The sequence below is a fragment of the Diceros bicornis genome, chromosome 3 (genome assembly GCF_020826845.1).
Source record: "Diceros bicornis minor isolate mBicDic1 chromosome 3, mDicBic1.mat.cur, whole genome shotgun sequence".
NCBI lineage: Eukaryota > Metazoa > Chordata > Mammalia > Perissodactyla > Rhinocerotidae > Diceros > Diceros bicornis.
This window is the reverse complement of record NC_080742.1, coordinates 74,361,412-74,505,590: the sequence shown is the minus strand read 5'-3', so window position 1 is coordinate 74,505,590 and position 144,179 is coordinate 74,361,412. Positions and strand designations below refer to the sequence as shown.

Sequence of the window (144,179 nt, the reverse complement as noted above, 5' to 3'; positions counted from 1 at the left end):
AAACTTTGAAAACAAAGCAACAGAAAGAAAGAAAGAAAACATGAAAAGAGTAAAACAAAAATGCATGGCCAGTGTCACTGTCATAAGCATATATATATATAAACATATAGTCATGTATATATGCAAATATACACAGTCATAAAAATATATATGTGTAAAATGTTTCAGGAGAAACATAAACACAGAGTAATGAGTGGGGTAAAGTTGCAGGGATACTGGGCATCCAAGCTGAAGCAGAAGGTGAGAGTAGGAAACATAATTCCTGTGGGAAAATGGGAAAATAAAATATTCCACAATATGTGGTAGCTAGAGTTAACAAAAAGGAAGATGAGGGGAAAGCCTGCTAAAGCCTGAGTCTGGAGCTTTAAAACAGGGTCATAAACTGTTTTTATAAAAAGTCAAATAGTAAATATCTTAGGCTTTGCCTGTCTCTATCACATATTCCTTTTTCTTCTATTTTTGAACAATGCTTTAAAAATCTAAAAATCATTCTAAGCTCAAGGGTCGTACAAAAATAGGCTGCAATTGGCCTGCCAACAGTAGTTACTGACTCTGCTTTATAAGAAGCTGTGGGCCTAGAAGAGGTGAGAGGATGGAGACACAGCCATGTGACCAGACACTAATCCAAACTGCCCCTGGCCTGGAGAATGAATCTGTAATAGCCCCAATATCTCTGTCACATCACTGCTAGTTTCCCACCCAATGTGCACTCTCCCCTTCTTCCTTCCTAAGATGTCTCCAATTTTTCTCAGCTAAAAATTATGTCCGGTTAAAAATATTTGTCTTCTCAGACTCCCTTGGAGGTAAAGCAGTCCAATATATATAACTGGCCAGGAAGATAAACAGAGAGTACTTAGTGGAATTTCTGGCAATTTTTATACAGGTTTAGGTATAGCTAGCATGCCCCATTGACCTTTGCTCTTTTCACTTTCCTTTCTCCCTCAGGATCAAAAATGCTTGAAGAGGAGGCCGGTCCAGTGGCGTAGTGCTTAAGTTCATGTGCTCCTCTTTGGTGGCCCGGGGTTCGCAGGTTCGGATCCCAGGCATGGACATATGCACCACTCATCAAGCCATGCTGTGGCAGGCATCCCACGTACAAAATAGAGGAAGATGGGCACAGGTGTTAGCTCAGGGCTAATATTCCTCAGCAAAAAGAGAAAGATTGGCAATGGATGTTAGCTCAGGGTTGATCTTCCTCACCAAAAAAAAGAAATGGTTGGAGGTATAAGAGTTCTCTGGAGTCTTTGAAGATGAAAATCACATGCTAACAATGGGGAAACTAAGGGTTAGAAGAAGCTTGGATATCTATGATTTCATAGACAACCTGCATCCAGAATTTCTCTTCTGTGAGAAAAATTAACCTCTATTTGATGAAACCATTGTAGTTGGCATGATACATTGACCTTTTCTCTTTCTACTGATTCTCTTACAAAAGCCAAAAGCAATAATAACTGATGCATCATTGGAGAGTGGTGGGGTGGGTTGAAACACTGTTGTGAGACATGAGTAGGCTCTGGTCTGAAGCAAAGACCCAAGTAAAAGCAGTGACGACTTTTTGAATCCTCTAAAAGGAAGAGAGAGAGAAAAGAAGAAGAAAGGGAATGAGAAGGATGGATAGATAGGGAAAGGGAGGACAAGAGAGAAAAGGTTTAAAAATGCAATCAAATAAATCAACATACAAAACTTAGAACGCTCATGAGCAAAGCCAGCCGTCAGAATAAAAATCAGAACACGTGGGCCGGCCCGGTGGCTTAGCGGTTAAGTGCACGTGCTCCGCTACTGGCGGCCCGGGCACGCACCTACCCACAGCTTCTCCGGCCATGCTGAGGCGGCGTCCCACATACAGCAACTAGAAGGATGTGCAACTATGACATACAACTATCTACTGGGGCTTTGGGGAAAAAAAGGAGGAGGATTGGCAATAGATGTTAGTTCAGAGCCCGTCTTCCTCAGCAAAAAGAGGAGGATTAGCAAGGATGTTAGCTCAGGGCTGATCTCCCTCCCAAAAAAAAAAAAAAAAAAAATCAGAACACGAATTTACTATACATGTTATTAGAAAAATTGGATAATAATTTTAAAAGTAACAATGTTTAGCTATTCACAGACATGCATAAAGACATAATATCCATTAAGTGCAAAAACAACTTTTAAAACAAAAGCAAACAAATGACACAAAGAAGTTACAATATGACACACAGAGTGTGATGACATATAAAAATTGTGAAAACACACTCGGTGATATATTCATTGTGAATAAATACATGTAAAGTAATAGTAAGAGTTATGCATGGGATTGATAAATAACAAATTCAATCGAGTTGCTATTTCTGGGAGCAGGGGAGGAAGGAAGATGTGATTGGCAAATGGAGATTTCAGTAGTATGTTATGTAGTATTTCATTGTAAAAATTTTAAATCAAGAATAGAGGAATGTTTAGGATTGATAGAGCTGGCTCATGCACACTTGGGAATAAATTATGTATATATTTCTGTATATTTAAAATATATAATAAGATACTATAATGGTAAATACATGTCATTATATATTTGCCCAAACCTACAGGATGTACAACACTAAGAGTGAACAATAATGTAACTAAACTACGGACTTTGGGTGATGATGTGTCAATGTAGGTTCATCAGTTGTAACAAATGTACTACTCTGGTGGGGGATGTTGATCATGGTGGAGGTCCTGCATGGGTGGGGGCAGGGGGTAAATGGGAAATCTCTGTACCTTCCTCTCAATTTTGTGGTGTACCTAAAATTGCTCTTAAAAAATAGTCTTTAAAGGGGCTAGCCCCATGGCCCAGTGGTTAAGTTTGGTGTGCTCCGTTTCAGTGGCCCAGGTTTGGTTCCCAGGCCTACACCACTTAGGGGCCATGCTGCAGCAGCAGCCCACATACAAAAATGGAGGAAGATTGGCACAGATGCTAGCTCAGGACGAATCTTCTTCAAGCAAAAAAAGTCTTTAAATATATATATTATTTTAAAATAAAAGATATTCCAGGATAAAAAGAACAATAAAAGGCAATATCTATATTACTTTTTACTTTTCAGAAAAAATAGAATTAAAAGTAAAACACATTAAAAGGAAGAATAAAATACATTTTATGTTGATAAAGGGAAAAACATCACTGCTGAGACATGAACAAACCAAGGAAACAAAACTAAATCAAAATACAGATTTCTTGAGTAACACAAATAGCAAAATATTGACATAAACGTGTAGAAATCTGTAAGTAAAAGCAGAATTAACATATACATATAGAACATTTACAAACATTGACCGTGTATTTGGTCTTAAAAGTTGTCACTGAAACAACCCAAATGACTAATGAATGTGAAAGGATATATGATCTCTGTAGTAATTTACTAATCACAGAAATACGAGTTTAAATAACAATGTGAAACAGTTTTTCTAAAAGTAAAATGTTTGGTATTTTCAAGGGCTGGAAAGATTAGGAAGAAATGAGTACTCTCTACCACTGATGGTAAGAGAATAAAGTAGTGAAAAAGCAATTTTGTGATGTATTTTAAAGGAATCTATTATAACTAAAATGTACATGTTCCATGTTGGGTCAATTAAACTTTTAGGCATCTATATTAGCAAAACACTTTTGCATCTGCATAATGAGGTATTTATTGCAGCGTAGTACAAAAAACTAGCTACCAAAATTTTCACTGATAGAGAAATGGTAAATAAAACGTGGTATATTCAATAGTCAAAAAGATGAATTAGATCTATATATTGCATGGACTTAACCCCAAAATATATTGTGTGAGAAGAGCAATAACCAAATTATAGGCAATGAGTCCCTTATTTTAAACATGCATTAAGTAAATGATTCTATATATTTTCTCTAGTATATCATAATAGATGCATTCATAACACTCATTACATCTGGGGAAGAGGTAGATGACCAAGTAGGTTATAACATTTCCATTTTTCTCTTTTTTTTTTTTTTTTTTTTTTTGTGAGGGAGATCAGCCGTGAGCTAACATCTGCTGCCAATCCTCCTCTTTTTGCTGAACAAGATTGGCCCTGGTCTAACATCCGTACCCATCTTCCTCTACTTTATATGGGATGCCACCACAGCATGACTTGACAAGCGGTGCGTCTGTGTGCGCCCAGGATCCAAACCTGTGAACCCCGGGGCCGCCGCGTGCTTAACCACTACACCACTGGCCAGCCCCCCATTTTTCTCATTTTTAAGAGTATGTTTATGCCATAATAGTATGGTTAAATCAATTTTACATCAATATTTAAGAAATATTCTTGTCTAAATAGTTGAAACTGAATCTAGTCAAGCCTTTAGAGCCAACTGCCAGTTACAGGAAATATGAGACACAGAAGAGCAAGTTAAAAGAACCACAAAGAAGCAAACAAAAATCCAGATTCCAGTTGCTAACAATGACTGATTCAGTTTGTTCAACAAGCCAATGGTATGAAGAAAAAAAAAGGGACTTTAGAAGGAGGAAGGACTGATCTAGATTTTCAAGTCTTAAGAAACAACACTAATTTGACATATTACTGTTAATTGAAACAGATCAACAGTAAAAAGACATTTTAAAGAGTCACGAAAGTTTGAATGTCGATGGAGTATTAAGTAAGACCATTTTTAGAAGTGATAATGGCGTTAATATATATTAAGAAAATGTTCATACTTTTTAGTGATACATACCTAAGTACTGCAAGGGCGAATTAGGTCTGGAATTTGCTTTAAAATATCTTCGTTATAGCAACAATAACAAAAAGCATAGATAAGGCAAATCTGATAAAAATTTGATCGTGCTGAATCTGGGTGGTGGATATCGAGGATTTAGTTTGCTATTTTCAATACATTTTTATATTTTGAATTTTAAATAAAATAATTTTAATATAACAGCTTCCTAAAATATCAATAAATGAAGAAAATACAAGAAAATACTTTGTTTTTAGAAAAAATAGTAAATATCTAGGAATAACTGCAAAACCTATATAATAAAAATTACAATATTTTACTGAATGTCTAAAACAAAACTTGAACAAATGAAAAGCATTTCCTGTTCCTAGCTACAAAAATAGGATATTATAAAGATGTTGGGTCTTTCCACAATAATGCCACTTGTACAAATATCCCAAAGGACTCTTTATCAAAATGACAGTAATTTTTTTCTGAAAGAATACATAATGGAAGAATATAATAAAGTAATATAAATGGAAGAAAATAAAGATAATTTTGAAAACCACATCAAATGATGACAATCTTAAACTCCCAGATACTATAAGATTATGATAAATAAACTGTGAAGGGCATACAGACAGAGAAACATTAATGGGACAGATGGAAAGTACAGAAACAGATTTACTGATTGTTTTTTAAAAGTGGCATTTCTAATTTTCAGTATAAGTTTGAATGGTTAAACAACTCTTTTTGTAACGACTGGTCAAATTGTTAGGACAATGATTAACTTAAATCCCTTTCTTACACTATTTAGAGAAACAAATTCCAGAGATTTTTCAGTAAATTAAAAATACCTCAAAATATCTAGACATTTCAAACAGGAAATTTAATACAGAGGATTGGTTCTTCCTATGCTGGAATAGCTGAAATGCCAAAAGGGTGATGCAAAATGTAACAATAGCAGAAGCTCTTATTACTTCCTTGTGATTGAGAGACAAAACGTGGGGTTACCAAGGCCCAGGATTAAAGATAAAGGAAAAAATGCTAAGAAAGTATTACTGTGTTAACTAAAATAACAACTTAAAACTTTCATATGGCAAAAATTGGGCTAATAAAACGGGGGGAATATTTGCAGCATATACTATACCCTTGATATATAAATAACTCTAAAGATAATTTGCAAAAGAAGAAATGTAAATATAAACATTTTCAGTGTTCAACTTTATGTACTAGAAATAAAATAATGCAGATTAAACCAAAGAGAAGCCTACAGTAGCTCAATAAATATTAGGCTGATTTAAAATCAATAAGCACAAAAGAAATGTAGACCATATGCTATTTTTGCAAGAGTAGGTGTACTTCGATTTTTAAGGTTATAAATATATTTAATCCTAGCAGAATATTAAAAGGGGAAAACTCCAAGCCCACTTTGTAAATATTAATTTTAAACATTTGTGAAAATAGCAGCTAATGTATAAAGATAGAGTAATTGTTGGTGTAAGCATATGAGTGGACTAGGTGAATATCTTTAATAAAGGAAAGAAAATCTCATAAAAAATTATAATTCTAATGCTTGGATAAATTTTTTTTAAAAGAGTTTTCAGCTTAGTTGGAATTCTTGCCACATAAAGGTGCTAAATGGACGCCTGTTGTGAAAGGCAAAACCTGTTTTTATGTGTTTGAAATACTCTGCCAATCAGAGTTCTTGGTTGTAAACAAGAGAGTCTAGCTCTGGCCAACCTAAAGAGAAGAGGAATTTATAAAAGGGCTTAGAGATAGCCCACAGAATCAACTGGTATGCAGATAAGCAAGCTTGGAAAGTAAGTAAAGATCTCTTGGCAGGTCAAGGAGCACTGCAATTGGATGCTTGCTGCCTTCCTGCTGCTCACTGCTACCATTGAACATTCACTGCTGTACCATTGGTCTCACAAGTATGGGCCATCACCACAAGAATAAATACTAACAGTGTCCCCTTCTTTGCCTCATAACCTCAAAGTTAAGTGTCTTATGTTTCAGCATCTGTACAGCTAAACTAGATCTGAAGCCTAGGTTAATTGCCAGGGAGCCAGGAGTAGGACTCTATACCCCACTTTAGCTTCCATAGAAGCTAAAGAATAAACAGAGCCTTGCTTTCTACCTAGTTTGGAATCCTCCCAAATTGAAAAGGAGTTTGAATGTTGGGTAGCCAAATACGGAAAATATTCAATAAAGTTCACACCTTTGACTTCCCGATATACCCAATATACATATACGCTCTCCTAGCTAGGGGCTCATCATTTCCTATATCCAGTTCTAAATTCAGTTTTTCTAGGTGATGTTTATGCTTCTTTAGTACTTTCGGGATAGTGATCATATCTTCATTCCCAAGATCTAAACCATTAGTGGCTTTGCTTTAGAGAGTTGCAGTGGTCTTTCCTTAGCTCCTACTACTGGTCATTGCAAGTACCATGAGGCTCCCCAGGGAATTGGTTCAGTTTTGTCCATACTCCTCCCTGTTCCTACTGTGTATCAATATCCTATTTTCTATTAACAGCCTTAGTGAACACTTTAGCGCATAGTAACATTCTCCTTTTTCCTATATGTACAATGGTACGAATAAGTCTATTTAATCCAAAATAAATATCTATTCTTATGAGGAATGATAGAAGCTGTCCAATGTAATTAACTTGCCACTAGGTAGCTGGTTGGACCACTAAAATGTGAGACTCTTTAAGGGCCCGTACAGTATCCTGATCTGCCTTAAACAATTTGAGCATCACTGGATCTACTGGATCATAAGGGCTAAGAAGTAAACCTGCTTACATAGTACACTTCTCTTGGTCTTGGTCCCACTAGAGGTTAGAAACCTTCTAAAATCACCTGTTAGATAATTTGGATAAGTACAGACACAAATATGGTAAACTAGAAGCCCTCTTAACCCATCACCACTTAACTTTTACCTACTTGCAGAATTAACAAATACTCTTATACACACATACACTTTTGTGCCCACTAATTGAGTTGTTATATGCTTGCCAAAATTCCATTGTATTTGTTGTGATAGCTGTTTGTGTACGTTGTGCTTCTATCTACAATGGTTTGAGTTAATTTATTATGTAAAATAGTGAAATACGGATGTGAAAAAAAAGTTGATTCTTCAAAAACTAAGTTGAATGTATGGAAAGACTCAATAAAATTAAATTCTTTAAAATTATGATCAATTAGGTGTGAGACAATAGTAAAAAGTGGGAAAAATTGATTTGTCTGTAAAGATCTCTGCACTTAAATTTTTTTGCCAGTGCTTCTAAGTTCTTGTCCAGTTTAAGAAAACTTAAATTGAATGTGGTTATTAAAAAAATACATAGTAAAAGCTTTTCTTTACACAAAGAAAGTCTTTGTTCTATCTCAAAATATTGATAAATGTACATTTTTATATTTATTTATTGAATTTTTGCCCTTTTGAATTACACAAAGCTGTATTCTGTCACCAAAATAACAAGTAGCCTAACAAGCATTGTGCCTGTTTCTTAAAGTAAGTGATACATAATGAAGAAATTTGCCCTTTGGAGAGGACATCCACTCTGCTCATTGGTCCCCCAGAAGCTCCACTGAGGTTGCAGGTGCTTACATTTTCATGGGATTTATTTCCTACCATTTGGTACATTCTTGTCCTACATGAGCATTGAAGGCACAGGCAACTTCTCGCTTTTCGGGTCTTAGCTTAATGTGATCAGTAGGCCAAAGTGATAACCTATGAGATGATGAGATAATCAAAATTCCTGCAGGTTGTGGGTCTATTTGGCATGAATACAGAGACAAGACTAAGATTTGTGTTACTGCTCAGTGTAATCAAACTTCTCCTGGAGTTTTCAGCTGCATTGGGCAAGATGAAACATCATTTCCAAGGTTAGTATCTGCTTACCATTTACCAGAGGTGGTAATAATTTCTTCAGTAAGGAAACTACAGTTTGACCAGCCGTTGACTACTTTTATGATAATCCATTAACATTCTCCAAAATGCATCCATCTTCTGTCCTGGCCAAGCCAGATGGTTAAATAAGGATGTGATAAGAATCACTAAAACTGCAACTTTCAAGTGTTGATATTACTTTTGATATGTTGCTTTTGCAAAAAAGAAAAGCTCTAGGATCTTCCCTTGCTCCACACTATCCCTTTCTTCTTAAATCAGGGAACCAATGTGAGGAGTTTGTCAGTTGCTGAATGTGCCTGGTATAGCCCCTCCAGATTTGTTTTCCATCCTTTCCCACCCTGATCTCTTACCCATGAGGCTGACCTGAATGGATTACATCATAGACTTCTGGGTCCTCTGATGTCTGGTTGGTTTTAGCCAATAAGGATTCTTTACAGGGGAGTGCAGTCACAGCATTTCTTTTCCTGGTTCCCTCTCTGTGAGTTCATGTTAGGCTAGCTACATTCCTTGATAGAAAGTGGCAGGTCTCAAGGCAGCCTTGTCTAAACTCCTATCTTACCTTCTGTTTCTGGTAACCTTTCCCTCCCCTTATCCTTTTTGGCCTAGGGATGTTAATAGCTACACTGTTGCTAGCCCCAGGTTTCCTCACTATCCTTTGTGGCCCCCCTGTATCCTTCCTATGCCTTTGAAATTACACTCTTTTTTTAATTAATTAATTAATTAATTAAAACATCTAGAATTATCCTAATTTGACTGTGCTATTTGCCCTTGGGACTCCAACTGAAACATTCAGTATTTTTGTTACCCACCCACTCAAAAATTTAAAAAGCACAAAAATGAGTTCTGGATTCTACTAGTTTAATATATATTTGGACTAAGCTCCAAATAAAGTCCAATAAAATACTCATTTTATTACCTTACCTCTACAATCTCCTACTCTAACTGAGAACCTCTGCGGGATTCCTGCTCATTCAGGATAAAATCCAGTGTCCAAAGTCACCCAAAATTCTGAGTATTTCTCTTTCCTCACCATAGAGTTTCCTTGGAAACAGCCACAGGTCCCTGTGTGGAAGGCTAGGAGAGAAATTCATAGTACAAACTTATTATTGCAATATTCTTTTATTCAAGGAGCTGCCTATTTATTTCAGTCATAATTCCATCATTAATTAGCTACCTCCAAAAGTTTGTAAATTAGATAATCCTAATTGCCACACAGGTGCTGTTTTCTGTTGGGCCATCCATACTTACTTTGCCTCTGTTAGTTAACTATCTCTTACTGTCTTCTACAACCTCAGGTCTTTGAGATTCTCCTAAGAATCAGGGAGTCCTCTTCATCTGCAGTGTCTCTCATGGAGACAAAAATCTCCTATTTTGTTGATTTTTGCTGAACTCTTGTGTCTGTAGGTAATCTTTGGTATCTTTGATACTTCATTGGTTGATATTTTCATTTCTCTTAACAAGTAAGACCATGAGTATCCCTGCATTTAGAAAACAGTTACTAAATCATGTCTGAAGGATGTTGGCACTCCACTCTCCATTTATTTCTCATGGCCTAGAGGAAGAGTATGTCATATGGTTCTTCTTTGGAGATATTTTAGGGGGTAATTTACACATAATAGATCCATTACAATTTTGAATTAGTTTTGCTAGTAATGTTAACATGTTTTGCTGATGGACTTTCATACGGAATTTAAGGGAAAAGAAAGAATTCAAGGTTGTTACTGTATTGCAGCTTGTGTAAGTTTGCAGTGCAGGGGACAGGGTTGTGGGAACCAATTCTTTTGTTTTGTACATGTAAAATTCAAGATACCTATTAGATGTCTAGAGATATATGGAAGTGGACATCCCATATGATCTGGAGTTCCAGGATATTCAGGGCTAAAGATATAAATTTGAGAATGAGTAGAATGTAGATGGTATGTAGAGCCATAGGACTGTTTGAAATTATCTATGGAGAAAAGAGAAAAGAGCTAACGTTGGATCCCGGGGGCACACCAATGTTCAGAAGTCAGATATAAAAGAAGGAGCCAGAAAAGTAAGATGAGAAGGAGCAGCCACTGAAGAAGTGTAGTAGCAGGAAAGTCAAGAGAATACAGTGACCCAAAAAGGCAATAATGGTTGGTTGTGTCTAATGCTGCTGAGATGGAGTAAGATAAAAGATAAAAGAGTTACCAATAGGTTGGCAACATGCAAGTGCTATTTTACTGGAAAGGTCAACAAAACAGGAGAATTTAGAAACATGGTTTGATGGCAGTAGGGAAGAGTTACATTGGAATATGCCACAAATGGTTGGAACTAAATGATTCTTTAAAATCCCTTCCAGCTTAGTTATTCTATGGTTCTCCAAGACTACACCAACAGTTGGGAATACGAAAATATAGGGCCCACAGCTGATGCTCCGTAAGAGAGATCTTGGATAACTGATGCTTCAAGCCCAGTAGGTTTCAGTAGAAAGCATACTGATCTCAACTCAGATAAGCTGTTTTGCAAGGCCCAAAATCTTCTGATAAATTTGGTACAACTAAAAAATCAGTAATGTAGAAAATAAGATGGTACTCCTGGGTTTTCAGTACTAAACTAAAGATATATGAATAGTACATAAAATAAAAGGTGAAAATGATATTTGTTTTTATTTATTTATCTATAAAGCTAATGAAAAACTGGTGTAGGGAAAAAAAATGAGGCCATCATCATGTTTGCTGGTACATGCCATTCCTAGCAGGAAAGTTTAAAAGAGAGGGAGAGATAAAATCACTCTACAGTGAAAAGGTAGTGTGATCAAACCTGAAATTTTGCTAAGTCCTTGGGAAACCAAAATTAAACTGCAGAATTAAAAGATGTGATTTCTACACCTGTGACACTAACAAACTGGTTGTTTTCAATGTAGCTCTCAAAAGTGGTTTGATGGGAGCCAAAGTGTCTTCTGGCTTGTGAGCCTAAGTGACAAATTGCTCGGCCAGCACGTTCTCCCTCTCCAAGCCCACAGAAGTCTTTCATTACACTGTCAGTGACAGTTGGTTAACAAGTGTAGATAAACTAAAAACCACTCTTATTAAAAGTCTAGAGTTTTATTGAAAGTGTTGAAAATAACTTGAAAAGTGGTCTACAAGTAGTGAAATAATATTGTAAGCCACAAAATATAGCTGTGGGTCTAATAGCTAGAAATCGTTTTTTTTAAATTAGAGAAGCATGATGATTAAAGGTGAAATCTCAAGAGAATTGATTGAACATTTATTTAGCTGTCTTTCAAATTATTGTTTAAAAAGTGATAATTTTCTTGCAATTATGAGCAAATAATACTCTTCAGAATATACAGTTAAATCAACTTATTTTTCATAATTTAGTTATATATTTAAGAATCTTATTTATTGCATCTGTTTTACATTCTTTATTGATCCATGTATAGAAAAGGCAGCACACTTAAGTTATTCTTGTTAAAACATTATTATTGGTAAAGAAGCCACTAATAAATATTCATTATTATCCGTCGACAAGCATAGATACCTAATGTAACATACTAACACAGAGGAATTAAAGACCTAACTAAAAGCATAAAAACTAAAAATAGAATGAATTGATTTCCATAAAACGATTTACTACTGAAATACCATATTACCAGAACTCCCTTTCTGCCTAATCCTCTAAGAGTCAAAAAAGAATTACCAGATAATGTGATGTAATTCATTATACAAAAAGTTTGTTGTTACATAGTCTTGAATATGTGGTGTATCACATTATGTCACCCACATATAATGTAATATGTAGTATGATTAGTTTTCACAATAGGCACTTCTTAACCATCCCCAAATTCTCCCCTATAGTATCTCTTTATTTGGTAATAGAATAAATTCTCATGAATTTTCTTTAGAAGTCAGTTCTATTTTTCAAGTGTCTAACTCAGAGAGAGAATGACTCCATGCACAGGTTCTTAATGAGCTCATGGCTATGAATTATCCATCTGACTTTGAGATAATAGCCAAAGAGGAAGGGAATGATGAGAAGAATGGTAGCAGTAGTTATATCCACAATTTGATTTGAAAGAAGTTCCTTGTTATAAGTGCATGAGGGAGTTGGTGGGGTAGTTTTCTAGTTTGTGCCTCTCTCTGTTAGAAAATAAAAGGTCTTCAAGGCACAAGGGAATATTAACAGTATTGAGTTAAGGCTTATAAAACCAGCTTACATAAAAGATAAGGATATATACTGCTGACATGATTAAATATATTGAAAAATATAAGAAATTATTAAAATTTGAGTTGTATCCTGCCAAATCAGTAAATTGTGCATAAAAATAGTAAACACCAAGGATTTTGCTGTACTAAATAAACAAGAAAGTCCATGTACTGAGAACTGTGTTTAGCACACAGTACGTATTCAAGAATGGCATCTATGATGAGAAGGAGGATAATGAAGTCACCTCAAATGTCTTACAATACTTAAGTCTTTAAAAGTGTCTTTTAGGAGTAAGTTTCATACTCTGATGCAGCAATTTCCACTTTGAGAAGCTTTTCCTAAAGAAATAATTAGATATATATGCCAAGATTTGTATGTAATAATTTTCATAAAAGTTAATTAGAACAAAGATATTGTTAGCGACCTAATTATTAAACAAAAAGAGAATGGTTACATCAATCATGATTCATTTATAAAATGAAACACCATGAAGCCATTTTCAATGGTGTTGAAGAATAACATTGGGTGACAGGGTACATTTTTCATATTAGATTGTTAAATGGTAAAATTTGTACATCTAGGATGATTTAGCTATATTTTGAATATACATATAAATAAAATATACTTAATATTATTTATATTTTAAAAGTTGGATAAAAGTTATACACACACATATAATGAAAAATATATACCTAAAATTTACGATTGTATCTGGGTGGTGATTACTTGTGTCTTTTATTCTTTTACTTTCATTTTTTTTTCTTTTTTGCATATTTCCAATTTTCCATGTGACTAGGTTTTATTTTTTAATGTTAACATCAATTGAATGATCAATTGAAAGATTTTATAATGTTAATATCAATTGAATGGCTGTTTTGTAGACACTGATAGAACTAGGAAAGGTATTTAGTGAGTACCTTGATTTGATTTTAAATTTGAGGTTCTAAAGGATCCTAGAATCATAAATCAGCGTTACAGCCGATGCTGGAATGAACACTGGAATGGATGACTCTGGGAATCTATAGGGTCAACTTTAAGTATTTTCCTAAACCACAATCTAGGAATAACCCACAGAGTCTTCAAGCAGTTTAGGACACTAGTTCACTAAATCAAGCAGGCACTTCTTTGACAAGTTCATCATTAGATGATCTCAATGATTGCTAATGCCTTAAAATCTGTAAGCAGAGAACGTGGCCCTCCCTCTACATCCTGAACAACTGAGGGGAAAAGCTAACATAAAGAGGTGGGTGAATGCATATGAGACTCTAAGCATCAGGTGGCTCTGGTGGTCTTCAGCAGGCGCTGATTTACGTACCTTGGCCATAACCTCCCTCGCCTTTCCCCCAGCATGGCAATATGCTCTGACTTGAATGCATGTTTAGACCAAAAGCTGTGTGATTTAGTGAAAAATGTACTGAATATAGAGTCTTAGATTTTATTTATTATCCTGGCCCTTATGCTAATTACACCCACAGTCTTAAACATGTCCCTCAACTTTGTGAAGGCCCCTTATCTCAACCAGATTTCCTGGTCATCATATTCACACAGAGATTAAAGGGAACTAATGGAACATTGTGCTTGGAAGGACTTGGACTTCACCACGAGTCACTGATATTTTAAGAGCCTGAACTTGGGGAAGAAACAGAATGATGTAGAGGGCAAAGCCACAAAAATTGGAGGTCAGGAGTTTCTCGTCCTCTCCCTGGCAATAGTCTTAGTGAGACCTTTAATATATACCATTTCATCCATCCTCAATTTACCCATGTGCGAAATATGGGTAGAAGAGAGGAGAAAGAGAAGATAGGAGTTAAGCTATCTGGTGTTTAAGATCTTATTAAAGTATAAAATGTTTCAATTATGTTCTATGAAGTGAGTAATCTGGTAGTGCTTTTTTTTTGAGAAAAGTAAATTTATTCTGAAATTTTAAATGATCATCATATATTAATGGAAATATATAATAGAAGATAATTGAAATAAAGAGTATGTATAAAGGAACATCAGTGAAACAAAATGGCATTGAACAAATTCTTTGCCAACACATTATATCTACGAATGGAAAATAATTGATATATCCCTCAGATATATGTTATTTTTCTTTTTTCATACTATCTAAATATAAAGGTTCAAGGTTCTTTCTTACATATAACATATTCCTATATTATTAGTATCATAAACTTTTGTCATTATGATCCTTTCAGATAGCAGAAATATTGCCTAATGTAGTCCTTAGAGTACCAATGAAACTTTTGAAATAGTAAATTAAATAAATATTAAAATTGTAAAGAAATTATTCAGACTAGTTTAAAACATGTTTTGTGGAAAATGACTAGTTTTTTTAATATTCACTGCCATTTATTTAATGCATTCTAAGTACAGTTACTTTTGTGTGTCATAAAATCGAATTAATTATGGAAAAATTCTCCTCAGCAAAGTAATAAAACCATCTGGACATTTGATGATGTAGTAAAATGTTTTAATATCACATTAAATAAACTAAAGTTTAAAACTAAAGTTTAAAAAAATTAAATGCAAAGTTTTATTTGAAGTTCATTCATTTGCTGAACAAGGTTTAATCGAGTATCTGATGATGTATGTAGCACTAACATAGGCATGAAAGTCTCTAAATAACATTAGGTGAATACTTGAGAGGAAAATCATCTTAATCTCAGTTTCTTTGTATTGTTCTTCAGTCTTTATGATATGCTGATCCTTCTACCTGTAATGGCATTTTCTTATCCTGTAAGAACTTTCAATTATCTGAAACTTTAGAAAAATATAAACAGAGAAATTTCATATCCAAAGACCAGCTTAAATGAATAGTATTAGAGATCACAAAGAATCCACCAACCTAATTATTTTTATTCTAGGATGCAGAAAAATAAGGAAGTTTCAAATACAACACAGGTGAGAGAATGAATTATGTCATCTCCTAAAAGGTTAATATCTGTCATGTTGAATTTTCATAGATTTTAGAAAGAAGATAACAATGAAACATACTCAAAGGTGACAAACCTTTTGCCATAGATTTTTTATTTGCTGGTAGAAATGCATTTCAATACTGAAAAAAAAAATAGTGATGGGATTCTTAAATCTGAACAAGTTATCAAGTTTTCAAGCAAGTATAATACAATACAATAAAAATACTTACGAGAAATGAAATGCTGAAAAGTCTGGTGAACAATCCATTTCTTTTTCAATAGTTGCTTCAAATCCAAAGAAAATCAAGAGCTTTCCTGTTACTGAGCATTAAAGATTTCCCGAAGATCTCAGTTTCTGAACTTTTCAGAAACCCACTCTCGAGATAGCAATTGTATTGGTTTTCAAGTTTTCTGAAACTGACATTGAGCAAGATAAGTCAAATCTGTCAGAAGTGGTAGCATTTTCAACGGTGATGTAAAAGTCAATCGTATTACTTCAGGTAAATAGGCTCAATATGTTTTTGCATAAGTGCAATGAAAGAGAAATAATTTGATTATTACAGAAATGTAAAGTATTTGCCATTAGCTCTCTTAAAAGGCTAGGATGGAATTAATGCATAAACAATCACATCACGGTTGCAAATCAATTTCTGGTGGTCACCCACCATTCAGTTAAGAGGACTAAATGGTTATTTTTGACCACCTCTTACTCTTGCTAATATTTCATGTTTTCTTGTTTATTTTTTTATTCCTAGTTTTTAAATTAATCCTGGCGCATGTTCAGTTTTAAAACTTGCTTTTTTCTCTAATGAGAAAACTTGCAGCAGAATTATTTGAAATAATAATAGTTGAGAAAAATTTTCATGGCATCGTATAATTGAAAAATAATTGTACATTGATTATTTTATTTTCAGATCTCCCTTTAAAGTCCTTATTGATATATCATAAACTATTTTGTTTCTTAAAGGTTGATATGCATGTAGAACCTAAGTGAAATTATTTCTACCATAGTAACGATTGAGTTGTATTCAAATTTATTGGTGTTACTGCCGTTTTTCACGCTTATTCGAAGAGTGAAATTAAACTGCTAAATGTCTTTCAACAAGAAAATTAAGATTAAAACATAAATATATACATAAGCCCCAAAATTGGGTACGGGTATTTCACGAAAATAAACATTTTTGTAATCATTCCCAAGAACGAAAGAGACAGAGAATCAGAGAGACCCAGAGAGAGAGCAATCAGTAGAAGCAATTTTCTTTCTTTAGAAATAGCTTAGGGCCAGCCCCGTGGCTTAGCGGTTAAGTGCTCACGCTCTGATATTGGCAGCCCGGCGTCGGATCCCGGGCTCGCACCGACACACCGCTTCTCACGACCAGGCGGTGTCCCACATGCAGCAACTAGAAGGATGTGCAACTATGACATACAACTATCTACTGGGGCTTTGGGGAAGAAAAAAAAAGGAGGAGGATTGGCAGTGGATGTTAGCTCAGAGCCAGTCTTCCTCAGCAAAAAGAGGAGGATTAGCAGGGATGTTAGCTCAGGGCTGATCTCCCTCACAAAAAAAAAAAAGAAAAAAAATAGCTTAGATTTCATTTTTGTTCCAAAGAAACAAAAGTGTAATATGGAACATTTCACTTTGACAGACCTAACATCTTAAAAACCAACGCAAAATGTGACAAGTATTTTAACAAATGTGAATGAGAACTCTGTTTCATTTGGAGCTGCACAATGAATCACTGTGCAAGAACTTAAAACTGGAAGATAGAACAGATAAGGTGTATCTTCAATAAATATCTTCCCAAGAGCTTTTAGAAATACAACATTCCCCCACCCCCACTCCCATTCTACAGTTTTGCTTTCCACAGTTTCAGTTACCTGTGGGCAACCTCAGTCCGAAAACATTAAATGAAAAATTCCCGAAATAAACAATTCATAAGTTTTAAATTGTGTGCTGTTCTGAGTAGCATGATGAAATCTTAACGCTGTCCTGCTCCTTCCCATCAGGGACATGAATCATCCCTTCGTCCAGCATATACTCACTGTATACCTACTTGCCCGTCAGTCACTTTAACAGCTGTCTTGGTTATCAGACAGACTGTCATGGTATCGCAGTGTCTGTGTTCAAGTAAACCTTATTTTACTTAATAATGGCCCCAAAGCACAAGAATAGTGATGCTGGCAATTCAGATATGCTAAAGAGAAGCCATAAAGTACTTCCTTTAAGTGAAAAGATGAAAGTCCTTGAGTTAAGAAAAGAAACAAAATGGTATGCTGAGGTTGCTAAGGTATATGGTAACTTTTATTATATTGCTATAATTGCTCATTTTATTATTGGTTATTGTTGTTCATCTCTTCCTTGTCTAATTTATAAATTGAACATTATCATAGGTATGTGTGTATGTATAGGAGAAAACATAGTATATATAGAGTTTGGTACTATCCACTGTTACAGGCATCCAGTGGGGGTCTTGGAATGTATCCAGCGCAGATGAGGGGAGACTACTATAACGCTCTCTTCTATAGATTATATTTTGTACATCAGCATTGTCTTCTTAATGACAGATGGCAAATACCACAAAGGAAGTTTAGGAGCTGGACCAGAGAATATAGACAGAAGTGAAGTAAAATCTTCTAAAGTTATATGACAAATATATGGGAAAAAAAAAAACACAAGAAATAGATGCCCAAACTTTAAACTTTCTCTTTGGTGCTCAATCCATTAGACCGTGTCTCCTCTCAGGATGTGTTGAGTTGAGCAATTCTTACTCACAACACTAGAAACAAATGGGGAAACACTGATTCTGTTTCAAGCCTGGATGGGATTGAACCGACAGGTAGTTTGATGAAGGTAGTCATACGATGACTCTTTATAAGAAAATATTTGACAAGCTGTCAAAACTCTTTTGCAGAAAGAAATAGTGGATAGAGTTGCTCTGAGGAATACATGTCAATTCAGTTATCTTCTACCTACATCATATTTTGATGCCAGATGAGTGATCTGTGTGGATCTCATGCTAAAAATCAGGTTAAAGTAAAGTGAGTCAGATTGATTTCGAAGCATTTAGTTAATGTGATCAGAACAGTGATGACATTCATGTCCAAATTTTGCCACAAGGTTTGTTTTTATCAAAATTTAAAACAAATATTGATGATATACAAATACGAGTTTAGGCTTGATCAAATAATTCAAAACAAATACTGTAGTTCGGAGGCTCACATATCAAATGCCAAAAGTTAGAATCTGAAGAGAAAAGTTGTCAGGGAATAGGGAAAGTAAGATAATTCTCTGAAAACAGACTAAAACCTGCAATCTGTCATCTGAGTAATGAGATCAAGAAACAGGTGTATAGTAGACATGTTGAGTAGAACATGATTTTTTTTTTTTTTAAAACCCAAGTCCGTTACCCTCTATACGTTTTTTATGACTTGGCATTTCCTAAGGAATATCACCCACCTACTTTAACTTTGGCATTCTAGACCCTCTGTGATCTGGACCTCATGTGCCTCTCCAGCCTTATCTCCCTGTTCCCTATATTCCAGTCACGCTAGACCACTTACCCGATGTTCATACTTACTGCCTACGAGCCTTCACTGCTGTTATCTATGCCTGAATTCCTCTCTCTCTACCTCTGACTGCTGTAACCTTACCTAACATTTAAGGCTTGGTTTAAATACTCAAATCCCATATCTTACAAGAAAACATCTCTGATTTCCTAGTGAGAATTATGCTCTCTTGTGTACATACAGACTCTGTAATTTGACTCTGTAATCGACGCATCATATTCTGCCATGAATTATAGTTAACTTTATACAACTGTCTCTTCCCTATATATAGTCCCAGAGTACAGAAACTATATTAGTCACTTTGTAACTCATTTATATCTGAAACGTTTGAGAAATTTAACTAAATAAATTAATAAGCATATTAAAGAGGGTCATTTGTACTGTGACAAATGGAAACTAGCCTTTTGGTGGTGAACACAATGTAATGTATACAGAAGTTGAATTATAATGATGTATATCTCAAATCTATATAATGTTATAAACCAATGTTACCTCAAAAAAAAAAAACAAAAAAAATTAGGAAATCACGGAAACTGTTACGTTTAAATATCCTTTATAGAAAACAAACAAACCTCAAAGGTCTTTGCAGACCTTGATTTCCCATTTTATATAAGTGGGGGAAAATGTCCCCTGGAGTCTTCTGCCACATGTCTACTTTGCCATGGAAGCACTCAAGTATTATTCTAGGGGAGTAACGTATCTCAGAAAAATTCTTCTTAGACTTACCCTGTGTATTTATCTCCTGATGCTTTACTATAATATCATGTATTCACTCCCAAAAGCACCACACATTTTCTCATTTGGGATTACAATAGTCTCTGGCAAAATATCACACTGACTGTGTATCACAGAGTCAGTGCTCTGAATGCTGAAAATTAAAGTTGGAGTCAGGAGATATTAACAAGAACTGTTATCTACTTTTATGTATATGTGGAGTTTCAGATGCTAATCTAAAATGAGAAATATTTCTTTACTGTGCAGTAACTGCAGGGTGTTCCACAATAACATTCTGAATTTTCCTACGTAGTGAAAAAGAAAGTATCATTGTGTTTCCTGATTTAAAAGAAAAGTATTATGTTGGAGTTACAGTCCAACACAAGCTCAGATCTCACCAGTGGCTCCCAGCAGTTAACATCTTCTAACTAAGCCTTGTAATGTTAATATTTTATGAAGATACTGGCTTAAATGATCAATATAAGAACTATCTCTGCCAGAAAACTGTGTCTGTACCCTCCTCTGGCAATACCTCAGTAGTCAGCTATTTGTTTTTAGATTCTAATACCTATAGGCACCCAAGCAAGAGTTACTCAGGACCAAAACTCATTTGTGTGAGATAAGAATAAAGGAATCTGGGGTGTGGGGGAGCAAACAGCCTCAGCTTCCAGATTGTTCCTCTCCTTTCTCCATTACTCTGGCTCTGTGTCCCTGTTCTCAAGTTACACTATCCTTGCTCCTTCAATTAATGAAGATTTCTGATTCATCAATGTTTTAACCAATCCATCTCCTACTGCTGCTTCAGTTTCCTCAGATCGCCTTGTCCTGATTACTTATATGAACCTAGATCTCCTGCTCTGTTCTGTCTCTTTTATCCACTTATCTGGCATTGGATACTTCTCTTGCCTGGACACCTGGACATACCATGTTTATCTGTGTTCTGCTTCCCTCATTATAGTTCTTCAAGGGCCCTCTCTACCCGCTACCTAAAAAGGCAATCATCGATAATAGTTTTCTCCTTCTCAACTTTTCCCAAATATCAGTTGTCACTCAGCTTATTAAAAGCATTGAATTTAATATTTTTACCATGAGATGTGTCACTGTCCTCAACTTACATTGAGGTCTTAAATGATACGTAAGAAGAACAATGAATACCAGATTAGGTGGAAGGTTGTACATCTTGTCTCCCAAAATTCTAAAATTCTGTGATTCCATTGTCTTACAAATATGAAAATAGATAATAGGCAACATTCCAGATAGAAGAAAATCAAATTGTGAATAATTAAAGGGCAAGGAGAGTGCCTCTCAGTTTGGTTGGTTTAAGGCTAAGGGAGTTAAGTGGAGATGAGATTGAAAAGGTGGCCCAACGTACGACCCAGGCTAGTTCCCAACAGGAACAGCCCAACCTCCTGCTCGCAGGACCAATCTTGATCAGAAATAGGAGATATACAAACCCTTCCCAGCCAACAATCTTGGGTTAAGTTTCAAGTCACTTTTACTGGCAGTAAAGTTTACTTGTAGTTCTGCCTGCTCCCTAAGCCTCAGTCATGTCACTTGTGTCTGAGTCTGTAAAAAATCTTAAAAGAGTACTGTGGAGATTGGGTGGTCCGATGCCTTACAAGTGGAAATTTGAATTGTAACATCATGCTTGCAGAGCAATCTTACAACCTCTGTTAGAAATGAAAATATATGAACTACCTATTCGAGAATTCACCTCATGAGAATCTATCCTGAAAGCATTAAGAGCTGATAGATAATGTTCTAGGTACAAGGATATTTATGGGAGCATTGTTAATGATGGGGAAAAAAAAGAAAAAAAAAAAACAAGCTGAATAACCACCCTCAATAGAGGAATGATGGAATGAAACAAAATTTAGTAATAATTTAGATGTATTAAGCTATTTAATCCATTTAAGCTGATTTGATTTCATTTGTTCTGTTTGTAAAAGATTACTCTATTACAGTAATCAATAGTATTCGTTCTCAATTTTCCTTTAGAAAATCTGTGGAGTGCATATATTTTCATCACTACTTTTGAGTATCTTGACTAAAGTCATGAAAACCATTCTTTTTCTTCTTTAAAAATTCATTACTATACAAGAAATATATATTTATTGTAAAAAAATCTGAAGAATTATATAAGCAAAAAGAGGAAAAATCTTACACATTGATAAATACTATACACCTTTCAGTGTACGTTTTCCCAGTGAAAAATATTTTTCACCAAAATATCATATTGAACAAAATGAGATGTTGGAGGGTGAATTAATTTCCTATTGCTGCTGTAACAAATTATCACAAACTTAGTGCTTAAAACAAGACAAATTTATAATTTCCCAGTTCTGGAAGTTGGAAGTCTCAAAGATTTCACTGGACTGAAATCAAGTTGTCAGCAGGGCCATGCTCCCTTTGGAGGCTTTAGGGAAGAATCCGTTTCCTCACCTTTTCCAGATTCTGGAGGCTGCCTGGTTTCTTTGGCTCATCATTCCTTCCTCTATCTTCAAAGCCATCAGAGTAGTATCTTCAAATCTCTCTCTGACTCCTGTTTTTTTTGTCATATCTCCTCCTCTGACTCTGATATTTCTCCTTCTCTTTAATAGGGACCCTTGTGATTGCACTGGGCCCACTGAATAATCTCCTCATCTCAAGAGCCTTAACTTAATCACATCTGCAAAGTCCTTTTTACTATGTAAGGTAACATATTCACAGGTTTTTGGGATTACAACATGGACATCTTTGGGGGCTTTCTACCACAGATGGGCTCTCCAGAAGCAGATGCTAAGATAGAATTTGGCATACAAGATGTTTTTCAGGACTTAACCTGAGAAAGGGAAGGGAAACACAGGTTTGGGTAGAGGAAGAAGTCAAACTTCATCAGGTCTGACAAAGCCTCAGCCACCCTGTGGGCAGCTCTAGAGGAAGTATTATCTTTCAGAATGTTTTCTGTCGGGACCAAATGGTCAAGCCCTTATACTCAAACCTGCCTGCATCAATCACTGGGTGTGGCCTGCCCCAGGAAGGGAGTGAGGTCAAGCAAAGCAGCTGTCTGAAGCTAGGCTGACTGTGAAGGAAGTGACAGCTGGAGGCTGTCTGTTAACCACATTCCTTGTGGCTGAGCAACAAATCTATCCTTGAAGGGGGACTCTGCGTGGCATGTCCTCATGTCACCTACATAATGTATTTAAGACATATCTATGGATTACTCTTCTATAACTTGATTTTTTCACTTAATACATTATGAACATTTTCCAAAGAATTGCTTATTTTTTAATGTCTAACTAATACCTATGGTATCTGTAACAGATACCTTGCAGTTGAACATTTGGGTCATTTCCATTTTTTCACTCTTATGAACGATTAAGCCACGAACTATGAACATTGGAAATATTTAATAATATTCACTTAGACTTGATCTTTTCTACCTGCCCATAGTACTAATCACACTTTTTTCCCATGCCCCATGACAATCAGGTCATATTGGAAAGGACATGATAAATCATCCAAAGCTAAAACTCTGCAATTTGTCTTTCCAAAGTTATATTTTAGGGCAAGATGTTGTACTTTTTCTGGCATTAAGATATAGAGTTTTCCTTTTGAATATACTTTTACACTAATGAATACTAAGATATAGGAAATTTTGTCAAAATTTGTAAAAGTTAAACATTAATTCTAAAAATAAAAATCTATAGCCAATTTTAAGTTCTCTATCCATGGTCAACCTGCCTTCTCATTTTAGGTTCCTTGGATGTGCCTTACCTGCCACCAACTCCATCCTATCAATCCCATTATCATGGGCTTTGCCTTTATTCCCATTGAGACACAAAGGACTCCAGGCCTTGACATTTAAGCCTAGACCAGAGAAAATACCTTGAAACCATGCAGACTAGGGAGAATTCTACATTCCCCTTACATTAAGCCAATCCTGGGTGCACATTTATATCAACCAAGGAGAGCCAAGAATTCTCCAAACACAGAGAAAGAGTGGTTGAGAGATTAACAGACCTCATTCCTCTCTGGACCAAAAACTCAGTTGTCTTAGGAGTCATGTCTGTTTATCTTCTTGGCAAATGTCTTTGTCCAGAGGCACTGAGAGAATTAGGACACATTTGGGAACAAAATCATACCAAATAGGGAAATTTTTGATAATATCTTCAAATATGAATCTCTTTCTACAGAGACAGATATATTAATAATTCTGCCAGCACTTGGAAGTAAAATTGCATTCACAAAAATAACTTTATGCATCCTTAAAAAATATCATTGCTCAGTACAGAATGTTTCTCCCATGCCTGTTTCTTTCACTTAAAAGAACATCAACTTTCAAAATTTAATTGGCTACTAAACTGTCATGTCACAGATTAGATAGTCACATGTAAGCTTTAAATATCATAAAAAGAAATATTCAGGGCAATGTTTATAATATTAAATGCTCAGTGAAAATGTATTAAAATAATTTTAGATTTGTATTGAAAAAAAATCTCATGTACCAATACTGAACTCTTTCATCTAGAAAGTCAAATATCCCTGAAAATAAAAGTCATATAATAAAAACTCCTTGTTTATAAAGTTGTTCATTGGTAAAGTGAGTGTAATTTTTTTTTGCTAGAATTTATCACTGAACTAGTATTTACATGTCTGTGTATGTGTACAGAATTTGTTATCTTCCAAGGTAAGGAATGCTACACCTGAACGTAGAGCAGTCACTTTGACAAATTACTGATGAAGACAAACAATAAGCTATTGTTCACTTTTATGGAAAGGTGTTAGTTGCAGATGAAATTAGTTGAATTAAGTATGATCTGACAGTAGGATGACAGCGTGAATTAATTAGTGTAACACCAAGTGAAAGGAAGAGATAATTGGGCACCAAACCAAGATATCTCATTTTAAACAGACTCTTCTGCTCCTTTTTAAAGTATGTGAAGGAAATGACAATCTCCAAATGAATTTCTCACCTGCCCCATAAATTAAGAACCTAACAGTGAAGAGGGTAAAATAGTATTACAAGCACCAGTGAGATTGTGGATCATTTAGCACTTTTATTTAAGTAGCCATTTTTTTCTCATTGTGAGGCCATTTTTTACAATGGTTAAGACAATAATACCTTGAAATACAGTAATTTTGTAATTATCGTTATAACCTTCTGAAGTCTTCCATCAAAGCAACTGCTATCAATGGAAGTTGCTCAGTGTAAGGTCAACGTAGAGCCCAAGCAGGGTACAGGTGAAAGACGATCATTCTCTTTAGGTCCTGGTTCTAAAGCAGACATTCATGGCAGCAGGAATCTAAGTCCTCATGTACTGTGGCACTCTAACTCCTCATTTTTAGTTGTTGGGACGGATCATAAATGTGTCAGACTGTGGCAGACTTCACAGAGGGCTGGGTTTAACAAGGAAGAGTGGAGAAAGCACAGATCTACATTGACAGAGCATTCTAGGGGTAAAGGTTGCTTAGGCTCATCATTTCTACAATTCAAATAGAGCCAGGAACTGGTCCCCAGGTTCACAGCAGGATTGGTTGGTGCCAAAGGGTTGGCAGGTTTCTAACAGCTCTGGACCTGTATCTGAGGCTGACTCACTCCCATATTTGTATCCAAAGGGGTAGAACTTCGGTTGTTTCATCCCCATTAATGGCAAAATACCTGGACCCTCTTTTCTTGCTTGGGTCTTTTCTTTCTTTCTTCTCCTTCTCCCTCTCCCTCCCTCCCTCCGTCTCCCCCTCCTCCTTCTTTGACATCACTTCACCTCCCTCCAGATCTATTCTTGATTTTATTTAGCTCTTCTTGCTCCTACATGTGTTACCCTGGGAGTTAGGGAAGATTTGGCTTTCTGGTTTGATATTCATGCCTTACTCTCTGATGCACTTTACCTCTGGCCATACTAGAGAAAGAACAGGAATCAGAATCAAGGAAAGGTTGCAGGCAGGAAAATGGTATTAAATGACAAGTCTGGGCAATAAACAGAGAAAAAAGGATGTAAGGTCAAGAGGATAAAGGATTAGAGACAAATTAGAATGTGGTGGATGTAATGTTAGGATTTACTCTTTAAGATAGTTACGAAGAAAAACACAAGAATGTTGGTGACCATTTATGAAGCGTCAACTGTGTGTTGCAGAAGGGAGCCAGACAGCTTAAAAGGACCTGTCCCTTAGAATGCCCTTGTCCACTCTCACCTCATCTGCCTGAACAATTCCTATTCGGTCCTCAACTCCCTCCAATTGTCTGTTTCATATCACCTGCTTGTTTCTTTGACAAAATTTGTCACCATCTACAATTAATGTATTTTATTTATTTGTAAGCATATTTATTGTCTCTCTTTCCTAATACATTGTATGCTACATAATGTTAGGGGCCTCTCTTTCCTTTTTACAATTTATAGTCAGCACTAAGCACGGTGTCTGGAATAAAATTAATGCTTAATAATTTTGATAAATGCATGAATGAAAGGATGAATGAATGAATGAATGAATTCTAATTCAAGCATCATATCCTTTGTGTAGTTTTTGCTATACATCTTAGTAACTTCTGTCTTGTTATAATGATGGCACCGTCTATATACTATTGTATTGTGTTCTACTTTAATAAATTCATTTTTTTACTGTGAGTTCAAACAGAATTTGAGTCCCTTAAAGGTTGGGTCATGTGTTATTCCTTTTTGGAACTCCAGGCCACCTGGTATATAGTTTTGTGAATGGATGAACATTTTTGAGACAATGTTATTAGGTTCTCAGAGCCATTATGACTATGAGAAAATTGAAATTTCACAAGTAATCAAATATGGAAAATATACTTCTTTGTAATTCAGATAGCAGAGAGGTTTATATTATTTACTTATGGAAATATATCGTAATTTAACTACATGTTTTCTCCTTATCTGCAAATTCCATAGTCAATTTTAACCACTTCCTTGGCTAAAAAATTAGCTGTTCAATGTAAGCAAATGCAAGGCTATGAAACATCTCTGAAGTATTTTTTTTAAGAATTAGTGACTGACTTCATAATTCCTTCACCTTCTTCAACTTATCAGATGTAGTAGTGCTTGAAAATAATTGTGCATTTCTCTAGAATACTTAATAAAAATTCCATGAATATCAGAAACTTCTTGATAACAGATATTAGTTTGAAGGAAAAGTCATTTTCCACTGTTTTGCAAATTGTTCACTTAATAAGATGCCCTACATTTAATCAAATTAGAAAGAAATACTTAGACTACAAAAGTTTTGACATTTCCTTTTCTTCTTTTCTTTTTTTCTCTTTTTATTTTTTTTAATTGAGGTAACATTGGTTTATAATATTATATAAACTTCAGGTGTACATCATTATATTTTGATTTCTGTGTAGAGTACGTCATGTTCACCACCCAAAGACTAATTGTCATCTGTCACCATACACACATGGCATTTACTCCTTTCACACACACCCCTACCCCCTTCCCTTCTGGTAACCACCAATCTAATCTCTATATTTATGTGTTTGTTTTTTTTTTTGTTGTTGTTGTTTTTATCTTCCACTTATGAGTGAAATCATATGGTATTTGACTTTCTCTGTCTGACTTATTTTGCTTAGCATAACACCCTCAAGGTTTCTTGTTGCAAATGGCAAGATTTCATCTTTTTATGGCTGAGTAGTATTCTGTAATGTATATATACTATATCTTCTTTATCCATTCATCCATTGATAGGCACTTAGGTTGTCTCGAAGTCTTGACTATTGTAAATAATGCCGCAATGAACATAAGGGTGCATGTATCTTCTTGAATTAATGTTTTCAAGCGCTTTGCATAAATACCCACAGGTGGAAAAGCTAGATCATATGGTAGTTCTATTCTTAACTTTTTGAGGAATCTTTACACTGTTTTCCGTGGTGGCTGCACAAGTTTCCATTCCCACCAGCAATGTATGAGTGTTCCATTTTCTCCACATCCTCTCAAATACTCGTTATTTTTTGTCTTGTTAATTTTAGCCATTCTGATGTGTGTGAGGTGATATCTCATTGGAGTTTTGATTTGTATTTCCCTAATAATTGGTGATGTTAAACATCTTTTAATGTTGGCCATCTGTATATCTTCTTTGGAAAAATGTCTGTTCAGATCCTTTGCCCATTTTTTAATTTGGTAATTTTGCTTTTTTGTTGTTGAGTTGTATGAGTTCTTTATATATTTTGGATACTAACCCCTTATCAGATATATGATTTGCAAATATCTTCTCCCAATTGTTAGGTTGTCTTGTCATTTTGTTCATGGGTTCCTTTGCTGTGCAGAAGCTTTGTAGTTTGATGTAGTCCCATTTGTTTATTTTTTCTTTTGTTTCCCTCGCCTGGTAAAACATGGTATTCAAAAAGATACTGCTAAGATTGATGTCAAAGAGCATACTGCCTATGTTTTCTTCTAGGAGTTTTATGGTTTCAGGTCATACATTCAAGTCTTTAATCTATTTTGAGTTAATTTTTGTGTATGGTGTAAGGTAATGGTCTACTTTCATTCTTTTGCATGTGGCTGTCCAGTTTTCCCAACACCATTTACTGAAGAGACTTTCCTTTCTCAATTGTATGTTCTTGGCTCCTTTGTCTAAAATTAGCTGTCCATAGATGTGTTGGTTTATTTCTGGACTCTACATTCTGTTCCATTGATCTGTGTGTCTGTTTTTGTGACAGTACCATGCTGTTTTGATTACTATAGCTTTGTAATATATCTTGAAATCTGGGAGGGTGATACCTCCAGCTTTTTTCTTTTTTCTCAGGATTGCTTTAGCTATTCAGAGTCTTTTGTTGTTCCATATAAATTTTAGGATTCTTTGTTCTATTTCTGTGAAAATTATCACTGGGACTTTGATAGGGATTGCATTGAATCTTTAGATTGCTTTAGGAAGTATGGACATTTTTACTATGTTAAATCTTCCAATCAATGAGCACAGAATATCTTTCAATTTCTTTGTGTCTTCTTCAATATCTTTCAAACACAAAGTTCCATGGTTTTCAGTGTACAGGCCTTTCACCTCTTTGGTTAGATTTATTCCTAGGTATGTTACTCTTATTGTTGTAATTGTAAATGGGATTGTATTCTTAATTTCTCTTTCTGCTGTTTTGTTGTTAGTGTATAGAAATGCAGATTTTTATATGTTGATTTTGTATCCTGCAACTTTACTGTATTCATTTATTATTTATGATAGTTTTTTCATGGATTCTTTAGGGTTTTCTATATATAAAGTCATGTCATCTGCAAATAGTGACAGTTTTACTTATTCCTTTCCAATTTGGATGCCTATTACTTCTTTTTCTTGCCTAATTACTCTGGCTAGGACTTCCAATACTATGTTGAATAAGAGTGGTGAAAGTGGACATCCTTGCTTTGTTCCTGTTCTCAAAAGGATAGCTTTCAGTTTTTCACCGTTGAATATGATGCTAGCTGTGGGTTTGTCATATATGGACTTTATTATGTTGAGGTACTTTTTTGCTGTACCCATTTTATTGAGAGTTTTTATCATAAATGGATACTGTAGCTTGTCAAATGCTTTCTCTGCATCTATTGAGATGATCATGTGATTTTTTTTTTCTTCATTTTGTTAATGTAGTGTATCACATTGATTGATTTGTGGATGTTGAACCATCCCTGCATCCCTGGAATAAATACCACTTAAGCATGGTGTATGATCTTTTTAATGTATTGTTGTATTCAATTTGCTAGTATTTTGTTGAGGATTTTTGCATTGATGTTCATTGGTGATATTGGCCTGTAATTTTCTGTTTTGTGTGTTGTTCTTGTCTGGTTTTGGTATCAAGGTAATGTTGGCCTCGTAGAATGAGTTATGAAGTATTCTCTCCACTTCAATTTTTGCAAGTGTTTCAGAAAGATAGCTATTAAGTCTTCTTTGAATGTTTGGTAGAATTCACTGGGTAAGCCGTCTGGTCCTGGACTTTTATTTTGGGGGAGGTTTTTGATTACTGTTTCAATCTCCTTACTAGTGATTACTCTATTTAGATTCTCTATTTCTTCTTGATTCAGTTTTGGGAGGTTATATCATTCTAAGAATTTATCCATTTCTTCTAGATTGTCCAATTTGTTGGCATAGAGGTTTTTTTAGTATTCTTTTATAATCTTTTGTGTTTCTGTGATGTCCATTGTAATTTATCCTCTTTCATTTCTGATTTTATTTATTTGAGCCTTCTTTCTTTTTTGTTTTGGTGAGTCTAGCTAAAGGTTTATCAATTTTATTTCAAAGAATCACCTCTTAGTTTCATTGATCTTTCTATTGTCTTTTTAGTCTCTGTTTCATTTATTTACACTCTGATTTTTATTATTTCCTTCCTTCTACTGATTTTGGGCTTTGTTTGTTCTTCTCCTCCTTTGTTTATAGTTCCTTTAGGTGTATTTTTAGATCGTTTATTTGAGATTTTTCTTACTTCTTGAGGTAGGCTTGTTTTACAATAAACTTTCCTCTTAGTATTGCCTTTGCTGTATCCTATAAATTTTGTATATTGTATTTTAATTTTCATTTATCTCCAGTTTTTTTTTCTTTGATTTCTTCATTGAACCAATAGTTATTCAGTAGTATTGTGTTTAATCTCCACATATTTGTGGCTTTTCCAGTTTTCTTCTTGTAGTTGATCTCTAGTTTCATACTGTTGCCTTCAGAAAAGATGCTTGGTATTATTTCAAGTTTCTTAAATTTATTGAGACTTGTTTTGTGGCCTAATATGTGATCTATCCTGGAGAATGTTCCATGTGCATTCGAAAAGAAGTGCATTCTTCAGGTTTTGAATTGAATGTTCTGTATATATCTACTAAGTCCATCTGGTCTATTGTGTCAGTTAAGGCCAAGGTTACCTCATTGATCTTCTGTTTGAGTGATCTATCCATTGATGTAAGTGGAGTGTTCAATTGCCCTACTGTTATTGTATTACTGTGAATTTCTCCCTTTATGTCTGTTAATAATTGCATTATGTATTTAGGTGCTCCTATGTTGGGGGCATAGTATTTACAAGTGTTTTATCCTCTTGTTGGATTGTTCCCTTTATCATTATGTAATGACCTTTGTTTTGTTACAGTTTTCATTTTAAAATCTATTTTGTCTGATATAATTATTTCTATCCCAACTTTCTTTTCATTTCCATTTGCATGGAGTATCTTTTTCCATCCCTTTTGTGAGTGTCTTTAGGTCTGAAGTGTGTCTCTTGTAGATAGCTTATATATGGGTCTTATTTTTTATCCATTCAGCCACCTTCTGTCTTTTGATTGTAGCATTTAGTCCATTGACATTTAAAGTAGCTATTGATTAGTATGTACTTGTTGCCATTTTGTTACTTTTTTTCTGCACATTTTTGTAGTTTTTCCCTGTTACTTTCTTCTCTTTCTCTCTCTGCTTGTGATTTGATGGCTTTCTTTAGTATTATAGTTGGGTTCCTTTCTCTTTATTTTTTGTGTATTTATTATAGGTTTTGGGTTTGTGATTACCATTAGGTTCATATATAATAACCTATGTAAATAGCAATCTATATTAAATTGATGGTTTCTTAAGCCTGACATCTTACTAAAAGCCCTACAAAAAATGTGGCACACTTCACTAATTTGGATGTCATCCTTGCACAGAGGCCTTGCTAATCTTCTCTGTATCATTCTAATTTTAGTATAAGTGCTGCAGAAGCAAGCATGACATTTTCTTTTTTTAACAATAGAAATAAGGACTCTGATTAAGGAAAATTGTTATTATTTTTCTCCATTATGGATATTAACTTTTGGTCCTTTGTCTAAACATTTACTTAGATGAAATATTCAATAAAGGTATAAGATGATGTGCTTTAGATTTCTTAAAAGAAGAGTGATATTATCAGGCAACCAACTGTCCCAGTTTGCCTGGGACTGAAGAGTTTTCTGGGATACAAGACTTTCAGTGCAAAAATCAGACAAACCAAGATGGTTGTTCACCTTAGACTGATGTAGCATTATTTTTTTCTTTTTCAACTTAAATAATATACTTGAAGGAGCTTCTAGAATTTACAAGAATTCATCTCTAAGGTATAGTTAAAGAGAGGAAGGTAACTGATTTCTGTTTGAAAGGCTGACACTTTTATGTTTTATTTTCATCCCAAGATGATGATTATTATTTATTTATGATAGTTGTAAGGGTACATGGCACTTACAAACACATAAAAGACAAAGCCCCTGTGAGATTTCCTATCTAACTCAATATATAGTACACAACATAAGAGCAAAGGGGAAGATAGAAAAGGGTTGAAAAAATCAATACTGGAAGGCTTAGTGAAAGAAATGTGCGCTAAACTTTCAAAGAGAGCTGTCAAGGAATAAAAGGAAGTTTCTTCAAGTAGAACTAATCTAGTTTTAAACGTTTTAGAATTATACATGTATAAATAATAAGAAAATGGATTTCTATACCTTTTTTCTTATTATATCTTCCTAGTATTTTTAATAATTTACAATGACCTTCCTTAACCTTACCAATGTTTTCTCCCTTAAACTGTTTTCTCTGAGAGTTATATAACTACATCAGCTTCTTATGGTTAATATTTGTCAGGTGTTTTAGATGTGCCTCTTTAAATAGCATATAGCTGGAAATTTGTAATCCAATCATAGAATTTCCATCTTTTAATTGTCAAGCTTTTTACTTTTCCTCTTGCTGTGTTTCTTAGTATTTTATTTTTGCCACCTTACTTGGTGGTTTTTTTTTTTTTTTTTTTTTGGTGAGGAAGATCAGCCCTGAGCTAACATCTGATGCCAATCCTCCTCTTGTTTTGTTTTGTTTTGTTTTTTTACTGAGAAAGATTGGACCTGGGCTAACATCCGTGCCCATCTTCCTCTACTTTATATGGGACGCTGCCACAGCATGGCTTGACAAGCAGTGCCTTGGTGCACGCCCGGATCCGAACCTGCGAACCCTGGGCCGCCGAAGCAGAGTGTGCACACTTAACCGCTGCACCACCAGGCCAGCCCCTACTTTGTGTTTTTATGGGTTTTTTTCCTTCTTTACTGTCTTCAATTGGACTGATCAAGTGTCTTTATTCCATTTTATTCCTCTAAATTATTGGAAGTTATACATTATTTTTTTGTTTTAGTGATTATTCTCAAATTTCTAATATGTATAAACTTACCTGACAAAGTCTAATATCAATCAATATCTTTATGCTTCTCACTCATAATAAAAGGAAAGTAATTTATAACCCCCTTCCATGTCTAATATTTTAGTTATGTCTTGTTTTTAAACCACGCATGATTAGTCACTTTTTACAGTAATTTTAATTTAGATTTACCACAAATTTATCAATATCCATTCTTACTATCCCTTTATGAATCCTACTCCTACCTTTTGGGTACAATTTTCTTCTTCCTACAGTAAATCATTGAGTAGTAATTTAAATGATGGAGAATCTCTAGTGATTAAAAGAAAAGTTCAACAGACAAAAAATTCTCTCTATCTGAAAATATCCCCCCATCCCTCCTCTTAAAGAATTATTTAGCAGGATATAGAAATCTAGACTGATAATTATTTTCTCTTAGCATTTTAAGGATATTATTTATTCTTTATTTTCTACCCTTTCTTGTTGCTTTTGAGATATCTGCTGCAGTCCAAATATTATTTCTGTGTAGTTACTCTCTCCCTCTGTCTCCCACCACTTTCTTTCCTGATTATCTTCTCTCTCCTGGTTGTCTTTAAGACTTTTTTCTTGTTGCCTCTGGTGTCCAGCAGTTTCAACTAGATATGATTGGGATAACTTTATTTTTATTTATCCTGGTGGGAAATTATTTTTCTTGTGGACTATAATGATTCTTATTTTTCCTCAATCTGGAAAGACTCTTAACCATTATCATTTCAAATGCTGCCCCTCCCCTACTCCGCTTCTATAACTCATGTTAATATATATGTTGGATTTTCTCTTCTATCTTCCATGTGGCTTAGTCTCTCTTTCATATGGTTAATCTTCATACCTCTCTGGGCTACATTCTGAGAAATTTCACCAGCCAACCAATTCATCTTCTCTATTCAGCTTTACTTCATCTACTGTTTGATCTGCTCATTGATTATTTGTATTTCAAGAATCATAAAAAAAAATTTAATTTCTAGAAGTTTTAAGAGATGATTTTTCACATAGGCCTGCTCTCTTTTCATAGTGTCTAAGTCTTTCCTTATGGTTTCTATTCATATATGACTATATTAAGTATACTTATTTTTTTTCTGTTTCGGATTGTTCTATTATTCTCTTTCTTATATTTGCTGAGTCTCAGATGGATCATTTCCTTGTGAATTTTTTGATATTTTATTGTGATCTTATCTTCCAAAGAAACTATTTACTCCCTAGGCATTTTGTGCACATAGATTATGGACATATCTCTTCAGAGTAGTTTCACATTTACTTTTTCCAGGCGCGTCATGTGTAGCACTGCACCAGGAACAATATTTTTTAAATCTTTTTAAGATATAGGTCACATACTACAAAATTCATGAATTAAAGTGTACAATTCAATGGCTTTAGTATATCCACAGAGTTCTGCAACCATCACCACAATATAAGTTTAGAAAATTTTATCAACCCAAAATGAAAGCCTGTACCCATTAGAAGTTGCTCCTCACCACTTCCCCTTCCCCAGGCAGTCACTAATATATTTTCTGTCTCTATAGATTTGCCTATTCTAGATTTTTTTTTTAATAAATGGAATCATACAATATGTGGCCTTTTGTGACTAGCTTCCTTTACTGTGAACAATGTTGTAAAGGTTTACCTATGTTGTATCATGCATCAATAGTTTATTCTTTTTTATTGTCAAGTAATATTCCATAGCACACATATATATATATATACCCATGTTGTTTATTCTTTCGTTAATTGATGGACATTTGGGCGGTTTTTACTTTTTGACTATCATAGGTATTGCTGTTATAAATATTCATATACAAGTTTTTGTGTGGGTGTATGTCTTCATTTCTCTTTGAGTATATATCCAGAAGTGGAATTACTACACCATATAGTAACTCTATGTTTAGCATTTTAAGGAACTGCCTTTTTTCCTCATTGTTTGCAGCATTTTACATTCCCCCCCAGCATTGTGTGAGGGTTCCAATTTCTCCAAATCCTTGTCAACATTTGTTATGATCTATTTTTTTTATTATTATAGCCATTCTAGTGAGTGTGAAGTGGTAGCTCATTATAATTTTGATTTGCATTTCCCTAATGGATAATGATGCTGAGCATCATTTTATGTACATATGGGAATTTTGTGTATCTTTTCTGGAGATATGTCTATTCAGATCCTCTGCCATTTTTTAAATTGTGCTGTTTGTCTTTTCATTAGTGAGCTATAAGTGTTTGTATATTCTAGATACTAGTCCCTTATCAGATAAATGATTTACAAATGTTTTCTCCCATTCAGGGGGTTGTCCTTTTACTTTCTTGATAGTATTATTTTCAGGAAAAAAATTTTAATTTTGATATAGTCCAATTTACCTGTTATTTTTCTTTTGTCACATGTGCTTTTGGTGTCAAATCTAATAAACCATTGCCTAATCCAAGTTCATGAAGATTTACTTCTTTACTCCTATGTTTTCTTCTAGGAATTTTATAGTTTTAGCTCTTACTTTTAGGTCTATGACCCACTTTGAGTTTATTTTTGTGTGTGGTTTAAAGAAGGGGTCCAAATTCATTCTTTTACCTGTGGATATTCAGTTTTACCAATACCATTTGGTGAAAAGACAATCTTTGTTCATTGAATTGTCTTGGAACCTATGATGGTTAATTTTATATGTTAAGTTGGTTGGGCCATGATGCGCAGATATTTGGTCAAACATTATTCTGGGTTTTTCTATGAAAGAGTTTTTTGGATGAGATAAAACATTTAAATTGGTGGACTTTGAATAAAGCAGATTACTCTCCACAATGTGGGTTGGCCTCATTCAATCAGTTAAAGGTCTTAATAGAACAAAGACTGATCTCTCCCCAGAAAGAAGGAATTCTGTAGGTAGACTGCCTTTGGAATTGAACTGCAACTTTTTCCTGAGTCTCCAGCCTGTAGGCCTACCCCACAGACTTTGGACTTGCCAAGCCTCCACAATTGTTTGAATGAATTCCTTAAAATCTCTCTCTCCTTCTCTCTCCACACACACATATCTTATTGGTTCTGTTTCTCTAGAGAAACCTGACTAATACAGCACCATCATCAAAAATCAGTTGGCCTTAATTCTAAGGGTTATTTTTGGACTTTCAATTCTATTCCTTCTACTTCATTTATCTATATGTCTACCCCTATAGCCCAAGTACCAATTTTAATACTTATGTTTCCATTTCAGGATCACACATACAAGATTCACACATACAAACAAGTAATTTAGGATCAAGCTTCAAACCCATGCAGAGCACACACTTGGTTTTGAACTTTTGTGAGATATTTCTGTCTTCTATCCAGAGAACTGAGCAGACACATGATAACTTGATTCATATTAGGTTACTGGAAGCATTTTGTAATCCCTTTATCAAGAAAGGTGAAAGATCAGAGAAGCCCCGACTTGTGCAGCTGCCTTAGTTCCAACTTCATGTCTTAATTGGCCTATAAGTCTCACCTTTTGTCTCTGCATAGGCATTAAAATTCAAGTCCTTGGGCATTGTAGCCCATCTCTGAATTTGATAATCACCTTCTAGATGTACAGCATCAACTAGTGTTCCTAATTGATCTTCTCTTTATTTTTAACACATTAAGATTTGCATTTGTTCATTGCATATATATGTACATCACTTTGAGTTACAATTTATCCATCTTTTCATTTTGGCCACAATCTTTGCTAGAAGTAGAATTCAAATACATTGATTCTTTTGTTGGACAACTTCAAAGGTCTGCATTAAAAATTCAAATACAGTTGAAAAAGTTCAAATATGGACTATATTCTCCTATGGAAACAAAAATATGAGTACTCTAAATTCTATTAGTATGAATACTCAAATTCTTTATATATTGAATGTACAAAGCTATTATCAGGATTAAATGTGACAGTCTGAGCAAGGATATTAGTAATTAGAATAAGTTAGTAGCCACTTAAAAAGTGGAATTTATTAAATAAAAAATTATATTAATTTTATTATTATTATTCAGTTATACATTGGATTAAATATGTGTATGATTTACCTTGGGAGTTACTTAACGCTCAATACTTCTTTTTCTATAGGAAAAAATGCATTCCAAGATCCAAATAACTAATCTTACAAATGGATTTTGAAATTTAAAAAAATTATCATTCTATCTTATATACAAGGCTCTATATTCTTGAAAGGAAAACCATATAATCAAATATAAAGGCAGATTATGTTGCAGTGAAGCAAGCAGTTCCCAATGCTCTCCCTCACTGACAGCAACGAAACATTCATGGAAATGCTTGATTTGAATAACTGATTTTTAAGGTCTCAGAAGAAAGGTTCCAGAGAAAATTTTAACTATTTTACTGTGAAAATAATTAGCTATGGAAAACTTCCCAACTTCAATTATTAATGCATAGAAATGATGCACCAAACCACAATAATCTTGAGAACATTTACCTTTAATTCTTGAGACGGGCCATTCCATCTTCCATTTTCTAATGAAAAGGCAATAAAATAAAGACTTAATTCTAATATTTTCATTTTAAAGCTCTGATTTTATTCACAGTGATGATAATGTTATTTTAAAAATTCATTCGTGAAATATTTTTTTTTCCTTTTTTTTTTTTTTTTGTGAGGATCAGTCCTGAGCTAACATCCATGCTAATCCTCCTTTTTTTGCTGAGGAAGACCGGCCCTGAGCCAACATTCGTGCCCATCCTCCCCCACTTTACGTGGGACACTGCCACAGCATGGCCCGACAGGCAGTGCGTCGGTGTGTGCCCGGATCCGAACCTGGGCCACCAGCAGTGGAGCACGTGCACCCAACCACCACGTGACAGGGCTGGCCCCAGTGAAATATATTTTTAAACTAAAATTTTAAACATTTAAAATTTTTCTTGTCAAAATGTCTTTGTCTCTGGAAAGCTTTTCCTGTGTTATATGCTGTCAAATACATTTTGAGAAGCAGTAAATCAGTGTTTTAATACCAAAATTGATTCTTTCCAAATAAATATTTCAACAAAACATTTACTACAAATCAGAAGTTTTCTTACAAAACATGAGTGATTTCACATAGCCCAAAAATATCTTCTAGCCATATAGCTTTGATTACCTTCATCTTACCTGGTTAGAGAACTAGCAAGTTGAGTATCCATATTAAATGTCAATGGGGTTTATTCAGGAAAGAAGACAAGCAAAAACCAAGATACACAATGTGCTTATTATGTATGAATTTGTAGACGTGGTTTACTCCATCAATTATAATGACTGCTAAGCCAGACACCTCATAACTGTATGTACCTCATTATATAACCATAATTTTGTTACCTTCAACACAAAGGTTTTACAGGAGCAGATGGATATGTCTACAGAATGTAAAACATTGTTTAATTTTATATAACGTGCTAAAATTATTTCATGTATTTTTTAACTTGTGTTTTGGGTGAAAATTGACCTAATTTAAGCATACTTCCAATTTATTGAAGTAGATATTTGGTTTTGCATAATTCTATAGGTTTGATGTTGTAGAGGGAAGCTTTAAACAGATGTTTTTGCAACAAGATTAACAACTGGCATAGTCTGCCTTAGCTGTGTGGGCTTATATCCTCAAGAGCTGTTGTGCTCTGTTGCATTTCCCAATTGATGTCAACCTCATTTTCTCATAAATTAATCTTTTAAAATCTTTAGAGGTGATGTTTTTAGTATTACGTTAATTATCTTCTAAAGAACATTTTTTTCTCTATAGAAATTATCTACTTATTTCACATTTAGGTGAAAGTGTAAGATTTTTATTTTTAGCATGTCTGTTTCTGTAGTTCATTTGCTTTTATATCATCCATTATTTAAGAATTTCCCTTGAATTATTTGATGTCAAATAACAACAGCGCCATAAAATAAATATAAGGGCTTTTCATTATAGATATGTAAGATACAATAGTGTCTCGATTAGTTTTTGATAAATAAAAAATGTCTTTCTCCTCAAAATGACAGGAATAAAAACCTCACTATATTTATCACAGAACTTTTCTGGTACGGTAAGGAAAAGGTATGACTGCCTGCATTTCTATATTCGAGAGGAGAAAATTCAGTTAAGTTTCTGGCCCATCCCCATAGAGATTTTGAAAATGATGACAATTTCCTAGACATCAAGAATTATAAATTACTTCTAAAATAATTTTTAAATTTTGGAATTATCAGAACTTCAAGAATAATTTCAAGTACAAATACACTATATAAGTTTTTGTCACTTGTGCTATTTAAATTTTCAATAGAGATTCTCATTGTTGTTATAGTTTACCTAGCAGTTTTTCTGATATATGTGTGTTCACAGAAAGATTTTGAAGATCAATGTGAGATAATGGTTGAACATAAGAATTGAGAGTAAATATGACTCTGTTTTCATTTAAAAATGCCTTCATTTTTTTGAATTACTTTAATGATTTACCTTAAATTTCACATGAGCTCTGTTATGAACAATGGACTGTGAGGGCATTCTCTTCTCAGTGTAGATTTTGCTGTTTTCACAGTCTAGCCTCTCTGGTTGCAAAGATAGTCTTCACGCTATAAATCAATGCCCTAGTTTCCTGTCAACGGCTATAAAGCCAGACAGCCTGGCACAATTTAACACCGAGAGGTGTGAATTTCCTCTATTTATCTTAATAAACTGTTAACTTCAAAATATTTAAGTGCTTGCAGTTTTATTTCAGAATAAAATGCTCAGATCCAGTTACGGAAACTTAATTAAATCACTTTTCATTTCTCAATGTCTTTTAGGTTCTCCTATTGAAAAACTACTGTAAAAAAGGAGAGTTCTCTAGAACTAATGAAAATAATTGGTAAAATAAATTTTTGAGCATAAACACAAAAAGAATTTTAGTACACTGTCAAAGATTTTATCAATAATAACAATAACATTGAATTCGTCTATCATGTAATAAACTGCGACGTTACTACAGTTATAAATTGGCATAGAATAGGAATTGAGCTTGGTTATAAATCACTGAGTCTGGAGTGAGATTTTCTAGATTGAGGCCTTGGCTCTACTATTCCCTACGTAGGACTTTTTCCGGGGTAAATTATGTAACCACTCTGTACCTTAGTTTAGTCATCTATAAATGGGATGATTATAATGTTACTACCTCGTAAAGCTGTGATAAAGGTTAACTGAGTTGATATTACTATTTAGAACAGTGCCTGGCATATATAAATACTATACATGAATTCAAGAAATACTTAATCTAATAATGTATTATTATAGCATGTGTTGAATAACAAACATTTTCAATTTTGTGATGTTCGCTCATTCTGGATATTGGATTGTTCTAGAGAATAACTAATACAAGTCAATCTCTCACTCAGAGGAAAAATAAAAGACTTAGCAAATTTGTTAATAACCCAGAAGTGAGAGTATAGTTAATACTTTGGACAACACATTGGCATTCAAAAAGACTTGCTAGAAAAAAATCAGCTGATTCTAGCCAGATAAAATTGTATCAGGAAATATGAAGTTCTATGTTTGAATTTTTTTTTTTTTTTGGTTAGGAAGGTCGGCCCTGTGCTAACATCCGTTGCCAATCTTCTTGTGTTTGCTGAGGAAGATTATCCCTGAGCTAACATCTGTGCCCTCTATTTTGTATATGGGATGCCACCACAGCATGGCTTCATGAGCAGTGCATAGGTCTGCACCTGGGATCCAAACCTGCAAACCCTGGGCCACCAAAGTGGAATGCACAAACTTAACCACTATGCCACCGGGTCTGCCCCTATATTTTTAAGATAAAACGCCAAGTCTAGAGTCTATGCAAAATAATCAATAACCATTCTATAGATAAGAGAGATAAGGTGAACTTTACTTGAGCTAAGCTGAGGATTATAACCAAGGAAGGCAGTCTCCACAAAGGATGAAAGCATTCCAGAGAAGCATGGTTTTCAGTACAGTTTATACTTTTTTATTATTTTTTAATTTTATTTTATTTATTTATTTATTCATTCATTCATTTTTGGTGAGGAAGATTGGTCCTGAGCTAACATCTGTTGCCATTCTTCCTCTTTTTGCTTGAAGAAGATTGTCACTGAGCTAACATCTGTGCCAGCTTTCCTCTATTTTGTATGTGGTATGCTGCCACAGCGTGGCTTGATGAGCAGTGTGTGGGATCTGAACCCTCGAAACCCAGGCCGCTGAAGCAGAGCGTGCAAACCACTATACCACAGGGCTGGCCCCTCTTATAGCTTTTTAGAACAGAGAACATACATCAAACACATCCAGGATACATATTCATCAGTTTCAAAGAGGTATTCAGTTGTAAACTAGCAGGTCAACAGGACCCTGATGTCGGGAAAGGGAACTTATTTTAGGAGTACTAATATGGGCGTTAAGGATAGGGCATTAACAATAGGGCATTACTGGCTTTGTAGGAGGGGAAGTATGCATTCTTAATTTAATGGTTAAAGTAGATGTACAATGTATGTTTGATAGGCCATAAATCAGGCTTTTTTTTTTAGTTCACGCTGAATCAGTTTTGAATCAGAATAGTTACCCCACATATCCCAATATGTGAAAATCTCTTGTCACCATCTACAGCCTGGTAACCCAAAGTTTCTGGTATCACCCAGGTCATCTGAGAACATCATTTCAGGTAAAGGAAGTGTTGAGGAAACATAATTAAAAACAAAATCTCCTCCCAATCCAGAAAACCTCTCCACAAAGGTAGAGGAGAAAGAAAATAGTTTTATTTGAATAAGCATTTTCAGAATGCGATGCACATCACAAGCAATCTGCTGAGAGATTGCAAAGATAGAAAGAAATCTCACTCTTTTATATAGACAAGCAGATACAATGTATTACATATAGGTATTCAAGATAAACAATAACTAGTCCTTAAGAAAGAGAACTTGACGGCACCATTTGTCACACACAGTTCATTCTAAATTGACCAGGTAATTGACATGACCATCCGTGTTAGTTAATCTGCTTTATCCAAAGGGAAAATAAACTTTCCATAACTTTATGACAGGAGGTAGTTTTGCAACTTGGTTTGAGGCACCCACCAAAGTAAAGTTCCAACCCTCCCACAGAAAGGGCAGACAGGATGCTGCCTTCCTTGACGATTACATTTCAAAGAGATGGCTCCCAGTTTCCTTGAGAGAAACATACTTGGGTCAGAAAGCTGGTAAGAGGCTTATCTAGCTTCTAAAAAGATTTACATACATTTCAAAGATACAAAGAAAGAACACACAGTTACAAGTTTACTAAAGTGAATTCTCTAAGAAAAGGGGTGAGGGGGAGTCTCTTCCTTTATTTGCAACATGGAAAATTAAGTCTCTAATTTTTAATTTATATTTGCCCTTACAGTAGAAGGGAGAAATTAAAAATGAAAAAGGGAAAAGCAAAGAGAGTCTCTGCCATATATCATCAGACTTAAGATGCCGAAAATATAAGTGGCTAAGGAGAGAAATCAAGGATATTTATTTTTTAACTACTTATAAATAAGTGATATCAAGGCAGATGGTTTTCATTAAGAAAGGAAATATATATGATAATGTAATTTAAAATTATAAGAAATATTTACCATTTATATCTAATATAAGTTCAATCCAAGAAAATTATGCTTACTAATACGGGGAATAAAAAGAAAACTTTCTTCATTTGTGTCCAGGCTCCATTATTTATTGTTCCAGGAAGGTAACTGACAAGTTAAAAAGAATTGAATTGGGAAGACTTGTACACTTTCACAAACCCATTTCCTGGAATGTGCTCTGAGAAAAGAAGAATGCTTGGTAGAATAAGTATGAGAAACAATTCATTTGCCTCTGTGTTGGAAGTTCACAGGGCACATTTCCATATTAAAGCCTCTAAAAGAAGTCCTTTTAATTTTGTGGAAATAACATACACTATCCAAATGAAAACAAACAGAGCCTATTTTTTCAGAGCTTGCTATAGTAAGGCAGTCAGCCATTATCACTTGTCTGTTGCCTTATAGATAAACAAAAATTTAGAATGGTACAAAATTTTACTGATATTATTGAGGATTTCCTAGAATTGCTTTACTTCTTTCCCATATTGAAAAATGCTGTACAGAATGTTAAAACTATCTGACAAGTGCCTCTTAAGGTGAGTTGATCTTTTATTTTATTTAGTTTTGGTGGCTTGCATGCCATTGAAATCTTTCTTTAGTTTTAAGCCCAAAAAATTTAGGTGAAAATGTCACAGTATTAATAAATCTGAGCCAATTTAAATTAGAATACAATGTTCAACTTCAATTCATTGAGTCAAGTTTTTTTTATTTCAGGAATTTTTTCTTGATTTATATCTTTAAGTCGATTTTCTGTTCTAATTGTTCTATTCTCTTCTGTGTGGACCCTAGGTGTGTATATAATGGATCTATTTTGGCAAGCTTCCACATCTATTTCTTTCTTTCTAATAATTTAAATGCTTTTTTCTTTTCTATTACATTTAATTCAATATACTAAAATTTATCCTTCATTTAGGTAGATTTGTTTTCAATGGTGTGGTTGCTTCAATTGTTGCATCACGTATGTGGTTTTATTTTTGTTCTCACTTCTTTTGTTGTATTATTATTTCTCCTCTGAGTTCCTATATCTCTGTCTTGAAATCTTCATGCATGGAGGCCTTTTTTTTTTTTCCCATTTCCCAAGAATATGGAATTTGATTCCATAAGAAAATACTTCACCAAGGTTTTTTATCTACTCCATCTTAACATACGTTGTTGGCTGTTTTTGTTTTTAGCTTTTCATATTCTTTTATGACCTTTTCCTTGTCCCTTTTACATTGCTGCACACCTTAGATAGAACGTGAGAAGTTCTTCCAGGCCCCAGTTATTTACAGACTTTAATGTGGGAATAGACCAGAAGATTACTTTAGGCTAACATGAAAAAGAGTGTGGTAAACCACTTTGTTGCAAAAATGGAATATATGTAGGTTTTTCTTTCTTCAACATCAACTCCCTTGCAACTCCATGAAGACAAAGAAGGAACAGGAAGACTTCTTCAGCCCACACACTAGATCTTGATGTCCAATGAGTTAATTTTCCACTGGACGGTACCAACCACTCTGAAAACCTGCTGCTCTGACAGATTTGCTCATGATCTGAAGTGGTTGATGATCTTTCTCAGCCTTCTCTCTCAAAATGGTCCAGTGTTCAATGCATTTGGGATCCTTTATTAATATGTTTTAAAGTTTGGGATTATTGGTGTTAATATAACCTAAGATAAAATTTGTACTTCTACTTTTCATTTTCTTTGCTAGAAGAGGACAGAGCTTTTGTTCCTCCTCCAGCTTAAAGATGAATATCTCCATTGTGTATTTTTCTTTTTTTGAGGAAGATTGGCCCTGCACTAACATCTGTTGCCAATCTTCCTCTTTTTCTTTTTTCTCCCCAAAGTCCCAGTACATAGTTGTATATCATAGTTGTAGAGCTGTAGCTCTTCTATGTGGGATGCTGCCTCAGCATGATCTGATGAGTGGGGAGTAGGCCCACTCCCAGGATCCAAACCGGTGAACCCTGGGCTGCCGAAACAGAACGTGCGAACCCAGCTGCTATGCAACCGGGCAGGCCCCACCGTTGTGTATTTTTTAAGAGTAAATCTTTCACTGTCTTTTCCATTTTATCTATAAGTATTCTTTGATTCACACTTTCTATCACTTTGGAGTCAATTTGAGTAATTTATATTTCCCTGGAAAATTATCCATTTCAAAGGCGTTAAATTTTATTGGTGTACATTTTTACAGAGCATTATTTTATATCATTTAATATTCTACATCTATCATAGGCCCCTTTATTATTTCTGATATTTGGTAACATCTAGACTCCATCTGAAGATGTTAATTATGTGCCTTTTAACGTCTCCTGTTTGATCTCTAAAACCTTGAGACTAATTTCTTGTCAAATTGGGTTTGGTGACTTATGTTAAGCATATTTTTCTCAAAATTTTTGTGATGCTCTTGCTAGCTCTTCATACTTTTGTTTGACGATTTCTGTTTGCCTGGATGTGGATGTATGTTCTGACATCAGAGCTGGCCTCAGGAGAATGTTGGAGCAAAATGCTGGTGAACTATGCCAGAAAGTTCTGTCTGATTATGTCTGGCTTCAATGACGCAGGCACTCACCCTTGCCATTTTTGCTCTGAGGGCAAACGCAGCTGATGCCCAGGGAAGGAGAGGACTCTGTCCAGCTATTCCACATGCACTCACCCAAATAATCCCTTCTTTGGGGGCCTCCCCAACTATTTGAATGTGTTGCTCTGAGCGTGAAGCATCCTTTGGTACCATTTCACATCTGCTGCTCAATCCTCTTCTGTATGTCTTTTGGGCTATGGTTTACATGAGCCTTTTTTCTGTTTTCTGTATTTAATGAATTCCTCAAATTACATGCATAATTGATAAAAGATATTCTAGCTTTCCGTCACCACTTTAGACCTATTATTTTGTAAAATATATGTGTCCATTCAAAGGCAGTTTGGGCTGGAGAGGGTTCTCAGGTTTTGTCAGCCATCTTTATCCAATGTCCTTGTCCAGCACTTCCTATGATTATTGATTTGAAACCTGATTTTTCTCTGACCAGAATTAAACATTTCTAAGAAAGTAATGTAGTATCTGTGTGGATTTATCTCTTCTAGAAATTAGGGGGTTTGTTTGTTTTAATGGTATTCTCTGCGAGAGAATTCGTCACTGGCAGAACGTTTTTTTCCATATGTGTTCAAAGGATGAGGCAATTTATAATGGCCATAATGGTAGAAGAACGGCCTGATTATACTTTATGCATCAAAACCCAATAATTCGTGGTCCAAAGATCTGAAGAATATCATTAGATATTTTATTCTCTAATGGTCTCCATTGAAACGGGACCTTTTAAACTTGTGATTTACGTTATTCTGGGGTTTTAATTATTTAGTAGTGTCCATGTTTTTCATCTCTGTGGTAGTCATCAGCACACAATGCAAATATCAGAGTACAGGCACAGCACAGATGAATCTATGCAAAAACGTGGATATTTGAACTCTCACTTAAATGGCTGTTGTTTTTATGTTTGCTTTCATTAAAAAATGGGGGATACGTTAAAGATAACTTGGAAAGTCTTATATTAAAACTTGGATCTATCTGAATGTAATCAAACTATGTAATTATAACTAGAATATGTTTAAACCATCAATCTATAAATATGACTCTAGGTGTAGTATGTATTTTATTATTTGACTCTGGGGGAAAGCTGGAAAAGAGGATAAGAATGGAAGTTAGGAAACCATTTTAGGAGGTTATTGCTTTGAAACGGTGAGAGGTAATTAGCTTGATGGAGGTGGTGAGAAGTGCCTGGATCCAGGATAGGATAAGTTCTGAAGACAAGAACAGACAAGAGACAACAGGACTTGCTTACAGATGGGTTATGGAGTGTTAGACGATGTATTAAGGGTATCTTCAAGGTGGTTTTGCCTGAGTAATTAATTGCATGAAGGTGGTACCATTCATTGAGTTAGGGAATGTTAAAGAGGAGCAATTCGGGATTCATAAAATCAAGAGTTCTCTTTTGGACTTGTCATGGTTTGAAAGTTGGAGATATCTTCTAGACATCTGAGTAGAGATATCTAGTATGCAATTGAAAATACAACTCCGGAATTCATGAGAAATATAAATTTTAGAGATATACGTCTAGAGCAGAAGATACAAATTGGGAAGTCATGAGCACATAACCGCATTGAGAGTGGGAAGGGAGTGAGTCACCGATAGACTGTCAGCTGTTTTAGGATGGTGTATGAATGAGAAGTTAAAATCAGAATTCTTAGAGGCTATTTTTAATTCTCCCATCTAGTATCAGATTTTGCTAAGTGAAGATTATTAGTGATGTTAGATCTCTTGCACCTGTAAATTCCCTCATGTTCGCCTGAAAGAAGGCTGCTTTTGACAGCCAGTAGCAGAAAACTGAAAACTCAAAATGACTTAAACAATAAGGAAATCTGCTAGCTCATATAACTAGAAATTTAGAGACACGTGAGGTTTCAGAGTTAGTTGATTCAAGGGCTTAACACTACCATCAAGTTCGCACAATTTTTTTAAAAAACCCAACATTCTGCTCAGTCACAACAGATTGTCTTCCTCTTAAATCTGGTTCCTTTTCGGTCATGGACTGGCTGCCAGGGGTAACTGGCCTACATGTTTCCTCACTTAGTACTAGGAAGAGGGGAGGCTAATTTCTCACATTATCTCTACAGAGAGAGAAAAACATCTCTCCCAGAAGTCCCCAGCAAACACCTCTTCCTCTCTCCTTGGCGTGCACTGGGTCACATGCTCATTCCTGGATCTGTAACTGTGGCAGAGGAGATAGGATTTTTCTGTTGGAGGAATAGACGGTTTGATATAAAGGATATTGGGCAGAAATGGAAAGAAAATAGGCATTTCTAAGATAAAGAAAAATTAGGGAGGAGATTGATCAGGATTAATATTATTAGTATTTGGAAGTCTAATATGAATAGGATTAGCAGATTACTTGGAGTACTTAAAAAACTCTTGATATTCAGATATAAATGACAAGATAAAAAGAACAAATTTCCTTTCACCATTTTCTTTCATTCTAATAGACTTACAAGACTCTGTTAAACAAACATGACTCTAGACTTTGGACCCACACGTTTACATAATCTTAATATGAAAATAAGTAGGAATGGCAAAGGATTTGTTTTTCTCTATCTGTTCTATGCCTTTGGCTGTGCCAGATTCGGACACTTCACTCTGGGTTGAATATACCCTAATTAAACTGAAGTTTTTCAAATGTAATTACATGATAATCATTTTTATTCTGCTCTAATTATAGGAAAGATATCTTGGACTAATTTTTTACTATTGAAAATTAGATAAAAGTAGGGTCAACACAAATGACATTTTAGTCTCTAATTAATACAGTAGCTATTACCCTATCTTTCTACCAACACATAACCTTTGATGGGTAAGTTGTGGTGAGAAAAGATAAATGTCATTTACCCATAGCAAGTCTCACTGTTATTGTACACAAGTGAAAAATGGATAAAATACCCTCAATTTTCATCAAAGGAACTCGGTGATGTTGATTTTTCCACTTCCTAAAAAATGTATGAACGTAATGAATAAATGCAGATTCTATTTAAACTAATGGAAGAAATACCTGACAAAATTGCAAAATGTCTGTGTTAAAAATGCTTTTTGAACCTAAAGCAAATGGTTCTCAATTATTCCAAATAATCATGATGAATTTTAAAAACATGCAACCTTCTAATCAATTTTCCTTTATTTAAAACTATTTGTTATAAAGGTTTTAAAAGCATGCCTATTTTTTTTTTTTTTTTTTGTGAGGAGATCAGCCCTGTGCTAACATCCACCAATCCTCCTCTTTTTTTGCTGAGGAAGACGGCCCTGGGCTAACATCTGTGCCCATCTTCCTCCACTTTATATGGGACGCCGCCACAGCATGGCTTGCCAAGCAGTGCGTCGGTGCGCGCCCGGGATCCGAACCAGCGAACCCCGGGCCGCCGCAGCGGAGCGCGCGCACTTAACCGCTTGCGCCACCGGGCCAGCCCCTAAAAGCATGCCTATTTTTGATCACTTAAAAAAGAAGGGAAAGAAAGAGAAAATATCAGACTAACCAATTGTTACCTGCTACCATGCTCTCCAACTTTTAGAGGTGGACCATTGTCTTTTCAAAAGAAACAAATCATCAGTACAATTTTTTAGCCTAAGATTATATAGAAAAAACATTCTATATGTGTTATTGTAAGGTTTTCCAGCACATAGACATAGCCTCATGGGATAAAATGTAGGGCATGTATAAAAGAGAGACTCTAAACTCAACATAAACCCCTACTTCTACAGTGTAAAGAAGTTGGAAGATCCTCTTTGACTAATCTATCCTTCATGTCTCTTCCTTTCCAGCAGATCTTTTCCTCTTTTTTCTTCATCTCCCTTCTGCATGTGCTGCCTCAATTATACATGTATCAAGCTGAACATAAACCAAGTTCCTTACTTCCTCACTGTGAGTTTACTTTATTCAATATATATATATACATATATATATCTTTTGGAATAGGTGAATGGAGCACAGCACAGGCATCAAAGAGTGGCATCTCTTCTGGGAATCCTAAAACCCTTTGGCTTTTTGCTGATTATTCCTCAATTTTTCGCTTTTCCCCATCTCTACAGAGAAACCTGAGAAGCAACCATTTTCTTAGGCAACGTGGTTCTTCCCACGTGCAGGCCCCTGGGGTCTTGTTTATTTTCTATAAGCAGGCTTGTCAGAAAATATTTTTCTGAATTAACACTAATTAATGTTTGTGATGCAGTTTTTTTTTTCATCTCAACATATATCTTTAGTGTTACTTAACCAAGTAAGAGACAGGCTATCTCAACCCTGTGCCTTTTACACACTAGGAGTGACCCAGGTGCCACATGGCATGGTCCAAAACAGGAGAACGGCCTATTCCTCCTCATGGTGAAATCTTGGCCCCTCTTGCTTAGTCCATGCCTTGCTTCACACATTCAAATCCCCTGTTATGCTAACTTGACTTTTAGACTGTGATTTTCTGTTTCCAGCCATTCACTTTTCCCTTAGTGTATGCTTGGTCCCTTAGAATTCCTCTTAGACAGGGCTTTTCACTCAATTTGATTTGAAGGAAACTAGAAGTTATGCATGTACATGTAAAAAAATTTACTACTAAAATACAAAAGTTTTGGGGAGACCCTTTCAATAGACACTGATGTTTTTCTCAATTTGTGGTACTCGATATTATGTTTAAAAACATATCTTTATTGTCTTCCTAATATGCACTGAGTGATTACACATATTATCATTTAAATTTATGATTTAAACATAAATTTTCTATAAACAATATAAAAATTTGATGCTTTATTGAAATAGGATTTTATAAATTGATCAGATGTTCAAAAGGATTGGATAAAAAATGCTATTAGATCACAAGGAAATGAACTCCAACTAATGTAGCCTAGACAGTACTGGTGGTAAATCTTGGGAAGAAGTAGAAGATGATATTGTCAAGCTGTAGGGATGCAAAATGATAACAATAGCTTGCAGGAAGATAGTAGGCTGCAATAGGACTGTGTTAATGAGTCTGCAATTAATGCAAAGGAAATAAATTCAAAGTGTTGGGTGACTAGGAAATTCAATTCAAAATTTCAACATAAACAAGTAAATAGTAAAGAGTAATTTGAGAAGGCTAATGAGAGGGAAAAAGTGCCAGAAATTTGCAGGTTAATTCCTTTCACCTTTCATCAATTACTTATAATAACAGCACTGAATCTTTATATTTATGCTTTTTTTAATAAAAATACCCATTCCGGTGCTCATTATTTATTAGTGAGAATCTAATTTTAACTTTTCTTAAAATGGAACATTTTTACATTGCAGATTTTATATCAAGACTTTCTTCATTGCACCTTTAAAAATTATAACTTGTAATAGTTTTTACATTAACTGTTAGTCTTGGAGTAGATTTTTATGCTGCTTCAATAGATACAGAAAACAGTAATGGATTGTTTTGTCATATATGACTTCAGTGCCTTATCTGGTTGACTCCAGTACTTTTTTCCCTCTCTTATTATCTTAAATTGTACCGTATATTCATATTAAATGGTCTTCATTTGTAGGGCAAACTAATTGCTAATGCGAGAGAAACCAGTATAGGCTCTGAAGCCATATGCATCCCCAGCTCTGCCACTAATTGGGAGACCGTGAAGAAGAAACAAGATTGGACGTTACCTGGATGTGTACCAAGTATTTGGGTCCTAGAGAAATTGAGAATAATCACACACAAAAAAGCACTTATAGACACTCCTGTTAGATATCTTTATCACAATAGAATATAGACATTTACAGACTAAATAGAGGAAAAGAAAAAACTGTAAAGGATTCAGTTGATAGAGGATAAGAAGAAAACTAAAAATATGTAGTAGCAAAATGAAAATGCTTTTAAAAAAATAAGAAAGACTATAAAGTGTCCTTTTGGCATAGCAACAAAGAGGTCTTCAATAATCTTGGCAAAGGCAGTTTCAGTGTGATGGGGTTGGGGTGGGGGTGAGATGGAGTCGGGGAAGCCACAGGTGGGGAAAGAGAAACATTTTTTTCCTGAGCATTTGTTCATTTAACAAATATTTAGCCCCTGCAATGTGCCAGACACTGCACAGGCTCCATGCATGTAACAGTCAACAATTCTCCCTGCTTTTCACATGCTTAGGTTATGGAAGAATGTGTTTAAATGCCAACGGCAAAAATAAGGAGGAAAATTTGAAAATACGTTGAGAGAAGATTTACAATTGACGATGGAGGTGGAATGAAAGTGGCCAGGATTCAGAGTCAAGGTGGAGGACTTCACTTAGGGAGAAGGAACAGTATTTCTGAGCTGGGTGAGACCAGTGTAGGAAGGGAAGATCTAAGCGTTTCTTAGCATAGTTTTCCTCAAATGGACAGCTCCTAAGCTCAGACTCTTGTCACCGCTGCTCGGTGCACATGGTGCATACAGGGGTGGGAGGGAAAAAGGAAGATGGGTTAACACCGAATGCTTCCTGCTGAAAAAAAAAATAGTTACTTTAAAAATAGTCAGCTACTTCCTCCTGCAAATATGTATCTACAGCAGATATTTTAGTCCAAATTAGCCTCGGAAATATTTATGTAATTATTACATTACGGTTTTGCACTGAAGTAGTTTCACTTAAATCAAATGATCGGAGGCATAAATCAGAAATTTGCATAAGATTCACATTTAATAATACATCTTATTAATTATACCGCAGAATCATAGCCCTATAAGCCAACGAAGAGGTCAATCAAATCTGTCTGAAAATCGCATTACTCACTAGGGGACTTTTCTCTTCGTCAAACTGCATTCGGACGCTTTCTTCCGCGAGAAGAGAGCTGGAGGTTAAACGAAGGGTCTGACCCACAAGAGCTTCCAATCTACCTAACGGAATCTCAGAGCCCGCCCTGGTTCTGGAAAGGCGTTTTCTTGGTTAGAGGACTTAGGAATCGCGCAGCGTACCGCCCCCGCATCCCCTGGAGGAGCCTCCGGCCTCGACCGCCGGAAATTGACAGGGGTCGGGGCTCAGGGGAGCGGCGAAAGTTCCGGGCTGATGCTGTACTGCCGCCCGACGCTCCCTTTGGCGCCGCACCCTCTACGTAGTCCGTGAAACTTCCCGGGCATCTTAGCCCTGGGACCCATCACCCAATTTATTCTCCGCGGGCGCGGGAGCGAGGGGCAGTTGATCCCTGGCGACCGCGTACGCATGCGTGTGACTGGGCCGCCAGCGTGCGTGTGACGTCACGGGCGCGCCTGTCTGATTTCTTCCTAGTTTCTCTCTAGAGCGCGGGTGAGTGAATTTCCGAAGAAGTCTGGAGTTGGTTGCGTGGGTACAAGGTGGGTAGGGACCTGAACAGGTGTTGTAAAGAGGCTGATTTCGTTTAGATCAAAATTTGGTATAGTTATTGCAGTGAAACCCTTCATACTTGTCTTTATCATGAGCCTGCTGTGTTCAGCATCTTGCTTGGTGTTTTCTGAGCAGCTGACTTAATTCAAGTCCCCGCCCTCACAGAGCTCAGCTGGCTTGGGGAACGTTGGTGCGCACACGTTAAAATTAAATATTGAAACTAGTGCGTGTCCCAGTCTAGAGGTTTGAGAAATAAGATTGAACTTACAATGCACAAGTTGTCATCAATTCAGTAGTCGTTTCTTTCGATTGTATAGGGGCTGGAGGGAGGAGGCAACATATATTTTGGAGTAATAAGCTTTTGGTGCATAATTTGTGTGCACGATATTACAACGGCCAAAGGGATCGAAAAACGAAAACAAAACTTTTCAACCTCCCCCTTCCTTCCTCAATAGCTTGTACATTTTAAAGTACAGTGGTAAAGGCAGTTGTTAGTGTGGTTTTCACAGATCTGAAAACTGGTTTTTAGAGGTACTTCTTTAAGTAGATAACTAAATAGAAAAGGGTTGTTTCAGTGCCTTGGGAGAATGCTTGATCCTTGTAATAAAATTATAGAATAATCCCCCCTCCTCCCGTCACCCCACAACAGTGATAACTAACTTAAAGGAAAGGAAAAGCAAAACTAAGTCAAAGAAGCTTAAAGCAGATTGTTGGTTACATTTTGGATAAAGCACTGTTGTTTGTGTTTTCAGCAGCAACCTATCAACTTCCCTAGTTGAATTTGCTTTGGACAGCACTGTGAAGCAGATCTGATATGCCACTTGAATTAATAAAAGAAGTCAATGGGGTGCCTGAAGTTGAGCCGTTAAGTAAATTACACAAAGTAGATTTCAGATCCCTACAGCCAGGTTGTGATTATAGCAAGAAATATATCCAGGTAAGAATTTTCATAACTCAGAACAGTGATCTTTTATTTTTAGCAGTTGCACGGCCATGTATATGTGCCTAGGTGTGGTTTTTCTTTGAATTTCTCCTGCTTGTGGGTAGCTTTTTGGATCCTTAAGTCAATGTTTTTTATCAAATTGGGAAATTATTGGCTAATATTTCTTGGAATTATTTTTTTCTACCACAGTATTACTCTTTTCTCCTTCTGGATGTTAATTACGTGTATATTTATATGTTAGGCTGTTTGATATTGTCCCACGGGTCTGCTCCTTTTTCTTCAGTATTGTTTTTTGGCTGAGAGGGATTTTCAGATTGAGTAATTTCCATTTACTTATCTTCAAGTTCACTGAACCTTTTTTCTTCCATATATAATATTCTATTATGCATATTTAGTGAATTTTTCATTTTAGTTATTGTATACTTAAGTTATGAACTAAGGAGAGTGATGGGAAAGAGGTGAAGGTCTTATTAGTAAAATAAGTCTGATAGTAAAAGAAAGAGAAATAATCCTACATTTCACTTTTGCCCTTCTAATCAATATTCTCCATATAGACATTTATCTTTTACTCTTTTGTTTTCCATTTTCCTCATATTTTATTTCATATGAAATAAAGTTTTATGTATTACAGTTGGTCTTCTCTATTGTATTTAAATTCTTATCAAATACTTGTTAGTATTCACAAACTCAGTTTGCATTTGGTAGATTAGCATGATGTTTCTTGCATACTTATATTTATTAGTGAAGTGCTATGATTTGATTCCTTTTCTTTCTGACAAATCATTAATTCTGGTTATTACTGAACTGTATCTAATTTTATCATTTTTTTATTTTGTTGTTTGATATAGAAGCATTTAAATAATATGACAGTTTGCTAATTTGTTATTTTTCTCCTGATTAAGCAGTCTCCTAAATACCAATATTTTTTTCTTTATTTTTGTTACTACTTATATTAGTGAAATACTTTTTCAATTCTAGCAGTTTTATTAATATTATAATAAACCCTTTTGAATATAAGTGAACATGTTAGTATACAATAGGGGTAAAACTAGGAAATACCTTTTACTTATTTCTCATGCTTATCACATTATTATGTGCAATGCTTATTTAAAAAAAAGACAAACTATATGATTTCTGCTCTTTCATCTATCTGGGTGAATCTCTTATTTTTCAACTGGCAGTTTGAATACTTGCATTCATTTTTCTAACCTGCAGATATTTCTTATGTTTCTTGAATTTTATTAAATGCATTTTACTGCTAAATTCACTGTTTTTAGTATACAGTTCTGTGAGTTCTGACAAATGTATAAAAATATATAACTACAACCGTAATCAAGCTCTAAAACAGTCCATCGCCCCCCAAAATTTTGTGGTCAACTGTTACCCCAATTCCAATCCCTGGCAACTACTTTTTACCAATTTTCTGGTGGTATATTTTTGCCTTTCAAGAATGCCGTGTAAGTTGAATCATACAGTATGTAGCCTATTGAGTCTGGCTTCTTGCACCCAGCATGATGCATCTCAGAGTCTTCCAGGTTATTGTACTTATCAATAGTATTCCTTTTTATTGGTGACTGGAATTCTATCGCAGTCTGTTTATCCATTCTTATCCTCTTATCCAGTGTAGCAGTATTTGGATTCTTTCTAGTTTTTTGTAATTATGAATAAAGCAACTGTAGACATTTGTGTACAGGTTTTTATGTAAACATAGGTTTTTATTTCATTTGGGTAAATGTCAAATGATCAAGTAGTTCCTAAGTGACAGTGCTTAATTCAGCTTCTAGGTTGGCCTGCTGCAGTTCAGTAGATTTGGCTAGTAAGGAGACAGGGAGCCTGAATGGATTTAGACAGCAGGCAACATGAACTTCCTGTTTGCACTGGTTCCCCTTGCCTCCTCAAGTCCCATGGGGGCATACCCAGGTTCCTACTGTGCACACTAGTGTTTGTATCCCTTCTGAGGGACACTGTGCTTAGAAAACCCCCAGTCTTATAAGAGGGTGATAACATTTTTAGTATCCATATTAATTCATTCTTATCCTGAAAGCAGACATGAGATTTCTGGAGTAGAGGCCACCAATTATTACTCAGCAATAACTACGTCAATTCACCGTTCCCCCATCCTCCTCATTCAGGGCAATACAATGAGGGCCAAATGTCTTCTTGTGCTTGTAAAGGGGATTTCTTGCACTGTAGGAGAGGAACCTTGGAATTATGAATCTGGGAGTTTATATAAGTCGGCTATTCAACTTCACTCTCCCCTCCTGAGAGAGGGAGAGAAACCTAATCTCCTTAATGTAAATACATCATTGGAATGTAAAGCAATGTTTCTAGATTTCATCCATCCCTTATTGAAATGTGGAGACATAACTGCCCCTGGAAATCTCTCACTATACAGTCATCCTTTAACTTCCAAACTTGTTCTTTAACTCAGGTTCCGTTTTTCTTTGCTCACTTTAGCTAAAGACAGGAACAAATTGCTTATGACCTTTCTAATAGAATGACTCCTCTTGTAGGTAAAACTGCCTGCATAATGTTTAACTGAGGGCTACGTGGTCAGCTGAGGGTGTTTTCTTAAACACTTGACTGTTTCTCATAACTACCCCTAGGAGCAAATCACATTGTCTTTTTGGTTAATTTCTGCCTTTCCCTCAGGAAGCACAATCTCAAGGGCATACATGCTACCCTTGGAGACAAAGAGTTTACAGTTGTTGGGGGCTCCTCCAAGAAGAACATAGCTCAGTCAGGCAGCACAGGTTGACAGGGTCACGTGTATGGTCTGTCAGCTGGTAAGCCTTCAGGTCCCCAGCTCAGTCCCAATAATTCAGTTTAATCCTTGTTTTCAGAGAGATCACTTGAGGGCAGTTAGTTAAATCTGTCCTGCTTGTCCAGTTCATTTCCCCTACAAGTTGTGGACGATATTTGGAAGTATCTTACATGGAAGGTACAGGAGCTGGGCCATGCCCTGCCGCCTCTAACCGTGAGGTGGGGGGTGCAGTTAGTTTACTTTCACAGCTCCCTACAGTTGGTGAGAGCAGCCCAGTGCGTTTTCCTTTGGGGTGAGGAGAAGGCTTCTGGAATAGTTATAAAATACAAAGATTGTTAATGCCTTCCTTCCCCTAGACCTCCTGATGTCTGAGTTACTTTCTCAGGCTCTGGGCCCTTCCCCAGGTGCTAGGGATCTTTCCCTTGGTCCCTGGGTTTTTTGCTCTCTCTCCATTGTCCTGAAATCGACGTGTCCTGATCAATAACTATAATTTCACATTTCTTCAGTCATCTCAAACTCTCACCCAGATCTTTCAGTTGGTTCAGGTGCAAGAGTAACAAAAGCACCTACTTTGAGTTTAATTTGATTAATCTAATTTAATCTGATTGTGGTTCTCGATTGCTTTGTGTCTTGGTAGTGTGTTCTTTCTTGCTTTTCTGTATGCCCGTAATTTGTTGTTGTAAGCTGTACATCTTGTGAAGGGCATGGAAACTTAAGTCAATGGTTTTTATTCCTGGAAATGTGCAGGCTTTTCTGCTAGGCCTTTACTGTGGTGTGTTGAGTTAATCTAGTCCAGAGTTGAGCTGGGTTGATTTGTTGTTGCTCTCGTTACTTCAGTGCACTACAGGTTTTAAATTCCTTTAGTTTGTATTTAGGATGGGGGTCTGGTTGGCCAGAGGGTTTTTCTGATTGTCTTCCCACCTTTAAGTTTTAGGTCTTTCCTTTGTGCTTTGCCTCAGATAAGGTCCTTGTGCTTCTGTCCCAGTAGTAGACCCTGGTACTTTTTACTAGACACTTGTCAGCCTTGTGATGAGTGGATGTCCTCTATTCTGATTAAGCCTCAGTCTTGTCAGGCAATGTGTCCCTGGTCTTGTGGTTGAGGCCTTCTCAGCCTTGACTGTAGCTGCAGGTCTGGCCTTTGCACCTATATACCTATTCCTGCCCATCCTACAAGGGCTAGAAGGTGTTTTTTTCTGTTTTCCCTTCTAGCTGCAATGGGTTTTCACCAAAGCTCTAAGATTCATAGTTTTGTTGCCCTTCTCCCAACAGTTTAAGGACGTTCTTCTGAAAGAAAGATAGGGAAGATCCATGCAGGGTTTCCTGCAGTAACTGCTGCAGCCGTTGCCTGCCTTCCTTGCCTGAATCCGGTCAGGTTTTTGGAGAAGAGCTTGTAAGTGGGTGTGAATTCCCCTTGTGTTTGCAGCTCCCACAGGCTCCACTAGCCCCTACATGGCCTTTAGCAACTCGTTAAAAATGTAAGATGAATTTTGCTTACAGATGTCAGGCAGCATTTGCCATTTACCTCAGGTAAGCACGTGCTTACCTGCCTGTCTCTCATTGGAGGTTTTCTCTTTCCTTAGATTTCTGGTTAGTTTATTGCCTGTGACCTAAACTCTCTTGTCTCCCATCTCTCATTGGAGGTACTTTCCTTTTCCTAGGTTTCTGGTTAGTTGGTTGCCTTCTGACCTCAACTCTAGTGGGTCAAGAAAAATTTTGAAATTTGCACATTGTCCATCTTTCTGTTGTTCTTTCCAGCTTTCTGGAACTAATTCCTTTCCTTTGACTGAATCATTATGCACTACTGATAGCTGTATTTTAATTTTTTGCTGATTCCTATGTTACTAGTAAAATTGATGTATGAAGATAGTTGTTATTTTTTTGTTGGCTATATCAGACTCTGGTATATTAGTGTGAGAGTTATACATTACAGGATCTACTTTTAAACTTTATTAAATAAATTATATTTCTGTGTGGAAGTTTTCAAAGAGCCCTATAATATGTTTGTTCATAGAATCATTAAATTTTAGAGCCAGAAGAAATTATAGAAACTATCCAGATTAAATATTTCATTTTATCTGAGACTGATTAAATAACTTTTTTAAGCTGATGGAGCTGTTTAGTTACAGAAGCAGAACAAAGACTGAACTGTACTTGTGCCTTAGTCCGTTGATTTGTCCACACTGTCCTTATATTTATGAGATTATCATTTTGTACTTGTTAATTTTTCTTTAATAAGTTTTCATTTCTTTCTAGGAGCCAACTCTTCTTTTTTTTCTTTAGTAGAGAACAATATTAGGTTACAATGAAGCTGAAGTTGAGCTAGTTCATCTTTATCTATAAAATGAGCAATTGATAATATTTAACCAGTAAGATTGCTTAAGAAATTAAATTATGAACCTAAACTATTTTTAGGCCCTCAGATTTTTCTCTAGAAAAATCACTTTTGTGTCTCAAAAATAATGACTTGAACACAGTACTTTGATTTCTTGAAAGATAAAAGTCTATTGCTTTTAAAAAAATTACTCCAATTTTTACTTATATCTTGGTGTTACATTAAGTTCTTTTGGCTTTTCTATGTAACTATTTTTCTCTCATTTCAGGGAAAACTTTCATATATCTCTCCCTTATCTAATGGTGGAAACAGAACAGCTGTTTTGAAGATTAGACTACAAGGTATATAATATAATAAGACCATGTCTGCTTAACTTTTTGCCCATAATCTACAAATAGGTAATTATATATATGTAAAATTATATATATTAATTATTTATATTATATAAAATTTTATATATATATAAAATTATATGTATATACACACAAGCACATAAATGATTTCTAATGGGTAATACATGCACAGGAGTATAAATATCTGTGCAATGAAAAGTTAATCTTTTCCTCACTGAAGTTTTCTTTTCAATATCTGTTCTCTCTTTCCCTCCCCCACTGCTTCTATATTATTACTTCAGATTCCTTTAACCTCCTGTCTAGACTATTACGGTACCTAACTGGTCCCCCTACTTCTGGTTTCATTAACATGTCCTAAACAGTTTAGTAAATTTAACTTTGCTAAAACGCTGCTTTCAGCACGTTGCTTCTTATCTAGGTGTAGTTACATGAGATAATTCCTTCTCCCTAGAGACCCTCAGATAATCCTGGTAAGCTAGGAAGAGCTACCGTCGAATATTTGGGGAACAAAACTACTGAAATTAGTTTGAACAATGGTCTGTAGCAGAGAATGGATATTAGTGTGAATCTTTCTTTTCTTGTAATGATTTTGACTGATTTTGGTATCAGAGTAATGCTGTCCTCATGATAAGAATTGTTAAGCGGTTCCTCCTCTTCTATTTTCTGGAAGAGTTTGTCTAGAATTGTTATTATTTCTTTCTTAAATGTTTGCAGAATTCACCAGTGAAGCCAACTGTGCCTGGAATTTTCTTTAGCTTTTAACTCTAAGTTAATTAATTGATATAGGGCTATTCTTTAATTGATATAAGGCTACTCAGGTTATCTGTTTTTTCTTGAGTAAGCTTTGATAGTTGGTGTTCTAAAAGAATTTAACCATTTCATGTTAGTTGTCAAATATATTGGCATAAAGTTATTTGTGATATATTTTTAATATGCTTTTAATGTTGGTAGGATCTGTAGTGATGTCCAGTTTAATTGATTTGAAGGTTTATGACTACTCTCTATTTTTTTTCCTGATCATTCTGGCTAGAGATTTATTTTATTGATCTTTAAAATCAGCTTTTCTTTTCATTGATTTTTCTCTATTTTTCAGTTTTCTGTAACATTTTCTTCTTTGTTAATTTGCTGTTAACTCTGATCAGTATATTAACTTCTGGTATATTTTTCAAATCTGGAAGTTCATCTTGAGTTTTTTTTGTATCTTCCATTTCTCCTCATTGTGTTCATCTTTTCTTCTACTTTCTTGAACATGTGCTTTTAATAACTATTCTGAAATCCTCTCTGTAATCTTACTATCTCTTATCATTTCTGGAGAGTGATGTCAGCATCATGGCAGAGTTGTTCCCTTTGTCTCTCCCCTCTAAGTTACAACCAGTAACATCCATTGACCAACAAAAGACTCCCTGCACATCACCAGATCGCCTGAGAGATCCATGCATCTATATATCTGAAGGTGAGTGGACTGGACCTCTGGGAGGCAATGGAACTAGGAGAGCAGCTCCCTCCCCCTCTCTCCGTGGCAGCAGTCCAAAATGCAAATGTTCCTGGTTTCAAGGAGCACACCTCAGGCCAGAGGCTACAGGAGCAGACATGGCACTTGTGGCTTAGCCCCTGTCCTCCCCTCCCCCTCAGCGTTGGCAGGTGACACCCATGACCTGAGGTCCAGGAAACACAGTGGTGCTGGTGAATCAGCCCCCTCCCCCTCCCTAGGCAGCGGCAATTCCATCCCTGTTCTTTCTAGCAGCAAGGGCTGCATCCAAAACATGGATAGCACTGACAGGGGTGGTGCTCCCCTGACTTGAGGTTTTAAAAAGTACACCAGTGTCCACCAGCAACCAGAGGCTTCAGGAGCAGCAACAGCACTCACAGCTTAGCCCCTGTCCCTCCCCAGCAGGGGCAGGTGGCATCTGCGATCTGAGGCTTGAGGAGCCACAGCAGAACCCATGATCCATCCCCCACTGGCGGCATCCCTGATACTGGCTCTACCAGCAATGGGAGTTGCGTATAAGACCCTGGGCCCCTGGCAGTGACAGTGATACCTATGAACTGAGTGCCACTGGCAGCAGTGCTGCCAGCACCCCCAGATAACCTGGGAGCAGCAATGCACATGGTGCATGGGGCCTCAGCACCTGAGCCCACAGAAAGTCAGTCGGGGAACTTGAGACCCAGGAGACCACAGAAGCAGCAGAAGTGCTTGCAGCCTGATGACCCCAGTGATGACACCCGAGTCTGCAGTGCCATTGTAAACAGCAAGGTACCAGCAACCTCGGAGGCACAGGCAGCACAAGGAGGGTACTGAGGACACCTCTGGTAGAGGCATTGGAGGGTGAAAAGTGTAGGCTCTCAGATAAAACCAGAAGCAGCTCAGAATCAAAGTAATCAAAGCATTACCCAAATAAGAAAGGTGTTTCCTACCACAAATGCACTGGCAGAGGATCAGCTCAAGCACAGTAACTCATCAAGAACTACCATAACATGGTAGAACAGAAAGAAAATGAAAACTCCAGAAACCAAACTTCAAGTCACAGAAGATTACAATCTAACTGACAGAGAATTCAAAGTAGCTGCCATGAAGAAACTCAACGAGTTACAAGAAAACTCAGAAAGACAGTTCAGTGACCTCAGGAATAAAATTAATGAACAGAAGGAATACTTCACCAAAGAGATTGACTCTCAAAAGAAAAAACCAAACAGAAATTCTGGAGATGATGAACACAATTAATGAGATGAAGAATAAAGTAGAAAGCATTGGGAATAGAGCAGACCATAAGGAAGAGAGAATTAGTGAGCTTGAAGATAGAAATCTAGATATGATTCAAGTGGAAAAAGAGAACTAAGACTTAAAAAAGGCAGAAATTCTGTCATTCTGAGTTCTTTTCTGTTGATTCATAACCGCCCACCCCCCTTGTTGTGTGTTTGCCTATTTTTCCTTTTTGCGTGGTTGGTAATTTTTTACTGGATACCGGACATTTAGAATTTTATATTATTGAATGTTGGATTTGTCATCCTTTAAATATTGATTGTCTTTGCTTTGGGATACATTTAATTTTCTTGGAGTCAATTTGATTAGCTTTTTTAGGATGGGTCTAGAGCAGCCTTTATTTTTGGGCTACTTTGGCCTTATCACTGATGATTCTACTTTATGCCTTGCATATAAGGATTCCATTCTGGCTGGTTGGAATAATTCCCAGCCCTGTGTGAGTCTCAGAATTGTTCTGCCTATTCCTTTCAGGTGGTTCTTCCCCTTCCTGTGATACCTTCCTCCTGTGCACTTGGAGATAGTGCTCCGCCAAAGACCTGAAGGCACCCATCTTCAGATTTCCAGAGCGCTCTATCTGCACTGCTCTCTTCCTTTCAGCACTCTGTCCTGCAAAGTCTAGCCCCCTTGGCATCCTCAGATCTGAACTCTGCTGAATTCATTGAGGCTGCTGGGCTTTTTTTAACTTTTACTTCTGTTTTCTGCTACCTGGAAACTCCAGGAAGTAAGCTAGGGCTATTGCTTTGTTTTCCTTCCTTCCTTCCTGCACTTCCTGTTGTCTAATATCTGAAAACTGTTGTTTCCTTAGTTGTCTAGTTGTTTTAAGACTGGAAAATAAATCCAGTCTCTGTTACGCCATCATGGCCAGAAGCACCTCTGATAGGTCATTTAAGATATTAAAGAAGTGTGTTACATTTTGGTTAGAAATCACTGTTTTTTGTGTTTGAAGAAAATTAGTATTTCAATTTATGTATATACCTGTTTTAAGGAGTTGCATTAAAGAGGTAGGTGAAAGGAAGCAATAGGAAGCTACATAGTTGTTTCACTGCTGGCTGCCACTAGACCTAGTAGAGTAGCAGATTCAGGAGTTGTCAGTCATGCAAAGAAGACTGCCTGTTTTGGAAGGATTGTTCATGTACTTCATAGATGCATGAAAATCTGATATGAGGGGCCGGCCCGGTGGCGCAAGCGGTTAAGTGCGCGCGCTCCGCTGCGGCAGCCCGGGGTTCACTGGTTCGGATCCCGGGCGTGCACCGACGCACTGCTGGGCAAGCCATGCTGTGGCGGCGTCCCATATAAAGTGGAGGAAGATGGGCACAGATGTTAGCCCAGGGCCGTCTTCCTCAGCAAAAAAAAAGAGGAGGATTGGCGGATGTTAGCACAGGGCTGATCTCCTCACCGAAAAAAAAAAAAAAAGAAAATCTGATATGATGGCAGTTTTTTGGAGTCGTTGCATATTTGTAAGCTGATATGAATGAGACTTTCCTCAGATGATAATAACAGAGTCTTAGCATTTGGCCCTGCTTCAGTGATTATAGGAAATGACCTCTGGAGAATGAAGATTAGGAGATTCTTTCCCAAAGCCTAGAAGGTACAAATGAAGTTATTTGTAAAATGTTCATTCCTTATTTCCCAAGTAATTTTCATTTTCAAAATCACAGACAGCTCAGTCTTTAACTACACACGCTCTGCTCTTTTACTCTTCAATATGTAAGTGCCAGGGGAGTAAACCACACATTTGTAGATTAAAACTTAATGATAACTGTAGATTACTAGAAGTTCAGTAAAAATGGAATATTTGACTGGGGCCGGCCTGCTGGCATAGTGGTTAAGTTTGTGCTCTCTGCTTTGGCGGCCCGGGGTTTGTAGGTTCGGATCCCAGGTGCAGACTTACATACCACTTAACAAGCCATGCCGTGGCGGCGTCCCACATGTAAATAGAGGAAGATTGGCACAGAAGTTAGCTCAGCGATAATCTTGCTCAAGCAAAAAGAGAAAGATTGGCAACAGATGTTAGCTCAGGGACAATCTTCCTCACCAAAAAAAAAAGAAATATTTGGGAGGGTGATATGTTATACAGTATAAAAATTGAATAATTAATACCTTATTCAGTTTCTTTCGATTATAAACATGGGAAAAGAAAAAGAAAGTGGTCATTATGTGATGTTAATGTGGTATTTACAGAAATTTGTAAAATGTATTATAGTTGAAGATGTTTATAATTTTGGTTTTAATGCCTAGTAGCATTCTGTACATTGTTTTTGCAATACTTAAAATATTAGACTAAACTAGAAGTGAATTATAAACATTTTTATTCTTCTTCATAATTACATTTTGAAGTAACTGTAGTTTTTAGAATGTAGTTGTCATCAGTTTTCTTGTGTGTATAAAACTGCTGTATCTAATAAGTATTTTTGTCTGTATATGTGTGTTTTTCTCTATAGAACAAGAAAATTCAGATTCAGAGATCAACACCATCAATGTATCATTTTTCGGAAAATTAGCAAAGGACTGTGCAAGAGTTTTCTATGAAGGGGTAAGATATTTTCATATTACTTTATTGTTTTAGAAGTAGGTTTAGAATTATTGATGATGCTGTAGTCATCCTGTAGACCTTTTTTTTAGAGATTCATTATATGTTTGGAGTTATGTAAAAATGATACTTAAAAGTAAACATCTTTAAAATTGCAACAATCCTAAGGGGTCAGTAAAATTTATCAAGACATAAAAAGGGACAATTTTTCCTCTCACTTCATTTTAATTTTTAGTCTTCAACAGAATGTCTTAAAGATATATATATGTTTTCCCCCTACTTAATTAAAAAATAATTCTTACTAACTGAAAAATAGTATGATCTATAAGTCTGTATATTTGTAATATTTTCTTATGGTTGTTTTAAAAATATGTGCCTGCTAAATCCTCAACAAGATACTACCAAACTGAACCCAGTAGCATATTAAAAGGAGTAGACACCGTGACCAAGTGGGGTTTATCTCAGGAGTACAGTTTGGTTCAACATAAGAAAACCAATCATTGTAGTACATCACATTAATAGAGCAAAGGGAAAAAGCAAATGATCCTCTTAGTTGATGCAGAAAAGGCATTTTATAGAATCCTACACCCTTTCATAATCAAAATACTCAGAAAACTAGGAATAGAAGGGAACTTCCTCAACATGATAAAGGGGAATTATGAAAAACCTACAGCTCACATCATACTCAATGGTGAAAGACTGAAAGCTTTCCCCCTAAGATTAGGAACAAGACAAGGATGCTCGCTTTCATTGTTTCATCAGCTGCTATTCAACATTGTACCATAAGGTCTAGCCAGAGCAATTAAATAAGAAAAAGAAATAAAAGACATCTAAATTATAAAGAGGTAAAACTGTCTCTGTTCTCAGATAACATGATCCTATATTTGAAAATCCTAAAGAATCCAGAAGAAAGCTACCAGAGCTGATAAATGAATTTAGCAGTGTTGCAGGGTACAAGATCAACACACAAAAATCAGTAGTGTTTCTATACACCTACAATCTGGAAAGAAAATTATGAGAACAATTCCATATATGATAGCATCTAGAGGAACAACATACCTAGGAATAAATTTAACCAATTAATTGAAAGACTTGTACACTGAAAGTTAAAAACATTGCTAAAAGAAATTAAGTAAGACTTAAATAAAGGAAAGACATGCATGTTCTCTGGTAGGAAGACTTAATCTTGTTAAGCTGTCAGTACTACCCAAAGTGATCTATGTATTCAATGCAATCGCTATCAAAATTTCAATATTTTTTGTAGAATTGGAAAAGTTGATTCTCAAATTCATATGGAGTTTCAAGGGGCTCTCAATACCACAACAATCCAGAAAAAGAACAACAAAGTGGGAAGACTCAGGCTTTGTAATTTTAAAACTTACTACAAAGACACTGTAATCAACAGTGTGGAAATGGCATAAGGATAGACATGTATAGCAGTGGAATAGAATTAAGGATCAAGAAATAACCCTTACATCTATGGGCAGTTTATTTTTGACAAAGGTACCAAGTCCACTCTGTAAAATGATACAGCCACTGAGTAAAACAATTTGGTGGTTCTTCAAAGAGCTAAACATAGAATTATGGGATGACCCCTACCAGGTATATACCCCAAAAAATTGAAAACAGGAGCTGAAACAGATACTTGTACACCAATGTTCATTGCAGCATTATTCACAATAGCCAAAAGGTAGAAACAACTCAAGTGTCCATCAGCAGATGAATGGGTAAACAACGTGGTATATACACAATGGAATATTATTCAGCCACAAAAAGGAATGAAGGTCTGATACGTGCTGTATCATGGATGAACCTTGAAAACGTGCTAAGTAAAATCAGACAGATGCAAAAGTACAGCTATTTTATGATTCCACTTATATAAACACGCAGTATAGGTAAATTCACCGAGACAGGAAGTAGTTTAGGGGTTACCGGGGGCTGGGACTGGGTGGGGAGAGAATAGGGAGTTATTAGCTTAATGGTTAAAGAGGTTCTATTTAAGATGATAAAAAAGTCTTGGAAATAGTGGTGATGGTTGTATATCATTGTGATTGTAATTGATGACACTGAGTTGTACACTTTAAAAATGGTTAAAATGGCAAGTTTTACATTATTTTTATTTTGCTTCAGTGAAAAAAATGCATGCCTGCTATGCAATATTTAAGCAGTTCAGCTACGTAATAGAAAAATGAGAGACCTTGGTGACTGAAGTCCTCTAGAGTAGCACCATCCAATAGAACTATTTGCTATGATAGAAATGTTCTATGTCTGTGTTGTCAGAATGGTAGCCACTAGTCATATTTGGCTAATGAGCACTTGAAATGTGGCTAGTACAGCTGAGGAACTGAATTTTAAACTTTTTATTGTTTTAATTAATTTAAATTTAAATAGTCACATGTGGCCAGTTGATACTATATTGGACAGCACATCTCTAGAGATTAACCACTGTTTGGTGTATAATCTTATGGATTTTTCTGTATGTGTATTAAAATGATTTAAAATTAATTTTCTTTAAGAATCATATGATCTCTTTGATGTTAATTGGAGACCCCCTAGATATTTGCAAAACCAGATTTGGCAGTTAACTAATATTGAAGCATGTATACCTATTAAGTATATTGTTGAGTCAGCAAGAAGTCTCCAAATAAGTTGTTTAGAGTTAGGCAGAACTTCTAAAATAATATTGCAGAAATCTTAGATATATGGTTTCAGTCCTTTTTGATTTGTGGTCGTTACTAAGAAGTAAATGACATATGGGAAAAACTCTGATTTCTGCAAAACCACAGAATCAAATGAGATTGTCTGTACGTACTCTCTTTTTCATTTACATTCATTTAGGTTCAGTAAAGATTTTTTAAGGGTTGATGTTTTGCTAGACACTGCTAGTCTCTGGAGAAACCAAAATGAATAAGACACAGTACTTGACCTTATGGAGCCCACTCTCTAGTCTAATGGAAAAATCACTTAATAGTGGTAACTATAACAGAGCTATAACAACAGCATCAAACAACTGAATCTGCCTGGAGGATTTGGGAAAAACATCTAACAGTAGGTAACTTTGTTTTTTAGTGGAACATTGTACTTACTAGTCTTTAAACTTTTTATTATGGAAAATTTCAAACATATATATAAGTGGTGAGAATTACATCATGAATGTCCATATACCCATTATCTAACTTCAACAATTGTCAACATACAGACTTATTTCATCTGTTTCATCATCTACTCATTGTACTGCCACAGATTATTTTGATGCAAGTATCAGGAATTATATAGTTTAAGCCATAAAAATTTCAGTATGTGAAAGAAGTACTTTTAGGAGAAGACTCCTAAAATTATGCATATATATGTGTATATGTATATACACAAATGAGTACATACCACAGTACCATTATATTACTGAAGTATTAACTTCAATTTTTTAAAATCGTGAAATATCAATGTATTCATATATATATACACAATCTATGTATATCTATATGTCTTCCTATCTATATGTATACACACATAAACACACAATTTCATTATTATGCCTAAAATAATTTGACAATAATTCCTTTATATAATCAGATATCAAGTCAGTGTTCCAGTTTCCCTGATTATCTTATAAATTATTTCTCAATTTATTTTCTTCTCTCATGAAGAGACTAAGGTAGGGAAATCAGTGTGGAGACTTTACAGTAATTTGAAAGCTATCCTGGATGTATAAAGACCAAAACTAAAGCATTGGTGGAAATGGCATAGAATTGATTAGTTGTGCGTGTGTGTGTGTGTTTGTGGGTTAGAGAAAAGTGGTTGTCAGTTTTTCAGACAACACTTATCGTTTAAGTCTGTGAGAACATTTGCTCCTTAGTTCTGAAGTTGAATTAATCCTGAGCAGTAATGTTTCCCACTTTTTTCTACATTAATGAATATTTGAGTAAAAACAGCTGTCCTTGGTTATTACCTGTTCCCTATAAATTTTGTTAATCTAGCATAGCATACGTGTCTGATGTTCATTTGACACTAGGAAATGCATTACCTAGGAAATTGAACTCTGTCACTTTGGGGAGGAAATCCCCTATCAGTATATTCTTATCCCTTAAGATTTTTCTTAAAAAAGCATTTACTTCTATATCCTAAATTATTTAGGGAAATATTGCAGCAGATTACTGCCATAGCAAAAAATACAAGTTATAGTGAAATGGTTGCCCCAAAAAGTCAGCTTTAATCACAAAATTCTCTTTTGTTGCTGGTGTCATCAAAGGAGCACATAAATATGTGGATGGTGTGGAAATTTATGGTAAAATTTGGGACCTTCTGATTTTTCAGGTCAGAATATTTGTATTCTTAACTTTTCTTAAAAAGGCAAGCTTGAACACTCTCTTGCAATCCTTTTAAAATACTTTCTCTTCATTGACCAGCTGATGGGATCCTAGAGGTCAGTATAGTATCTAGTAATTGGTGAGTGAGTTGTCTAGTTAGGTGAATACCTAAATAATTGTAACAATGCTGGGAATGAGGAGTACGTCCAGGACTGATAATCAACCATTATGCACGGGTATATGGCTGTACTGGCTGTTAAAATTTTCAAATAATTCTGTAGAGAATGGTAAAAAGTTGTTTGGAGCTCTCCAAGACCTTCTCGCCATCCAACCCAGGGAGCCCTGATGTGAAGAAGCTTGGCACTCCCCTGCCCCCTTCCCTGCACGCTCCCAGCGTGGGGAGGGGTAGGAGAGACCTTGCCTGATGTATCTAGTATAAAGTGCAGGTGTTGGGTTATCTGACAATTCTGAATAGTTCTGGCATACTATAGTTTCAGAAATCTTGACGATTCATAAATAATTCAGTGAACCTGAGAAATGGTACTATTTTTACAAAACCTGTCTTTGGAGTCTAGAATAAAGATCCATTTCAAGGAAACTGTCAGAACATCTACTTTTTGTTTTTTTTCTTGTACAAGAATTTTGGGAATAGATTGCTGAATTCAAGTTTTGTCTTTTTTGTTAAAGCTTCTGTGAAGAGGGGCTAAATCAATTGTTTCTTAATTTATAACTTGAACAAATGAAAAGAGAATCATTGTAGTGAATTTTTTTCCCCTGTGAAAAGCTGTTATTAAATCAGTGATATATCTTAAAATCTTTAGAATTTGAGGAAATAAGATAGTTGCCATGTAATTCATGTCCTAAAACTCCTAGGACTGTTCATTAGACTGTTTCTCTTGGAATGATAACTAGAGTAATTTTAGATAGAATTTGAAAATTTGATTGAGATACAGTTTTAATCTAGTTGGTATGGCACAGCAAAGTTCCAGAAGCAAATATACTAAAAAAAGAAGTGTTATATGATAGTCGGCTTCAGGCCATTCAGGTAGGGTAGGACTCAGTAGCTCTATACAACTCTTTTGATGAGGCACTTTTGTGGGTGGCTCCAGTTAAAGACCTGTTGTCATTCCTATTATTATTTCTATTATTATTATTTTTTTCCTTGAAGGCATAACTTTATTTCAGCTTAGTTAAGATAATTAATATTCATGATGATAGTTCTGAATTATTGAGAATTCAGTGTTTAAGAAGAAAGGAAATCATGCCATTTTTTTAAAGGAAGATACTCCACAGAAATGATGAGAGAGAGGGAGAGAATATGAATGGCAGTGAGAATATTAAGTTGGTTTAACAGGGGAAGATTCACTTATTTAGAAGGATAACTTACGTGTCATTTTTCCTTTGAAGTATAAAACAGTTTATTTATTACAATACTTTGTTGAGATAGGGGACAATGAAAAAAAAATCAGTTTAATTTGCGTGTGAATACTAAGCTATAACAGATATTTTCTCTGACTCCACATCCTTCCAAAAAAAATCATACAAACAAGTGCTATTATTAACAGCTTCCTTCCTCATTCTTCAGGCTGCTAGGTATGCATGGGCAAGTTTTGCCTTAATACATTGAATTTGCAATATTTAGTTTTCATAGATTATAGAATATACGAAGCATATATGAAATGTAGTTTCATGTTCTTATTTCACATGAACTTTTTAGTTTCTGTAAAGACGTACACTTTTAACATTTTTAGAGATTTCATGGACCTGGCCCAGGAAATTTTAATCTACTTCTTTTCAGCTTGCTACGATCATTAAAGTTGCCTTTCCTTTCCTTCTCTCCTGATATTTTTTTTTAATAAGTAAGACATTAAACTATCTACTTCAAATTCCTGCTGGGGAGAAAAGGACATTTTAATGCATGATCAGGAAGAAGCTCTAGTCTTCTGTTTTAAGAGTCAATTAGCTATAAAACTAAAGCCTATTTAATTTTTTGTGAAAGGACCAGTAGTTTGTAGATGAAGATGAGTATCCTGGGGTGCAGGGATCTCCAGTGAACCCCCAGCAGTGTATAGATTGGCGAAAGAGGTTCTTGAACCAAGTAAAAGTATATGTAAGTGTATGTATGTATGTATTATTTTTTTTTTCCTCTGAGGAGGCCATCCATAACTTACATCATTCTCAGAGAGATCCGTGAACCCATGATCATCAAGAACTGCTTTTTAAGGACAGAATTTCATGTGATTCTATCATGGTATATAGTTAAGTTAATATTGAGCTCCTAGAGTAATTAGCTCTGTGCCCACATTATGCAGAAATAATAATAATTTGATATTAGAAATTGGTAACTTATAAAAATCTTCCTGCATTATTTTTAGAAAAATTTTATGTTCATGAAAGTGAAATGCTAATGTGAATTCAATATTTTAAGTTCTCTTAGAAAATTTTTTGAAACATTTTAAAAAAACAATGCAAAAGTATATCTTTGAGGGAAATGTTCTAGGTAGAGTTGGTAAGAGAGAGGTGTGTGTGTATTGTATTTATTATGTATATATTTTTAAATTCATTTGACTTAAGCGCGTGGATCTCTTTTATCTTACACTTCCTTCCTCCACGTTACTCCTGCAGTGTGTCTGACTGTGTGCTTGTGTGTGCACATGCACATGTGTGTTTATGTTTTTTGGGAGGTTCATAACTTTTAAAGAGATTTTCTGGCTGGCATGTTTGGATGTTTTGAAATGGAATGATATAAAGAGATTGTAAATTCTAATTTCTATTGATTTAAGGAGATTAAAGAACTTCTCTGTTTCATCTCCTGTGCTTTGTTTATTTTGAGTAGTTCAATAGCAGATGGTAAAGGCTATATGTAAGAGGCTGTTAGGCAGATTTTGCTTAAGAAATGGGTAGTAGAAAACATTATTTCTTTTACAAACATTTATTATAGCTAGCTCCTAATGTTTAACCAGTTTCTTTCCTAATCTTTTCTAAGAATATTATATTACATTTGTGTGGAATTTTACGGATGCAAAGTCCTTCCATATATGTTTATCGTTTGAGCCTTTAGTGACCCCCTGTGACGATGGTCATTAGTACCCTTACAAAGATAACCGTTCTAAGGCCCAGGTTTATCAGAGGACTTGTAGTAAGTGAAGAATCTACTTTATCTCCTCAACTATATTCTTTTCCTGCCTCAGGATATATTGTGGACTTGAATTAGGTCTTGCAAATATTTGGCTTAGAAGATTTTGTTCATCTTAATGTGGTCATGGCTTTAAAAACATTCAAGCAGTATGGAAGGGTGTAAACGGAAAAGCAAAAGCCTCCCCACTCCCTCTGAACCCACTCCCATTGCCTGTTCCCCATTGTTAGATAAAACCAATGCTATGCTTTTGTTTGGTATCCTTCCAAAAGGATTTCTCCTGATTTGGTATCCTATCCTTTTGGTATCCTTTTGTGTATCTATATATGTGTACTTATGTATGTATATGTGTATCTCTATGTTTGTGTGTGTATATATATAAGCTTATGTATGTACATTTTTCACCAAATCACTTTATACTATCCATGTTTTGTAAATTGTTTTATTTTACAACATATCTTGGACATCTTAGAGAAGGGTTTTAAAAATAAATACATTGTATTGAATATTACGGATCTGTTTGCTTATATTTTAAATACATTTTTATCTTTATCCTCAAGATTCTTATATTTATTAAATTCTTATTTGAGAAACAGTATAAAAAGGTTATAATATAATGAATTAACAAAACGTGTACAATATATTAGATATTCGTATTTTACCTAACCGACATATGAAAGGTCTTTTCTGCTATTGAAATATATTTTAAATAGGTATTCATTAAAATAGAATAGAGCTATACTAGCTAATTAGTACTTGTCAGATAATAGAGGATGTTAATAATGGTAAGTTAAGGTTTCTCCTGATTAAAATGTAATGATGAGAAGACTGCGGTCACAATTATCTTTAAATTCTTTCTGGGTTTAAAATCCACGAATGCTGATCATTTGGGAGGTCCAATTAGGCTATTTATTTTAGAGTTTATAGTATTAAGGTTAAAGATTAAAGTAATATCAAAGGTAAGACTTTTTGCATAAGAGAATTAATTTTCTAATTCAATTCTTACACCTTTCTTCTTTGTCACTTGCTTGTTGCCTTTAGGTTAGCTCTATATTTGAATTAAAAGAAGTTCCTAAAACATTAAAATGAATTTTAACAAAATTTTAATTCTGGCTTTGCTAGACTAATGATACTGTTTGCAGGAATACACATGCTCTGATTGACCCTTCCTCCATATGAGGCATTTTTTTCAGTTTAGCTTTCATTTCAAGTAAGTTTTAACATTTAATATGTAGATATTAAATATGAGGAAAGACTTTTCCAAAGTATTTTGAAAGTTTTAAAAAATATTTTATCACAAAACTGTCAAAATTATAGACATTTATTAATACATTTTTTTCCCATCCCTGTTAAGATTTAGTTGTGACAGAGGAGGTAGAGTAATGCCTGACTTGGAAGTCAGGAGATCTGGATTCTTGCTTTGATCTATAGCTAATTAGCTGTATGTGACCTTAGATTATTCATTTATCCTCTCTGGCCCTTATTTTCTTATCTGAAAAATGAAGGTGTCTGACTGCATGATGTCTAAGGTCCCTTGAGTTCTAAAATGCTAAGATTCTATGAAGTAAATTTTGTAGTAGTGGTGCAGTTTATTTAAGATTTAATGTAGGTAACTGTAGTACATATAGATGTGAGTATTCATATATTTTGTTATTCGTTTCGTTGTCCAAACACTTGTTGAATGTTTTCTGTCTTCTGCTGTGCTAGATGTTAGAGACATCGTAACTGAATAAGACAGTTATGGACCTTGCCATCATGAAGCTGTTCAATGGGGAAGAGTGGAATTAAATGACTATCATGTAATTAATTATTTTATCCAGATGTGATATGTAACTAAGAAGATTGAGTAGCAGAATGAGAAAAGAAGCAGAAAGAATGAGCACAGGGCTATGGGAAAGTGGATCAGTAAGAGAGACAAGTATATACAGAGACCTTGAGTGAGAATCCTGGTATGCTCAAGAATTATGAGAGGGCAGAATTCCAGAGTGAGTTACACAGTATGTGGTTGGTGAGATGGGTGGGCATCAGACCATATAGTGAATTGCAGGCCATTTAAAGATTTTTGTTTTTATGCTATTATTACACTTATTACTTCCAGTTATATCGTTGGTGTTACATGATCCAATAAATGCTAATACCCATGAAATACATTTTTTATATTAGAGAAACATTTTCTGTCAATCACTACACTATCAATGACATCAGATCCCTGGCTTCTCCCTGTACCTTTTCACTCTTTAACAGTGTTTTAAAATATGATAAGCTAACAAGATTTGCAAGGTCAGAATATTAAAAATTACTTAATGCCTGCTAAAGTCAGATAAGTATTTTTCATTTTGGATTATCAGTTTCATATTTTCTGTGCCCTTTTCCTGCTCATTAAGTGTAACGATTTGAGAATTTTTAATATATTATCTATTAAAAATTAGCAAATATATACACTAGTCTTGTGGTTTACATTTTTGTTGTTCACCTGTTGATTTGCTTCTTATGTCACCACTGATTGTTCTCTTCATTAGGAGCTATTAGCATGTAAAAAGCATATTTGTTAATATGCAAATAAGTTGTTTGATTTTTTTTTTCTTTTTAAGTTAAGTGTTGATTTTTTGAGGAACATTTGTTTGTGTTAAAAAGACCTGTACTGATTTCATTCATTTTCTCTGAGACTGGTTTATGGTAGAAATATTCCTGTTGGGTAAACTAAACAGGAAACTGTTTAATGACAAGGACTCACTCTTCCTAAGGCACTGTGACAGCATAGTACAGACACAAAAGGGAAATGAGCCATTTGCTGGCATCTGAGTATCCTGAGTTAGTTCAGAGATTTCAGTTATACCAAATGTGTTTTCACTTACATAACAGTCATGCACAGATATTGATAAAGCCTTGTCATTTTTAGTAGCGTGTTATTCTTCTCAAGCTGGTTTCCTAATACTTTTTTCAGCAGATTGAGATAAACACCTGCTCTGGTATATCAGAATATACTCTTAGCACCCAACTGTGTAATTCCCATTCTTATCTGAATGTCTTCAGTATGTTCTTCTCAGAAGCTTAGAACTTAGAACAATGCATAGTAAATCTCATTTTCAACTCAATCTAATGAGTGTTTATCCAAACTAATACTGCCTATTATAAATTTGTCTTTCTTATCCTCTGTGTGTTTGAATTAATTTAAAAACCATTATGATTTGTAAATTCATGGGCACTGAATCCTAAGAGTCATTCGTTTTTTTCCCCTCTTGTTTAGATGTGTTCTTCAATTTTTACCAGTATTAAGTAATTTATTCAACAGATATTTGTTGACCACTGACTATGAACAGAAGCTTCTGCCAGTCACTTGTATGGAATACACAGATGGATAAGACCTTATTCTTAGTCCCAAGGATCTTACAGAGTTTTAAGGGCATTAAAAACATTAAGAAAAGTATGGATAACACACAAAGTGAAAAATATTAAAATACTGCCTAGGAGAGCTCAGAGGAAGGAGGAGAGAGAGAATCTAAAATAGACCTCACAAGGGAGAAGCATTTATAGTCCAGACTTTAAAAGACAGATAGAGTCAGATATGTGCAAAAGAGAAAAATACTATTTATTATTAGTGGGGGCTCAGAATAAGCAAAGAATATATGTGAAAAGGCGCTAGGCATGTAAGAGAATCTGATCTGGATAGTATTGAATGGAAATATATAGAGATAAAACAGGCAATGTCAGTTGGGGTGGGATAACGGAGGGCCTTCAATGCAATTTATCTGTGTATGTTCAAATATAAGTTCATGTTCATAAGTATAATAAACACATTATTTTTCTTTTCATAAAAAATACTTTTGGTGGTTATTTCCATTTTGCCGAATGTGTGCTAGAGGGAAAGTTGTAATTGTTTACTGAATTGTGTTGCTAATGTTAAAATAGAACAAGCCTTTTGAAAAATTTTGTCTTATAAGTGTTGATGTCTAGCTTTTAGTGATCTATTCTCTTTATTTAAAATGTTTTCTTCATTGTAAAAGAACTGCTCATTATTCTAAAAGTTTAGATTATACAGAAAACCAGAAAGAAAAATGTGCTTCTGTACCCCTAATGCTTGCAATTAGTGTATTTCTTTCCATATAACATTTATGTTTAAGACGCTTGTAAATAAAATATAAAATAACATGAAGCAGGTTATTTTTTGTTATTTTAAGAGAATTTAGAACTGATAAACCAATGATAAACTTCCCTACTTCTGTTATCTTCCTGTGTTAGTTTGATTAAACGTTTAAATCTTTGACTGAAATCTTGTGTTCATTTAAATCAGAATGTATTGGTCTGAGGTAAACTGAAAGCATTGCATATTTTTCGGTTTTTAAAAGTAATTTGTTCCAGAAGCAGTCTTACTGTTTATTTTATTTCCCTTTAAAACCGCCTAACACATGGTAGAAACATAGAAAATCTTCAGTGAGAGGGAAAATTTTCTCCCATTTGACTATGAAGAGTTGTGGTTATTTAGCATTATTAGCACAGACACGATTATATTTGTAGTCTCACTTGAAGAAAAAAAATGCAGACATTTGCAGAGCTGAAATATCTGGATAGGGCCAGAGATTTTAGAAAGGCAATATAAATATAAGATCCTTCCTTTGATTCACCAACAATTTTGTGTAATTACGGAGAGCTTGTTTGTACCAAGCCCTGTAAATACCAAGCAGAGTGAAACATGACCTCTGTTATCAGGGCGCTCACAGCCTCGTTAATGGATCTAGCTAGAGAATCCTGGGGATTGACACCAGACCCTTGTATGTGCAAAGGAAAATCAGTAATGCAGAAGACTTCCACTTGGTAGAAATTAAGATTGTTGAACAAAGCTGCCTAAAGCCCAGCAATTTTCATATATCTTAAGATTTTTGGGTAAAATTAGAGCAGTAAGATAAAAAATATATATAATGCAGCAGGACACAACTCGTTGAGTTTGTATGTTTCACTATTTGGAAAATAAGAAAAGGAAGATTTAACTAAAGAACGAGAGAGGCAGGGATAAATAGCGAATGGCTGCTTACTACTATTATAAACCTAAGTAGAAAGAAAATATCTCTCTTCTTATTGGTATATAATTGGAAATTTCTTATTTATGTCTGATGCCCCGGATTTATATGCATATAACATATAAATGTTATCTATATATAAATTTATATATGTATAACTTTATAACAATGTGGAATTTTTACACTAGTGACATGCTTTTCTCAATGTAGTTTCTCAACTCTGAGATTTGGCTTCGTTTAAATTCCATTCTTAATACTGTTGGATCATCTGTTATCTCTCTATTGTGTTTATTCATGCAGACTTACATAAATTGAGATAAACATTGATTTTTGAAGTCCCACTAAGTAAAATTTTCTAAGTGATTTAGTTAGTGTTTTCCTGGATGGGGCGTTATACTCATCCTATGCTACATTGTTAAATACCCTTTCAGAGGAGGTGGTAGTCTCAATCTTGTATGTAGAAAGCATCAAACAAGTTTAGGCTAACCAGTTTTCCATTTTATAGCAATGATTCCTATTTTTAAATACCAATAAAAATCAAGATTTATATGGCATTCAGAATGATAGATATTTTGATGACTGAAAACCCTTTTCTCCTATGTAGGACACTATTGCACTGGCTGGATTTATTGTTTTGTCAACAGCATCTACAAGCAAAGATGATAAACAATGTTTGTTTTTGAAAGCATTTGAGGACTTAACATCAACTGTTTATGTAAGTGTATAACTTTTAGTCTTTTAGTCTGTAGTTTTAAGGAGCTAAAGTAATGGAATAGAAGTAGTTTTTCTGTAAATCTGCAGATAACCTATTTAGTCTGATGAAATTATATTAATTGAGTATTTTACTTTAAAAAGTAGAAATTCTTTTCTTGGCTTTATGTTTAGGATGACTCCAGGTGGAAAAGAAAGATACCTTAAAGATATTTGTTAATGAAATTAAAAAAACCTTCACAGACACTCTAGACCTGATCTTGTGTTTTGCAATTATACCATCAGCCTCTTTTGATGATCTACTTGATTTCATTTTAAATTGATCAAGTACCCCTTTTTAGGTAAAACTGGTTTCCTCCTATTTTATTCTTTATGAAGATATTCATCTTCTCTCTCCCTCTTCACCGCCCCCCGCCTTCCCCCCCACACACACATTAGGAAACTACCTATTTGGTCAAGTATGTCAGTAGAGAAGTCAAGTTGGGCCAAGTCATATGTCTACAGGCCAACTTCTGCCTGTTTTTTTCTAGTAGACACAAAGGCATTATATGGGCTAGTGGTGGTCCTGTGATATTAAGCTTCAGTCTGAATTAGACTGAAACTTAGCTTAGACAACTTTGCACGTCACTCTTAATTTGTAAGCCATAACTTTATGCCATTCTAGTGAATTTGAATATTATACAGTTAAGTGTGTAGTTTTACGAAAATTAAAAGTTTGTAATCACATTGGAGGTCATTTGTGTATTAAAAAGCCGTCTCTTTTTTTTTTCCAGGTTTATGTTAAATCCGTAAGAGATTTTTCTACAGAATCAATGTCTTTGGTAAGATGATATTCGGTTTGATTTAGAATATGTGCACATACCCCCACACATGCACTCACATTTAGATACACACATGTATATACAAATATATATGTACATACGAATATATTTTTGATCCACTTTATAGTCTGATTTTGAAATACTATCAATATAATGGGGAAATGTAACCTCTACTTTTTTCATATCTGATAATGTTACATTCAAGTTGTATATTTACCTAGTAATTAATATTTGGCTATTCCGTTGTCTGGAATATCTGCTGATATTTTGCATAAGCTACATACACAGGAAAATTAAAATGGCAAAAAAATTTTACTGTATGAGGACCCTGGGATTTTTACGAGTTTTAAATCTCAGGCAAATTTATTTCTTTTATTTTTTTCTTCAGCTTGTATTTAAACAGATTATTATGTGCTGAATTGTAATTTGACAAATTTTATCATTTTAAGTAAGGAAGTTTAGTATAGTTGTGCTACATTTTGCTTTTTTTTTTTTTTTACCAATTTTTTCAATGTTTTATGAAATTTTCTCTCATAGCGATAGGAAGGTTCCCATTTTTACAGGTGAGCTACCTGTAGCTGAGTGAAAATGGAAAGAAGATAATATATTGATAAAGTTTAATATAAAGTTTGTGTTCTACACAAATCTACAGATTTTAATCTGTAAAATCTGTAAAATCTACAGATTTTAATTTGGAATACTGGTATAATAGTGTAATTTAAATTTGTTATTTAGGAAAACTGTAACCAATAAAAGGATTGATGTACTTTTTAAAAAATGTGAATTAGCCCCAAGTATTAGTATCTCAAATTGTTATAGATTGGTCACCTTCAAATACTTGATATATCTATGAACCCGTAAATGAGGCAGAAGTAAACCAAAGAACTTCTGAACTTGGCAAAAAGGTTTTTCATAAAGCTCAGGTATTCTGAACTATTAGAATATAACTTAGCAGCTGTGCACACATATACAGGCTCCTTTACGTGGAAAGCCAACTTATAATGAAGTTGTTTGTTTGTCATGAATTAACAGGTATGTTACTTGGATGACCATAGTGGTTAGGGTCATTGAGCTGTACTGGCCCTCCCCATTCATCTCTACATTAGGGAGATACTTGTTAAGATAGTATATTAGGTCCAGTTATTTTGTCAGCTGAGTACATATCTTATCTTTTCTGTCCCATATGCTGCCCATTATTTTTTCATCATTGATGAACTACAACTTCTTTTATATCAAAGTTTGATGAAATTTCTAAGCCCTGCCTGTCTTGTGTTTGACGTGAGGGATCAGCTTCTTTGAAAAAGCCAATTCATTTGTTTTGATTTGATTTTTAAAATTTTAACTCTTAGTGTGATAGGAAACCTTATTTCCAATTGAGGGGATGGGTGGGTGATGGCGCCAGATATCTGAACCCTTTTAGGATTGTTTGACTAATATGCAGACATATCCTTGTAAATCACTTACCCTTTTTTTTCCAAACTTATGCACAGTTATCTCAGAAAATTTTTCTTTTCTCTTATTACCATTTTTAATGTCTTTATACCATTTATAAATCAAAACCTGGCTTTATTTCAACTTAAGCAAAATGTTTATAGAGTAAGAAAAAAAAAAAAGAAATATATACTGTAAGTTTTGAAGTCATCTTAATTAGGGTTAAAAACCAGAACTAAAACCGCATTTCTTATAATTGTGTACAAATTACACCATTTATAATGAAAATTATTTTGAAGAAAACTAGTTGATTTATATAGTAACCTTTATTAGCTGTGCTTTTCCTTTTTTCAGGCTACAGCCTCTTTTTAGATACTTGGAAAAAAGGTGGTTAAATGGGTTTTCTAATTTATAAATTTGATCATAACATGATTCTAAAATGTAAATATTTAATATTGATATGTTCACTGTCTTCTCTTTCTTTAGGTTCCAGCAACACATTATGTATATACACCTCTGAATCAGCTTAAGAGTGGTACGATTGTCAATGTCTATGGTGTTGTGAAGTTCTTTAAGCCTCCATATCTAAGCAAAGGAACTGGTAGGTATTAAAATGGGTCAAGATTTTAATGGACTGGAACTGCTTCATTGGTTTCAGGAACACAGCTCTTTTAGTACCCTAAGTCTTAGAAGCTTGCTTCTGATTTATAACTGCCAAACAACACTGATGCATATATTTTGGCCATCTTTATTTACGAAACAAGTATAGTCTTTAGATTCTAAAGAATAAATGAAGGAAAAGGTGCTAAACAGCAACATGACAGCATATGAAAGTATAAAATAGGCTAGAGAAGGTAAATAGACAAATACAGAGTACTATAATACTGTAATGATGGTATGTAAATTACTTTTAATTCTGGCATAGAAGTTAAAAGACAAAAGTATAAAAGAATGACTACTTGTAAACATATGTTAATGGATACACAATATAAAAAGATATGTGACATCAATAGCAAATTGTGTGTTTGGGGGGAGTAAAAGTGTAGAGTTTTTATATGTGATAAAAGTTTATTTTTTATCAGCTTAGGATAGATTATCATAACTATAAGATGTTTTATGTTAACTCCATGGTAACCACAAAGAAAATACCTACAGAAGATACACACAAGAAAATGATGAGAGAATCAAAGTGTTTCACTACAAAAAAAATCAATGAAACACAAAGGAAGACCTTAAGAGAGGAAGTAAGGGACAAAAAAGCTACAAGGCAGACAGAAAACAATTAACAAAATGGCGACCGTAAGTCCTTTCCTATCAGTAATTACTAAGTGTAAAAGGATTAAACATTCCAGTGAAAAGAGGTAGTACTTGGGTTATTTTTAAAGATAATTAAAAAGTATAACCTATTAATTCTATATAATAATGCAAGCTTGTAAACAGATTAACGTATAAAAGAATGAATCAAAAAACCTGAATTTTGGTTTCCTGAGACTTGATATGGTGGACAGACAACACACTTTCACCTTGGTTTAATTCAGTTCAATTAAATTTAACATTTATCGCTATTTAATCTAATCTGAAACAACATCTTTTGTAAAAGGCATCATTGTTTTGTGATTAAGAAAAGCGCTGGGCCGGCCCCGTGGCTTAGCGGTTAAGTGCGCGTGCTCCGATGCTGGCGGCCCGGGTTCGGATCCCGGGCGTGCACCAACGGACCGCTTCTCCGGCCACGCTGAGGCCGTGTCCCACATACAGCAACTAGAAGGATGTGCAGCTATGACGTACAGCTATCTACTGGGGCTTTGGGGGAAAATAAATAAATAAATAATTATTTAAAAAAAAAAGAAAAGCGCTGCCAGTTAAGCTATGCTTCATTGTCAATTGTAAGATGTAGCCATATTTTACAGATGTTAAAAATGAGAAGCGGTGGTGTTGTAGATAAAGACAGTAGTTGTTATCTTCTGCATACCAGGAGCTGTGGCTAATGCTGGGAACATAGAGATGAGCCACATTTTTCACATAGAGAAAAATAGGAACTCTTGCTGAGTTCCTATTTTTAAAATATTTATTAAATTATGCATGTGCAAATTTTATTATTGTGGAAAGAGCTCAAAGTGTACTCTTTAGTGGAAGGGATGGGGGAAAAAATCTTATTTTCGTGTGATGAGAATATTTTGTTAATGTATAATGTGAAGTCTTAGTCTATGTGAAAATGACTGTGTGAAGACTATTAAATCTAGAGATGAGAAGTTTGAAAGAGGTGGTAACTAAGTCTGAAGACCACAAAGAGATGTTTTATTGAAAACTGATGATTTCTGTTTTTTAGCAGACGGGAAAACATTAAACATGAAGGTTGAAGCAGAGAAATTTTTGTTTAAATATGTATTTCTCAAATATTTTCATTCGACTTTACTTTATCCCGTAGTCTACATTCCTTGCCCCATCATAGCGTTCAACATACACTTGTGTACTTTCACCTTAGTAGTTTCTTATCATCAGATTTTTTTCCCCTTAATCTTGTATGTGCCCATTCTGGGAATTCACTATAAAGGTATGATCACTGTGACCTTCTTATAGTTGCAAGAGTTATCAGGCTGGCTTTAATTGGCCTGCCAAATTTAGGAATATGCTGCTTTACTGCTAGCAATGTCCATCTAACTTGGCAGAAGATATAATTTAAAAACTCTTTTTTTGGTGAGGAAGATTAGCCCTGAGCTAACATCTGTTGCCAATCCTCTTTTTCCTGAGAAGATTGTCCCTGGGCTAACCTCCGTACCCATCTTCCTCTACTTTATATGTGGGACGCCTGCCACAGCATGGCTTGATAAGGGGTGCTTAGGTCCACACCTGGGATCCAAACCCATGAACCCTGGGCCACTGAAGCGGAGCGTGCGCACTTAAGCACTACGCCACTGAGCCAGCCCCAAAACTTTTTTGCACTTGATGTGTTGCTAATTTTTGTTGAAAGTTTTCAGTAAATTAATCAGAAAATATATTATGTTTTAAAACGTTGATGACTGAATATTAATTTTAAGTTGTTATTAGACAGCATAATCATGTTTCATTCTGACAGTGTTACTAAATCATGTGTGTTTAATGAAAAAGCATTGGGGAACTATAATATTATATATTCATGTGTATCTTATGTCTCTATCAGATATGTTTATTGGATCCAGTCCCTTAATAAAAAAATTCATGAATAGTAATAAGCCATCTATTATTACAAAGATACCACATTTCTGTATTTCTTCTGAGATACTAAATTAAAATGAATGTCATCAATTTTATCTGAACATATTCATTGAAACTGTAAAATGTATCTTAAGATACAGCAAGATGTCTTGACTACTAGCAAGATGGTAAAGTTTTAAAACTATCTTATAACTTTAGTTACACTTACATTTTTATTTCTGTTGACAGAACCCATCCTTCAACATGTTGCAGGAGAGTCAGAGAGCCCTGATTTTTGTGTTCAGGAAAGGATTAACTTCATTAGTATTACTACCAAGAAGCCCCAGAATAAATGTACAGGAAAAATCCACAGCTGTGCCTTTTTTATATTACATAAAGCAACATTATTTTGCAAATACGGGGCCACGATCTAAATATTACATCTGGATGTACATAACTAGTTATGTGGAGGAAAATTACCTTTATGCCACTCAAATTTAGGTAGAAAGAAAAAAATTTATTCTGTTATATATCATTAGCTAGAATTTTTCATGAAAATTTATTTTATAAATGTTAAATTCAATGTGGTAGAGGCAGTTTGGTGCAATTTAGCATCCTTACTTCTTGACTAAAATTTTTCTCGAAGACTTGCCTCTCATCCTCAGTAGTAATGATTACATATGACCTGTAGCATGTTACTGTGCTATTTCTGGTAGCAAATGCTTTATTTCCCAAGCTTTATATTTAGTCTCTTGGAGGACTTGTAGCTTTTATTTTGCACAAGTCTCAGTCCTCCTGTTAAAAGGACTATAGATACTCACATTCCTATTCAGTTGTGTTAAGATCATCATGAAAACTGAGATTTTCTCAAAGATTATGGAAACAGCATGTATTAAAAGATCATTGAAATCATCAAAATTGATTTTGATAATGGCTCATCAGGAGTACAGACATGGCCTCTTTCACATAGGAAGGCAAGGTCGTTGCTGCCTTTTTAGGATTTTGAGATTTTTTGGCAGTTATCATCTCTGAAAGCCTCACATTTGCTTTTGCTTTGGAGAGCTGGCTAGCTGGAGTTAGGTTTGCAGTTTTTTGCCTTGCACAGATAACATTGGTCATATTTTCTTAGATAACATATAAAGAAGTTGAATTTTAGCTTTGTCTCAGATTTTAAGAAATAGCTTGATATTTGTTTAAACTTGAGAGACATTTACTCTGTTCTTATTGTCTGTCCTTGCTAAATAAGATAAATGTATGCAGGCCGTAAAACATTTGAAGACTTGTTAGTAGTATATGGTTTATGCTTGCTTGTTTAATATCATAATGCCTGCTCACTCTATGAGCCAATGGGAAGGGTAGAGGGAACCCTGTTTCTGCTTACTCTTCTAGTATTTGAGTCCAGAGGAAGGGAGAGAATAGTCAAAATATTCATATCATCATTTTTTGTTGTTCACTTCTTTTATGTTATTCTCTTCCCAGATTTTGAGGCCCTAGAGGTCTTAACCTTTTTGTGCTCCATAATGTGGCACATCACCTGTGGTTTGCCAGCTTACCTCTGGAATGCTTTATGTTCCTAAATTGTTTTTCATACCCTGCCTCCCATTAAAATTCTCCATTTCAGGAAAGCAGTTTGATTAAACTGAACAGTTTTGAATGTTAATGGTATTTCTAGAAGAGACGTTTCTCTTGCTGTTCATTATCTTATAAAAGGATACCTTCTGTTTTAGCCACTTATTGAGTGTTATAATCAAACTTCTTAGAGTAGTATCCCAAACTTTGGACTTCTGAGAGCCCCATCTGTTTTACTTACTTTTAGTTCTTGGGATAGGGTGCTAGGATATAGGGCCCTAGGATTTTTTCTTTTCTTTTCTTATTCTGTAACCCTAGAATGCTATTTTTGGCTGTGTAAAAATATTATTTTCACTTAGGAGAATGATTTGCTATTTATGCATTAATGTCATGTAGCATAATTGAATATTTTTGTTTTGTATGAGTAATATTGGTTGCATGTTAAATGATTATGTGGTTATTTTCTTTTTATTTTTTGAAGTATAAAAATAAATTCCCACATTTTCCGCACTAAAGTGGTTGAAAAAGAATTTATTAATTACTGAATAATCAGTGACTCATTAATATGCCATAAGATCCAGAGCCTTCTGGTTCATCAAAGAGAGATTAAAGCATCTAGTATGATGTGAAATTATATGTAATATTTCACTACAAAAAGAGAAAACCTGCTCTAAAGCATACCTTACTCACCCCTACCCCACCCCAGCATGCCTCTGGGTTAGAAGCTTCCCTGTATGCTCCCAAAGTACTTGTTATGGCACTGATCACAGCGTGATTTAATTATCTGTCTGTCTGACTCTAGCTTCTCTCCCTGCTGTATAGCATTTAGCATAATCCTTAGTATATATCAGACCTTCAGTGTTTAATGGGTGAATGCATGAACATTTAGCTCATATATCTTTATCTGTTTCTATAGTTATTTGGATAATTATGGAAGATTTTTAAGAAAGACTCTTAACATAATGTTGTTAACCTAGAACTTGCAGATTTATCTTTTATTGCCTTATTTTTTCCTAAGATTCTGGTAAGAGAGTCAGTGTTTTGGGGCTTATCCCCTCCATCTTTATTAGGGAAACAAATTTAATAATCAGAACATTCTTCTAGTTGAGTCACAGTAACCTTTATGATGTTATCTTCAGTTTGTGATAAATTTTGGATCAAAAGAAATCTGTCTAAACTTTGAATGTATCATTATAATTTTTAAATTTCATATTTAAGTAAATATGGCATACTGAATTTTGTGTAATAACATCTACAGGCTATTAATTAAGGGAGAAAGGATCTGATATGTGTATTTAAACTCTTTATATTCAAGTTACATTAAAAATAAAACTTTAAAAGTATATACATGGTAGAAAGTGGTGTGTGCTGTGAGAAAAGATAAGTGCAATAGGGAGTTGAAAAGGGGGGGATTACTTGTAGTTGTGGGAATCTGAGAAGGTGCTTTAGCGAAAGCCTGCCTGAATGTGCAGTGCCTTGAAGATTACGTGTAGTTATACCTAACTCCTAAGAGTATTTTTTATGTATTATCTCATTTAATCCTCACAAAACTCTTGTGTGTTATGTTGTCGTCGTTATTCCGATTTTACAAGTGGAAAACCTGAAACAGAGTTTAAGAAGCTTGCTTAAGGTCACAAAAGTGATAGAGTTAGGGTTTGACTTGAAGAAATTCAGGCAACGTAGCGTATGAAGAAAGTCATCATCGTGGGGGCACTCCAGTATTTACACAAGGAATATTAAGTTCAGTTTGTCTGAAGTCTAAAGTGCTTAAAGAGTGATGGTGGAGAATATATTTGGAGATACATATAGTGGCAAATTGTGTTCAGTCTCGTTCCTGGCTAAATACTTAGGATTTATTCTGTATGCAGTGCACAATTCCTGGAGATGTTTTAGGAGAAGAGTGACAAGCCTGAAGAAAAACAACATGGTGGTGGTGTGATAGTATTGTAGAGAGGAAGAGATGGAGATATAGGGATACTGTTAAGAAATTATTACACATGATTATGAAAAAAAGGGACATAAACTTGAGCTGTGATATTGAGAAGGAAGAAGAGGTATGATTGTTAAATAAAATATGGAAGTAGGATCAGTGGAAGTTAGCAACTGATTGGATTTGCCTATTATATTGCTTAATTTATGTTTATGAAATTACTGTAAAATTTTTTAAAAGCCCTGAATGCATATAAATGCTAAGTATTATATTTAATCCAATCAGAAGATATTGAAGTTCTGCTGAATATGTTATTTTTTCCCCCAGTAGATTTTATTTTAATTAATTTATTAACATCCCAAAACAGTTCACCCATTCTGCCCTGCCCCAGCCTCTATCAACCACCAATCTGTTCTTTGTATCTATGAGCTTGGTTTTATATACATATGTATTTATATTTATATATATATATACACAATAAAAAATTTACATATGTAAAATATACAAATCACATATATATATGTGTATCTTAGATTCCACACATAAGAGAGATCATACAGTATTTGTCTTTCTCTGTCTGATGTATTTCACTTAGCATATTGCCCTTGAGGTCCATCCATGTTATTGCACAATGGCAAGACTTCATTCTTTTTTATGGCTGAATAATATTCCAATGTATATGTGTACCACAATTTCTTTATCCATTCATCCATCAGTGGACACTTAGGTTGTTTCCATATCTTGGCTATGGTAAATAATGCTGCAGCAAACATGGGGGTGCATATATCTTTTCAAGTTAGTGTTTTCATTTTCTTCAGATAAATACCAAGACATGGAATTGCTGGATTGTATAGTAGTTCTATTCTTATTGTTTTGATGAACCTCTGTACTGTTTTCCGTAGTGGCTGTGCCAATTTACGTTCCCACCAACAGTGAACAAGAGTTCCATTTTCTCCACATCTTCGCCAACACTTCTTATTTCTAGTCTTTTTGATAATAGCCATTCTAATGGGTGTGAGATGATATCTCATTTTGATTTTGATTTGCATTTCCCTGATGATTAATGATGTAGAGCATCTTTTCATGTACCTGTTGGTAGTAAGATAGCAGTCCAGTTTCATGCCTTTGCATATGACTATCCGGTTTTCCCAATACCATTGATTGAAAAGACTGTCCTTTTTCCATTGTATATTCTTGGCTCCTTTGTTGTAAATTAATTGACCACATATGCGTGGGTTTATTTCTGGGCTCTCTCTTTTGTTCCATTCATCTATGTATCTGTTTTTATGCTAATACCATACTGTTTTAGTTACTATAGCTTTGTATTATAGTTTGAAATCAGGGAGCATGATGCCTCCAGCTTTGTTCTTCCTCAAGATTGCTTTCGCTATTCAGGGTCTTTTATGGTTTCATGCAAATTTTAGGATTGTTCTGTTTCTGTGGAAAATGCCATTGGAATTTTGATAGGGATTGCGTTGACTCTGTAAATCAAGGCAATTGATCTACAAATTGTAGATTTGGGAAGTATGGACATTTTAACAATATTAATTCTTCGAGGCCATGAGCATGGAATATCTTCCCATTTATTTGTGTCTTCAGTTTCTTTCATTAATGTCTTGTAGTTTTCAATATATGGGTCTTTCACCTCTTTGGTTAAATTTATTCCTATTTTTTTTTTTCATGCAATTGTAAATAGAATTGTTTTCTTAATTTCTCTTTCTGATAGTTCATTATTAGTGTATAGAAACACAACAGATTTTTGCATATTGTTTTTGTATCCTGCAGCCTTACTGAATTCATTTATTAGTTCTAACAGTTTTTTGAGTAGTCTTTAGGGTTTCTGTATATAATATCATGTCATCTGCAAATAGTGACAGTTTTACTTTTTCCTTTCCTATTTGTATGCCTTTTATTTCTTTTTCTTGCCTAATTGCTATGGCTAGGACTTCCAATACTATGTTGAATAAAAGTGGTAAGAGTGGGCATCCTTGTCTTGTTTCTGATCTTAGAGGAAGTTTTCAGCTTTTCACCATTGAGTATGGTATTAGCTGTGCACTTGTCATATATGGCCTTTATTATGTTGAGGTACATTCCCTTATATACCTGCTTTGTTGAGAGTTTTTATTATAAGGGGATGTTAAGTTTTGCCAAATGCTTTTTCTGCATCTGTTGAGGTGATGATATGATTTTTATCCTTCATTTTGTTAATGTGTATCACATTGACTCATTTGTGGATGTTGAACCATCCCTGCATCCCTGAAATAAATCCCACTTGATCGTGGTGTATGATCCTTTTAATGTATTGTTGAATTCAGTTTGCTAATATTTTGTTGAGGATTTTTGCATCTATGTTGATCAGGGATATTGGCCTGTAGTTTTCTTATCTTGTAGCATCCTTGTCTGGTTTTCATGTCAGGGTAATACTGGCCTCATAAAATGAGTTGGGAAGAGTTGCTTCCTCTTCTCTTTTTTGGAAGAGTTTGAGAAGGATTGGTATTAATTCTTCTTTGAATGTTTGGTAGAATTCATCAGTGAAGCCATCTAGTCCTGGACTTTCGTTTATTGGGAGGTTTTTGCTTGCTGATTCAATCTCCTTACTAGTGATCAGTCTTTTCAGATTTTCTCTTCCATCATGTTTCAGTCTTGGTAGGTTATATGTTTCTAGTAATTTATCTGTTTCTTATAGGTTGTCCAATTTGTTAGCAGATAATTGTTCATAGTGGTCTCTTATGATCCTTTGTATTTCTGTGGTATCAGTTGTAACATCTCTTTCATTTCTGCTTTTATTTATTTGAGTCCTCTCTCTTTTTTTCTTGGTGAGTGTCTAGCTAAAATTTTGTCAATTTTATTTATCTTTTCAAAGAACCAGCTCTTAGTTGCATTGATCTTTTCTTTCTTTTTTTTTTTTTGTCTCTATTTCATTTATTTTTGCTGTAATCTTTATTTCCTTCCTCCTACTCTTTGAGCTTCCTTTGTTCTTTTTCTAGTTCTTTGAGGTATAAAGTTAGGTTGTTTATTTAAGACTTTTCTTGTTTCTTGAGGTAGGCATTTATCACTGTGAACTTCCCTCCTAGTACTGCTTTTGCTGCGTCCTGTAAGTTTTGGTGTATTACATTTCCATTTTCATTTGTCTCAAGCTTTTTTTTTTCCCCTCCCCAACATCCCAGTACATACTTGTATATCCTAGTTGTAAGTCGTTCTAGTTCTTCTATATGAGCTGCTGCCGCAGCATGGCAACTGACAGACAGGTGGTGTGGTTCTGCGACCGGGAAACAAACCCGGGCTGCCAAAGCAGTGAGTGCCAAACTTTAACCACTAGACCATCAGGGCTGGCTCTCTCAAGGTATTTTTTTATTTCTATTTTGATTTCTTTGACCCATTAGTTGTTCAGTAGCATGTTGTTTAATCTACACATATTTGTGGATTTTCCCCTGTTCTTCATGTTATTAATTCCTAATTTCATACCATTGTGGTTGGAAAAGGTGCTTGATGTGATTTCAGTCCTCTTAAATTTATTAAGACTTGTTTTGTGGCCTAACATATGATCTATCTTAGAAAATGTTTCATATGCACTTGAGAAGAATGTGTATTCTATTGCTTTTGGATGGAATGTTCTGTAGATATCTGTTAAGTCCATCTAGTCTAACATGTCGTTGAAGGCCAATGTTTCCTTATTGATTTTCTGTCTGGTTGATCTATTCATTGATATAAATAGGGTATTCAAGTTTCCTACTATTATTTAATTGCTGTCTGTTTTTCCCTTTAGGTCTGTTAATAATTTGTTTTATATATTTGGGTGCTCCTATGTTGGGTGCATAAATATTTACAAATGGTATATCTTCTTGTTGGATTGACCCCTTTATCATTATGAATGCCCTTGTTTGTCTCTTGTTACAGTATTTGTTTTAAAGTCTATTTTGTCTGATAGAAGTATAGCTACTCCAGCTTTCTTTTGGTTGCTATTTGCATGAAATATCTTTTTCCATCCCTTCACTTTCAGTCTGTGTGTTTCCTTACATCTAAAGTGAGTCTCTTGTAGGTAACATATAGATGAGTCTTGTTTTTTTAATCCCTTCAGCCATTCTTTGTCTTTTAATTGGAGAATTTGGCTCATTTACATTTATAATAATTATTGATAGGTATTTGCTTATTGCCATTTTGTTAATTGTTTTCTGTAGTTCTTCTGTTTGTTTCTTCTTCTCTTGCTCACTTCCTTTGTGGTTTGATGAGTTTCTTTAGTGGTATGCTTATCTTTGTTTCTCTTTCTCTTTTGTGTATTTACTATAGGTTTTTGCTTTGTGGTTACCATGAGGATTACATATAACCACATATCTATAACAGCCTATTATAAGTTGATAACAACTTAAGTTTGATCCCATTGTAAAGCTCAATATTATTACTCTCCTCCACCATGTTTTATGTTTTTGATGTCACATTTTACATCTTTTTATCTTATGTATTCCTTAACTAATTGTTTTGATCATAGTTATTTTTACTACTTTTGTCTTTTAACCTTCCTACTAGCTTTATAAATGATTAATTCTCTACCTATACTATATGTTTACCTTTTCAGTGAGATTTATTCTTTCATATGTGTTCTTGTTAGTAATTAGCACCCTTTCTTTTCAACATAAAGAAGTCCCTTTAACATTTCTTTTAAGGCTGGTTTATTAGTGATGAACTCCTTTAGCTTTTGCTTTTCTAAAAACTCTTTATCTCTCCTTCAATTCTGAATGAGAATGTTGCTGGGTAAAATATTCGTGGTTGGAAGTTTTTTTCTTTCAGCCCTTTGAATATATCATGCCAGTCCCTTCTGGCCTGCAAAGTTTCTGCTGAAAAATCTGCTTATAGTCTTATGGGAGTTCCCTTGCACGTAACAGGTTGTTTTTTTCTTGCTACTTTTCATGTTCTCTCCTTGTTTTTAACTTTTGGTATTTTAATTATAATATGTCTTGGTGTGGGTCTGTTTGGGTTCCTTTTATTTAGAACTCTCTGGGCTTCCTGCATGTCTGTTGCCTTCCCCAGGTTAGGGAAGTTTTCAGCCATTATTTTTTTAAATAAGATTTCTGCCCCTTTCTCTCTCTGTTCTCTTTCTGGAGCCCTATGATGTAAATGTTAGTCCGTTTGATATTGTCCGGTAAGTCCCTTCAGCTATCTTCAATTTTTTTCTTTCTTTTTTCTTTTTGCTCCTCTGATTGGGTGAGTTCCACTGCTTGTCTTTGAGTTGACTGATCCTTTCTTCTGCTTCATCTAGTCTGCTGTTGAACCCCTCTACTGTATTTTTTGGTTCAGTTATTGTATTCTTCAGCTCTTTAACTTCTATTTGGTACTTTCTTATATTTGCCACCTCTTTGTTGAAGTTCTCACTGTGTTCATCCATTCTTCTCCTCATCTTCTCCCCAGCATCTTTGTGACCAGTACTTTGAACTCTTTATCAGGTAAATTACTTACCTCTATTTCATTAAGATTTTTTTTGGTAGGTTTTATCCTTTTCATTCATTTGGAATATATTCCTTTGTTTATTCATTTTGCTTGACTCTCTGGGTTGATTTCTGTGCAGTAGATGAAACAACCACCTCTCCCAGTCTTGAAGGGGTGGCCTTGTGTAGGAGATGCACCTTGGTGTTCGACCCTGCCCTAGCTCTTGGTTGTCTCTCAAACCTTTGTCATTGTTGAAGCAGCCAACTTTATAATGCCTCCCAGTAGTTGAGGATGTGTCAAGACCTGTCAGTGCCCCGTAGGGGAGGATCTCAGCACCTAGATCAAGGTGGTTAGAAGCCAGACACTCAGGCAGCAGCTTTTAAAAGTATGCAAATATGTGCAGTCCTGTGAGACTACAAGCATAAGCCCCACTGTCTGCCAGAGCCAGGCGATCTGGAGGTGTCCTTTAAGTGGCAACTCTAGAAATCAGGGCTCCAGGCAGGTGTAAAAGCTCTTTTCTGGTGATATTGGTGAGCTGGAGCAAGGCAGAGGGTGAGCACCAAGATGGTGTCCACAGCCTCCGTTCCTTGAGAGCACCTCTGTAGGCCACTAAATGTGTGCCAGACCTGAAGCCTGCCCCTCAGACCAAAGCTTCAGGACAAGCGAAGAGGCATCCTTCGCAGAAATACAGGGGAGTGTGCCTCAGTCCCCTCTCTGTGCAGTGCTGTGGAGGTAGTAGCCGGCCAAGAACCATCTCTCCAATTGCCATGGTCCTCTGGGACTCAGGAATGCAAGCCCCCTTGGCCACCAGAGCAAGGCAATGAAGGGGTGTCCTTTCTGGGTGACACTGATTATTACAGTCTCTCTTGCCATCCTCCAGAGCGTTAGTATCTCCCAGAAGAAGCTTTTAACGTGTCTGGTGCCCCAGTTTTTGCAGCTGTTGCCTAGGGGACATTTTTTTTTTTTGGTGAGGAAGATTGGCCCTGAGCTAACATCTCTCGTTAATCTTCCTCCCTTTGCTTGAGGAAGATTGTCCCTGAGCTAACATCTGTGCCAATCCTCCCCTATTTTTTGTATGTGGGATGCCGCCACAGCATGGCTTGATAAGGGGTGTGTAGGTCCGTGCCCAGGATCCCAGCCAGGAACTCCAGGCTGCCGAAGCAAGCGCGCAAACTTAACCACTACGCCACCGGGCCGGCCCCAGCCAGTGATAATTTTTAAAATATAAAATTAATAATGAAAAGAGATTAAAAACATTATGATATAGTACACTGAAGGTGTATGTGAACCACAGAAATTTACCCTTTTGTTTTGTGAAATTTGTGTTGCCTGTATTCTTCAGGGGCATGCCCCTCTAAATAATAATATTGTAGCTATTATTTACTAAATTCTATTATATCTTTTATATATGATTGTCATTTATGCTATACAGGATAGCCGAAATGTGATGTAGTGTCTTCTCTATTTTACAGATGTGGAAACTTGGGTCAGAATGGCACATGTTATGCTTTCCCCTGCTCCAAAGTCTTTTAAACAAATCACATATATCGCTAGTTACTGGCCCACAGTATCACACTGTTTAGGAGTGCCACTTGTCCGTGGGCATTGCTGGCCGTTGCTCATCAGTGTGAAACTTGACACCCAATTTTATAAGTCTTAGAATCAGCAAAACAAGAGTCAGATGGGTTAGTTGAGAAGTATTCTTAGGGTAATAATCTAATTGGTAGCTGTACTAGTAACTTCCTCTTTCAAACTTGAGTAGTTTTTGGTTGTGATTATGAATAGGTTAGAATAGTTTTAATGGTACATAAAAACTGAAAGAAAAATATAAACAAGGAAGATAAATAATTAATATCTAAAAATTGCATGGCACTTAAACTGTAATACATACATTTAGTTCCTTAAAGCAGCTATTTAACCAGATACTGAGGGTCTTTTTTTTTTTTTTACAGCTTTATTGAGATACCATTCACATATAATTGACCCATTTAAAGTATACAGTTCAATAGCTTTGAGTATATTTATGGGGTTGTGCATCTACCACCACAATCAATTGTAGAACATTTTCATGTCTTCCAGAAAAAAACCTGCACCTCTCAGCCGTCAAGGCTTCAAACGCCCCCTATTCCTCTCAACCCTAGGCAACCACTAATCTACTTTCTGTCTATAGATTGCTTATTCTGGACTATTCATATAAATGGAATCATGTACTTGGTCCTTTGTGACTTGCTTCTTTCACTTAGCATAGTGTTTTCAAGGTTCATCCGTGTTGTGGCATGTATCAATATTTCATTTTTTTATTGCTGAATAATATTCCATTGTATGGATAGACTACCTTTTATTTAACCATTCATCGCCTGATGGATGTTTGGGTTGTTTCCATCTTTTGCTATTACAAATAATGCTGCTATGTACATTCTTATATATGGTTTTGTTGGACATATGTTTTCATATCTCTTGGGAATATACCTGGGAGTGGAACTGATAGTCCTTTTTGAGTGTTTTTGTCTCTTAAACAGTTTTTCTTGTTAGAAATAATTGTTGAGTTGCTTTGAATATCATGATCTTTTGTATTATACTAATATATATGTATTATACTAATATATAAATAATATTATTATTTCATCTCTGTTATTCTATTTATGCTTTTTTCTCTTTCCTACCTCCCGTGATCTTTTGCAATGTAATAAAAACATGAGGGGAAATGATGAAACCTCACACCAGCATAATAAAGGGAGTGCTGTTGTGTAGTAAGTTTCCTCATAAAACGAATAAGATTGCAGCATGTAATATTGCCTTGATTGAGTGATTTGCCTTCATAGCTTTTACGTGAGTGTTTGAATAATAAGCTTTTATATATTAGAAAACTGTTGCTGAAATACTTACTGGTTTAAAAACACGAGTGCTGTAGTAGATAAAAAGGAGGTGAAACAACTTTCATGGAGGAATTTTTTGTGGATTATATAATTTATGCATTCATGCTTCCTTGATTAAAGACCTTGCTTAGCTGAACTACTAGCTTTCCCTTATAATAAAACTCCAAGGCAATTTATGCTTAATCATACTGAGGAAATTAGGTGAATTGATCAAGGTTGCAGAATATAGGGCTTAATTTATCATTTGTTATCTTTTTCAGATTTATATCAAGTTAAGTGAAGTATTACCTAAGTGGTAAATAAATACTTTGTCAACAGTTTAAATATGAAGTCTTACTGAATCATTAAAGTCAATATTTTATTAAAAGTTTATATATTTTTAGAGATTATGCACTATTTAAGTAAAGTAAGAAAGAATACTGATTTATTAAAGATCTTTCTACACACCCTTCCCTGCCTTCCCTGCTGTTGATAGCTATTAAGAAAATAGAGTTAAATTACCTTTTAGCTTTGTAACTTTATTACTGAAATATGAAGTTGTAGGTTGTCAGTAATTTCACAAGTTTAGTTTTCCTTCATTTGAGAATGAGTGAAAAATGATGCATGGGGAAAATAAATACTTTTACTATTTTATATAGTCATTACTGAAGGATTATTTGTTTGGTAGAACACTTCACTTCCTTGGAGCAGTTGGATAAAATTTATTTTAGTAGTTTGCCTTATTAGTATTTGTTAAAATGAGGGACATGGTTTCCAGTCATGTTATAAATCTGATGCTAATTCAAAGAACCTGAAAGCTATTTAATATTTCATTTAGGGGTCCTCCTGGTGGTGTAGTGGTTAAGTGCGCGTGCTCCTCTTTGGAAGCTTGGGGTTCGCAGGTTCAGATCCTGGCTTTGGACCTACACACTGCTCATCAAGCCATGCTGTGGCGGTGTCCCACATACAAAGTAGAGGAAGGTGGGCGTGGATGTTAGCTCAGGGCCAGTCTTCCTCAGCAAAAAGAGGAAGATGGACAACAGATGTTAGCTCAGGGCCAATCTTCCTCACCAAGGAAAAAAAAACAAAAAACGTTCATTTAGATTGCTGCTTGTCTTTATTGTTCTTGAGAGCAAATTATTGGACAGATTTTTTTTTAATGCCACTTGTCTCTTGAATCTGAATTTTTGTTTCCTTCTTTTTTAAGTAAATTCATTTTTAAATACAAAATATATAAAAATGGTGTTTTATTTTGAAACTCCTCATTATTTTATAGATGACATTAGGAGATTCTAAGAACACCCTCATGTGTAATTATGCCATTCTAGAGAGCTTGCTTTGTAGCAGGTAGATGATATTTTGCAAACTTGCTATTGGAAGTCTATTTGAGCCTGAATAGAGTTGTGCATGTGCTCATGCTTGCAAAGAAAATGCTTCAAGTTATATTTAATATACTAAGAAGAAAACTTGAAATGAGATATTTTTAAATTCTGTTTTTATGATCCTTGATGTTAAGAAAGTAGTTCTTTATTTGATAGTTCTATAATTAACTATATACACATCTGTGTATGTGTATATATTTACATAATATATTTTTTTTTTTTTTACAATTCAGAAATAACCCAAACAATACAAGTTCTTTGGTAAGAGTGGTGACATGATGGAAATCTTTCAAGAATGCTATGCTAATTGTTGTTTGTAGTTTAGTATGGGGAAAAAAAAATCTGAAGGTAAGAAAAATAATTCCAGATTTTAATAGTAGTCCAAAATTGGAGCTCTAGAAATAGAGAAATAAGCAAATCTGAGAAATAACGTACAGGGGAGTTTTATAATTTTTCAGTTTATCTTTTCAGTACGTGGTATTTCTTTTTGAGTGCAATGTATGTGCCCCTTTCCTTAGTGAGCACACCAGATATTTATAGTATACATTGCTATAATTACTTGAATCAGGCAAAACAGTTTAATTCATTGATGTGGAGTCTTAAGCTTTGTTGTGAATACTTTTGAAGTGCTCACTGGAAGTGTTACATAACACAAAATTACAATGAGTATGGATATATTAATGTTACCATTTGAATTTGTAGTATGAGTATTTGAAGACAAAGTCATTTTAAAACAATAGAAATTCTACTGAAATGTATAATTTTTAAACAAATTACTTAAAAGTAGATTATCTTTCAACTTTCTTCAAAAACTTTTTAACTTTCTGAAAGTTATGTGGTAACCCCAGCTCCCCCATCTCCCTTATCTCCCTTTCCCTGAATAAAAACACAAACAAAAAATTCTTTTTTGGTTAAAAAAAGAAAAGGATAAAAAAAGTAGAGGTTTGGAATAGAAAAACCGGTTAAAATTAATTTATGCATTGGAATATTTTTTTTTTTTTTTTTTGTGAGGAGATCAGCCCTGAGCTAACATCCGCCAATCCTCCTCTTTTTTTGCTGAGGAAGACGGCCCTGGGCCAACATCCGTGCCCATCTTCCTCCACTTTATATGGGACGCCGCCACAGCATGGCTTACCAAGCAGTGCGTCGGTGCGCGCCCGGGATCCGAACCAGCGAACCCCGGGCCGCCGCAGCGGAGCGCGCGCACTGAACCGCTTGCGCCACCGGGCCGGCCCCTGGAATATTTTTTATAATTGTTTTATGCTTTAATTTTTTACTTTTAGAAATTTGAAATGTTTTGCTTTATTTGGAAAACTGTAAAAACTGCATAGGATTGTGTATTTGCTTGGATATTATTACTAGTTGAAAAACCATAAGTTTGACTCTTAGAGTAGAATGATAAACTAAATACATATTCTCTGCTTTGCAGAAATGTCATAATAAGAAAGTTTGTATTTTAGGCTATTTGAAAGATTTATTGTCATTTATATGCATTATATAAATTAGGCTTAAGCAAAAGATTATTGGGAGCATGTAGCAGCAATCGAATAAGAACTGAAAAATCCAAATGAATTTCTATCAACACTAGAAATAGTTTTGATCATTTAGTAATAAACAAAACGTGTACTCCCGCAGTCTCCACCACTACCTCAATAGCTATCCATCAGTTTTTAGCAGACTCCTCAGGCTTCTGATAACTCCTCTCAGTTTTCCAGTTTGCATGATACTTTTGAAAGGCCAGTGTCATCACCCACAATTACCTTCTATAGCTGAAAATAACATTCATATAGAGTTATAGATAGGAGAACACTCCAAATTGAGAAAAGAACAGAAATCCAAACTATGGTTTATTTATTTATTATCCTTCATAATATTATCCTTTATAATACTGTCGAACTATTTTCTTTCTTTCTTGGTTCTTTTGAGATAAGTTTATTAACACCTTTTAAATTCTTGTATGATTAATTCAGAATTTTTTGAGAATTTAACAGATCAAAAGATTCTATAAAGTTGTTCCAGTCAAACAACTAATGAAAATGCAGTTATGAAGAAAATATTTAATTAAAAAATATAAAACCCTACTTGTTTTCCTCAGCATTTTATAAAAATATTTAAATATACAGAGTATTGGAAGGAATTATACGGTGAACACCCATATACTAACCATCTTTAGTGGGTCTGTTCATTGATTTCTTTTTTGATCCACTTCAGAGGAAGTTGAAGATATCAGTACACATCATCCCTAAATATTTCATCATATATGTCAGTAACTATCAATAACTAGAATTCGGTATTTATTTCATTTTTTTTTTGAGGAAAATATTACATACCATGAAATGTATGGGCATTTTGTTTAGTCGGTCCACTTAAATCCACCACATGTAGTATAAGTTTATGAATATCTGCTTTTGTCTATCCATAATGATATAAAACCAAATACCATAATACTTTTGGACCCTTTTTAAAAAAATTAAAAGCTTTGATTGTTATTTTATTGCTTAGAAATACTCATTTGTGTAGGAAATAGTAAATACAGGTCTATAAACTTTAGTATAAAGAAGATGGAAACTGTATTAGACTTTTCTGATTGCCTTTGAGGTTTCGCTATAAAAGTTGCCAGTTACTTGCCTTGTTAAGGACAGGTTATAAGGATACATATTTTACACAGGTTTTATCCCACCCAGTTGCTTCAAAGTTTATTTGGGTTACTTGGTTTTATAGTTTATGTAAATTGGGACGTATTCTTCAGGATGGCAATTGCCCCATACTCATTTTCTGGGCGAGTAAGGATGCCATCCCTCTTCTACTCCCCTGCAGGAGGGGTGGGAGATGTCAAGGTAGCAATTGGTTTGACATCACGAAGCATCAAAATGGGAATTTACTCTTGATTTTTTTTCGTATTCTTGTAAGTAACAGCAAAGAGGGAGATAAACAGGCAAAAAAAAGACAAAAGTCTGGAACAGTAGATTGCCAAGAGACAGGGTAGGTAATGGGGGGGGGGGTAAGAACTGCTAAAGAGAATGTTCCAAGACAGCAGTAAACTCTAGTTTTGAATAGACTGTCTTCCCCTTCATCAAGTGAGCTGTAAGCTAGCCAAATTTCTCAATAACACTTCCTTTAAAATAACTTGCAGCTCTAATGTACATAAGTTTTTAGCAAAGCACTTTCAGTGGGTAAAACACCAGTCCTGTGAAACATTCTATGAAAAACTGGGAAATTCTGCATAATCTGTCTGGCTCTTGGGATTCACAATGCATACTTGCATCTTATCACCTCTGAGAAGTTTCAGTAAAGGAACCTGTTTAACTTTATTTTGAACATATTTTTACTTGAAAGTACTTGAACATGGAACCCTTTTTAATGTACTCTGATTCTTAATTGCTGAAACTGTTGTCCCGTGGAATCAAGTTTAGGGATTGTTGACCTAGGTTCAGGTTGATAGAGCTTCACTTTCAAGCAATTCATTATCCGTATTTGGTTTTTTATCTTCATTTGTTTATTGTGAACTGGAAAGAGGAGAGGACCAATTTTTACTTATTTGTAATTTGGTCATGGTAGAATTGCAAGAGACGTTGTCTCTGTAATGATAAAATAACACACAAGCTAAGATGCTAGCATTCGTTTTTAAGGAAAATATAAACTTCCTAGGAGAAGGTGCCATGCCTTATTCATTCCTTCTCACTGAATAAATACACCTAGGGACCGACCCCATGGCTTAGCGGTTGGGTGCGCGCACTCCGCTACTGGCGGCCTGGGTTCGGATCCCGGGCGCGCACCGACGCACCACTTCTCTGGCCATGCTGAGGCCGTGTCCTACATGCAACTACTAGAAGGATGTGCAAGTGTGACATATAACTATCTACTGGGGCTTTGGGGGAAAAAAAGGAGGAGGATTGGCAATAGATGTTAGCTCAGAGCCGGTCTTCCTCAGCAAAAAGAGGAGGATTAGCATGAATGTTAGCTCAGGGCTGATCTTCCTCACAAAAATAAATAAATAAATAAATTAAATAAATAAATACACCTAGCACTAAGTAGACGCTCAGTAAGTTTTAGATTACTTTATGTACTAAATGTTTTTTAAAAATTTGATTGGAAAACAGTGAAGCAAAGACTTAGTAGGGTTCGTTGCTGCTAAAATAAAGAATACTAACCAGAACAGAGGTATTCAGCATTCTAGAGTGACAAAGGGAGTTCCTAAGGAGATTTAAATTCTAGAGGGGTTTATTCAATACTTAAATAAAAATGAAACTACAAAGATAGTGTTTCCAAACTTCTTTTATATCTTCTTGAAAGGTGTTATAATACTTTGAGCAATGCAGTGCAATAGGGATGATTCATTTCATTCTTGCATCATTCTTCCAGGCAATTCTCTCCTTTTCCCATTTAAAACTTTTTAGTCTTTTTAAGTCTAGGTAGGAATAATGATGAAATAATTGCTAGGATAATGAAATGACAAAATATTTCAAGAAATAGGGAAACAGATGACTAAGATCCCATAATGTATCTTAGATTTATGAAAGAGTACAATAGAGCCATGTGATAATTGCAAGCAAGAATATGTTTTATTCTATTAAAAATAAGCAAAGTTATCTCTAATCTTTGAAAGACTGCTAAGAAAGAAAAAACGTCATGAAATAACACTTCTTACAAATAGTTAGAACTACTGAAAAACGAAACTCAAGAACTAAAATTGGGTCCAATGGATCCTGCTAGTATGTCAAGAGATGAGGCTGTAATATCTTTTCACTCTTTTTGGAAATGCTTATTGAGGTTTTGTTTTTAAAGTTTTTTTATGTTCTCTGAATTATTTCCCCCTCTTCACAGTATCAGGTTTCATTTTTCCTCCCTGCCTCCTTACCTCTCTTTCTCCTCTCCCCCCTTTCCCCTCCCATGCCTTCCCCCTTTCCTTCCACTCTTCCTCTCTTCTACTCCACCTCTCTCCCCCCTCCCCCTCCCAATGTCCTTCCTTCCTTTCTTCTTTCCATTTTTGTTCTGTGTTTGGTAAGTGTTTGCTGTCTTTACCTTTACAAATGTAGGTATGGTTTATTTTAGGTTGTAGACATTGTTTTCCTTTGCTTTATATGTAAGTAATTTGTTTTTGCAACTTGATATCCTCCTTGAATGGGAAATCTGACAGAGACGAATAGTGCTTGCATAGGGTGTGTTGATTGAAAGTGTTGGTCTAGGATGGCTGGAAAGAGAGCCTGGTATCTGGCTGTAGGTCCCCTAATGTGATAATGTGGAGGGATTTGTTCTGGGTGCTGTAACACCTACATTAGGAGCATTACCACTTCCTGGTTTATCCGTGAAACTTCCTTGGAAAATAGCCTGTGTTCCAGGATGGGGTGGGGTTAGATACTAAAATACCGGGCCTGCCTACCAGAAGTCATTTTCCTGGGGAGTGGGAGTTAAGATGGGTGGTCGTTAAAACAGTTGTTCTATGTGTAAACTTTTCTTTAGCCCTGATTTTGTCTCTGTTTTTCACTCCCATCCTTAATCCCAATGGCTCCTGGCTGCTGTAGCCACTTTATAGTATCTTCTGGATTGTAGCCTCCTCTGTTCATTTAATCGCCTAACCATTTATCTTCTCATCTTCCTGAAGTATGTTGATATCTTCTCCCCCTCTCCTTCACTCCTCTCTCCTCTCCTCTCCCTTCAGTGTTCTGGGTTTATTCTTTTCTGTCTTTATACTGTCATTACTAGAGTACTGGGAAGGACAGGAAGTCAACACATTTTCTCAGTGTGCACTTTTCTGAAACATGCATATTAAAAGGCAGCATCTATTACAGTTTAATTACCATCAGTGTTTGAAGTTACTGTTTTCATGGCAACCTATCATTTTTTTTTTGCCAGTTTAAATTGTATAAAATATGTCTCGTTCTAATGTGTAACCTTTTCTACGTAACTAGCAAATCATGGTTTTCCCTTTTGAGTTTGTTATTGTATAGTTTCTATGAATTGTTTGTTCATTTGAATTTCACATTTGCTGTAAAGTCCTAGATTTTATAACCAGTTTTCATAGGATCTTTATGCAGTATATTGACTCTTCTGTGCTGCAAATATCTTCTAGTTTTTTGTTTTCACTCTAAATTTAATTATGTTTATTTTGTAAATTATGTATTTTTTGAATGTGTTTATCTGCTTCATGATTTCTGAACTTTGAAACATTGAAAAAGGTATTACCACTCCAGACAATTTATGTTAAGTAGGATTTTTATTTTTGTTTTACTAAACTTTCTAAAATTAATTTTTTGGAAAAGTTTTGCAAAATAATTTGGCAGTGCATTGTGGGAGCCAAGAAAATGTCTTTCTATTTTGATCCTATTCTTAGGAAACTTAATTAAAGGGAGGAATAAAATTTGTTTGGTGTTCTGAACTCAACATATTCTTATTTTGTCATATGCTTTGAAATACTAAAAGTCAGGTAAAATATTTTTGTGTTTTCCAGATTATTGCTCGGTTGTAACAATTGTGGACCAGACAAACGTAAAGTTAACCTGCCTGTTCTTTAGTGGAAATTATGAAGCACTTCCAATAATTTATAAAAGTGGAGATATTGTCCGCTTTCACAGGCTGAAGGTATAGTTCATACTGTCTAGAACTTACATTTGTTTGAGAGAACTCTGTATTGTTCACTAAAACTAGGTAGCACTAATTATGTGGTTGGTTTGTTAGAACGTGATGTCAAGCATTTCAAGAGATAAGAAGAAATGTAAGTAGTGAGACTTCAAATAATTTATATTAGGAAACCTCTTCTTTTGAACAAACTGCCTGCCGTCCTTCCACAGAAATGTATTAGATACCATGATACCAGACGTGTTGCTTTTTGTCCTCTCACCGCTAAATATGGATTAGAGCTTTAAAGTACTGACATTTAAAGTACTGAAATGTTTGTACTGAAAAGTACTGAATGTTTGTACTGAAAAGTACTGAATGTTTTTAACAAATGTTTGATAAAGAGTTTGACAAAGAACATTTGTTAAAAAAAAAAAGCCTTAGGTCAACAACAAAAAAAGTATACAAAGATTGGGAGATGCTGTTATTCTTTTCTGTTTGTTGTATTAAATCAGGTACAATGAAAGCATTGAAATATATTATGTATAAAATCAAAGTAAATTGATCTTCATTTATGAGAAATGTGTAAAAATATGAATAAATACTTAGGTACTTTTAAATTATGCTAGCAGTTAATTAAATGTAAGAAAACCTTTAATGTGAAGGTGAAGCTATTAAATAGTTACATGAGTTTTTAAAAATCAGCTTTTCAGTACTTTAACATTTTCAGTACCTTAAGTTTTAAGCATTTTGGTCCCTTCATTTTTCCTCTTGTTACGTGGGTTTCCATGCAACCCTCTCTTTATCTTGGTTGTCCTTTTTCTCTAGTGCTTCAGTTGATCTTTGTCCCTCTTGGTCAGTGGGCTGCTCATAAATGAGTGCAATATTCCAAGTGTGTTCTATTCTTAGATACGGGGGGAATTTCCTTTCTTGATCTATTAATGCCTTTTCCCTGAGAATAGAAGAATAGTAGAAGATATTGCATGAAGATAGAAGAATAGAAGATAATGCGTGAAGATAAATAGAAATATTATTGTTGTAGCACTGTATTACAGGCTTATCCAAACTTGAAGAGAGAGCTTATTTCTCACACACTGCTGTTACCTATAGTATTTATATTCTAACAGTGCACCCTCTCCTAACATTTTTAGTTCTTATTCTTGCTATTGTTTAATTGAAATAGAGTATACAACTTTCCATTCACAGTATGAGCATACTCATGTAACTAGCACTCTAGAAACTTCCTTCCTACCCCCACCCAGGGTGATCATTAACACTTCCCCCAGCCTCAGGAGTAAATAGTCATAACTTATAACAACACATATTAGTTTCATCTCTATTTGTTCTTTATGTAAAGGGAATAGACTATAGTTTTTGTTTTTTGTTTATTTTTCATGTCTGGCTTATGCTTGTGTGATTGAACCATATTACTGCATATAGTTTTACTTTGTTCATTTTCATTGCTCAGTGGTATTCCATTGTGTGAATACATCAGAATTTATATATTTATTCTGTTGGACATTTAGGTAGTTTTCAGTTTGAGGATATTATGCTACTATAAACAGTCTAGTACATATCTTTTAGTGAATATATATAATTATAATTATATTTTAGTGACTATATTTAGTGGATATTATGTATCATAATTATATATAATTATATACGTATATAATTATACAAATATATAATATATTACATATTATATAATGCATATATATATTTAGATAGGTAGATATGGATGCAGTTCAATTGATTATATACCAAGGAATGTGGTTCCTAGGTCCTAGGATATGCTTATATTCATCTCTAGTTTTCCTAAGTAGTTTTTACCAATTTATACTCCCATTAGCAGTATAAGAGAATTCCACTTGCTCCACATTTTCACCAACACTTGATATTTTCAATTTATTTTAACCATTCTGTTTCATGTATATTAGTATCTTATTGTGATTTTAACTTGAATTTCCCTGAAAATTTATGAAATTGAGTCTTTTAAAATTTGAATATCTTCTGAAATATAAAGTGTCCATTTGAGTCTTTTGCTCATTTTTCATAGAATTTTATCTCCCTTTCTTAATGATTGGTGGAAGTTCTTTATATAGGTTTAGGCTACAAACCTTTTGTCAGGTATATGAAAAATATGTTCTCCACATTGTGAATATATTTCCCAACTCTACGGATTGCTTGTTTACCCTCTTAATGGTGTCTTTTGATAAACAAAAGTTCTTAATTTTAATATACTCTCTTAACTTTTGTTTTATGATCGGTACTTTCTGTGTCCTTTTTAAGAACTCTGTCTACTCTACTCTGCTTCATGTAGATGGCTCCTGTTTTCCTTTAAGTCATTTACTATTTTCCTGTTTTATATTTAGACCTGTAATTTTCTTTTCCCACAATGTTCTTGGCAAATTTTGAAATGAAAGCCATACTGCCTCATGACAATAGTTAAGAAGTGTGCTCTCTTTTTCAGTTCTAGAAGAGTATGTGCAAAGTTAGTGTTCTTTTCTTCCTTAAATGCTTGGAACAATGCACTGGTGAAGCTGTCTGAGCCTGGTGATTTGTTTATTGATAGGTTTTTATTAATGAATTACATTTCTTTAAGAGGAATGAGATTATTCAAATTTTTTATTTTTTCTATCAGCTTTGATAAATTTAATTTTTAGAAAAGTTTGTTTCATCCACATTGTCGAATTTATTGGTATAGAGTTGGTCATAATATCACTTATCTTTCAGACGTTTATGGGATTCGTGATGATAAATGCTTTTTTGCAGTCTTGATATTATAATTTGTGTTTCTACACTTTTTTTCCAGATGTCTTTCTAGATTTTTTATTTTTATTAATCTCTACAAAGAACCAGCTTTTCACTTTTAATTTTCTCTATTTTATGTTTCTATTTCTCTTGCCTTGATTATGTTTTCCTTCTACTTTCTTTGGATTTAAACACCTTAATAAAATTGACAGACCCTCAGGGACCTGTGGAATAATATCAAATGGTGAAATATGTCATTTGAGATGCAAGAGAAAAGAATGTGAGTAGGAAGAAAAATATAATAGAAATAAGGACCAGAATTTTTCCAAATTTGCTGGAAAATGTTGACGTACAGATCCAAGGAACTCAGTGCACTCTATGCATGGTACCACAAAGAAAAGCACACCTAAATGAATCATGATGAAACCATTGAAAAAGATAAAGGAAAAAAATCTTGAAATCAGCTGGTGGAGAAATGACACATTCCATATAGGGAAACAGTGATACCAGTCATCTTTGATTTCTTATTGGAAATATTGACGCCCAAAGAACAAAGCAATAATAAATTTTAAATGGTGATAAAAAATTTATTTTCTTGGAATTTTGTACCCTTCAAGAATGAAGGTAAAATAAAGACATTTTTATCGACATGAAAATGGCCAGCATTCTTCACTATAAGAAAATGCTAAAGGATGGTATTCAGAGCGAAGAGGAACACTACCAACCAAAAACTTGATTGTTAGGAAATGACAAAAAAAATCCCACAAAGAAATGGTAGATAAATGAGTAAATAAATGTGAAAGACAGTGTATTCCTTCCCATAATTTCACTAAAAGATAAATGGCTATTTAAAAGAAAAACAATAATATTGTAAGGTGGGGTTTATAAAATATGTAGGAAAATATGACAACAGTAGCACAAAGGATGGGTGGTACAGTTAAATGTAATTATACCACTGAAGGGTTATTACCTTCAGAGGTTATTACACTGTTAATAGAAGTGTAAAATGGGATATGGGAAAGTGGGAAATGTGAGATGGAAAGTAGGAAGTATGTAGTAGAATAATATTGACTCCAAATCAACTTTGAGATGTTAGGGATTCATTCATAGAACAGAGGAAGTAAGTGAGACACTAATAAGAAGTTCAAAATAAAACAGGAAAGGAACAAGAGAAGAACAAAACTTGTAAAAAGCGAAAAAGCAAGGGAGGGAAACAAAAAGAAAACAAAAAAGATAACAGACTTAAATAGAACTATATCAATAATTACATTTATATAAATTGACTAAACACTCCTCTTGCAAGGAAAAAATAGACTGAATAAAAAAACAAGAACCAGGCCCGGTCCAGTGACGCAAGCGGTTTGAGTGCGCGTGCTCCGCTGCCGCGGCCTGGGGTTCGCCGGTTCAGATCCTGGGTGCACACCGGCACACTGCTTTTCAAGCCATGCTCTGGCAGCGTCCCATATAAAGTGCAGGAAGATGGGCACGGATGTTAGCCCAGGGCCAGTCTTCCTCACCAAAAAGAGGAGGATTGGCAGATGTTAGCTCAGGGCCAATCTTCCTCACCAAAAAAAAAAAAAAAAACCAAGAACCAAATATGTGCTCCCTACAAGAAATAAAGACACAAACAAGATAGAAGTAAAACTGTAGAAAAGATATACCAAACAGTGAACATAAGGAAAATGAAATAACAATATTAATATCAGAGTATTACAAGAGATTAAAAACAGTGAGGGAGCATTTCATAAGCACAAAAGGGTTACTTTATGAAGCAGATGTAACAATCATAAATGCATGTGCATCTAATAACTGAGCCTCAGAATTCAGAAAGCCAAAGTCTTTACGGCATATCTCAGGTCTCTCAGACTGATGAAACCTTCGCCCCAGCTGCATTTTATTTACTTCAAACTCATATTTTAAGTGTTCTATTTTTCCCTATAACATTCATAAGTAATTGTCACTTATTATCTTTTTTCCTTTTGTAAATTGTACCTTAATAAAATAACAAATGTGAAAATGCAAGCTTGATAGGATTAGGGAATCTACCACCTAGCTTTTTAAAAAGTAGAAATAAATTTTGCATAGTGTTTTACAGTTTACATAGTGCTTGTAGATCTTGATATAGCCCAGTTGATTTTATAATTTTGTATGCTAATTAAATGAAATATATTAAAGAATTATGTCCTATGTTTACTATGCTGGCAAGATTTTATAACGTCTCAAGTTTCTTCAGTTCCTGAGTTCTGCATCATTAAGCTGTTTTGTTTGTTTCTGTTTTGTTTTCTACTTTGCCCCACTTTCTTAGATCCAAGTATATAAAAACGAGACTCAGGGTATCACCAGCTCTGGCTTTGCGTCTTTGACATTTGAGGGGACTTTGGGAGCTCCTATCATACCTCGTACTTCAAGCAAGTCTTTTAACTTCACTGCTGAGGACCACAAAATGGTAGAAGCCTTACGTGTTTGGGCATCTACTCATATCCCACCTTCTTCGACATTAGTAAAATTGTGTGATGTTCAGCCAATGCAGTATTTTGACCTGACTTGTCAGCTGTTGGGCAAAGCACAGGTGGATGGAGCATCATTTCTTCTGAAGGTAGATATTTTTAAATACTTGAAATTTTAAGTTAGTACCACCTACATGTCTATAAAGAGCTTATATTTCAGCATTCTGTTGGAATAAATATACATTCTTTGTATTATATTAAGAACTTAAAATCTAACTTACCGTTTTTGATGAGCCTGGATATTCATGCAACTCTTCTCTAGAGCTTCTCTTCTTTATCCTGTACTTCCAGAGAAAAATAATATTTTCAGATCTATATTTTAAATATAGTATAGTTTATGCTATCTTTGTGTATTTCTTATTTGAGTACTCATAAAATATGGAGTTATTTTCTACTATTATTTTTTAGTTGTATTTCTACATATCCGTATTTTTGCTTTTCTGTCAATGTAACCTGCTTTCTCACTCATTTACTTTCTCAGCTGATTAATAATTGGGTTCTCTTCCCAAGTCATTTCACTGCCTGCTTTGTAGGTAGATCATGGACAGTTTTGAAGTGTTGTTGTTCCTATTAAGTTTTGTTTTGTTTTTAAATCAACAGGATAAAAAAAAAGTAGCATAAGACCCATCTAATCTGTGTTTACGCCTACCCCAGTTTACTTAGAAATAGCATCTGGAGAAGGCAGTTGTCTGGTACTGTCCTCACCTGCCCATCCTAGGCAGGACGCATGCAAACAAATGCTGCTCCAGCCCTGCTTTTGTGGTTATTTCTTTAGCTTCTAACTCTTTGGAACAATAGGACAGGAAATGGAGTACAGTGTCATTTGGACAAGTATTGGGGTTTAGCATTGTTATCATTTGCATCTTGCCCGTATTAAGGAATGGTGAAGGTAGAAATCATTGAATAAAATATGAAGTTTTTGAAGTTGAAAATAGCACGTTTATATACACATGAAATACTCTGAAAAAGTAAATGTATGCTATAAAAAAAGTTAGATAAGTCAAGTATGACAAAGCTAAAGCTAAAGCAATATAAAATCATCCAAAGTTAGAAGGAATCTTAGGTCAGCCAGTCATACTTTCTGCCCAAAGTGACATCCTTAACAAATGAGCACTTACTAATCACTGAGTACTTCCAATGACAAGGAATCTACTGTGCAGAGAAAGAAGTGCACTCCATCTTTTGACCGCTGCTGTTAGAAAAATTCTTAAATTCTGAGAGAAAGTCTGCTTTAGCTGACGTGACTGAATCTGCATTTTCTCTCTAAAACAACAAAACATATGCCTCATCCCATTTTTATAGATAGCCTTTTCAGATAAATGAAAACAGTTTTCATGTGGATGTTATTTTAAAATACAGCATTCAGAAGTGAATGTAAGAAATTACATTAGTAAAGCTTTCTTGAGGACAGTTTAAAATAAATCTCAGAAGTCTTTGTGTACTCTTTGACTCAATTCTATTTTTGTAAATTTTTTACAGTAATAATTTAAAATGTGAAAAAATGCATTTACAAGAATATTTATTTATATATCTTACAATAACAAAAATTAGAAAAAACTCAGATACTAACAATAGAAAATTAATTGTGTGAAGTATTTATGTATCATGGAATACGTATTCTGTGACTATAAAATGACATTGTAGACATATAGTTATTGAGAAAGTTATTCATGATATTCTGTTTAGTGATTAATGCAGCTTCATTTATACACTAAAAATGTACTATGTACATAGCAAAAATATATTGAGAAGAATATATAGCAATACTTTACTTGTGTTATCTCTGGGAAGTCAAAGTTTGAGTGATTTTTTTTTTTTCTGAAATTGATTTTCCTATCACAAACCAGAAATAAGTTTTTAAGTTATGTTGTAAAAACAGAAGGAGCCAGACATTACCCCAAATGAGGTCTGGTGAGCATGGACTATAGCATAATTATTTTGTCTCAACCTGGATATGATAGTAATATTGTTCCCTTTATTAGTAACTATGTTACATTCATTTTAATTATTCTAGTAGACATGTTACACCAGTGGTTTGCCTGAAAATCATGATTTAATGTAGCTGTAGGCTTACTGACATTAACTCACGTTTTTCTTTATTACTCTGTTTATACAGCTTTATCTTTCTGAACAGCAAACCCTTAAATTGGATTTCCTTTAAGTACTTAAATATTTTGGGATATCCACAGCCTCATCTTTTTAGTGTTTTGTTTGTTTACTTATTTGTAAACAGCTAGAAGTTATTGGTAGCCAGAGCTGGTAGATAGTTTGTATATCTAATCTGTACTATGGTTTGGAGATCAGAAAAACATAGCATAAACCAGAAAATCATCATGTTAGAGGGACTATTCTGATTTTCACCACTTAATTCTTTGTATGGAAACAGCAGACGAATGCTATATAACTAATCTAAGAACAAGACTGAATCTCGTAAATAGTTCAATTAATGCCAAAGGAATAAATCACTATTATCATAATTTTTAAAAAGAATCCATAATTTTACTATGCATATTTATATACAATAAACTATTTTCACATATGAATTTTTGTCAAGACCTTTTTGGTTTTTATTGTATAAAACACTGACTCAGGAGATAGAAATGAATTTAAATCATTTTTTAAAATCAGTGATTAGATTCCTATCACTGACATTGTAACACATTATGAATTAAAAGGTTGAGTTAAAATTATTTAATTGGTAATTGTGTATTTCTTTTCAAATTCAGATGTAATAGAATTCACTATGGAGATATTTATAATTCAATAACAAAAAAAGTTTGGTTGAATCTTAAGATTATAATTTTACCATAATAAAATTACTGCAAATATTTATTCCCCAGAAAAGAGACGTTAAAGAATACATTCTTTTGACTAGAATCAATAAATGTATAAATTCAAACGTGTTACAAACCAAAACCAAATACTTAGATGTTAAAAAAGAGAGTATTCCCCCACACACTGTTGTTTCAAAAAGAAATTAAGTATAATTATAGGTTATTAAGAATGTCTTCATGAACAGAGAAAGAAAAAGAAAAGGCATAGCATATTAGAATAAGGTTTCGACTCAAGAAATTGAAAAAATAAAAAAATGGAAGTATGGAAAGTGGGAAGTAGTATTTTAATAAGGTATTTAATTTTTGGATAGGTAATTTTAGCATTGTCCAGAAATTTAAGGGGTATTTTTAAATGATATGTAGTGCAAATTTTCTGTCCTTGACTCCCTCTCTTGTCTCCATCTTCTCAGTCTCTCCCTCCAAAAACCAGGAAACCACTAAAGTGAGTTTCTTGAATATCTTTTAAGGACATACAGTCTTGCTCTGCATAACAATGTTTCAGTCAATGACAGACTGCATATACAACTATCCCTAAGATTAGTACCATATAGCCTAGGTGTCTATGATGTTCACACAATGACAAGATCGCGTAACAACACATTTCTCGGAATGTATGGCCGTTGTTAAGCAATGCGTGATGTACTTTAGTTCGTATACAAATACTATTGTGTTTTCTCTTTGTATACGCGTGATAGCATACTGTACACACTACTTTGCAGTTGCTGTTTTTACTTAACTCTATCATAGAGATTTTTCTACATCACCACCTAAAAAGTTCCTTGTATTAGTTTCCTAGGGCTGCCATAACAAATTACCATAAACTGGATGGCTTAAAATCACATAAATGTATTCTCTCACCGTTCTGGAGGCCACAAGTTCAACATCAAGGTGTAGGCAGAGCCATGCTTCCTCCAAAGGCTCTCAGGAAGAATTCTTCCTTGCCTCTTCCTAGCTTCTGGTGGTTGCTGGTAATCCTTGGCATTCTTTGGTTTACCTGATGCGTTGCCCCAATCTCCGTCTCCTGTCAAATGGCTTTCTTCCCTTGTGTCTCTAAGTCCAGATTTTCCTCTTCTTATAAGGAGACCAGTTTAATGCCTACCCTATTCCATTATGACCTCATCTTAACTAGTTACATTTACAAGACACTATTTCCAAATAAGGTCACATTCATAGGTTCCAGGTGGACATGAATTTTGGGGGGACTCTACACAACTGCTTTGTTTTTATTGTATGAAGGTATGGCATGGTGTCTTTTAACTTGTATCTTATTGATGCATTTAGGAGGTTGACTAAAATGTTTTTCATTTCACATGTATGCTCATAGATCTATGAAGATAAATTGCTAGAAATAGAATTGCTGATTCAAGGAGTGTATGCATTTGAAATTTTGATAGCTCTTGCTAAGTTACCCTCCATAGAGATTGCCCCTTTAAACAACTCCTAGCCCTGCATGAAAACACCTGTTTCCTAACAGTAAGGTATGTAGGAATTGTTATATATAGTTAGAGTTTTTTAAAAAATAGAAAAAGATAAAACTGATAAGTTTAAGGGCTTAAAAAACAAAGTTTGGTTATTCTGATTTTTAAAAAGAAAGAATTTTCTAAATTAAGAATGATACAAGAGATATATTTTTATATATGGAGGAGTTTAAACATAAGAAAATGTTATATTCTGGTACTTTTATGCTGGTAAATATGAAAATCTAGATTAAATTGATTATCTTTTTAATTTTTAAAATTTAAATCAAATTTAAATTTTTTTAATTGTTGAATTAACTAGTAAAATGTTTATGAGCCCAGATGGTGAGCTCCTTCAAACCAAATTAGACCAAAAGCAGACCAGTATCGCACAAAACAAGGACACACATCCCAGTTTTGTTTATAAATACAGAAACCAAAATTCTTGATCAAATACTGTCAAACAGAATCCAATAATATATGAAAATAGTAGTATATTTAATCCAGCACAATTTATTTTTATAATTCAGAAATGGTTCAATTTCAGGAAAATTATAAAATCATCTCTGTTGATGTTAAAAATTATATGATTATCACCATGAATGTTAAAAATATTTATGAAAATGTTTAGCAAAACAGAATTGGAAGTAGGCTTAACTTGGCAAACAATTTCTATCATAAGGTAAACAAAATATTTAGTGTTGAAATTCTGAAGTCAGTAATGATAGGAACAAGACGAAAATATCCACTATCATCTTTGTTATGTAATATCATTCAGGAAGTCTCAGGAAATCCACTAACATAAGAAGAAGAAATGAGAGATTTAACTATTTTAAAGGAAAAAAAGGGTCAGTCAGTACTCAGAAGATATAAAAACCCCAAACAATTAACTGAAAAGCTATTTGGATTAATAAAATTATTCAGTGAAATAACTGCTTTGAAATATTAGTACAGTAGAGCTTTCCTATATATCAGCAATAAATAGAACATGTAATTGAACACAAGATCTTTCCAAGTCCCAAGAAAACTGTAAAACAAGAAAGTTCATGCAAGAAATACCTGAACTTCTGTGAAGAAAACTATGCAACTTTACTGAGGAGTATAAAAGAGAACTTGAACTATTAAAAGAGTTTGTGAATCTTGCCTTTATAAAGTGTTTTAAAAAAAATGCAATTTTAATTAAAACCATGTTTGTTTTTTTATTAGAGAAAATAAATGATCGAGAGTAAAAAAGAAAAGCTTGACAAAGTAAACTAAGTCGGACCTCCATATCAGATATTGAAACATATTATGAAACTACAATAATTAAAGCTATAGTAAGACTGATGAATGGAAAAGATGAGGAACCTCAGAAACAGTCTTACATTATACATATAATAATTCCATACATGATAAAGGTAACATTAACATTTCAAATTGGTGAAAAAAGATTGTTAAATGGTAGATGTTACCTATTTGAAAAAAAGAATTAGATTTGTATGTAATATACAAATTCCTAGCAGATTGTTTTGATATAAAATTAGAAGAGTTTCAGAATTAAAAAAAGTGTGAGTTCTAGGCAGTTAAAACTGAAGCACAAAAGCAATATAGCAACACTCTACCCTCTCAACCCCTCCCCAAAAGATTCGTGGATTGGTCTGTAAAGTCATTTTAAAGTCACAAAAAACAGTGTACACAAAATGTAAGAATAAATTCCAAGTGGAGAAAAATGTTTGTGACATAGAGTATTACTGCTCCCAAAGTGATTGCCCTGGTTCTTTGAATAATTTAGGGAGCAGAGTGAGTGATGCAAACTCATAATTGTTTACTTGAAACTTAACACTGTCACCAGTGTTATTCAGTACTTCCTCTGTAGTCTGACACTGGCAGCCACCTTTTCTATAGAAATGTAGTTTTTCTATTCAAGTAGCCTCTTTACTCTTGTCCAGCCAAACTTCTTTTGACGTGCAGAGGCATTCCTACCTCAAGCCAAATGTCTTTTGTCATACTCTTTTACGGCGTAGCATAACTCAGTTCATCTCTTAAAACCCTGCACAGCACAGGCTAGTTAATGTCCTAAGCATGGGGTAGTGCATACTCATCCTGGGCCCACGTTCTCATCCTTATCTCAGTGTAGCTTACATAGCAATTGAACATAATTTTCCCTTTCCAGCACCTGTAATTTTCATTCACTTGTATTCGTAATATCTAACATAAACAAAATATTCATATCTGTACTTTTAATTGCCTTTTCCAAATCAGAAGAAAATTTTTAAAAAAGGGCAAATGTCAGAATACATTCCTAAAAGTAAGAATTCATACTTAAGAAAATTAGGAGAGATACTCATAAAGATTTATACACAAGATGGTAATTACTAAATTATTTAAAATAACAAAAAATTTAACACAACCCAAATGACCAATAACGGAATTAGTTTAATAAATTTGTGTGCATCTATACCATAAAATAATGTGAAGCCATGGAAAAACATATTTTAGAAGATTGTTTAAGTTGCCTGATAAAGTTCTCAACAATAAACTAAGAAATGAAAAGCAGAATATAATGCCAATTTGTTAAAAGGAAAAAAAGACATATGTATTATAAATACACAGAATAAAAAAAGATAAAGTAAATTTAACAATACGTTAGTATTTTTTCTAGGCTCCTAGCAGTGTGAATTTTTTTCTTTACATTTTTCATGTTACCTATAGTTCATGTGTGTAGTCCTTTTATAATCAGAAAAGATTATACATCATATTTAAAGTTTTAACAGATATTTGGGAGAATACGTTTAATTCCTTTTTAGTTATATTACCAGCAAATAAGATTCTGCCTCCACAGTTTTACAAAAAGATCATTAAACTTTGCTCTACTCTCTTATGGCAGGTGTGGGATGGCACCAGGACCCCATTCCCATCTTGGAAAGTCTTAATACAAGACCTTGTTCTTGAAGGTGATTTAAATCACATCCATCGGCTGCAGAATCTGACAATAGACATTGTAGTCTATGATAACCATGTTCAAGTGGCAAAGTCTCTGAAGGTGACGTTGAGTAGCAGACTTGTTTGCTATTTTGTATTTTTATAAATTTGGGGGTTGAATCACATTCATAGGTGGTATTTGGGGTCTAGAAATTAACTCCAAACTTATTTTTTCATTAATTTTTAATTTGTAAAATATGTGTTTAAAATAAATTATTAGAATATATATCAAATTGTAATGGTTTGAACAATCTTTTAAAATTAAAGAACGTTGGGTCAGCCCCAGTGGCCTAATGGTTAAGTTCGGTGCACTCCACTTCGGCGGCCCAAGTTCAGTTCCCAGGCATGGACCTACACCACTCATCTGTCAGTGGCCATGCTGTGGCAGCATCTCACATACAAAAAGAGGAAGATTGGCAACAGATGTTAGCTCAGGGTGAATCTTCCTGAGGGGGGAAAGGGTCGGGGGGTGGGGGTTAAAGAGTGTTTCCTGAATATCTTACAGCTATACACAATTTTACTATGAAAATAGTAAAGAAAAATTTTATTGGTCAAGATATACTGCTTTAAAATGACAAAAAATATATCAAATATTTGTAAACTTAAATATTTGTGAACTTGGTTAATTGGTTTGATAAAATCTAGCCTGTAACTTTGTTTAAGAAATTGTTAATCTGCCTCTAATATTTATCATAACTTATGTGTCTGTGTGTGTACTGTACAGTTTATTAGAATTTGCTCACTGTTTTTGAGATACAGTTTTTTAGGTAAAAGTAAAATGGATAGATATGGCACTTATTGCTTATTAATAATATTTTAGGGAATATTTTTCTTTATTTCATTATATCTTTTATTTGCTAGTATCCTTTCTAGCAAAGAATGGTGTCAAAATATCATTTGTTAAGTACTTCCTATGTATTTAGCACTATCCTGTGCAGTAGTACTGTCATCATTCCTGTTTTACAAATACGAAAACAGGCACTCAGAGGGTAAGCCCAAGATTTCACACCTAGTTGGGTGAAGCCAGTATTCAAATCTACAATGTCTATTTCCAGAGCCAGTCCTCTTGAGCAGTATAAAGAAGTGATTTTTTTTATTGCAATTAGCTTCTGTCCAACCTTTAGGGAGTTATACAGCCTACTTATAGGAAGAAAACAGTAAAAGTGAATTGTGATTTTTTAGATCTGGACTTGAATGCCCATTTTCGCTTTGTAAAAAAATGTTCTTGGAGGAGGAAATACTTCTATTTGTAAATTGTATTACAAATAAGCCCACCCAACTCAAGTTAATATATTAGGTGAAAGTCAGGGTCCAGGAAGGTGAGAACTGCATTTTCTTGTCCTCTGTGTTGGTGTGTGTGCACACGTTCATACTTGACATATCAGAGAAAGTTGACTGTTGAAGATATATTTTTGATGCTTTCACCCTGATTTGATCTACATTGATTATAGTTTATTTTGAAAATAAATGTAATGGTAAAGCCAATTCTGAAGGGTTTTGTTTTTTTTTTTTTTAATACAGATAGAGTTCTTTTGTGAATGAAAAAGATCAACATTTTAGATTTTACTCTCACCATTTAATTCCCTTCTGTATCTCTATGCTGCTTCTCTGGGTCTTTCTGTTCCCCTCACTTGTCCTGGTTTCTTTGTCCAAGTCCTGAATAGCACCAGTACTTTCCATATAGTAAGGACGAAGTAAATAATATCTGCTGGTGAATGAATGAATCAATGAGTGCTGTGAAGTTTTTTCAGAATTTTTTTCATCTCCTTTTTTATTGGTTGCATTATCTCACCCACTAGAGGGTGCTCTGAGCACACATAATTAAGAAAATATAGGGTACTTAAGTTTTTTCTAAAGATATTGTGACATTATATTATTTATCTGCAATATAATAGAAAAATGAGAAAAATTTTCTCTGTGTATAAGTAAAATAACTTGAGGCTTTTATTTAATGTATACTGATATCACATTTATTTGTTCTGAGACAACCTCTGTGCTATTTTCATATTAATTTAAGAAATCCCCAGAGTCAGATAACATTGATACAAATGAATTCTTATCAGCTCTTGAAGACAACTGCTTAAAATTGCATTTTTATACCAAACTATATGGAACAGATGTATTTTTGTTGTACAGGAATGGGGGGGAAAGTATGGATTTTTTTGTTTTTTAATGAAGAGTACAGTTAAGGTAATTATAAAGTATAGTGTAATTGACTTGTATATATAATACATTTTACAGCCTAAGTTGCCCTTAACATTTTTCCTAAATCTTGCTTTTTAAGTTATCTTATTCCCTAAATATTTTATACAAGCACATACAAACACACAAACTGATATTTCAGACATTTTGTCTAGAAATTAAGGCAGTGTATTTTCAATCCCCAGTCTTATCCTGACACGGTTTAAAAATAGTTACAAAACATACCTAGTCATAATTATGTTTTGGCCTTCAGTGAACCAAGAGCTGTAGTTTGACTGGTTATTTTTATACATATACATGTCATTAAAAATATTAAACCTAAAGGGAAATTCTTGATAGTTTATAAGGAATATCTAAATTATTTTTAAAGGGATAGTGATTTCTTAATAACCGTGTTTGATTTGCTTTATTTTTAATGTTTGTGTATTGAAATGGGATTTTATAACAATTTTTTAAAGTATATTTTTATAATTTTTTGGTTATGACTCACTTACAATTTTTGGAATCTTATCACATTACTGATAAGACTAAGCAATATTTGCCTATTATAATAGAGCATCTGGCACATTTCATAGTATATTTAGCAAGCTTAAAAAAAATACAATGCTGCCTCCAGAAGGAATTTCTGGAAATAACAATTTGTCATCTTTATAGCCTATTTATATAAATAAATTCTCTCTTGGTCTTTGAATTTTGTTTTATTATGAAATACAATAGTAGAAAAGATAGTATAATAAAAACCCCTGTGCCTACCATCCCAACTTAACATTTCTAAACGTGTTACCACACTTATTTCAGGTACTTTTAATTTTTAAGAAATAAAACTCTACATGTTGAACCTTTTTTGTATTCCTGCTTATTTTCATTTTTTGCTCCCCAATATCCTCTTTCTATTTATCCTAACATGTGGGTATGTACACCCATGTTTATTATGCTTTTATTTTATGTACTTTTGTCTGAAAAATGCATATAGTATATGTATCATTCTGTAATTTGCTTTTTTCCTGTGACATTATATTTTTAAGATTTATCCATGTTCATGCATGTGTCTGTGTTAATACCAGGCTGTCTTAATTATTAGACTTGTATTTTTAAATAATAATCCAGAGGTCAAGCAAGCCCCCCTCCCAGCTTTTTTTTTTTTTTTGGTGGAAGATCAGCCCTGAGCTAACATCCATGTTAATCCTCCTCTTTTTGCTGAGGAAGAGCAGCTCTGAGCTAACATCTATTGCCTATCCTCCTCCTTTTTTTTTTCCCCCAAAGCCCCAGTAAGATAGTTGTATGTCATAGTTGCACATCCTTCTAGTTGCTGTATGTGGGATGCGGCCTCAGCATGGCCGGAGAAGCAGTGCGTCGGTGTGTGCCCGGGATCCGAACCCCGGGCCACCAGTAGCAGAGCACACGCACTTAACTGCTAAGCCACGGGGCCGGCCCTCCCAGCTTATTTTCCAACACTTACTTGCTCTTCACTTTCATATACATTTTCAGATCAGCTTTTCCAGTTCCATGAAAGACACTAGGGATTTTGATTGCATTGATTTTAAAGATTCATTAATTTGGGGGAAATTGTCATCTTTATAATGTTGAAGTTTTTCATTTGTGAATATGGTATCTTTCTCCATGTGTTTAGGCCTCTGTAAGTCCTCTGTGGACTCTATACATGTACTGTACCAGTGTATTATATATATTTAAAAGAATCACAGAATAATTAACGTTCAAAAAGAGTAAGATAGGGCCGGCCCTGTGGCCTGGTGTTAAGTTAGATGTGCTCTGCTTTGGCAGCCCAGGTTCCATTTCCAGGCGTGGACCTACACCGCTCAACAGCAGCCATGCTGTGGCAGCAACCCACATACAAAATAGAGGAAAGTTGGCACAGATGTTAGCTCAGGGCAAATCTTCCTCAGCAAAAAAAAAAAAAAAAAAAAGGAATGAGATAAAAATAAGTAGAAATAGACTGTTTTATATTTACTTCCAGTATTTTACTTTGGAGACCATGAGGAAAATCAGGTTTGTCTTTTCTTTTTTTCTTTTGTTGTCTTCTCTGACTCTGCCCTGCTCCCCTGCCGTGATGTGAGTGTCAGTGGAAGAAGTCAGAGGAAGAGTCTAAATCCTTTTCTCCTCCTCATAAAACCCATAACTGGATGGGAAAAGACCCTTTGGGAATGAAGGTCTAGCATCTGGGAGTGTGGATTTTTCCCTCTTACTTTTTTCCCCCATTTCTCCCCTCCATCAGATCCAAAGGGTGATGAGGAGAAATACAATTAACTGACACAGGAATAAGCAGAGGTGGGAGACTGGTTTACGACCTTGTCTTTTTTTATATTCCCCCTTATGTAGCTTTGCTGTTACATAGAATCTCACCACTGTTACTCAATCCTGACCTTGTAGGAAAACAAGAGAATGTTAGTCCCACAGTCATCAGCAGTCAGTGCTGCTTTATGCAAGTGAATTAAACTCTCTAGGTGGTAACTCCTTTTGTTTATAACTCTTTCTCCATAAAAATAAATGTGATTTAGGTTATATAGCTTCTTCCTTTGAGTAGGTGTCAATTCTTTGATAAAAATTCTGCATCTGTCTCATTTTAAGTCTTCTACATTGAAAGAATATCAAATACTCATAAAGATATTTTTGACTAGCAAAACATCTAAAATTAACTATAGAACATTTAGTTCAAAACTGTGATTGGTTTAATCCTATATTTGAACTCATAGAATATGTTTCACATTATGATGTACAAATAAAAACTGTTTATTACAAAAGTTTTCTTTCCATAGAACTTGTGAGATGGGGGATATTTATTATTTTGATATAGTAGCACATTTAAAATTATTTTCTAGTATTCTCATAGTGATAGTGCTTTAGTGATATTTAATTAAATCTTACCTTAAAATTGCTAAAGCAAGTTATTTTCAGAAACCTTAATCAAATAGGTTTCTTAATCAAATAGAAGGCTTGGATTTGATTTAGGTAATGGGTTTCTTAACTACTGTATTTTGTCAATGCTAAGACTCAATCTTATTTCACATTTTAATATCTCTGAAATGGAAATGTCTTACATTTGAAAAAATATATATATGCATATGTATACATGCATAAATATGTGCACACACACACACACGTTTTGGTTTTGATACAGTGTCCTTGGGGCTGATATTCAGTACATACCTGTATAACATAGCAGAATCCTTTCTGATCGGTCAGCCCTTCTGGTTTTTGTCTCTGCCCCATATTGATTGTTAAATATTTTGAGTATCAGAAATTCTTTGATTTTTCTCCATTTTCTAAATAGTAAATAATTTATTTTTAGGTTGGAAGCTTTCTTAGAATTTATAGCCTCCATACCAAACTTCAGTCAGTGAATTCGGAGAACCAGGCAACTTCGTTAGCTCTCGAGTTTCATCTCCATGGAGGTACCAGTTATGGTCGGGGAATCAGAGTGTTGCCAGAAAGTAACTCTGATGTGGATCAACTGAAACAGTAAGCATGTTATGTAACTATTTAGAAATTCTAAATAAAGTATGAATTAAGCTGATTTCCAAAACAGTACTGTTCTGGGGTGGGGAGGAGAAATCCAATAGGTTCCTTGTAATTTTTCCTCATGGCCTTCTATGCCATTATCCATTTTTTAAAATAGATGAACCAAATGAAACAGAAATCAAGTGATTGTAGGTTCAAATGGCTAAATAATAGCAGAGCTCAGGTTATAATCTGAGTTTTCCTGTAGTTACGCACTTAGGTCTGCTCTGCACTTTTGTTCTCCTTCTCCCGTTTGCCACATTCTCCACGTACAGCGACAGTGGAAACTGGAGCTTAGCTAAAGTTGGAAAACTTGATACATATCAAGGATTCCAAACATGCTTAATTCTGCCATGAAAAAATATTACCTTTCTAAGGTGCCTATTACTGATGAAACAGGTAACAGAAGTGTTTTAGGGTATCAAAATTTTTAAAACTTTCAGATGTTCCCAGAAAGTGAATCATACCTTAAATCCTGCTAATCCATCCAGTTCTCTTTTTCCTGAAGTTTTCCTGCTGGTCACAGTGGATAGAAACTTTTGACCAGTGTTCTAGAGAAATAAAAATAAATCTTCTGCATATCTTCAAAGAGATGTAGAAAATATCCTGTTCAGTGAATTGAAATGAAAAAATTTTCTGTTTTAATATATTGAAATCAATATGACTTTAAAATCAGATTAACTAGTTTAATAATCTTATATCAGTTTCACTACTTTATTTCTCCTATTGCAATATATAGCAGCATAGATTTTCACTTCTTTAATCTATAGAGTGAGATTGTTCTGATTCAGAATGTTATTGTTCAATTCCCAGTTTATTTTTGTTTACAGTATTTCATCATCCACTGTTTCACTTGTATCTTTCTAGACAGGTTTTTTTTCAATTTGGGGTTCCTTGGAACCCCCAGATAATCTGATAACAGCTGTAGATCTTCTACTGGAGAATGCATACACGCACATAAAATTTTTTTTATACAGTTTCAGTGAGTTTTTGGTTTCTATGGGTAGAGCTAAACTGACCGTATTAACTTTGTTTTATGCAATTTAAACTTATATTCTTTCAATTATAGGGTTTTAGAATCTGCAGATTTGACAGCCAGTCAGTGTTCAGATGGTATATGTCAATCAGAACGTGAGGACAGCTTTCCAACTGTTTCAAGTAAGGACAATTTTTTAACATTGACAGTTTCTGCTAAGTAAAATGGCTTTATCAACATTAATCCTCTTTTTAAATATCTTTTTGTTAAATCCATATTCATTGTAAAGGAACATGCTAAATCTTTATCTGTGTCCTATGGGAAGGTAAACATTATTCCTCCCTTAACTGTGTAATTACATTTTCACGTTGGGGTGGTAGGGATTACTTGATTTGTGATATATGTAGTATTTATGTATATATCTTTATGTGTATATGTGTGTGTGTGTGTGTGTGTGTATTTATTCATTAAGAATCTGTATTTCCTAGGCAACTATTTTATCAATTTCTAAAAGAAACAAAGTTTATTTTTGCTGCTTTATTTCAAACAGCTCAAGTATTTTTTGATCATACATATCTTGTAGGTATACATGATTCCCAGTCTTAATATTGAGTTAATCAAGTGCCTAATTACAAGATATTAACAAACAGTTGGTGGTGTATTTGTATTCTTATCTACCTGAATAGGTGACTATTCAAATCTAAATTTTAAAACTCACGATCTGTAAGATTTTTTCCTTCACCACTTTGTCTTAATATCTGCTGGTATATTCTGGGACCTAGAATCTATGTCATGTTTCTAGCCCGTATATATAGATATATATATTTTTTTCTTTTTTTTAACGTTCTTCCTCTTTCCCTTCTGTGATCCAAAGAACCATTTTATAAGTGTTTACTCTCTTTCTATACCAGTAGTGATAAGTAGTAAAATTAACATGTAAGGCTTGGTAGGCGCTTAGTCATTGCCTACATGTGTTATTATTTAATCCTAACAGCACTCCTATGATATTATTTTCTCCCTTTTATTGAAAGGAAACTGAGGCTTTGAGTTATGAGGATCATGTAATTTGCCAAGCATTACTTAGCTGTTAACTGATGGCAAAGCCAGTCAGATTCAAATGTAGGCTGTTTGGTTTTTTATACATATTTGATATTTATTTCTTCATTCTCTCTGCCTTAAAACTCTTCACATTTCCTAGCTCCTTGGTGATGACATTTTAGCCTGATCTGTGATTACTTGAGCTACCGTTAGGAAGGCAATTTACTTCAGTTGACAATCATTTGGAGACAGTATAATTTGTAATTACACTGTTTGAAGTCTTTCTCCTTTTAAAAGGATTTTTAAATTATTTTTAAATTACAAAAGTAATACATGTCATAATATCAAGTTACATAGCTTTCCCACGCCTTTACACCTGCTCTTTGAGGTGATGTTAACTGTTTAGTGTGATTCCTTCAACACTTTTCATGTTTATACAAATATATATCTCTATACATAAACAAATATGACTTTTCCCTCTGTTTAAAATTTTTATAAATATAAGACCATACTATACAGTTACTTTCTTTAACAATGTGTCGTAGACCTCTTTATGGGCTAATTCTTATAACTCAAACTCATTCCTTTAATAGACACATAATATTTTATAATATGAATCTAACATTTTAAATTCAGCCATTTTCATTTGATAGACATTCTAGTTGTTTCCAGTTTGTTGCTCTTACAAATAATGCTTTAATAACCATCCTTGAGCAATTGTACTTCCATACATTTATTTCTCTAAAATAAACTCCTAAAAGTGGAAGTATATATGTATGGATCAAAGGGTAAGCACATCTTTTATTTTAATAGATACTGGGGCTTTCCCCATGGTCTAGTGGTTAAGTTTGGCATGCCCCGCTTTGGCAGCCTGGATTCAGTTTCCTGGTGCGGTAACCACTTGTCGGCGGCCCTGCTGAGGCAGTGACCCACATACAAAATAGAGGAAGATTGGCACAGATGTTAGCTCAGGGCCAGTCTTCCTTAAGCGAAAAAGAGGAAGATTGACAACAGATGTTAGCTTGGGGCGAATCTTCCTCAGCAAAAAAAAAAAAAAAAAAAAAAAAAGATGCTGCCATTTTATATGCTAAAGTGTGATAGGATTCATATGTGAATAGCGGTGTAGGAGAATGTCCTTTCCTCACATTCTCAGCAGTATTGGAGGTTAACAATATATGTAATTTTTGACAATTTGGCAGATATAATGTGATATCTTATTGAGTTTCCCTGAGTACTTGGAAACTTGAAAATATATATTTATCAGCCCCTTTTATTCTGTCTTCTTCGAATTGTCTGCTCTTACCCTTTACCTGATTCTCTGTTGGGTTCTTTATCTTTTTTCTTATCAGTTTGTGGCAGACCATGTATATATTTTGCACATGTTTTCTCTCATTTTCTTATGATTTGACTACTTTTAAGTTTTTTTGCCATTGTTCTCACTTCATGCAGAATGGCAGATATTAAATAATCAGATTCATTGAAATTTTTCTTTCTCAGCTTAAGATGTCCATTCAAGTTCTCTTGCCATGAACTCTTGCATCATTCGTTAGTGATGTTGAGGAAGAAAGACAAATAATGCATATGTTTGCATATGATGCCATTCAAAATAAATTATAGAAAATAATATATTATTATATGTAATAGAATGTAACCTAAAGTAATCGCAATATGTGGATGCTTTTTTAAGTCTTAAGTTCTTTATTTTAGAAAGCATTATTAAAACTTATTGCTATGTTCGCTAGTTATGCTTTCTTGTTAAAGTAAAATTCCATTTTATGATGTTCATCAAGTCATCCTATTAAAGTTAGTAAATTTATTACTTTATCCACCTCTTCCTGTATTTCCTTCACAGTGTATTTTTCCAATGTAATAAAAATTTTCAAACACGCAGAAAACTGAAACAGTTGTATAGTGAACACTCATATACCCACTACCTAGATTCTCCAATTAACATTTTGCTCTGTTTACTCTGTCGTCTATCTGTCTCTCTTTTAATCCGTCAATCCATCTTATTTTTTGATGCATTTCAAAGTAAGTTGCAGACGTAAGTACACCTCCTAAACACTTCAGAATGAACATCATTAACTGGAGTTCAATATTTGTTTAGGATTCTTTTTTATTTTTGAGGTAAAATTGTATGCAGTGAAATGGACAACTTAAGTGTACTATTCCATGAATTTTGAATAATACATAAACCTGTGTAACCTAAATCCCTCTTAAAATCCAGAACATCACCTTTGTTGCAGAAAGCTCCTTCATGCTCCTTCCTATCAATCCTCACCACGCCCCAGAAGTTCTGATTTTTTTCCACGGTAGATTAATTGTGCCTGTTCTAGAACTTCAAATAAATGGAATATATATTGTGTACTCTTGTACACACTATATGTTTTTGAGATTCATCCGTATAGTTGCATATATCAGTAGTTTGTTCTTTTTTTTTTTTATTTATTTTTATTTTTTTTGTGAGGAAGATCAGCCCTGAGCTAACATCTGCCAATCCTCCTCTTTTTGCTGAGAAAGACTGGCCCTGGGCTAACATCCATGTCTTCCTCCACTTTATATGGAACGCCTGCCACAGCGTGGCCTGACAAGTGGTACATCAGTGGGCTCCCGGGATCCGAACCGGTGAATCCCAGGCCGCCGCAGCAGAGCGCACGCACTTAACCGCTTGCGCCACCGGGCTGGGCCTAGTTGTTTGTTCTTTTTGAATAATACTTAGTAGTACGGTATGAGGTAGACATTTTTTTAAATACGAATTTCCACTTGTTGTAGCACCGTTTGGTTGCATTTTTTCTGTAAGATGGCTTTAGTGTCTTTGTCAAAAATCAAATGGGTATAAATGTGGATTTATTTTTGAGTTTTCTGTTCAATACTTAGTAGTAGGTGTGAAGTAAGCACTTTTTTCCCTCATACTAATTTCCAGTTGTTGCAGCACCATTTGTTGAAAGGAGTTTTGCTTTCCCTTTGGATTGCTTTGCTGCTTTTATTAAAAATCAAATAACCATATAAATGTGGGTTTATTTCTGGGCTTTCTAATGAATTTTGTTGATATATTTGTCAGTCTTTATGCTAGTACCATACCATATTGTCTTGATTACTATGACTTTACAGTAAGTCTTAAAGTCACGTAGTATAAGTCCTCCAATTTTGTTCTTTTTCAAGATTATGCTCTAGATTCTAGATTCTTTGCATTTCCACTTAAGTGATAGAATCTGCTTGTTGCCTTCTACAGTGAAGCCCCTGCAGTTTTGATTAGGATTGTTTTGAATCTACAGATAATTTTGGGGAGAATTAATATCCTAACGATATTGAGCCTTCAAAGTGAACATGGCTTATTTCACTATTTAGATTTTCTTCAATGTTTCTCAGCAATGTTTTATAGTTTTCACTGCTACATTGAATTTTTAGTGGATTTTAAAACTGTATAATTCTTTTTTTCTTTCTCCTTCCTATAGGCTCTGGATCAGTATCACTATATGAGGTAGAAAGATGTCAACAACTATCGGCTACAAGTAAGACCATGTTTCATTTTTGAAATATGGGTATAATAGTGAACATAGTAAGGTCTCTCCTTACCCTTATTAACTAATTCATTCCTACCTAATATTGAGAGCAGGTATCCATTAGGACAAAAATATATCTATATTCACCTTTTATTCCTCTACCTTATCCTAACTGGCATAAAATAGAATCCAGAAAGATTTATGTTTTTATGTTGAATATATATCTTAAGTCATGTATCTATAAGGTTTGTAAAACATATTCTACTATATAACAGTGCAGCGGGGCTTATTTTTAGTTTGAGAGTGTAAAATATTTATATGACATTAATTTTAATTGGTTCACACTATGCAATTAGCAGTGTGTCCATAAAAGAACTCCTTACAGTACGCCCCAAAACTCTGATGTTAGCAATGATAGTAGATCTATTAGATGCCCTTCTTCTGTTACTTCAACTAAGATAAAAACATTTAAGAGAAAAGAAATTTTAAACACCAGTCTATTAGATAAACTTTGGTAATATACTATTATAAAAATATGAGTTTTTCATTATTGGAGAAAGGACATATAACTATGAAATGGGGGAAGGCTAGAAGAAGGAAGCTTGTAGTTTTGTACTGGAATTGAAGGTATCGTTATGTGCTCATGTTTTTATAGATAGATACAGAAGTAGATATAGATGTGTGTTTGTATATATGTATTCACTCAAGTACATATTCATATATGTACAGGTGCATGTGTCTACAAGTATGAACTGAGTGCATAGGTTCCCTAGCTCTCAGTGAAAGAGCATAGAAACAATGGTACCCAGTAGCACTGAGCACACTTAGTGCACAGATCTTGGTTTATAAATAATATTCCCACTTAAAAGGAATCAGGCTCCTTGGAGAAATAGCAGATTCCAGGATTGGGAGAGGAGAATTACAAGATGAGTCTGGAACATCTTGTGCCAGAAAATAAAGAAGTCTCAGTTAATGATGGAACATATCAAATCTGGTACAATTTGAGCATCAAAATAAAAAATACTAATGATGGAATAGAACTGATTGAATAAAGTAGGACTCAGGTGGTCTATGTGGATAGTGAATAAAAGAACAAAAGAAACAAATAAATGGGGCTGGCCCCATGGCTTAGCGGTTAAGTGCGTGCACTCTGCTGCTGGCGGCCCGGGTTCAGATCCCGGGCGTGCACTGACGCACTGCTTCTCCGGCCATGCTGAGGCCGCATCCCACATACAGCAACTGGAAGGATGTGCAGCTGTGACATACAACTATCTACGGGGCAAAAGATAGTTGGGGGGGAAAAAATAAATAAAATTATTAAAAAAAAAAAAAAAGAAACAAATAAATGACGTTGAGTGGAAAGCTCTTACTTAAAATAGAATAGCAACTAATAAATGTAAAAGGAATGATAAAGTTAGGGAAAAAATCACCATTCTGCCATCATGATAGTAATAATTGATTTAGTTGTGAATCATCAATAGGTCTTAAACTAGTGGGATCCTAAATGTTTAATAAAGACTGGGATATTTATATTTTCCCAAGTACTTTATTATTATTTATAAAGGGGAAAATAGTAAGTTTATAGTAGAGAAACTTGTTGAACACCACCTTAACCAGCTGAATGAAGTTAACATCCCCAGGAATGAAAACACTACTTCATATGCCTCTTGATGCGATGCACTGAGAAGGCCACAATATCACTTATATAGTAATTTTCCTGCCAAAATCTGTATTTGATCACGAGAAAAACCAGACGCCCAAATAAATGGCCTCTACTCCTCAAATATATCAATGTCATGAAAGACAAAGAAAAGCTGACGAACCATTCTACATTAAAGGAATCCAAAGAGACAGGAAAAATAAATGCAATGTGTGCTTCAGGATTGGATTCTGGCCCCAAAAATAAAATGCTGAATAAGAACATGATGGGGACAATTGGAGAAATCTGAATAATGTCTTTTGATTTAGTGATAATATTACATCAATATTAAATGTTCTGATGTTGAAAATTGCACTTTAATATGTCAATGAAATTTCTTATTCTTATGCAATACACACTGAAGTATTTAGGGGTCAAGGGGCATGAGATCTGGAAATAATTCTCAAGTGATTCATATATATGTGTCTATATATGGAGAGAGAGAGAAAAACACGATAAATCAAATGTGGCAAAATGTTAACAAGGTTGACAATTAATACAACTTTCATTAGATTTTATTGTACGTATTTGGTTCAGAGGGATTCATATCATTAATATACTTATTATTCTTATAGATTATTCTAACTTAATCTGAAAATTCTTTATAGTACTTACAGATCATCAGTATTTGGAGAAAACTCCAGTGTGTGCCATTTTGAAACAAAAAGCTCCTCAGCAATATCGCATCCGAGCAAAATTGAGGTCATACAAGCCCAGAAGACTTTTCCAGTCTGTTAAACTTCACTGTCCTAAGTGTCGTTCACTGTGAGTATCCCCATAACAAAACAGAAGTTTTCTTTCCATAATGTTGGTGTACACACATTTTCACATATACCAGATTAAGTCCTAGCAATGAGCAAATTGTGATTTTATATATTGTATTTCGAAAGAATGGTAATGTTTTTAAGAGAAAATAACTAAAATCTTAGCAAGTAAATCATCTGGTATTTCTTATAATAATAAATAAAAGTAGGTGCTCTTTTCAGTTCAATTTAGTAGCTCTCATAAATGCAAACAAATAATAAACTATGAAGCTATTTGGGGAGAATTTCTCATTTGTCACAAAAAAATCTTAAAAGCAAGCCATTGTTAATTAAAATTCTTAAATAAAAAATTCTGCTTAGTCAAAATTTCTATTTGAGTGATATAGAAAGCCTTGGAACTATTTCTGTCCTGTTTAATAACTATAATATAATAAATACAATTTAAATATTTTTTAGTAATTGAGAATTTCTCAGTGCCTCCAAGTCTTTATTCCAAACATCAATTACATAAATATACAAATAAATTTATAAGACATTAGAATGAATATACACTTAGTAGATGGAGACATATTCTGAAAGTTAGTTTTAATCCCTCTTTCTCTTTTTTATGCAATTTGACTTTGTTCCCTCTAAACATATAATGTGTAAATATATATACATCTCTATTATATTTGTGGTGTGTATATTGTTTTGTGTGTGCTTCTGTGTACACTAATACACACATATTTTCCCCTCAAAAATCTAAGTGTAATACTGTTTGTGGAGATTTTGATCATCAGATCTTGTTAAATAAAATGGGGGACTGTCTTCTACCCATTTGAGCTTAAAATGATAGTTGGAATTAAAATATAAATACAGATTTTAGATAATTCTTGAAGTACTATCAAATTATATAAAATCATATAGCTTTTCCAAACAAAACCACTCTCTATGATCATTTTTGGAGCAAATAAGGAAATCATCTCAGAAAGATTGAGAGGTGTTACGTAGCTGGTTGGTGACAGAACCGGGACAAGGACATAGACCTTTTGATTCCCGATCATGCCATTTCCTCTGTATCATACTTTACCATGTGACTTTTTAAAATTATTATTCTAGATTAAAAGGAAGCAAAAGGAATATTGGGGGCCAGCCCAGTGGCATAGTGGTTAAGTTGGTGCACTCTGCTTCGGTGGCCCGAGGTTTACGGGTTTGGATCCCAGGCACAGACCTGTGCACTGCTTATCAAGCCATGCGGTGGTGGGTGTCCCCCATATAAAGGAGAGGAATATGGTCACGGATATTAGCCCAGGACCAATCTTCCTCAATAAAAAGAGGAGGGTTGGCAACAAATGTTAGCTCAGGGCTAATCTTCCTCACCAAAAAAAAAAGGAATATTCGTTTGTAAAATAGGTGCCTTATGAAAGTGAGATTACTTAGGTGGTAAGTGGATATTTAACTAGAGGGAAGAAAGGGGGCTGCTGCATTTTTTTCTCCCACTAGGAAGTTTAGCACTCCCTTACAGAGGTGAACAAATTGGTGCTAGAAATAATCGTAAGTAACCTTGGTATCACAAAACCAGGCAAGGAAATTGCTGGTGGTTAATGTTATGGTATGGATCTACTTAGCCATGAAATATCATCAAATATATTTCTATTGAATGAGTCAATCTGCATAGTAAATTATCTCCATATTTTAAAATAAGTAGTTGGCTCATCAGCATATAAGCCAATTTTTTTTAATTGGATAATTTGTTAAATTTGAATTTCCAAGTTTACACCAAATGTGTTATTTCATTGTCAATTTTAGGCAAGAAGTACCACATGAGGGTGATTTGGATATAATTTTGCAAGAGGGTGCAACTAAAACCCCAGATACCAAATTACAAAACACATCATTATATGATTCGAAAATCTGGACCACTGAAGATCAAGGAGAACGAAAAGTAGCTGTTCATTTTGTGAAAAATAATGGTATTCTCCCACTTTCACATGACTGTCTAATTTTGATAGAAGGTAAGATATTTAAGTTACTGTTTTATTAGAATACAGCTTTTGCTTATGTCTTTCTCTGATTATTGTTAAATATGTTTTAGGGACAACCTAGGACATATAAAGTCAAAATATTGTTAAATTTCATAAAATGGAATATATTATATAACAATTAAATATATACATGCACACATATTTATAAATTTATCTGAATGACATTTTGAAATTATACGTTAAACTCAAGTGTTTGCATTTGTCCATCTTGTTGGATTTCTGCGTGTAATCTTAATCAGATCCAAGTTGATTGTCGAGCTGAGTGCTTGTTATGTACAATTGCTATCATCTTGGCCTCTGGATGTCACTGTTGTTTCATAAAAATAGAATAAGTCATCTATTGATATCTAAATCAAGGAAGGGACCCTTGAAACAGGTAAAGATAACTTGACATGTTTTAAAAGAATGAAACTTTGATTCCTTTTTATTTTTGCATTTCCTTTCCACTGTTGTCTTATTTTTATCTAATATTTATCTAATATTCATACCACATATTTTTCCCATCCCAGATTTAAAGTTTCATTGTTTTCCTTGAGACTTTTCTTCCTTAATAATATTCCATAATAAAAGGAAAACATCATCTTTAATTTGCATTAGAGAAATATTTAGTTTCATTTTATAAATGAACTGACTTTTAGTACAAAGATTTTTATTACTGACATTTTTCTATTTATAAAAGTAATACATAATCATTTTAGAAAATATGTATTTATATATGAATACACATGTATATACACATTGGTATCATTTTCATGAACACCTCTTGTTTTAGTACGTTTTAGGGTACTAGAAACTATTTTGATTAATTTCTGTGTATTAATTCATTTAGTCATCATCATAATTCTATGCAGTTGGTACTATTATAAGCTGTTTTTTATACAGGAAAAAACTGAACCACAGAACTTAAATGTCTTTCCCAATACAGATAATTGATTAATTTCTAGAGTTCTGAAAAAGTCAAATTTGTCAGTTTTTGGCAATGTTCTTTTTGCTTTTTTGGAGAAGTGTATTTTTGGATGTCCTTACTCTGCCAAAAGTGCTTCCCCCTCACAATTGAATTTTAACATTACAAATTTTACACAAGTTTTAGGAAATACACAGAACTGTTTTTATAAATCAGAGTCTCTTTCTCTGGAGAGGAAGAATTATCAATCTAAGTGAAAAGTACACAGAAAAGGTACAAGTCGGTTTGAGTTATCATAGATAATCTTGCCTTCTAATAATGGTACACCATTGGGAATACTATATCTTCTCAGCCAACATAATGGTTTTCATGCCCACCCTGTGATAGAATTAGGGAAAGTGTGATGATTTTCCCAGGAAGAGTGAACAAACACTATACATGAATTCATATTGCATGAACTATTTATATCTCTATTTAAATTTAATGTTGATCTGAAAGTTTAAAAGATTTATTTCAAACTCAAGGCTGAAATGTGCCTACACATTAGTAGTGTATAGGAAATTTAATAATGAGAATCCTGTCATCCTTTGGCTCTCAGTTTTTCTCTCTTGTGAGTATTTGAACCAAAGTGTTCCTGGCATGAAGAGCAATTTGTATAAATTTAAGAAGATGGTTAAAATTTCAGAAGCCTTATATTTTGCTCAAATCTCAGCATTTTTGCGCAGTGGTTTCTTTAATCAGTGTATAGGATCCTAAGTTTACAAATTATTGTTTTTCACAATAAATGTATCAGTGTATTAAACATCTAAATTCATGGCGTTCATTGTCTTTTTCTGTCAGCCCCCTTAATCTTTTACTATACCTCATGTGTTATTAGGTACTCCATTTTGCCTACATTATATTTGTGCTACTTGAAGGGTTTGTTTATTCTCTTTTAATAGGAGGTACACTCAGTGAAATCTGCAAACTCGCAAGCAAGTTTCATAGTGTAATTCCTGTGAAGTCTGGCCACGAAGACCTGGAACTCCTTGACCTTTCAGCACCATTCCTTATACAAGGAAAAATACATCACTATGGGTATGTTTTCAATTCTGGAAATTTCTAGAATTAAAAACTCTTTCAGAGTAATTTTTATTTCTATTAGTTTATCTCACTAGTTACTATATATTCCATAGATATTTATTGAGTACCAATTTATATGTACTAGATTTTTCTGGTATATATTTATTCTTTTGATAGCATACATGTTGAGTACCTACAGTGTGCTGGGTAGAAGGCTTCCCAAGAGGCTAATATTCATTTGTTTTCTTTCACAAAGATTTAGCTACTAGTTACACAGAAAGGTTCAGAGCTGTATCCTAGTAAAAGTTTAGTGATTGAATTCCAGAATTTGTGTGCCGCAAAGTTACAAATTAGTTGCCGCTAAGAAATTGGAAGATAGCAGGATACATTTGGAGCTAGAAACAGACTTGCCTTTCAAGAAACTTCTAGTCTCTCTTGTACCTTTTTAACTCTGTGGTTTATTTTGTTTCACAGATTTTTAAAATATTAATATAGTCACATTTACCAAAATGTTTGTCAAAACCTTAAAGGTTTTACTTACTTTACTTAGATTTCTGGATCTGATGCTTTTTTAATAGAATTTGAACTAATGCTTCAGTTTCTTTAACAGTTACACATCTTTTAAGGTTTTCTATTTCTTCTTGAATCTATTATATTAATGAAATTTTTCTAGAAAAATACTCATTTATTTTTTAAATTTATTGACATAGAATTGTTCATAGTACTTTTTGATGATTTTTAAATCTCAAAATCCACTTAATATTATTTGCACCTTTTTTCTTGACCTTTTTTGCCAAAGCAACTAGCTTTTTGTTGATGCTATTATTTTACTCTTGTTCTTATCTTTATTTTCTTCCTTTATTTTCTTTAAGTTTCCTTGGTATTTCTTTTTCAAATATTTTTAATTGAATGCTTACTTTACTCAATTCATTAATTTTTAACACTTTTTAAAATATTTATATTTAAGTCTCTAATTTTCCCCCTGAGGAAACAGCCATAGCTTTAACCCAAGATTTGATATGTAGTGTGTTTCTTGCCCCTTCTAAATGTTTCATAATTCCCATCATGATTTCTTCTTTAGCCTATGTATTATTTAGCTGTGTATTTTTAAATTTTCACACAGGTATCTTAGTGCTATGTTTTTGTTTGTATTTTAGTTAGATTACTTTTTAACCAAATAGTGTGATGCATTTCCTAATGATTCTTTGAGATTTATTTTGCTTTGTTTTATCCTAGAATATATTCATTCAGATTTTGTATATATTGCGTAGATGTTAAAAAGAATGTGTATTCTTTAATAGTTGTGTTTAGTAATAGTGTTTAGTTATGTCCGTTAGACAGGCTTGTTAATCATATTCAAAACTTCTTTTTCCTTTATAATTTTGTCTATTTAATTACTTCTTAGAGAGTATGCTTAATGTCCTCTCTGATTGTGGGTTTGTGACCTTTTATTCTGTCGATGTTTGCTTTATATATTTTCAGGCCCTTTTGCTGGTTCATTCAGGTTCAGTGTTTCCTTTTCCTGGTGAATTAATTGTTCTGTATATCCAGATGCAATCATCTCTAATCATGATTTTTTACCTTAACATTTTTTTTTTCCTCAAATTTTTATTACTCTATAAGGGGGTTTTTTTGGTTGGTAATTGCTTGATATCTTATTCTCATCCCTCATTTCTTTGTTGTTATATTTTAGTAGGTCTCATAAATAAATACTTAGGACTAGATTTTATTTGTTTCTTAATAGATGAGTTTAAAATATGTTAATTACTTATATATCTAGGTTTTATTTCTAAATTTTATGTTGTTTTTCACTTATACTATTACTGTTTCCCTCTCCCCCCTCCTTTTTTGTTATTATTTTGCTTATTTTTTCCTCCAGTCTTCTTTGGATTGTTTTTTAAAAATGTTCTTAATTTTCTCCTTTTCCTCTTCTACTGCTTTGGAAGTAATGAATTCTCTATTTAATTTTTACTCATTACTCTTAATTTTTAATTTTGGTACTTAATTTTTAATTTGTGTTCTTGCTTTATCAATGTCTAAAGTTAATATCACAGCGTTTTTTTTAAGGCAGTAATACTCCTTTATTCAATCACCTTTTTTTGATAAAGAAAAATCTTCTTTGTATGTGAAGGATGGTAGGGGATAACATTTCATACAGTTACCTTCTATTTTTCCCTAGATTGCAAATGAAAAGGAGTCTGCATGAACCTTTTAAATGTTGATTTTATATTTTTATTCAAGCATATTTTCTTATCAACATCTAAACATTATGATGATATATAATAAAAAATAAATTACTTGTACTTAAAATATCTTTGTATATAAGTAAAGCAAAATACCATACTAAATAATGTACAATTTTAGTATATTATGTGGTTTTAGATTGATTTTATATTACAAAGGAGAACTATAGTATTAGGCATCATAAACTGTGAACCTCTAAATACTGAATATATTACCTAAAATCTTGTTAGTACTGACTTCTTTAGTCAGAATAATTTTTTCCTATTGGTATATTTAATTAAGACCTTGGCTGTTATATATATTGTTCACAGAAACATAAAATGAAAGAGTCCTTAGAGATTGTCTCTTTAAACTTTTTCCTTTTACCAAATAAGGAAAGTAACCAAATTAATTAACAATCTGGACCTGGAACCTCTCTCTTATTCTCAATTTAGTTTATTCTGAACCATATTACCTTTTTGATTGTTTCTATTATATAAAGCTTGTTTTTTGTATAATTCTGTAATATGCACATTACAACATAGGAGGTGTATTACTCTTTTGTTTAATAATTGACTTTTTTCTGTGTGTGTGTGTGAGGAAGATTAGCCCTAAGCTAACATCTGTTGCCAATCCTCCTCCTTTTGCTAAGGAGGACTGGCCCTGGGCTAACATCCGTGCCCATCTTCATCTACTTTATATGGGACCCCTCCAAAGCATGGCTTGATAAGCAGCTCGTCAGTCTGCGCCCAGGATCCGAACCCATGAACCCTGGGCCACTGAAGCGGAATGCACGAACTTAACCACTACGCCACTGGGCCAGCCCCAGTAATTTACTTTTTAAACTGTGCATGCTTAAACGGCAAAATAAGTTATAATAATTAAATGGGTTATAATAATTAATTATAATAGATTATTTTTAAATGTTTATGGTTTTTTTCTTTTATTAATTTCAGATGTAAACAGTGCTCTAGTTTGAAACCGATACAAAATCTAAATTCCCTGGTTGATAAAACATCATGGATTCCTTCTTCTGTGGCAGAAGGTTAGCTGGATTTCTATGTTCTGCAATTTTAATTGTCTTTGTATGAGGTGATCTCACTCATTATATTTCAATATTTGTGGATATATATAGTAAAACCAGAGCAAAGGCTGAGCTCAAGTTTAATTTTCCTCAAACAAAACCATTGACAATGATTGTAATAAAAGTATAAGTGTGTAAAATATTTGAAAACTTAAAGCATATGCTAGTATCTTTTAATCATTTGTTTTACTATTAATCATTAATCATAAATACAACTTCTGAAAAAATCTCTCCAGTTCATAGTATCTTGAGATTGAAAAGGGTTTTAGAGATAGCTATTGCAACTTTTTACCCAGTACAAGTCTTTAGCTGGAACAAGAATACTTTTATATCATGTTCCTAACTGTTGTCATCCAGCCTTGGCTTAAAATTCTTTCAGTGGCAAGGGACTCATTACATTGCAAGGCAACATATTCCCTTAATTTCTAGGCAATTCTTAATAGTGATGCAAGATCTGCCTACCTATAATTTTAACATGTGCCACAGTCTGTGTACTAGAATTAGTGTATACCTCTACCCTCTTGTGTAAGATCAACAGACTTTGTACATTTGAAAATATCTGTGAAGCCTTCATTGAATCTATTCTCCAAGCAGGCACCCTCACTTCCTTTGGTACTTTCCCACATTCTTTGCTATTTTATTTCTCCTGCTTAGGAAACACACCACTTTACCAATGCTTTTCTCAAAGTTTGGCATTCAAAGCTGGAAATAGGGCTGCAGATGTTGGCCAATTCAGAATATGAAGAAACCTTTATTGCCCTAAAATTGTACTCTCTGCTTCTATTAGCCTGAAAATTTCATTGTATAAATATTTATTTGTATACATGGTTTTGTTTCCTTTCTCTTTTAATTTGGCTATATGATACTCCTCTCTCGTATTTTTTTTGTGGTCCAGTGCAATTCCAGATTACTTTCACATGAGATTCTTGCTATCAAGCTTGGTCTCCCCATTTCTTAATGTAATTCTTTGTTTGTGTGGTCCCTCAGGGTAGGTTTTATGTTCATCTTTCTTGGTTTTAGCTCACAGTTTTAACCTAGTGAGACCTTTTGAATCTTAAAAATCAGTTCCTCTGTAGTAACAATTTCTGTCATGTCTGTATGCCCTAATTCAGTTCTATATGTCCTAATTTAGTCTTCTTACTTGCCCCCTTAATTAGTCCTATTTAAATATGGATTTCACAAATGGAAGACAATATTCTCTCCTATAAACATATCTTCCATTTCCAAACACGAAGTAAGATGTTCATTTTAACCTATAAATTTTCATATGATTTAATATATCTTTAATTTCTTCCTTTTTCCTCATCTTACCAGATTATGAAATCCCAGATTCTAACATTTTTGTCTAAACAAAAATATTTTTGTCTAACCAAATGATTTCTCCTAAAAAATGAGTGATCTAAGAGGAGAGACATGTTCCAAATCATAAATATTGAACTGCATTCTATTCTTTTAGAACTGGTATTTTAATTTTATCTTTCACAAGGCTAACATGCAATGAATTGCATTTCATGAATCAGTTTTTAAGTTTTCTTTCAAGATCAACTCGTTTTAAAGATAATTATATTAATATTTAATCAAAAAAAGATACTATTGCTCATGAGTCATTGTCCCTGTATAGGTATAGTGTAATGTTTCAAAATGAACCTGCTAAAATGAGCTTAATATTGGAAAACAAAAAGGCATATGTGTACGTTTTTCTTTCTCTCAAGTTATTTTAGTAAACAAAATTAACAGATACATACTATCATAAAACAATTTTTACTTTACTTTGATTATTAGGAATGGAAGATTCATATGGTTTGATCTTTTTTTCCTTCACTAGTACTGGGTATTGTACCCCTCCAACATGTGTTTGTGATGACATTTACTCTTGACGATGGAACAGGAGTATTGGAAGCTTATCTCATAGATTCTGTAAGTAACAAAGGTAGTGAAGATATTTCTAACTAAAAAATAATACTTTTTGAATTTTAATGTATTCATTCATGCCTACTTTATTACTGAGAAGATTTAAGGCAATTTAGAAGAATAAATAAAATACAAGTACATAAATCACGTGTGTATTTAGAGGGAATGAAATTACTTTGATAGGGAGATAGTTATGTTGTGTGAAGCTAGGAAACAGTCCACGAGACTGCCCTCATTTCTGACAACAATTCCAAGTTTGATGGTTCCCAAGACCATGCGCACTTCTGATACCAGTCACAAGTTTAGAGGTCCCCAAGACCACTCTTACTTTTGATAATTCAGACTCAGAGAACTTACTGAAAGCTATTATAACTCACTGTTATGGTTTATTACAGCTGAAAGATACAGATTAAAATCATCCAAGGGTAGAGGTGCGTAGGGTAGAGTCCAGGAAAGTTTCAACATGGAGTTTCTGTTTGTCCTCTTCTGGTAGAGTAGTAGACAGTGTTACTTTCCTGGCAATGATGTATAACAGTACACATGGAGTATTGCCAACCTGGGAAGCTCAACCAAGTCTTAGTGTCCAGAGTTTTTATTGGAGCTACATCATGTAGTCATGGTTGACTGCCCGTGTGACTGATCTCAGTCTTCAGCCCTCCATATGTCAAGCTAATACCACGTGCCCAAACTCCCCACCCTAAATCACATTGTTAGACTATCCAGTGTGACCCAAGGTCCCCAGACAAACAAAGACACTCCTATCAGGCATGACATTCCAGGGGCTTAGAGATTACCTCCCAGAAGCCAAGGGCAAAGGCCAGTAAGGTTAAATTTTTTACTGCATACATTGGGAAAGAACCTGGGGTGAGGTTGAGAGGAGAATTTGTCTCCTGCCTAACAATTCATTTATCCATTTATTAAATAAATATTTAGTGAGCACTGCTATGTACCAGGTACTGTTCTACGTGTTGGAGATGTAGCAGTGAGCAAAGCAAGCAAAATCCCTTCCCTCCTGAAGCTTATCATCTAGTAGAGGAGAAAAAAAATTGAACAAGTAAATGTATGCTATATGTTATACTCTTTTTTTTTTGTTTGTTTTTGGTGAGGAAGATTAGCCCTGAACTAATGTCTGTTGCCAATGCTCCTCTTTTTGCTGAGGAAGGTTGGCCCTGGGCTAACATCTGTTCCCATCTTCCTCTACTTTATACGTGGGACGCCTACCACAGCATGGGTTGATAAGTGGTGCATAGGTCTGCAGCCAGGATGTGAACCCTCGAAACCCCGGGCCGCAGAAGCAGAGAGCGTGAACTCAACCACTACACCACCGGGCCGTCCCCTGTTATACTCTTTAAAACTTAACACACGTTGTAGGCACTCAATATATATGCTATCAAGAGAATAGTAAGCCTCACTGTTTTCCAATCATCATTATTCTTATTATGAAGTCAAAGCAATTTAACTGGATTTTATATATATATCTCAAAGCTGTTTTTAGATTAAAGTAGTAAATGAGATTTTAGAGTTCAGACTAGACTCCAGTTTGTGAATTCTACAATCTTGATAGAGTGAAATAGTCTAGATTATTTTAATTAGATAGTATTGAAATACTTTTGTGTTAATTATAATTTTAGAAAGAGATTAATATCATTTCCTTTTTTCTTCTATAATTTTTTTTAAGGACAAATTCTTCCAGATTCCAGCATCAGAAATCCTAATCAATGATGACCTTCAGCACAGTATGGATATGATCATGGATATGTTTTGTCCTCCAGGATTAAAAATTGGTAGGCAACAGTATTTTAACAATATCATTCATTTTTTTTCTTGAAATGACACCTAGCATATATCTAATATATGAACTTTTAGAGGTATGAAAACTTTGAAATCTAAACCTAAATAAATTACTAAGTAGTAATTGAGTACTGTATGATCTACCTTTTGATGAAGACAGTGGCAGGAATAAAATAGGTATGAATCATAATTCCTGAAATGAAAATATTTTTTAAATATTTTTAAATGTAATAAAGAGGGGGCTGGCCCGGTGGCTTAGTGGTTAAGTTGCGTGCCCTGCTTCAATGGCCTGGGGGTTCACAGGTTTGGATCCTGGGCACAGACCAACGCACCGCTTGTCAGGCCATGCTGTGGCAGCATTGCATATAAAGTAAAGAAAGATGGGCATGAGTGTTAGCCCAGGGCCAATCTTCCTCAGCAAAAAGAGGAAGATTGGCAACGGATGTTAGATCAGGGCTGATCTTCCTCACACACGCAAAAAAAAATATGTGTGTGTGTGTGTGTGTATATATATATATATATATATAAAAAAAATAAAGGAGAGGCAGCTTTGATCACAAGCACATTTGGTACTATGTTTATGCATACAAACATTTTGGTTGAAATTATACCAAGAGGGATGAAATTTTGATAAGAAACATTTCCTGTAACTGTTTAGCCAGTTTAATTCACTGATGAATTTTCTATTCAATATTAGGTAGTTTCAGATTTTACAAGTTTTTATTTTATTAATTATTTTTATCAGCTTTAGTTGTTTTCTGTATAACATTGGATTCATCAATCAGATCTTCAGGTCAGATTATATTGATTGCACCTACTGCCACTGAATTCCTTTTGTGGCCATTGTTTCTGTTTACGTTGAAACTTGCAGATCTAAATCATATTAAGACAATTTGGCTCTTCTAAGAATTTTTCAGCGGTAACAAATATTACCAGCTGCAGATTTAGCGGTTGTCAGTTTAACTATTATAGGGTACTTTTTTGTGTGTGTGTGAGGAAGATTGGCCCTGAGCTAACAGGGCCGTCTTCCTCCACTTTATATGTGGGACTCCACCACAGCATGGCTTGATAAGCAGTGCATAGGGCCACGCCTGGGATCCGAACCGGTGAGCCCCAGGCCGCCAAAGCAGAGCACACGAACCTAACTACTACGCCAGTGGGATGGCCCTCATTTTATAGGTTACTTTTAATCAGGCTTTATTTTCCCCTGGTCAATCTTTGCATTTTATAACAATTCCAAAAAGATAATTTTTTTACGTCTGTAACAAAGTTTAACTTATATACTTTTGTTTAATGTCACTTTTAATTTTTTTTGGCTGTTTGGATTCTTTGGGTAGATTTCTGGAAATAAACTGTTGTATCAGAAAGCACAGCCCTAGTAGGCTTTTGATACATACTGCCAGATTGTTTTCCAAAGATGCTTTACCTATTTATAGTTCCACCAGCACTGTAACAGTGCCTCTCTTGCTTGACCCTCGCCATTACTGAGGATTATATTAAATGTCTTACAAACTCAAACTTGAAGAAACATGAAAAAAACTTTTCTAGAAGTTACGAGTATATTTACTGTGGTCATGACCAAAGCTTGGAAATAGCGTCTATGGCTGCCAATATTGCCTGGACACAATAGCTGGTACCTCATGGGAGTTTCAGCTATATGGGTGTAAGGCCTTGAGCTCATGTGAACTTCAGGGTCAGGTTTTTTGCAGTCAGCCAAGAAAAAAAAAACCAAGGAGGTCAGTAAGCAATCAGCAGGAAAAAAAAGGAATAAAAACTGGGGAGGAGATGGCTTACTAAACCCTCGCTATCAGACATTTTGAAAACCCCACATTTAATTGCTTTTTCCTGTTGTTGGGAAAAAATTCAAATTAGAATTGCTGCAAAACAATAACATGAATCCACTGTGTATTTGGAAGAGTAGTTAAAATTTGGTAGGTGTTTATTTTTCAAGTTAAATTAAATATGTTAATTTTTCCTGTTAAGCATTATGCTTCGATACATATTTCAGAGTTATTTGTTTAGTTTTAATGGTTAAAGAGCATTTTCTTTTTGATTTGTAGATGCCTATCCATGGTTGGAATGTTTCATCAAGTCATATAATGTCACCACTGGAACAGAGCAGCAAATTTGCTATCAGATTTTTGACACCACAGTTGCAGATGATCTTATCTGATATTGACATTTAACTTAGCATATGTAAAATATTGTAATTTTAGAAAACATTACTATTTTCTGTGAGTTTGCTATAAAATACATAAAAGGTTTAGCTCTGTAGTTTATTTTCCATTTTAACCGCTATTTAAAATTTTTTTTGACAAATAGACATTGTGTTATCTTAACACCCTTTTCTAAGTTAAAAATGTTCCCATTGCTCAAGATATCTAGTATGATGGCTGCTAGGGATGTAAAAGATAGAGAGACATTGAATAAATAAGGACTGTGTTTTCATTTACTCTTTGCAGTCCTTTCAGAGAAGCTAGTTTATTCCCCTGCACTATAAATCACTTTCCCTATTGGCTTTCCCGTGTGTCAGCCACTCATTTCTCTGCCATCCACCATCCCTGGTTGAGCTGCTTTTCCTGCTCTGATTTTTATATCGGCAATGTTGATGATTTTAGCATGAGTATGGGATTAGAAAATGTCCTTACCTTAATCTCTCAGCTTTTACTGAGTACAAGGTATGTAGTGGCTTGTGGTTTGGTTTTGTTTTGGTTTTGTACAAAGGGATCTGCTTAAACAAGTACTCCTTAAAGAAGTGCTTGTCTGAGTGAGTTATCGTGGACTTAAAAGAGTGATTTACTTTAAGTGGAAGTGGCGGGATTGCTTTCTTTGGGTGCTGATATTGACCAATTTAGGATAAATCCAGCTTTTCAGACCTGAATTATGTGCTTTGATTGCTTGTTTCTCTACATGATATTAGAAGTTATTCCATTCCTCTTCAGCCTAATAAAGTGGTGAGATTTACAGTGTTAGTGACTTATTTATATTACCCTTTTCTTATTATGTAACATACACTTATATTTCAGGTTGAATATTGAATGAGATGTTAACTCAGTATAATAGTCTGCTTTTTACCTGACGATATTTGTCAAATTTAAAATCATGAATATTCAGTTTTATACAAGTACTTTTATATATTTGTATATATGTGTAGATTTATGTATATTATTTGCTAAAGACTGAGAGAGTCAGATCTGTCTAGTTCAATATTCGTGAAGAATAAATAAATGCACACATTTCATCTGTTTCATTTATTTGCCCTGTGTTGAGCTGAGGCATGATTTGAGGCAAAGAATCAAAGCAGGTATGTCTATATGGCAGAAATGTAGGACTGTCTGCACAGCCAGTACTGGGCTAAGCACTTAACATGTATTTGAGTTTCACAAAAACCCATATTCCTGATAAGAAAACTGAGACTTGATTGATGAGCTGATTAACTAAGTTAAACAATTGTTAAATGCTAGTCAGTACTTGAATTCAGATAATCTCTGTTCAGAGTCTGCACTGTTAACCACTCCAGTTAGCACGGAGTTTTCCACAAATGCGTCCTCCCTTAAATATCTGAAGTAACATTGGAAATAGATTATAAGAGGAGTCAGTGGTGTATTGTCTTATACTAACCAAAAGGCTTTTTTAAAAAGGATTGAATATCTGATTTTCTCTGCTCGTAATAACTCTAAATTCTGGTTCCTGAGTACATTAGTACATCTCCAGACCCAACTAGCCATCTCCTCCATCACTGAATTGTCAGCTTCTTTGAGACAGTGAAAGAGACTGATGCTGCTGTTTGCGGATGTCAACTCTTGGTTCAAAACATATTCAAGGAAAGATTTTAAGAACCCTACAATTGAATAGATATATTTCGGTATTGATGGTGTGCTAGGGATGCAGAGGTGAGAGAGACGTTTTCTCTTCCTTCAAGAAGCACCCATTGGAGAAGAGCAGGGGTCACGGGTGCAGCGGGCTCACAGTGTGGACCTACGCTATCTCCACGTTAGTGAAGTAAAGCTCTTCCTATGAATCTTCATGATGATAGACTATTTCTCTTTTTCTTTTTTTTTTTTTTTGTTATAAACCCCCACATTGTCGTTTCATTTGTTTTGTTTTTTAACTTTTCAATTTTTTTTTTTTAATTTTTTTCCCTCCCAAAGCCCCAGTAGATAGTTGTATGTCATAGTTGCACATCCTTCTAGTTGCTGTATGTGGGACGTGGCCTCAGCATGGCTGGAGAAGCGGTGCGTCGGTGCGTGCCTGGGATCTGAACCTGGGCCGCCAGCAGCGGAGTGCGCGCACTTAACCGCTAAGCCACGAGGCCGGCCCTAACTTTTCAATTTTGAACAAGAAGAATTCTGTCAACACCTAGGGTTTAACCAGTGTACCCTAATCGGGAACCTGGAGTGTTAGGAGAATTCTGTTTCTGGAGCAACAACTAGACAGTAGTTGATTGTGCCCAGATTTGAGCCCTGTTCCCTTTATTGTCCATGTGAATATTGGTAGAATCTTCCTGTCAGATTTAAAATTACATCCATTTAAGAAAGCAATTTGTGTACAACCTCTTCCTCAATT

The 144,179-nt window shown here is 34.5% G+C and overlaps 1 protein-coding gene and 1 non-coding gene across 5 annotated transcripts; one reads left to right on the top strand and one right to left on the bottom strand.

The window, feature by feature from the left end:
- Positions 1 to 31,479: 31,479 nt before the first annotated feature.
- Positions 31,480 to 31,582, bottom strand: LOC131400695 (U6 spliceosomal RNA). Its single transcript, XR_009217408.1, has one exon. It is a non-coding gene; the product is annotated as a U6 spliceosomal RNA (small nuclear RNA).
- A 20,743-nt stretch (positions 31,583 to 52,325) lies between these two features.
- On the top strand, positions 52,326 to 142,577 carry POT1 (protection of telomeres 1). Of its 4 annotated transcripts, none has more exons than XM_058529267.1 (20): positions 52,326 to 52,365; positions 53,175 to 53,359; positions 60,180 to 60,267; positions 64,017 to 64,108; positions 77,165 to 77,275; positions 78,045 to 78,092; positions 80,010 to 80,124; positions 102,300 to 102,430; positions 107,463 to 107,753; positions 114,822 to 114,977; positions 120,426 to 120,595; positions 121,704 to 121,792; positions 126,104 to 126,160; positions 128,459 to 128,615; positions 130,403 to 130,608; positions 132,484 to 132,619; positions 135,784 to 135,872; positions 137,737 to 137,828; positions 139,501 to 139,606; positions 141,674 to 142,577. In XM_058529267.1, the coding sequence occupies exons 2-20, from the start codon at positions 53,237 to 53,239 to the stop codon at positions 141,784 to 141,786; spliced, it is 2,370 nt and encodes a 789-aa protein (XP_058385250.1). In that variant the 5' UTR covers positions 52,326 to 52,365; positions 53,175 to 53,236; the 3' UTR covers positions 141,787 to 142,577. The 4 variants fall into 4 exon arrangements, with proteins under 4 accessions (XP_058385250.1, XP_058385277.1, XP_058385259.1 ...); XM_058529294.1 differs by lacking the exon at positions 60,180 to 60,267 and adding an exon at positions 58,730 to 58,802; XM_058529276.1 differs by having other exon boundaries at positions 52,357 to 52,412.
- Positions 142,578 to 144,179: the final 1,602 nt, after the last annotated feature.

Coding starts and splice junctions, on each gene's coding strand:
- POT1 (XM_058529267.1), top strand. CDS start 53,237: ATGCCACTTGAATTAATAAAAGAAGTCAATGGGGTGCCTGAAGTTGAG. Junction 80,125..102,299: donor ATATCTAAGCAAAGGAACTG/GTAGGTATTAAA, acceptor TGTGTTTTCCAG/ATTATTGCTCGGTTGTAACA. Junction 121,793..126,103: donor CAGCTTTCCAACTGTTTCAA/GTAAGGACAATT, acceptor TCCTTCCTATAG/GCTCTGGATCAGTATCACTA.